The 137,610-nt window shown below is 39.7% G+C and overlaps 5 protein-coding genes across 5 annotated transcripts; all 5 read left to right on the top strand.

The window, feature by feature from the left end:
- The first annotated feature begins 2,157 nt into the window (after positions 1–2,157).
- LOC139324471 (vomeronasal type-2 receptor 26-like) lies at positions 2,158–14,166 on the top strand. Its single transcript, XM_070954183.1, has 7 exons — positions 2,158–2,375; positions 3,170–3,461; positions 4,130–4,195; positions 5,153–6,013; positions 8,172–8,396; positions 12,455–12,581; positions 13,256–14,166. Exons 1-7 carry the CDS (start codon positions 2,158–2,160, stop codon positions 14,164–14,166), a joined length of 2,700 nt encoding a protein of 899 aa, XP_070810284.1.
- A 28,510-nt stretch (positions 14,167–42,676) lies between these two features.
- On the top strand, positions 42,677–51,892 carry LOC139324470 (vomeronasal type-2 receptor 26-like). Its single transcript, XM_070954182.1, has 4 exons — positions 42,677–43,474; positions 45,661–45,888; positions 47,428–47,554; positions 50,991–51,892. Exons 1-4 carry the CDS (start codon positions 42,677–42,679, stop codon positions 51,890–51,892), a joined length of 2,055 nt encoding a protein of 684 aa, XP_070810283.1.
- Positions 51,893–76,147: 24,255 nt separating this feature from the next.
- On the top strand, positions 76,148–82,831 carry LOC139324469 (vomeronasal type-2 receptor 26-like). The gene is made up of 4 exons (XM_070954181.1): positions 76,148–76,978; positions 79,837–80,064; positions 80,796–80,922; positions 81,933–82,831. Exons 1-4 carry the CDS (start codon positions 76,148–76,150, stop codon positions 82,829–82,831), a joined length of 2,085 nt encoding a protein of 694 aa, XP_070810282.1.
- A 6,278-nt stretch (positions 82,832–89,109) lies between these two features.
- On the top strand, positions 89,110–97,334 carry LOC139324468 (vomeronasal type-2 receptor 26-like). Its single transcript, XM_070954180.1, has 4 exons — positions 89,110–89,940; positions 90,982–91,200; positions 91,668–91,794; positions 96,433–97,334. Exons 1-4 carry the CDS (start codon positions 89,110–89,112, stop codon positions 97,332–97,334), a joined length of 2,079 nt encoding a protein of 692 aa, XP_070810281.1.
- Positions 97,335–100,564: 3,230 nt separating this feature from the next.
- On the top strand, positions 100,565–103,798 carry LOC139324467 (vomeronasal type-2 receptor 26-like). Its single transcript, XM_070954178.1, has 3 exons — positions 100,565–100,744; positions 101,806–101,932; positions 103,053–103,798. Exons 1-3 carry the CDS (start codon positions 100,565–100,567, stop codon positions 103,796–103,798), a joined length of 1,053 nt encoding a protein of 350 aa, XP_070810279.1.
- The last annotated feature ends 33,812 nt before the right edge of the window (positions 103,799–137,610 follow it).

Raw genomic sequence — 137,610 nt, 5'->3', positions numbered from 1 at the left:
GTTCCAGAGAGCAGGTGCTGCCACAGAGAAGGCCCTCCCCCTGGGGGTCGCCAGCCGACATTGCCTGGCTGACGGCACCCTGAGGAGTCCCTTTCTGTGGGAGCGAACTGGCTGGTGGGAGGCTATCGGCGGCAGAAGGCGGTCCCATAAGTACCCAGGCCCTATGCCATGGAGTACTTTAAAGGTGGTAACCAACACCTTAAAGCGCACCCGGAAGACCACCAGAAGCCAATGCAGCTTGCATAGGAGGGGTGTCACATGGGAGCGCCCCATTGCTCCCATAATCCCCCGCGCAGTCGCATTCTGCACCAGTTGGAGCCTCCGGGTGCTCCTCAAGGGGAGCCCCATGAAGAGATCATTGCAGTAGTCCAGGCGGGAAGTGACGAGTGCCTGAGTGACTGTGCGTAAGGAGTCCCGATGAATTATATTCCTTTAAAGATGTTTTTTTTTATATTTCTTATTAATTTTTATTGAAAATTATTAAAAATTACAGAAAAAAAATATAGCAATATGGATAGAATTTCAGAGAGTAATATAATACCTATAGAGTTTTAAAGTATCTATTTTCGCCTAGTATATAGTACAAACCTTCATTAAACCAAATTATCAAAAAAAGAAAAAATTATCCAGAAGAAAGAATTCTCAACTGCCATGCAATGCTCCTATAAATATTTACCCACATTCACACTAAGATTAATATTTTACCTTCTTCTTAATATTTCTTTTTTTTTTTTTTGCAACCAAGCATACCACCTGTCCCAACTCCTATATAAGCTCGATTCTTGTCTATCTCGCAAAAGTCTGGTAAGCTTGTTCTGCTTCTTCCAAAGGGATTTTCTCTGCTTTCCATCTTTGTGCTTCCAGAACTCTTCTTGCGGAGGTTGGATTGTTACTTTAGTAGTGGACCTCTTGGTTATTGTGGATAGTTTTTCAATATTTCTGCTTCTAATTTCCTGCTTCTTCCTCTGCTAGTGCTTTCCTATCCAGGAAAGGTAGTGTGTTGTTTTCTTCTTCCCTTATGAATTATATTCCTTTAAAGATGTTGATTGTTTCATATGCTTTTTCTACTTGTTCCTCTAAAAAAAAATATTTTGACATGTACAGTCCTTTTATCATAATTTGGTCAACTCAGATATATAGTATTATCTAATATCCTGCATATCAGTGCATTTTTTTTTCTTTCTTTCTGGAACAAAAATAGCAAAAATCTCTTTTCCTATTCAAATACTGGTAAATTCTTCCTTCCTTCCTTCCTTCCTTCCTTCCTTCCTTCCTTCCTTCCTTCCTTCCTTCCTTCCTTCCTTCCCTCCCTCCCTCTCTCTTTCCTTCCTTCCTTCCTCCTTCCTTCCTTCCTTCCTTACTTCCTTCCTTCCTTCCTTCCTTTCTTTCTTTTGTTCCTTCCTTCCTTCCTTTTTTCTTCCCTCTCTCCCTCCCTCCCTCCTTCCTTCCTTTCCTCCCTCCCTCCCTCTTTCTTTTTCCTTCCTTCCTTCCTTCCTTCCTTCCTTCCTTCCTTCCTTCCTTCCTTCCTTCCTTCCTTCCTTCCTTCCTTCCTTCTTTCTTTCTTTCTTTCTTTCTTTCTTTCTTTCTTTCTTTCTTTCTTTCTTTCTTTCTCTAATTTAGTTAGTTATTAAATTTCTACACTCACATGAGTAACTTTGGGCAGTATACAAGTTCTAGTTCTTCCTTAAGTTCTCATTAAGAAATCTTTCTTTTGCTCTCCGTATGTATAAGCATGCAATTTAAAAAGTTACGTGGCCTAGATTTTTTTTTTGTTAAAAAAATGAATACCATTTAAACAATTTGATATGTTTCTGTACTCTTGATTGTCACACAGTGTTGTGAAAAATATGTTTTTCTACTCAAAGACCTCTTTACTAAGACCTTTGATGTTGGTAATTTCTCCACTGCAATTATCACCTCCTTCTCCCAGGAGAGCTCCTTTAGCTGGCAGTACAGTACAAGTACAAATTCACTTTTTTATATATTTCTGTGCTATACTGACTGGTCTTCAGGAATGGGTTCATAAGTTATTTTTCCTGCCCAGTGAAAACTACACTACTGGCCAAGAAGCTGTTGCAATCAAGCCATGCTATCTAAAGAAGGACGATGTCAGGACAGGTGAATTGGGTTTCAGAAAAAAAAATGTTTTCACTCAAGATGGTGGTATTTGTAGCCTTTCTTTTAATGTTTTTGCCCCGAGCAGTTTGCATGATTTCCAGTGCTAAATGCAGCATCAGTGACCCTCTACCTTTTCTTCACAAGGAATATCAGTCAGGAGATCTTATCGTTGTGGACATTCTCTCTCAGATCTACATCTTTTATGCAATGATCAACTTCACAGAACGTCCCTCCAAGAAAATCTTTGAAGACATTGTGTAAGGTCTTTAAACTAAGAAGCCATAAACATTTGATTACTTCACACTTTTGGCCATAATTAAATAATTGCATAAATAGAAATGTGCATTTGAGAAGGAGGCAGGGAATGATCACAAACACAAAAGAAATGCTTAGCCGATATGTGAGAAAATAAGAGATTCTCAACCTAGAATATTATTGTTGTCTGATTATGTATGGCAAAAAAATATAAACACAGGAAATTAAAATGGTCTTCTATGGTGCACTATTTCTCTTCCCTTAAAAAAAGGAATAGACAAAAATGTACAGTGGCATAAATCTAACTTTCCATCAAAAGAAACTTTAATAGGCATAACCCTGTATATACCATTATCTTAAAAGTGGATCCTTCACTAGTGTCAATGTTGCATATTTTCATGTTTGCATTTGGGATATTGAATAGGGTAGAGTTGATGAAAGACTCCTAAACTTTGCATGCATTTTATATTAAACTCATTCCTCCATACTCTTCAATGCCATTTTTTTAAGACCATCTATGAGGAACTTACTCCAATGTGCAGAGAAAAATATTAGTGTCCTCGTGAAAGCATTCACTGGAAAAAAATTGGTTGCAAAATCAAGTTTACATGAGTAATCTTAAATTATTTCTTGAAAGACCTTGAGTATTAGACTTCTGGATCTAGAAAAATAATAATGACTTTTAGCAATATTTTGTCATATCCGTGTATGTGAAATATTCCATTAAACTCAATTATAAGATGTATCAAAGTTTGAAGTGAATTGGTTGTGATATAGTGTATAATTTTCATTTCAGGTTTATGACTCCACTCTACCAACACATCCTAGCCTTAGAGTTTGCAATCAAGGAGATCAATGAGAATCCCCATATTTTACCCAATTATACCCTAGGCTTCCATATCTATAACTCGTATTTCTCTCCAGGTTGGACTTTCCGTGCCTCATTGGAACTCTTTTCTACACAAAGCAGATTTATCCCTAACTACAATTGTGAAATTCAAAACAGGCCAACAGCAGTCATTGGAGGCCCAACTTCTGAAGTGTCTCTGCATATGGCTACAATTCTGTCATTGTACAAGATGCCACAGGTACTGTAAAATGTTTATGAAGTAGGTGACACAGGAATGAAAAATATTATGATTGGCATAAAGGCTTTTGGAAACTGTAAAATATTTGTCCTGCAGCATTTTGAAGTATGTTGAAGGGACATGGTGGTTCAGTGGCTAAGATGCTGAGCTTGTCGATCGAAAGGTTGGCAGTTCAGCGGTTCGAATCCCTAGTGCTGTGTAATGGGGTGAGCTCCTGTTACTTCTCCCAGCTTCTGCCAACCTAGCAGTTTGAAAGCACATAAAAAATGCAAGTAGAAAAATAGGGACCACCTTTGGTGGGAAGGTAACAGTGTTCTGTGCATCTTTGGCATTTAGTCATGCTGGCCACTTGACCACAGAGATGTCTTTGGACAGCGCTGGCTCTTAGGTTTTGAAATGGAGAGGAACACTGCCACCTAGAGTCGGGAACGACTAGTGCATATATGCGAGGGGAATCTTTACCTTTACCTTATGTTGAAGTAAAGAGTAGAAGATTAATGATTTGATCTGACCCTTTTAGTTTTGGTTTATGGTCTTATACAAACTTAAAAAGAGATGCCAAATAGATGGACAGAATCCTTTTTGTTATTATTATGGTTCATTACACAGTCAGCCAAATGTTCAGACTGGGTTTGGCATTTTTGTTTACCTATCAATTTTTTTCTAAGGATGATGATGATGATGATGATGATGATGATGATGATGATGATGATGATGATGATGATGATTTCACAGCACTGCATTTTTATCTGGACAGGATATATTTGAATTATTAACACTTAATGCTGGAACTGTTCCCAGACAGTTTTAGAATCAGAAATTGAGCTTTGGTGATAAATGAATCTCCCTACCCTCCCTCTTTTTCCCTCCCTCCCTCCCTCTCTTTCTTTCTCTCCTCTTTTTATATGTGTATGTAAAAATAGATGTTGATATGCTATCCTAATTTTTTAAAATTATTTTGTATGAAAAAGTTTTTTTGCAAACTAAAAGCAATATAAATTTAAAGACGAAAGATCAAGTAATACAAAAATGATAAGTAAACAGGAATGAAATGAGAGAAAAGAGACAACATTTTTTTTTTAAAAAAACCTTATATAAGTGGCTTTCAATCTTCCTTACTGCAGTTATAAATGTTGCATATATTTTGTCCTCTGTCTCACTAAGATGACATCAATATTCAATCATAGTCTATCAAAGTAACTAGAACTGAAAATGACAATAAAGAAGATTCTGTCAAATACCTTATTTTGAGATAATGGCACAGTAAATCCCTGCAATAGGAATTATCTAATTATCTAAATTCTGCTTCATTAATATGATATGGGAAGTCTTAATTCCATGAGATGTAAACTCATGCAAATGCTTGGAAAAGCTGATCAATCACTGGTAAGAAAGATCAGTTTTGCTAATGCAGCTGTTATCCCCTCTTTATGTGCTTTAAAATGACATATCTACTCATTCCATTTCTTCAAGGCCTATTCATTCAGAGGATCATGGGGAAATACTGCATCTTTTTAGTTCACAAAGGCTTCCTCAATACGAACATGAATTCAAATTCATGGATTCAAAATTTGAAATATCAATTGCAACTTAATTTTTAATTTGGAGCTACAGGGTTGAAAGATAGTGAAAGTCACTATCAACATTCTATCTGAAAATATATATTTTTTTTATTTCTTCATTATTTCTAGATCATATATGGGTTTGTTCCAGAAACAGATGTCAAAAATCAGAATGCTTTCTACCAACAGATTTTCCCAAGTGCAGAACATCAGTACCTGGGTATAATCAAATTATTGCTTCATTTCAAATGGACATGGATTGGTGCATATACTGTAAATAATGAGAATGGGCAGAGGTTTGTGCAAAATGTAGTTCCCATGTTTGCCAAGAGAGGCATCTGCTTTGCCTTTATTGAAAAATTTCCCAAAAGTTCTTATTCCAATAGTCTGGTTGACTCGCTGGAAGAAGGAAGTAAAGTATATTATGAAGTTATGAGAAGCACTGTTAATGTTGTGGTTCTTCATGGTGAAACTGATCACATAATACTTCTACGAATACTTTCCAACAGGTTGAAAGATGAGAAGGTACCACTATGGAACAAAGATAAAGTCTGGATTATGACAGCCCAAATGGATTTCACATCAGTTCCCTTTATAAGAAATATTGACCTAGTCTTTCTCCATGGCGCTTTATCCTTTGCAATTCATTCAGAGAAGATTTTAGGATTCCAGAAATTTCTTCAGTCAAAAGACCCTACTTTGGAAAAAGAAGGTGGCCTTTTCAGGGTCTTCTGGAAAAATGCATTTGAATGTTCATTCCACATCAACAGGGTTGAAGAGGAAGATGAGGTCCTCTGCAATGGACAGGAGAAACTGGAGACCCTTCCTACATCTGTGTTTGAAATGCAGATGACTGGCCACAGCTATAGCATCTATAACGCAGCCCATGTGGTGGCACATGCTTTGCATGACTTCCATTCATCTGTAAGAAAGTACAGAGCAGGTGACCAGGAAACCAAACTGAACTTTCTGAAGCAACCATTATGGAAGGTAATGTCCTAGCCTACACTAGGGTGGGTTCACCATATCTGTAGTGATAGTTGGTGGGAGCCATGTTGTGAAAGTATGCTACATATAATTTTCTTTTTTAGAATTTAATCTTATATGGCTGTTCCTTCCATTGTTGTATCCGATAAGAATTTTAAAATATAATTTCAATATATTATTATCAGTGGTGGGATTCAACCAGTGTAACAACCAGTTAGCTGAGCGTGCGCCAAACACGTGTTCCGCACAGGCTCAGTGCATTTCAAAACAGCTCTAAAACTTACCTTCTACTGCAGCTCCGACGAGTAAAATATCTGAGGCATGGCAATTCGCTCTGCCGCACCTATCAGCTGGGCTTCAAACAAAGGAAATATAGGTCAGTATAGCACAGGGGTGGGAAGGTGGGCCCACCTGATCGTTGGAGTGAACTAGTTCACTGTCAGCTGATCGTCAGAGCTATTGGTTCACCTGAACCAGTCCGAATAGGCTGAATCCCACCCCTGATTATCATGTTGCTTTTTCCACCTTTCAGTAGAATGAGAGGTATCATCAGCCAGGTCTCTACTGATATTATCTCTGGTAAATTCAGACTCAAGTATTATGGAATTTGGAAGGGGACCAGGAACCCTATAGATTAGTCTTAAATCTCATAAGGGTTCATATGGTGCCATTTTTTTTCATTCCATCATCTGAAAAGGAGAATTAAGTAGTATAAAGTTACAGAGTAGTCTAAAGTTAAATCTATGTATTCCTCACTGGGGGAAGAGTGGTTGTGCTTCTCTTTGTAAATACATGATTTGTCTCAAATCTCTTTCCCAGAGAAATGCAGAGGGGGGGGGAGAAGAAGAAATGCAGAGAGAGGGGGGGAAGAAGAGGAAGAAGAAGAAGAAGAAGAAGAAGAAGAAGAAGAAGAAGAAGAAGAAGAAGGAGGAGGAGGAGGAGGAGGAGGAGGAGGAGGAGGAGGAGGAGGAGGAGGAGGAGGGAGGAGGAGGAGGAGGAGGAGAGGAGAAGAGAGAGAAGAAGAAGAAGAAGAAGAAGAAGAAGAAGAAGAAGAAGAAGAAGAAGAAGAAGAAGAAGAAGAAGAAGAAGAAGAAGAAGAAGAAGAAGAAGAAGAAGAAATATAATTCACACAACATATCCTCCAGGCAAAGATATCAACTTCATGCTAATTTAAAAAAATAATTATGTGAAAACATCTCAGATACGACTTTCATCACACAGATTTTGTCTTTGGAAAAATTGTCTTGGTTACTTTAAAGATGTGGGAATAGAAACATCTATTCTGTCCACACAAAAGTGAAAGATTATTGGTTACAGGTTCATGAGACAAAAAGAAACCCTTATGACTCCTTGATATTTTTTTTTACTATTGTTTTTAAACTATGGTCAGTTAATAGGCCCTTATTTTCTAGGGATTATTTTTAAATGGAAAAAGCAGGAATCACAAAGTAGTAATAGATAATGTGCTGTGAAGCAACAGAATAGAACTGTTCACTTTGCTGAGTAATCAGAACTGAGTTTCTTTTGAAAGGCTAATATGAAAATCTTATTTTTGTAATTAGAATTTTTTTTTGTAATTAGAACTACCATTTTTGCAATTTCTATCACTTCACCATCATAGAATTGTTCTGTTTGATATTTTTATCCTGTTTAAAATAGATTGAAATTTATACATTTTATTATCTATTTTCTGTTGAGTGGTGTGGTGGCCTAGAGGTGGAGCTCTCTCCTCACATTCAGGATGCTGTAAGTTCGATCCTAGGTAGAGGCAGATAATTCTCTCTCTGGGCATGATGAGAATATATCTGCTATATATAACTCCGCATTGGTGACAGGAAGGGCATCCAGCCAGTAATCACTCAGCTCCATTCAATTGCCTAGTCTGCACCTTGCAAGGGATTATGGGGTCATTAAAATATGTTGATTATCTATTTTCTGTTATTTCTTTGTATTTCCTTTAAATGTTTTATTCCATATTTTGTTTTCTGGCTGCATAATAATCATGATAAAGGTCTATTGGGGAATGGAAAGTATTAATTAATGACACTATAATATCACCAACTGTCCTACATAAATCATTTGAAAAGTTTGTTATTTATACATTTCCAAGTATTCTTCATTCTGATAAATAATTTTTGACTTTTCTTCTTTTCCAATTTAGCTCAACCATTTTGTGAGAAGTGTCTCATTTAACAACAGTGCAGGGGAAAAAGTTTCTTTCAACCAAAATGGAGAGTTAGAAACTGGATTTGATATTATGAATTGGATCACCTTTTCAAATCTGTCTTTCCTGAGAATCAGAGTTGGGAAGACGGACCCTATTGGTTCCGAAGGGAAAATGCTAACCATTGATGATGTTATTGTATGGCCACATAACTTTCATCAGGTATCCTTGATTCATCTTTTGTTGCCTATGTTCAATCATCATTTCAATGTTTTGAAAATTATCTTGGAAGCCAGGTTGACATTCAGAAACAGAGTGCTACACTTGTCCCTGAATATTGGCATACCTAATCATTTCCATTAGAGATCCAATGGGGATATACTAGGATTAATAAATGTGTCAAGAGGGGTATTAGAGATATCAGGAAACAACATAGTTTTGTTGACTCAGATCTCAAAATGAAAGGTTTCCCTTCATTTAAAACATTTTAAATGAAGAAAGCCACATCAAAATGCAAAACGAAAGATGTGTCAATGAACAGTTGGCCAATCTGACTTCTTATGAAGTAATCTTTGGGTGAGGGAGATTAATATTTTGATCTATCTACCATTTGAGACAAAAACACTCATCTCCCCTTTACAAGTCTTCATCAATATTTCTGTTTTTTCTTTCTTTTTCCTGCCTGTTGCTCCACTATTGCAAGCTCTGTCCTATTGAAACAAGTTTGCCAAATATTATATTGGAACTAACTCAGTGGTGGGATTCAGCTGGTTCTGTCCAGTTTGGGTGAATCGATAGCACCAACTGCGGTAGGCCCCGCCCACCTGCCATGATGTAATGATGTCCTATCTAGCCACATTTTGTAGGCTGTGAGCACGCGCAGAAGGCCGAGCATGTGTGGAAGGTGGCGCTTGCGAGCGAAGCTAGTGCACTCACGCACCCACATGCTCACATTTGCAAACTGGTAGGGAAGGTAAGTGAATCCCACCTCTGAACTAACTGTCCAAAAAGGGATTTTCACAGAAAATACCAATGAAGGAAGGAAAAAAAACTTCAGCCAGTTTGCACTGAATAGAAAAAGGAGTAACCTCTCAAAGACATCAATGGAAATTAGAATTATTATTTTTAAAACCTATATGATTTTTATTAAAATATTCAGAATGAAAGATGAAATAATATAAAGATAGGATTGAAGAAAAGCAAAAGACTAATGTGACGTGAAAAAGTTAAAAAAAATGTAAAAAGAAATAGGAAAAAAAAAAGAAAAATATGTAAAGAAGTGACTTTAGATTTTTACCACAGTTACAAATATATATATTATTTTGCATTAAAGGTCTGAGTTTATTGTTGAGATTCACATAATAACAGAGTTGGAAGGGACCTTGGAGGTCTTCTAGTCCAACCCCCTGCTCAGGCAGGAAACCCTACACCACTTCAGACAAATGGTCCAACATCTTCTTAAAAATGTCCAGTGTTGGAGCATTCACAACTTCTAGAGGCAAGTTATTCCTTGTTCCTGATTAATTGTTCTAACTGTCAGGAAATTTCTCCTTAGTTCTAAGTTGCTTCTCTTCTTGATTAGTTTTCACCCATTGCTTCTTGATCTACCCTCAGGTGCTTTGGAGAATAGCTTGACTCCTTCTTCTTTGTGGCAGTCCCTGAGATATTGGAACACTGCTATCATGTCACTCCTAGTCCTTCTTTTCATTAAACTAGACATACCCAGTTCCTGCAACCATTCATCATATGTTTTAGCCTCCAGTCACCTAATCATCTTTGTTGCTTTTCTCTGCACTCTTTCTAGAGTCTCAACATCTTTTTTACATTTTATTAAAATATTCAGAAATAAAAGATATTTTTTTATTATTTTATTTATAATTTAATTTCTATACTGCCCTCCTCCCAAAGTACTCGGGGCGGTGTACAGCCAATTAAAACATAATATATATACATCGATTTAAAAACCAATTAAAAGTAATAAATAATTTTGGCTCAGAATTAAAACCTAATTAAAACACCCAATTTAAAATCATTCACAAAGATAGCCAAGCCTGGTGGAACAGTAGGGTTTTAAGAGTGCAGCGAAATACACGGAGATCAGAAATCTTATGTATTTCCAGGGGCAGTTCATTCCAAAGGGCAGGAGCACCCACAGAGAAGGCCCTCCCCATGGGTGTCGCCAGCCGACATAACTTGGCCAATGGCACCCTGAGGAGCCCCTCTCTGTGGGAGCAAACTGGCCGCTGGGACGCTACTGGAGGCAGAAGTTGGTCTCAGAGGTACCCAGGCCCTAAGCCATGGAGCACTTTAAAGGTGGTAACCAACACCTTGAATAGCACCCGGAAGACCACTGGAACCCAGTGCAGCTTGCGCAGGAGAGATGTTACATGGGCACAACAGGTCGTGCCCATAACTACTCATGAGGCTGCATTCTGGACCAGTTGGAGCCTCTGAGTGCTCTTCAAGGGGAGCCCCATGTAGAGAGCATTGCAGTAGTCCAGCCGGGAGGTGACAAGGGCATGAGTGACTGTGCGCAAGGCGTCCCGATCCAGAAAGGGTCGCAACTGGCGGATCAGGCGAACCTGATAAAAAGCCCCCCTGGCCACGGCCATCATATGCTCTTCTAAAGACAGCCATGCATCCAGGAGGACGCCCAGATTGCGAGCCCTCTCTGTGGAGGGCAGAGATTCGCCCCCAATAGTCAGCGATGGCGCCAGCTGTCTATATCGGGGCGCCGGAAGCCACAGCCACTCGGTCTTGGAAGGGTTGAGTCTGAGCCTATTTCTCCCCATCCAGACCCGCACGGCCTCCAGGCAGCAGGACATCACATCAAGGGCATCGTTGGGGTAGTCTGGGGTGGAGATGTACAGCTGAGTGTCATCAGTGTACTGATGGACTCTCACCCCAAAACCACGGATGATCTCACCCAGCAGCTTCACATAAATGTTGAACAGAAGGGGCGAAAGGACAGATCCTTGTGGTACCCCCCAATCGAAGTGTCTTGAGGTCGACCTCTGCCCCCCTGTCAACACAAACTGCAAGCGGTCAGAGAGGAAGGAGGAGAACCACTGTAGCATGGTGCCTCCTATTCCCAACCCCCTCAACCGCTGCAGCATGATACCATGGTTGATGTATCAAAAGCCACTGAGAGATCTAATAGGACCAGGACAGAGGAGCAACCCCTGTCCCGAGCCCTCCAGAGATCATCCACCAACACGACCAATGCCGTTTCCGTGCTGTACCCTGCCTGAAGCCCGACTGGTATGGGTCCAAATAAGTAGCTTCATCCAGGTACCAGGGAAGTTGTTGTGCCACCACACTCTCAACAACCTTCGCCACAAAGCGAAGGTTGGAGACCAGACAATAATTAGCTAAAATAGCCAGGTCCAGCGATGGCTTCTTGAGGAAGGGCCTCACCACCGCCTCTTTCAAGGCGGCGGGAAAGGCACCCTCACTCAAAGAAGCATTTATAATCTCCTGGAGCCAGCCTCGTGTAACCTCCCAGGAGGCCAGTACCAACCAGGAGGGACACGGGTCCAATAAACATGTGGCAGCACTAATCCTGCCCAGAATCCTGTCCACATCCTCGGGAGTCACAGGATCAAACCCTTCCCAGATAACATTCTCAAGACCTGCCCCGGTCTCCTCCCCTGGACTCACCCAGTTGGAGTCCAGGCCTTCCCGAATCTGAGCGACTTTATCATGCAGGAATTGTACAAAATCCTCAGCTCGACCCTGCAAGGGATCTTCCCGCACTTCCCCCTGAAGAAGGGAGTGGGTCACCCTAAACAGAGCGGCTGGGCAATTCTCTGCAGATGCGATAAGAGCGGAAAAATAGTTAGATTTTGCCGCTTTTATCGCCACTAGGTAGGTCTTGATATACGCCCTCACCAGTGTTTGGTCAGAATCAGATTGACTAGTTCTCCAAATGCTCTCTAGGCATCTTTTCCGATTGTTTATCTCTCTCAGCTCCTCGGAGAACCAAGGTGCTAATTGAGGTCGGCATCGGGTCAGAGGCCGCAAAGGCATGATGCGGTCCAAGGCCCTGGCAGCCGCACTATCCCAGGCAGCCACCAGGTCTTCTCTTGGCACTTAGTCATGCCAGCCACATGACCATGGAGACGTCTTCAGACAGTGCTGGCTCTTCGGCTTTGAAACAGAGATGAGAGTCAGGAACGACTAGCACATATGTGTGAGGGGAATGTTTACCTTTTTAATATATTGGTACCAGATACAAACTTCTCCAAAGCAAATCATTCTATTTTATCTTTTATGAGCAGGTCCAGCCACTTTCTCTGTGTAATGGGAAGTGCCATTTAGGTTACAGTAAGAGCAAGATAGAAGGGAAGCCATTTTGTTGCTATAATTGTCATAAATGTCCACAAGGCAAAATCTCCAACCAGGAGGGTAAGATATAATTTCTTTTTTTTTTTCACTTAAAATATATTTAATTCAATCTGTGAGTAAAGAAGAACATTCTGTGCCTGAAGAATGTTTAGAAAATTGTGCAGAAGATTAAGTAGTCCACATAGCAAATTGAACATGGATACAAACAAATAAATTGCCAAGATTTTTATTACAAGTAGTACATCAGTGGTGGGATTTTACCAGTTTGGTAAACCGTTAGCTCCGACTATCAGCCATGAGCGAACCAGTTTGCTCCAATTTTGAAGTGGGCCCGCCTGCCTGTCCCTGCATTATACTCACCTATATTTCCGTTTCCAAAGCCCAGCTGATCGGTGCGACAGAGTGGATTGTCGTGCCTCAGCTGTTTTCCTTGCTGGCAGCAATGAGGAAGGTATGTTTTTTCCAAACTGCGCATGCGCGCATAGCGCACGTCTGGTGTGCATGAGAGAGCAGTGAGAGAATGCATGCAAAGCATGCACTCAGCAAATCAGTTGTTAAACTGGTAGGATCCTATCCCTGTAGTACATCCCTGAACAAATACTTTTGCAATGCTGAAGTTATGGCAACTATACGAATGCATTTGATTTTCAGATATTAAAAGCTTTTTTTGAACATTGTATTATTGAATTCTGATTATTTTTATGTAATTTATAGAGTACTATTTTATTTTCTAGACTTGGATGACTGTTTTCAGTGTGCAGAAGATCAGTACCCTAGTGACAAGCAAGATATATGTCTCCCCAAAGTTATAACATTCTTGAAGTATGAAGAAACCTTGGGAACCATTTTCACCAGTTCAGCTCTTTTCTTTTCTTTGGTTACAGTTGGTGTCTTCTGGATCTTTATTAAGCATCAGGACACTCCCATTGTCAAAGCCAACAACAGGGATCTCACATACACTCTCCTTATGGTTCTTTTGTTATCATTTCTTTGTGTTTTTCTATTCATTGGGCAACCCAACAAAGTGACATGTGTTTTTCGCCAAACTGCCTTTGGCATCATCTTCTCAGTGGCCATTTCTTGTATTTTGTCGAAAACCTTCATTGTGGTTCTAGCTTTCATAGCCACTAAACCAGGGTCCATGATGACCAAATGGATGGGGAAAAAATTAGCCATGTTCATAGTGTTAGGCTGCTCATTTATTCAAGAAATTATTTGTGCTACATGGCTGACAAGCTGTCCCCCATTCCCAGATGCTGACATGAATTCAATGGAGCAAGAAATAATTCTGGTGTGTAACGAGGGCTCAAACTCCTTTTTCTACTGTGTCTTGGGCCTTTTGGGCTTCCTTGCTTTAGTTAGTTTCACGGTGGCTTTCCTAGCAAGGAAATTGCCCGATGCCTTTAATGAAGCCAAATTTATAACCTTCAGCATGTTGGTCTTCTGCAGTGTTTGGTTGTCCTTTGTTCCAGCATACCTGAGTTCAAAGGGAAAATATACGGTTGCTGTAGAAATCTTCTCCATTATAGCTTCCAGTGCTGGATTACTGATTTGCATATTTTTTCCCAAATGTTATATCATAGTTTTGAGGCCTGATATGAACAACAAAGATCAGCTAAGAAGACAAAATAACAGAATTGCATAAAATAGCATAAAGAGAAGCAATAGGTTATGTTACCTTTGGGAAAGCAGAAATATTCAATGACATAATTTAATATCACTTATCAAGAGGTAATCTCTTAGGAATTCTCCAGAATTATTTTCTTATGAGTTATAAGAAAAAAATATATGGCAATTCTTGTACAATTACTTTAATTGTGTTCAATTGAATATAAACTTTAGAAAGCTTTTCAGATATTTTACTACTTTTTGATATATATATTGTTCTTTTATTCGTAGGATTATATGTGCAATATTTTTCTAGTCAGGGTTTTTCCTACATAAATCAAGATATTTGTATTGCCATAGTTGGGTGACATCTCAAATCACCACTTTCAGGCTTTATCAGACATTTTGTGTTGTCTGCTGTGAGACTTAAGGGAGACTGGGATAAATCTATTTCGGCCTTATAAGGCCTCTTCAGCCAGCCACACCCTTATTTTATGACTCCTCCCTGTAAAGGTCAAATATTTATTTTGTTCTTTTATTCGTAGGATTATATGTGCAATTATTTCTAGTCAGGGTTTTTCCTACATAAATCAAGATGTTTGTATTGCCATAGTTGGGTGACATCTCAAATCACCACTTTCAGGCTTTATCAGACATAGGGATATGTCTGGGATAGATCTATGACTCCTCCCTTTACAGGGAGGAGTCATAAAATAAGGGTGTGGCTGGCTGAAGAGGCCTTATAAGGGCCGAAATAGATCTATCCCAGTCTCTCTTAAGTCTCACAGCAGACAACACAAAATGTCTGATAAAGCATGAAAGTGGTGATTTGAGATGTCACCCAACTATGGCAATACAAACATCTTGATTTATGTAGGAAAAACCCTGACTAGAAAAGTATTGCGTGCGCGTGCGTGCACACACACACACACACACACACACACACACACACACACACACACACACACACATATATATATATATATATATATATATATATATATATATATATATATATATATATATATATATATAATATTTTTGCAATCAGAGTTTTTTTCCTATGTTGAAAAAGATGTTAAATGGCCATGGTGGGATGAAATCTCTAATCTAATCTAACCACCATGGTCATTTAACATCTTTTTTCAACATAGGAAAAAACCCTGATTGCAAAAATATCACACATTTATACCTATGAATTAAAAGGAATATATATATATACTCTGGCTCAGATATGTGGATGACACCTTCATAATCTGGCCACATGGGAAAGAAAAACTGGACAACTTCCTCACACACCTCAACAGCCTACACCCCAAAATACAGTTCACCATGGAAACAGAAGCGAACAACCAACTTCCCTTCCTGGATGTCTTAGTCTACAGAAAATCCAATGGCTCCCTAGGACACACTATCTACCAGAAGAAAACACACACAAACCGCTATCTTCACGCACTCTCACACCACCACCCTGCCAGATCAACTCTGTAGCCAAGACATTCATTTCCAGAACAAAACGCTTAGCTGACGAACAACACCTAAAAACCGAACTACACACTCTCACTAACGTATTAACATCCAATGGATTCCAAAGAAATAAGATCACCAACCTAATCCAAAAAGAAACCCCCACTAAAATCCAAGACAGAGAACAAGAAAACGGCAAAGCACTCCTCCCATACATAAAAGGCACCACAGACAGAATAAGCAAAATCCTCCACAAACATAACATCAAGACAGCATTCTGCACAAACCGAAAAATATCCACCATCCTAAGGAACCCCAAAGACAAAATTGAGTTAGAAAATCAAGGAGTATATGAAATCCCATGCACCGCCTGCCCCACCACATACATCGGACAAACCAACAGACGAATAAGTGCACGCATAGAAGAACACAAGAACTCAGTCAGAAAAGAGGAACCAACTTCTTCCCTGGTCCAACACCTTAAAGCCACAGGACATGACATTGACTTTAAAAAGACCAGAACTATCACCAAAACTGAACACTTTAACAACAGAATAATCAGAGAAGCCATCGAGATAGAAAAACGCCCACACAGCATGAACAAACGAGACGATACCTCCCGCCTACCAGCCATTTGGAAACCTGCCCTTATTGACAAACGAGTCCCTAACACGACGAATGACACCAGACCCACACTCACGAGAGCCACACAGGATGTCACCACCACACATCCACGCAGAAAGCAGACTCAAACCCACACTGATAATGAGCCACGACCAAGGACCAGAAGCCAGACCGCAGCTGCATCATTAGCCACTTTAAACCCCTCCAATCCATACATGAAGCAGACTGACACCCACCATGAAGAGCTCGCACGGCCACAAACACGAAGCCAAACAACAACAACGCAGCTCACCAGCTCAAATCCCCCTGCAACTCAGACTAAGCTGAGCACAACCAAGCCCCCACCCAAACAGAACATACCCCCAGCCAATCAGAGCACAACCAACCCCCCATCCAATCAGAGCACAGCCAAGCCCCTAACCAATCAGAACACACCTCCACCCAATCAGAACACAGCCAAATATGTTGAATATGCAGTAGATATGTTTTTGATACCAAAAGTAATAACTTTAGAAACTACTAGGATTGGAGTGCTAAAAACAAGCCCAAAAATTGAAAATAAAATCTATGCCTACAGTTTGATCCCACATGCCAATCTTTCGAGCCATAAAAGGTTAGGAGACAGATTGTACTTTTAAAATAGAAAAAATAAAGTAAGAATGAAATGAAACAAAATGAAATGGAACAGAGAAGTACATCAATATGTCTCCAATAATGTATGTCACAGTGCGCACAGCTTTACTAAATGAGATAACTCAGGAGCAATAACAGCAAACAGAGGTTTGTAATAAATAGTGGTTTTATCTACAAAAGAATATATACTATAGGCAGAGGTCAAACAATCAGCAATTACAGCAAGGAAAAACACAGGGCGAGAGAGAGACACCCTAACAGGGCCTCTTCTTATTATATAGGCTCTTAAAGGGATAACAGCTAAAAACCTTGCTGACTCATTCCCATCATTACATCAGGGCACCATTGCTGGTCAGCTCTTAAATCACTACCCTGACGATGTAAATTGGGGCAATTGCTCTATCGCAGGGCTGTCAAATTCTGGCCCACAGACTGGATGCGTCACACACTGACCACACCCATGCCCGGTTTAGCAAAGGGAAAAATAGCCCCTATACGTCACGTGATGCCACTGTGATGATGTGAGTTTGAAACTCCTGCTCTATAGTATTTCTTCTTTCTTTTTATTTTCTTTCTAATAGCCAGATCAATTTCAATTTTTCTAAAAGAGTTGGTCTTAAGAATTTTGATCTTTGATGTCTTAGTACTTTTTTTAGCTGCCTGTGTTTTGCCAATTGTCAGGAAGTGTTTAGGCACAGGCAATTGATTCTTTTGGATCCAGAAACAATAAGCACACAAATAAACAAAGGTGTCAACTTGCAAAGGTTTATTATTAGATCAATTTTAAAATAGAAAAAGCATGCATACAAAGCAAACCAATCCCCAAGGTGCTTTTTCAAGATGCAATTGGACTTTCTGGTTTTTCTCTGAAGAAGTTTTGCTTCTCATCCAAAAAGCTTCTTCAGCTATATGCTTAAACCTTGTATGTGTCTCAGAGCAGGTGTGTGATTTGTGAATGATGGGAATTTCCACAACTCTGTTGCCCTGATCCATTTGTGGTTGAAAACTATCTGTAGGGTAGCAGAGCCAATTCAAATAATCTGCCCCAGGTGCCTAATGAATTTTATGGGTTCTAGAAGGCTCTTTGGGAGGAGGTTTAGTTCACTGAAAATCACTGATAACATGAGCCAAAAATCTTCACTCCTCAAAACTTGAGCAGCAATTGAAACTCTCATGCCATATTATTTGAGACTTATTTCGTCTATAATCTCTGACTAAGTGGATAAGACTCTTTTTAGATTTTCCTCTACCACATATAGTTTGGATCTTTGTCTTAACTTCTGCAAGGAGCCAGTGGAAAAATGACTATCTGGACCCATGAGGTTGTAGAAGGCTTCTGTAGAAGGAAGGATCTAGCTACATCTCTGAAAGAACCTGTGGTGTCTCCGCATCTGAAAAAGCTATTTCTGGATTCTGCAGTCAGATAACTGCCAGTCAGTTTCTATCTTTTCCTTTTTGGGAAAACTTGTTGAGTCCATGATAGTGCCCTGAAGAAGCTGGTTATATAAATTCTTTTCAGCCAGTTGTCAGCTCAGGTATCACACTGAGTTAGCTTTGGTCATTATTCTGGATAACCTATATCAGGACTTGAATGGGTCTAATGCCCCATTTTTCCTCCTTTTAAACCTATTGATACCATCAACCATGGTATCTTCTTGGACCGTGTCTAGAATTAGAACTTTCTAATGGTGGTTTTTCTCCTACTGCAGTATATTATTCTTGTCTGTTGTAGTGGGAGGTAAGAGGGGGCCACTGATTTATGCCAGGAATTGGTCCTTTTCGCTCTCATTCTTTTAAATTTATGTGACCCCTCCAGGAGATATCATCTAATATTTGGGGGAAATACAATAAATAAGCTGATGATGGCAATTATATATGCTGTGAAAAGGGGACGCAGTGGCTCAGTGACTTAGACACTGAGCTTGTCAATCGAAAGTTCAGCAGTTTGAATCCCTAGTGCTGCGTAATAGGTGAGCACCCCATACTTCTCCCAGCTTCTGCCAACCTAGCAGTTTGAAAGCATGTAAAAAATGCAAGTAGAAAAATAGGGGCCACCTTTGGTGGGAAGGTAACACCAAAGTGTTACCTTTGGTGGGAGTTTATCCATCAGTCCCACTGGTGTACACTGCTGGCTACCTTTTGTGGAAAGGAAACAGAAATTTAAGGTTAAATGCTTAGTGACTGATAATGGTACAGAATTTACCAACCAAAGATTGGAAAAGTTTTTGCAGGATGCAGGGATCCAGCATAAACGGTCTGCTCCGTACAGAGCACAGCACAATTTGTATATCGAAAGAAGAGGCCAAACATTACAAGCCATAACTAGAACTATGTTGGCAGATTCTGGTTTGCCTGAAAATTTATGGGGTGAGGCTGTTATGTGTGCTAACCATGTGTTAAACAACGTGGTTCATTCCTCTACAGGTGAAATACCATTCACCTTATGGCATGGGAGGAAACCAAATCTTAGTTACTTACACACATTTGGAGCCCCAGCTTGGGTACATATTCCATCTAGTTTAAGGAGAAAGGATCAACAGAGAGCCAGAAAAATGTTTTTTGTTGGCTATGAATCAAATCATAGATCTTTTAGATTTTGGACACAGGGAACTACTAGTGTTTACTGTAGTGCAAGTGCTAAATTTCTAGAGCACGTAGGATGGGATAAACTAGAGTGTGCAGATTATAGACATGATAATAATATTGTTAGTATAAAGCATCATATTCCTGATGATGTTCCTGAGGATTTAGATAATGTAGAATCCTCTATAAAGGAGGAAGAACAGGAAGTAGGTTTAGAGGATGCAGTTTTAGGGGAGGAGTCAGATGAATCATCTGCTGTAAGTCCTGTATTACCTAGGATATCTACTAGGGAAAGGCATCCACCTGATCGTTATAAAGCAACCGTAGTTTGCCAGGTTATCATAGAACCTTCAAGTTATGAAGATATCAGGCTTTATCCTGAAAAGAAGCAGAATGCTTGGAAGGAGGCAATGAGTAAGGAAATTAATTATTTAACCAAGTTAGGTATTTACAAAACTGTGAAATTGCCACAGTGATTTCTGGTGAAAAATTAATAGGTTGTAGATGGGTTTATAAAATTAAGAGAAGCATAGATGGGACAGTAACCCATAAAGCTCGCCTTGTAGCTCAAGGTTTTTCTCAGACCGAAAATGATTTTAATGAGGTTTTTGCTCCTAGTTTATGTGCTAGTACTTTACGAACAATGCTAGTGTGGGCGGCTAAAAATAAATATAGTATTAACCATATAGATGTAGAGACAGCATACTTGCATGCTCCATTGAGACACACCATCTATATGAGGAAGCCTTTAGGAGTTGAAACACAAAACCACACTGATTGTTGGAAGTTAAATAAAAGCCTTTATAGTTTGAGACAATCAAGGTTTGAGTGGAACCAATGTATAGTTAAAGAGCTAAATAAGATCGGTTTTCATGAAGGTGTAGCGGATAAGTGTCTCTTTAAAAGAGAAAATAATGGTGTAGTATCATTTTTGTTATTGTTTACAGATGATATAGCCATAATAACCAAAACTGACGAGGAAGCCATAGATATTATTAAACAATTACAAACCAAATTTAAAATCAGAAATTTAGGAAATATTAGGCATTATTTGGGTTTAGATATCAATCAAACAGCTAGAGGTTATAAAATATCTCAATCTAGCAAAATAAGCCAAATGTTGAAACGTTATGGCATGGAGCTATGTAGACCAGCTAAAACACCTATAGCACAGGATTTTCAACAAGGAGAAATCCAAAGTCCTAAATTTAGTAAGGAGATCTACCAGTCTCTTATAGGTAGTCTATCTTATATAAGCAATTGGTCAAGACCCAATATTTCATTTGGAGTAAACCAATTAGCGAGATATAATGCAGAGACAACTGATAGGCATTGGCAGGCTGCAAAGCGTATATTAAGATATCTGAAAATGACGATGCATTATGCATTGTATCTAGAACCTAACAATTATTTAGTATTAAGTGCATATGCTGATGCCAGTTTTGCTAATGATGTGACCACCAGAAAGTCCACATCGGGTATAGCTATCATGTTAGACAATTGTTTGATTGGCTGGAAATCAATTCGTCAAAAACATATTAGTCTTTCTACTATGGAGGCAGAATTCTCATGTTTGTCACTAGTTTGTACAGATCTGATTTATTACAAACAATTAATGATGGATATTGGTTTAAAGATGGATTATCCAATTGTAATACATGAGGACAATCAAGCTGCTATTAAAATGGCAACAAATTTAGCAGTTAAAACTAGATGTAAGTATACCGACATTAGGTATCTGAATGTTCGTCAGTGTATCCAAAGCAACATGGTTAAGTTGGAATATTGTATGTCAGAAGACAATATTGCTGATAATTTTACCAAAGCGCAAGGAGCTATCAAACATAAAACGTGTTGTGAAAGCTATGGATTAAGAATCTAAACTGCACATATATTGACCTGTCCAAAGGGGAGCATGTTAGGATATGGTTTGAGCCTAACAGTTGTCCAGGCAATATATGTGTACTGTTACTTTGATCTGTAAATGTAATATGTTACTTTAAAGGTATTCATTGTAATGCTGAGTCATGCTGTAATTAGGTAATGACTGGTTGTAAGAGTATTTAAGCAAGGTATTGTAACATATTCAGTTTGATGATGAAGCTGCTATGATAAGCTACCATTGAGAGGAGTTGTTATCTGCTAATCATCGTTTGATGGAATCTGCTACCATCGTGGTTTGTGAACCAGAGTGAGTTTGTTATTCTAACCAACTAATGTTTGTTTGGTAAGAAGATATCTGTAACTACTGGACTGATTTAACTGGCAAAGACTTGGAATTTGTTTAAAGACTATGAGACTGTTTTTCTACTATAAAGTAAGCTTTTGATAAACCAGTTTGCATATCTCATATTCATTGCTCTCAGCAACGTTTCCTTGTGCATTTACTCTGCTGGTTGGTAACACAACAACAATATCCTTAACACACACTCTCAACAACTTTCGCAACGAAGCGAAGGTTGGAGACTGGACGATAATTTGCCAGCACGGCTGGGTCCAGGGAAGGCTTCTTGAGGAGAGGCCTCACCACCACCTCTTTCAAGGTGGCGGGGAAGGCACCCTCACTCAAAGAAGCATTTATAATCCTCTGGAGCCAGCCTCGTGTAACCTCCCGAGAGGCCAGCACCAGCCAGGAGGGACACGGGTCCAATAAACATGTGGCCGCGCTCAGTCTGCCCACGTCCACGTCTTCGGGAGTCACAGAATCAAACTCCTCCCAGATAATACTCTCAAGACCTGCCACCATCCTCCCCCCGAATCTACCCAGTCAGAGTCCAGGTGTTCCCGAATCTGAGCGATTTTGTCATACAGATACTGAGCAAAGTCCTCGGCTCTACCCTCCAAGGGGTCCTCCCGTGCTTCCTGGTGGAGCAGGGAGCGGGTCACCCTAAACAGGGCGGCCAGGCGGTTGTCTGATGATGCAATAAGAGCGGCGGAATAATTATACTTTGCCACTTTTATCGCCACCAGGTAGGTCTTAATATGAGACCTTACCAGTGTTTGGTCAGATTCAGAACGGCTGTCCCTCCAACCGCTCTCCAGGCATCTTTTCCAGCGCTTCATTTCCCTCAGCTCCTCGGTGAACCAAGGAGCCAGGCGAGACTGGCGCCGGGTCAGAGGCTGCAAAGGCACGACCCAATCCAAAGCTCCAGCGGCCGCCCTATCCCAGGCAGCCACCAGGTCCTCAGTCGAGCCGTGAGCCAGAGCTTCAGGAAATGGCCCAAGCTCCATCTGGAACCTATCCAGATCCATCAGGCGCCTGGGGCGGAACCACCTCATCGGTTCTGCCTCCCTGTGGCGGGATGTGGCAGTTTGAAGGTCAAAGTGAATGAGGGAGTGATCCACCATGACAAGGGCTCAATCACTATCTCAAGATCACTCAACCACTGACTAGAGACAAAAACTAGGTCCAGTGTGTTTCCCCCGGTGTGAGTAGGGCCATGAACTAACTGGGACAGGTCCATGGCCGTCATGGAAGCCATGAACTCCCAAGCCACCTCAGATGGCTCACCAGCAGATGGCAGGTTAAAATCCCCCATGACCATAAGCCTGGGGGTGTCAACTGCCACAGCGGCTATAACGTTGAGCAGCTCGGGCAGGGACACCGCCATGTGGCAGGGAGCCAGGTACGTGACAAGCAAGCCCATCTGCACCCCATGACCCCACTTCACAAGGAGGGACTCACATCCGGCCGTCTGATGAACAGTGGCCTCCCTCGAACCAAGACCTTCTCTAATGACAACCGCCACCCCCTGCCCCTCCCCTGAGCCTTCATGTTCTACTGTGTCTTGGGTTATATGGGCTCCCTTGCCATTGTCAGCTTCACACTGGCCTTCCTAGCAAGGAAATTGCCTGATGCTTTTAATGAAGCCAAGTTTATCACCTTCAGCATGTTGGTCTTCTGCAGTGTTTGGTTGTCCTTTGTTCCAGCATACCTGAGTTCAAAGGGAAAATATATGGTTGCTGTGGAAATCTTCTCCATTATAGCTTCCAGTGCTGGATTACTGCTTTGCATCTTTTCTCCCAAATTGTACATCATTCTGCTGAGACCTGATCTGAACAAGAAAGAATTTTTAAAAAGCAAAACAACAGACTAATATACAGGTGAAACTCGAAAAATTAGAATATCGTGCAAAAGTTCATTTATTTCAGTAATGCAACTTAAAAGGTGAATCTAATATATGAGATAGACTCATTACATGCAGAGTGAGATAGTTCAAGCCTTGATTTGTCATAATTTTGATAATTATGGCTTACAGCTCATGAAATCTCAGAAAATTAGAATATTACATGAAATCAATAAAACAAGGATTGTACATAGAACAATATCAGACCTCTGAAAAGTATAAGCATGCATATGTACTCAGTACTTGGTTTGGGCCCCTTTTGCATCAATTACTGCCTCAATGCCGCATGGCATGGATGCTATCAGCCTGTGGCACTGCTGAGGTGTTATTTATTTATTTATTTTATTTATCGGACTTATATGCCGCCCTTTCTCCACAAGGACTCAGGGCAGCTCACAGCAATAAGCAACAACAAGTCCAAATTAAAATTCAAACAATAAAAGAATCTAAAATTCCCATTAAAACCCCTTCAGCTCAGGCCAGCCTGGCAAAACAACCATGTTTTAAGGTCACAGCGGAAAGAGCGAAGGTCGGGGGCCACCCGGAGCTCCAAGGGGAGCTGATTCCAGAGGGTAGGTGCGCCTACAGAGGAGGCTCGCTCTCTAGGGGCCATCAGCCGACATTGCTTGGCTGACGGAACCCCAAGTAGGCCCTCTATGTGTGAGCGCACCAGGTGATGGGGAGCTGCTGCTGGCCACAGGTGATCCACCAGATACCCTGGGCCTAAGCCATGTAGGGCTCTATAGGTAATCACCAACACCTTGAACCTCACCCGGAGGGCAACCGGTAGCCCATGCAGGTCATGCAGGAGGGGTGTGACATGGGAGCATCAGGACACTCCCATCACTACCCACGCGGCCGCATTCTGCACCAGCTGAAGCCGCCGAGTGGTTTTCAAGGGCAGTCCCATGTAGAGAGCATTGCAATAGTCGATCTGGGAGGTGATGAGTGCATGGGTGACCATGCATAAGGCATCTCGGTCCAGGTAGGGGCACAACTGGTGCACCAGACGAATCTGGGCAAATGCCCCCAGATTCCCCAAAAGACCGTGACATGGTCTTCTAAGGTCAACCATGCATCCAGGAGGACGCCTAAGTTGCACTAAGCCTAAAATGGAATATTTCCTTGGAACCGAGATGCTGGTACCCACATGTTGTGGCTCCGTTACCTGAGCCTGTGTTATCGGCAGGAGAGGACTCTGAGAATGAAGGAGAGGAGTTGGCAAGGCCTCCCTCTCCAGGACCCTCCTCTCTGGCAATGCCTTCGGTGTCCGCCGAAGGTCAAGAGATAGGCCCGGGGCCAAGCATGTCCACGCAGCCACAGGTGGACAGTAATGAGGGAGATGGGTCTTGGCTGGACCCTCGGCAGCATCGCAGAGATAAGCGCGTGCAGCAGAAGAAGGGGCGTGCCAGTGATTAGGCTGAGTCACTGGACCACACCTCACAGGGTATAAAAAAGGGTGTGGTGGCCAGTTCAGCTCTGTGACAAGCAAAATATCGGACGACCTTCTTTGTATTTACTGGACTTTGTTGATTATTGTGTATTGGCTTTGTTCCTGGATGAAGGGAGAAACTCCCCCCTCGTGAGTAAAGAATACCTGGCAGCCAGCCACTGGGTTGCTGCCAATTCTGATACCAGATAAACTGTTGTCGGCTGAGTTCTTTAATTGTTGCCTATCTGTGGGGGTGCGTGTGTGAGACGGGGACAAAACACCACAGCCACTCCGTCTTGGCAGGGTTGAGTTGGAGCCTGTTCCTCCCCATCCAGAGCCACACCACCTCCAGGCATCGGGACATCACGTCGAGGGCATCACTGGGCTGATTCGGGGTGGATATAAAAAGTTATGGAAGACCAGGATGCTTCAATAGCGGCCTTCAGCTCTTCTGCATTGATCGGTCTCATGTCTCTCATCTTTCTCTTGGCAATGCCCCATAGATTCTCTATGGGGTTCAGGTGAGGCGAGTTTGCTGGCCAATCAAGCACAGTAATCCCATGTCATTGAACCAGGTTTTGGTACTTTTGGCAGTGTGGGCAGGTGCCAAGTCCTGCTGGAAAATGAAGGCAACATCCCCATAAAGCTCGTCTGCGGAAGGAAGCCTGAAGTGCTCCAAAATCTCCTGGTAGATGGCTGCATTGACCCTGGACTTAATGAAGCACAGTGGACCAACACCAGCAGATGACATGGCTCCCCAAATCAACACAGACTGTGGAAACTTCACACTGGACTTCAAGCATCTTGCAGTGTGTGCCTCTCCATTCTTCCTCCAGACTCTGGGTCCTTGGTTTCCAAATGAGATGCAAAAGTTGCTCTCATCAGAAAAGAGGGCTTTGGACCACTGAGCAACAGACCAGTTCTTTTTTTCTTTAGCCCAGGTAAGACACTTCTAACATTGTTTGTTGTTCAGGAGTGGCTTGACAAGGGAATACGACATTTGAAGCCCATGACCAGGATCTGTCTGTGTGTGGTAGCTCTTGATGCACTGACTCCAGCCTCAGTCCACTCCTTGTGAAAGTCTCCAACACTTTTGAATGGCCTTTTCCTGACAATCCTCTCCAGGCTGCGGTCATCCCTGCTGCTTGTGCACCTTTTTCTTCCACACTTTTCCCTTCCACATAACTTTCTATTAATGTGCTTTGATACAGCACTTTGGGAACATCCAACTTCTTTTGCAATTACCTTTTGAGACTTTCACTCGTTATGGAGGGTGTCAATGAGGGTTTTCTGCACAATTGTCAGGTCAGCAGTCTTTCCCATGATTGTGATTCCTACTGAACCAGACTGAGAGACCATTTAAAGGCTCAGGAACCTTTTGCAGGTGTTATGGCTTAATTTAGGTGATTAGAGTGGGACATTTTGAGCCTAGAATATTGAACCTTTTCACAATATTCTAATTTTCTGAGACTGTGAATTTGGGGTTTTCATGAGCTGTAAGCCATAATCATCAAAAGTATGACAAATCAAGGCTTGAATTATCTCGCTTTGCATGTAATGAGTGTATCTCATATATTAGTTTCACCTTTTAAATTGCATTACTGAAATAAATGAAAACAAACAAAAATTTTCTAGGCCACAGTTCTATGCAGCTATATCTAATTTAAATCCTGAAACAATATCTGGTGCTATACTATTCATAATAAAAAAAGAAGAGAATGTCTTCCAGTTCATTTATAATTAATATATTTAATTGGAAAGAGATATTGTTTACTTTTAATTGTACAGAAATCTTTGTTCCTGTTCTTTATTTATTGTTACTGCAATGAAAATGCAATGGGAGAAACCATATCAGCACTGAGAAGCTTAACATGTATATTGTGCTGAAGACTTTCTCCCATCACTCACTGAAAAAGGCATCATTAATGAAACAGGTGATTAGACCACTATTATTGGAGAAATAATCATCTAAACTTTCAAAAATTATATCAATACTTGACCCTTGATTCCATAAACAGCTTTTTAGTTCGTTAAAGAATATTAAGAATAGCTATCAGGACAACCTAGTAGATCCATAAATAATTGTTTGGATATGTCTTAAACAAGAGAATAATGTAACAAAAGTAAGGGTGAAAGAGATCATCTTAGAAAATACAGCCATTCAAATAAGTTTAATAATCAGAGAGACTTCAGTTAAGTCATTTATTGTGATGACCCGGGCCTGGGCATGGAAGAAGAATAGCTGGAATGAAGGCTTAGCTCCCCTTTATTGCTCCAACTTTCCCCCAAAAGTCCAAGGCTCTTGGACTTTCACTGCAAGTCCAAGAGCCAAACTCTAAACACGCACCTTCAATAGGTCCTGGCTCAGTGGTGGGATTCAAATTTTTCTACTACCGGTTCTGTGGGCATGGCTTGGTGGGTCTGGCTTGGTGGGAGGACACCTTGCTGAGAGTAACATTGAATTGGCCATGTCCACTAAGCCCACCAAGCCACGCCCACAGAAATGGCAGAAAAGGCACTCCTGCAGCCTGTCCCTTTATAGTCCCCCTCCCCATTGCTTCAAAGTACCTTAAAAGGACACCACAGTCCGGCTGCATTGCTGTCCCTCTGGTGCAGCAGGCCATTCTCCTGGCTGGGTCTGGCAATGGGGTGTGGCCACGCACACACACTGGCAGGCAATGGGGTGTGCATGCATGGCCGGCAAGAAGAACAGGGTGGCAATGGTGGCAACAGGACTTCTTCTACAGGCTTTTTTTTTTTTTGGCCTGTAGATTTCAGTAGTTTTTGGAGCAAGAAGCCTGCAGCCACTGCCTCTTTTGGCACAAGAAGCCTCTTTGCCAGCTGGAACCAAGCCAGCAGTGGTGGCTCAAGGCTTCTCAGCCAAAAAAGAGGCAGCAGCTGCAGGCTTCTTGCGCCAAAAACTACTGAAAACTACACATGAAAAAAGAGGCCTGAAGAAGTGCCATTGCCACCATCGCCACCCTGTTCTTCATGCCAGTTGCACACATGCACCTCATTGCCTGTCAGTGCTGCTCGCAGCCAGACCCAGCCAGGCAAACAGCCTGCTTCTCCAGAGGGATGGCCTCACAATGGTGCTGCTCAGAAGGCAGCCAAAAACTACCAGTGGCTGGAGGATCACCGGCTGAGCTGGCCAGGGACCCCCCCACCAAGTTGTAGATGAAGGTGAGTGAGGCGGAGGGTGAGCAGGCAGCATGTGGGTGGAGGCTCCGGGTCAAGGCCAGAGCCGGGGAATGGCACGTTCCCTGACCTGGCCAAGGTGAACGGCGAGTGGGCAGAGGCTCCAGGACCTCGGGGAATGACACGTTCCCTGGGCCCCGACCTGAAGGAAGGGCGAGTGGGTGACATGCTTACCTTTGATGAGCAGAGTGGGCAAGGCATGGAGTCAAAGCAAGGCGATTAGCTGGGCTGAGTGGTGAAGGTAACATATATAGGGTAGGGTGGGGCAGGGGTGGATGGGGTGGGCGGGGTGAGCTGCTAGTGGGCGGGAGTGACCGGGTGACTGGGGGTGGGGCCAACCATAGGTGGTATTTGTCGGTTTGACGAACCAGTTCAAATTTCCGCTACCGGTTCATCCGAAGCGGTGCAAACCAGCTGAATACACCTCTGTCCTGGCTGCTATTAGTCCAGGGAAGCAGCACAGTTCTGAGAGCAGCCACAGTTCAGAAAATTTGGTTCTGTTATGTCCTTATAAGGACATCCGCCCTGATTGGCTGCCAGCCATCGGGCGGGAGATTTGAATCCCTGTCTAGGGGCAGTGCGTCTGCCGGGAGCGAATATAAGGAGAGCTCCGGCAGCGCGCCAGCAGTCTTCTTTTACTTGTTACATTGTAAATAAAGCTGTTACATGTATCGAGCTGGTCACGTCTTCATTTCCTGTGCCTGATCTAACACTGGCGACGAAGGACTAGAGAAGAGAACCTGAGAAAGACTCACGGCACGATCGCCACCGAGCTGAAGTCACTACAACACAGCGACTTACAGAATGGCAACTCCGCAAGCCCCGATGACCACGCTGAACCCATTTGACCCATCCCGAGAGAAGTGGAGGTCGTACATGGTCCGATTCCGGCAGTTCCTGCGATGTAATGGCTACCAGAACCTCGACGATGAGCGGAAAAGAGCCCTCTTCCTGGCTCACTGCGGATCAGACGTCCTGGAGATGGCGATCGACCTCGTGGCGCCCAGGAACATTGAGGAGATGTCCTGGAACGACCTGCAGGAAATCCTACAGGAGCACTACGCACCCACAGGCACCCCAATCGCAAACAGATTCACCTTCCAGCAAAGAAACCAGCGGGAAGGTGAATCCATCAAAGAATTCGTGGCAGCGCTCCGCCAAATCGCTGCCAACTGTGAATTTGATAACGTAGACAACGCTATCCGAGACCGCGTTGTGTTTGGGATGTGAGATGTGGGTCTGCAGAAAAAGTTCCTCAGCCGAAAGAGGATCCCGCTCAAAGACGTCCTCGACGAGGCAACAGCGGCTGAGACATCGGAGCAAGCAGCCGCCGCAATGATAAAGGCAAGAGGGATCCACAAGATCCACAAGTCGGGCCTGACCTCATCAGACGACTCATCCACACACTCTGAGTCTGATGAGGAAAGGACCGTCCACAAGGTTTCCCGCACCCCCAGGCGGGAAAACCCACAGCATGGCGACCAGGGAGAACGATGCGGCAGCTGCAAAGGCGACCACCCCAGGGAAACCTGCAGATGGAGGGACGCAACCTGCCGCCGATGCCTGAAGAGAGGGCACATCGCCGAGGCCTGCAGAGCCACAGATCCAGCCCCGGAACCATCCAGACCACGATTCCGGGAGAATCGCAAAGACAACCAGAGGACATCCAAACGGTCCTCAAACCAGTCCCGGCGCGGAGAGGAGGAATACCCCCGAAGCAGAACAGTGCACCAGACCACCATCGCTCACACAAGCGACGAGGGAACCACCAAGTTCCACGTGACGCTGCTAGCAGAGGGGTCACTGTGCAAGATGGAGGTAGACTCCGGATCCGCCTATTCCATCATGGACTGGCAGCACCTACAGCAGCTGAAGCCATCCTATAAAAAGGCACAGCTGAAAACCCCAAAGTCGAGGCTCGTGGACTTCAACGGGAACCCCATTGGAATCCTGGGCAGAGCCACCATCCACGTGAAGTACAACGACTTCAACGGAGAGCTGCCCATCACCATCGTGGAGCACAGCCGACTGAACCTGCTTGGTGTGGAGTGGTTTAAGCCGCTGGGGCTTTCCATCGAGGGCATCCACGAAATCCACAGGGACGAACTCGACACCATCATCGAAGAGTTCAAGGAAGTCTTCGACGGTAAGCTGGGGAAATTTGTGGGGAGGCCAATCTCTTTTAATCTGGATAAGGGAATCACCCCAATTAGACTCAAGCCCCGCCGAGTTCCGTTTGCCCTGTGGCCTAAAGTAGACGAACAGCTGGATAAGCTGATCGCCCAGGGCATCCTGGAACCGATCGATCATGCCTCATGGGAGACTCCCATTGTGACCCCACTGAAGCATGATGGATCTGTGCGCATCTGCGCCAACTACCGTTGTACCATCAACAAAGCGTTGGCACAGAGCGCATACCCAGTCCCAGTGGTGCAACATCTGCTGCATTCCCTGGGAACTGGCTCAATTTTTGCGAAACTGGACCTGGCCCAGGCTTACCAGCAACTGCCAGTGGATGAAAAAACGGCGGAGGCACAAACAATTGTCACGCACAGGGGGGCATTCAAATGCAACCGCCTCCAATTTGGAGTCAGCGCTGCCCCCGGCATTTTCCAATCAATGATGGAATGCCTTCTCCAAGGCGTTCCAGGGGTGGTGCCATACTTCGATGATGTGCTCATCTCTGGTGGCTCAAGAGCTCAACTCCTTGAACGGCTCAGGCTTGTCCTGCAGCGGTTCAAGGCCAAGGGCTTGAGGGTCAGGCGGGACAAGTGCATCATAGGAGTACAGGAAGTCGAGTTCCTGGGCTACCTCATTGATAGCACTGGCATCCACCCCACCAAATCAAAAGTAGAAGCAATCCATGAAGCTCCAAGCCCAAAAAACAAAACGGAGCTCCAGGCTTTCCTTGGGTTGCTCAACTTCTACGCAATTTTCTTAAAACAGAAAGCCACAGTTGCTGAGCCACTTCATCGCCTGCTGGGGAAATCGGCTTCCTGGAGGTGGGGCCAGGAAGAGGAGGCAGCATTCCGGGCCATCAAAGGACTATTGACGTCCAAGAGCGTACTCATTCAATACAGCGAGACACTCCCCATCCAGCTGACCTGTGACGCATCACCATACGGAGTGGGGGCAGTCCTCAGCCACAAACTGCCCAACGGCACGGAAGCCCCGATCGCCTACTTCTCCAAGACGATGTCCGGCGCAGAACGGAACTACAGTCAGCTGGACAAAGAAGCCCTGGCCATCGTGGCGGGAGTGAAGCGCTTCCACGAATACCTCTACGGAAGACGCTTCACAATAGTCACCGACCACAAGCCACTCCTGGGACTCCTCGCAGGCGACCAACCCACCCCGACCTTCATGTCTCCTCGGATGACGAGATGGGCCATCTTCCTAGCCGGCTACTCCTATAGGCTCGTGCACCAGCCAGGCACAGCCATAGGAAACGCCGACGCGCTCAGCAGATGCCCATCTAAGAACCCAGTCGAAGACCCAGCCCCCACGCTCCACCTATTCCACATCGACTTCGCGGGTCCGATGCAGGGGCGACACCTCCTCATCGTGGTAGATGCCTTCTCCAAGTGGCTCGAGGTGGTACCCATGGCATCTACCACAACAGAAGCGACGATCCGAGCCCTGCGCCGCCTTTTCGCCACACACGGGCTACCGGACATGCTGGTCTCGGACAACGGCCCCCAGCTCACATACCTGGCCATGGAGTCCTTCCTGGCAGGACTGGGCATCCGCCACGCCCTGTCCGCCCCGTACAGGCCAGCCGGAAATGGACAAGCGGAACGCATGGTCCGCCTCACCAAGGAAGCCCTTACCAAGATGGGCCCGGGGGACTGGCAAGACCGCATCGATAACTTCCTCCTCACCCAGCACATCACGCAGCATGCCACCACCCACAAGAGCCCGGTTCCGGAGAGGGAGCCGGGAGACGACAGAGCCCCATCCATCCAGGCCGGAGACGGAGAACAAGTGAGACTGCGCAGGTCAGCTAGGGTGCCGAGGCGTCCTACGTACCTGCGTGATTACGTGTCTTTTGTGGACGAGATTTGACAGTCCAGACTAAGGGGGGAGGAGTGTTATGTCCTTATAAGGACATCCGCCCTGATTGGCTGCCAGCCATCGGGCGGGAGATTTGAATCCCTGTCTAGGGGCGGTGCGTCTGCCGGGAGCGAATATAAGGAGAGCTCCGGCAGCGCACCAGCAGTCTTCTTTTACTTGTTACATTGTAAATAAAGCTGTTACATGTATCGAGCTGGTCACGTCTTCATTTCCTGCGCCTGATCTAACAGGTTCCAAGGAGTCCTTGTCATAGGAAGAGTTCATTGGGACTGCAGCACAACCTGGAGTAGAACTGTGTCACTGCGAACTCGCATATAGCCAGGCCAGGCAAGCAAGGCAAGCAGGGAAGGCAAACAGGGCAAGGCAAACAAAGTCTCCAGACATCAGTAACAGCACATGAGACTGGAAAAAGGCAACGCTTGTTCCTGACAAGCATCCCTCCCAGTGGTGTCTCTTTAAATCTCATTCCCCAGGTGAGCCTTGTGAAGAGGCTCCAGCAAAAGTGAGGTGCCGGAGAATCAGCCCCAGCCACTTCTCCATCCCCCACTGTTGCCCTTACCTTCTCAGGACAAGTGAGTAATGACTGGGAGGGGAAAGCAACGGGTGGAGCCAGTCAGTGATGGGACAGGGAGCCACAGCAGAGAGCCCAAAGAGCTGCATGCAGCTCTAAAGCTGCAGGTTGCCAACACCTGCCCTAGAGGATGGGACCCAAAACATTCCCTTCCTCCCCACTCTGATGGGTCAGGTAAATGTGACAGCAAGAGACAGTCCCTCAGATAACCTGGTCCCAAGCCATAAAGGGCTTTAAAGGTGACAAGCAGCACCTTGAATGGCACCCAGAAGCAAATTGGCAGCCAATGCAGCTCCAACAGGAGAGGTGATACCAGGGTCTGCAGAAAATCATGCGGGCCTCTGCATTTTGCACCAACTGGAGTTTCCAGATGTACTTCAAGGGCAGCCCCATATAGAGTGTCCAACCTTGTCACTTTTGCATGATTAGAATGACAAAACTCATGATTAGAGGAGAAGTATAAAGGGCAAGAAAAGATTAAGTGAGGAAGAAACAGGAGTTTGAATATGGTAACAAATATGTAGAAAGGGAACGGACAAAGAATGAATGATTGTAATTTAGTACATTGATATTTTCATATGCATAAATAAATATTAGAATCACCTGTATAGATAGTAAATAGAAAAAAGGAAGAAAAATGGATATATAAGAAATGAAAACTGATGTGGAAATGTTGAAAAGAAGAAAATTGTAAAAATTTCATTTTTTGTTTTAAAAAAACGGTTCAATAAAATTATTTTTTTAAAAAAAGAATGACAAAACTCAGAACTATAGACTCAGAATTTGAGAAATTAAAATCTGAAAACATTTACAGAATACCTAACTGAAAGACTTTTATGCATAAACACTTCTTTTGTAGCCCCAAGTAATATTCCTCTAATTTCTATGTCTGTTTCTTGAGACAAGTCATTTCAGACCCAATTGTCTTTTATTAGACCTGGAAAGATCCTGTTCATTTGTGATAAACAAATTGAGCATAAGGATTTCCCAAATGTAAAGTGGTTATTATGAGTTAATTACTAATTAATCCTGTTGCTTGTCAAATTCTCCTGTGCAATTTCATTATACCTTTAAAAAAAAGGATCATGACATTTAGCAGAGCTAAAGATGTGAGACAAACAAAATTACTCTTCTGTGGTCTCAGATTTCCTACTGTATATATTCCAGTTAAATAGCTTGAAAAACTTGAGATGCCTATTCATAAAATTATTTTAATCATGATTTTAATTAAAGCACTGTAGTTTAAATAAGATTTGGATCTGATTTGGATTATTTGTATTTGTACTCAAAATGACGGCACTATTGATGCTGCTACTTTCTCAAATAGCTTGCCATGCTCATGTATTCAGACATTATGTCCGTGATCCACAACCTCCAGTTCATAAGTATCATAAGCTTGGAGATTTCATCATTGGTGCTGTTGTTTCTCTAACTTTTATTGTTTCTGATCCTCTGACTTTTGATACAGAACCTCCACCAGTGGTATATCAGGATCTTAGGTAAGGAATTTCTCCTTTTCCTCCCTTAAATCTACAGTTTAAGATGGATATTTTCAATGTCTCCCATCTGCTTACTAAGAAGTAAGTTGCTATGATATTGATTTGGCAATAAATCTATTGCTTGATTTTAAATACCTTTAAATGTTTGTTCCTTAGCAAATGCTCTGTCATTCCATTCCCTCTTCTCCTATGCCCTGACCTGTTTTATTTTCATTGCCATCAAATCACAGGTACATCTGTCCTAGGGATAATTATTTCCATTGCTTATCCCCATCAAACAATGTAGATTTCCATTGTACATGATCAGAAATAGAGATATTTCCAAGCCATCCAATCATTTTGTAATCATAATCAGCTGCTTCCAAGATCTCTTGTAAGGTAAAGGTAAAGGTTCCCCTCACACATATGTGCTAGTCGTTCCCAACTCTAGGGGATGGTGCTCATCTCCATTTCAAAGCTGAAGAGCCAGCGCTGTCTGAAGACGTCTCCGTGGTCATGTGGCCAGCATGACTAAATGCCAAAAGTGCATGGAACGCTGTTACCTTCCACCAAAGGTGGTCCCTAATTTTTCTACTTGCATTTTTTATGTGCTTTCGAACTGCTAGGTTGGCAGAAGCTGGGACAAATAACAGGAGCTCACCCCATTACGCAGCACTAGGGATTCAAACCGCTGAACTGCTGACCTTTGGATCGACAAGCTCAGTGTCTTAGCCACTGAACCATCACGTCCCATATATATCTTGTAAAGAAAGCATCAATTAGCAGTAATTTTGGTCTCTCCCTATCTATAACATTTCCCCCCTTCCATTCAATTCTGTCCAATCTTCAGAAACTGACTGGACATGTCCCCACAGTTTTCTTGGTAATTTTTTTCAGAAGTGGTTTGCCATTGTCTCCTTCCTGGGGATGATGACAGGGTGTAATCCAAGGTTATCCAGTTGGCTTTATCCAAGTTATCCAAGGCAGGACTAGAATTCACACACTAGAATTCATAGTCACTGTTTCTAGCCTGGTTAATCACTATAACAAACTGTCTTTCCAGCCAGAACTTACATGTTCTGGTTTTCCCACCTTTGAACAATACAGAGCAACACTTTAACTTCCTGGGGAGCATGACTTTCTTTGAAATGAATACCTAGATACAATGTGGGTCCTATGAACCTTCCTTTTTTAAAAGTAACATATGTACAATACAATACAATACAATACAATGCAATGCAATGCAATGCAATGCAATGCAAATGCAATGCAATGCAATGCAAATGCAATGCAAATGCAATGCAATGCAATGCAAATGCAATGCAATGCAATGCAATGCAATGCAATGCAATGCAATGCAATGCAATGCAATGCAATGCAATGCAATGCAATACAATACAATACAATACAATACAATACAATACAATACAATACAATACAATACAATACAATACAATTCTTTATTGGCCAAGTGTGATTGGACACACAAGGAATTTGTCTTTGGTGCATATGCTCTCAGTGTACATAAAAAGAGAAGATACATTCATCAAGAATCATAAGGTACAACACTTAATGATAGTCATAGGGTACAAATAAGCAATCAAATCGTACTAGGAAACAATCAATATAAATCGTAAGGATACAGCAACAAGTTACAGTCATACAGTCATAAGTGGGAGGAGATGGGTGATAGGAACAATGAGAAGATTAATAGTAATGCAGACTTAGTGAATAGTTTGACAGTGTTGAGGGAGTTATTTGTTTAGCAGAGTGATGGTGTTTGGGAAAAAAAACTGTTCTTGTGTTTGGTTTTTCTGGTGTGCAGGGCTCTATAGTGTCGTTTTGAAGGTAGGAGTTGAAACAGTTTATGTCCAGGATGTGAGGGGTCTGTAAGTATTTTCACAGCCTTCTTTTTTACTTGTGCAGTATACAGGTCCTCAGTGGAAGGCAGGTTGGTAGTAATTGTTTTTTCTGCAGTTCTAATTATCCTCTGAAGTCTGTGTCTGTCTTGCTGGGTTGCAGAACCAAACCAGACAGTTATAGAGATGCAGATGACAGATTCAATAATTCCTCTATAGAACTGTATCAGCATCTCCTTGGGCAATTTGAGCTTCCTGAGTTGGCGCAGAAAGAACATTCTTTGTTGTGCTTTTTTGATGATGTTTTTGATGTTAGCTGTCCATTCTAGTATATTACTATTTGGTCAAAATCTGATAAGGCAACTATATAGTATTTGCATTTCTGTTGAATGAACCCTGTATGGCCTGATATTATTACTATATAGGTATGTGATTCTCAATATGCATTTGAACTGGATAATTAAATCATTTTTCTAAATAACCATCTAGAAAAAAACAATGAGCACTCATAGGAAGTACTTATAAAGTTAATAATTTGCATTGGTAAAGTTTATCTTTTATCATTATGTAACTGCCAGAGTAAGGTTTGTTTCAATAATAATAATAACATAAATTTAATGTGAAATATTTAGAAATAAGTGGACTATAATCTATCCTGCTGATTTATAATCCAACTCTTGTTCTAGCATCCTGACTAAGCATTATCAGCACATTCTGGCTTTGGCATTTGCGGTAAAGGAAATAAATAAAAATTCCCAGTTGCTACCTAATTTTTCCTTGGGTTTCCACATCTATGACAGCTATTTCAATGCAAAGAGAACATATCGTGCCACAACACAGCTGATATCTACATCAGATAGATTCATGCCCAATTATAAATGTGGTATCCAAAATAACTTAATAGCAGTCATTGGAGGACTTGATGCCCAAACTTCCCTTCATATGGCAAATATTTTGGATATCTATAAAATTCCACAGGTAAGGTAATGGCTTTTCTTTTATACTGTAACATTGGAATTAGGCTTCATTTTTGTTGTTAATTTACTATATTTTTTGAAGTATAAGGTGCACCGGAGTATAAGACACACCTTAGTTTTGGGGGAGGAAAATAGGAAACAAAAACATTTTGCCTACCAGGTATTCATCTGGCTAGTCCTTAGCCTGGTCAACTTCAGCACATTAGTTCCCTCGCTGGTTTTGAGGTTGGGGCTGGTTGGGGCTAAAAAACAGCTTCTAAAGCACAGCTGATTGTCGGAGGGAGCAGCAATTAGAAAATCAGGCAAAGCTCGGAAGATATCAGCTTCTAAAGCACAGCTGATCATTGGAGAGAGCTCCAGTGACTAAAGCAGGCAAAGTGCAGAAGGGGTAAGAGAAGGCAGTAGTTGTTCCGGGTAGCCATTTTGGGCACCGTGCACGGGGTTACGTTCAGAGTATAAGATGCACCCAAATTTTCAGCCTCTTTTAGGAGGGAAAAAAGTGCATCTTATACTCCAAAAAATACGCTTAATTTATATTAAGATTATTTTTTTCCTAAAATAAAAGACAAATCAAATGGAAGGAAGGAAGGAAATTACAATCTTATTGTCCCTCATCCCTCTTATATATTATACAATATCTTTAGCCCTTCATAGGTTTCATTTCATTCTTATCTTTCCTTATTGGATTTTTCTATTCAAGAACCTGAAATAAGTGGATCAGGAATACCATGGCAGGAATAACATAAATACACATTTAAAAATAAAACTACTTAAAGAACTATTCTAGCTTAAAAAAAAAACATTGGTTGGAGGAAATTAGTATCGGACAGAAAGTATTTATTCCTCTGGAAATCCACATATCCTACTCAATTACTAGATAGAATGATAACATCTTTTCCAGATCAACCTCAATTCCTGGTGACCTTATGAAATTACCTGTGTAATTTTCATGGAAATTCAAATATAGAAATAGTTTGTTTTGCTTCTCTCTAATTGCTGCTCATTTCTCAGTTCTAGCACACAACCCTGGGAATCCTGATAGCTTTCATCACTGTATTAACCCAGTTGATCTTTGCTTATATTTTAGAGAATCCATTGACTTGGTGATCCACCCTACCTGGGCATTAGAGCTAATGATGTTGTTAGTTGCAAAGTCATGTCTGACCCATAGCAACCCCATGGACAATGTTCCTCCAGGCCTTCCTATCCTCTACCATTCTCTGGAATCCATTTAAGCTCATGCCTACTACTTCTGTTACTCCATCCAGCCACCTCATTCTCTGTTGTCCCTTTCTTCTTTTGCCCTCAATCTTTCCCAGCATTAGGCTCTTCTCCAGTGAGTTCTTCCTTCTCATTAGGTGGCCAAAGTATTTGAGTTTCATCTTCAGGATCTGGCCTTCTAAAGAGAGTCAGGGTTGATCTCCTCTAGGACTGACCAGTTTTATCACCTTGCAGTCCAAGGGACTCGCAGGAGTCTTCTCCAGCACCATAATTCAAAGACCTCAATTCTTTGGTGCTCAGCCTTTCTTATGGTCCAATTTTCACAGCCATTCATTGCAACTGGGAACACCATAGCCTTGACTATACACACTTTTGTTGGCAGGGTGATGTCTCTACTTTTTAGTATGTTGTCTAGATTTGCCATAGCTTTCCTCCCCAGGAGCAAGCGTCTTTTAATTTCTTGGCTGCAGTCCCCATCTGCGGTGATCTTGGAGCCCCAGAAAATAAAATCTGTCACTACCTCCATTTCTTCCCTATCTATTTGCCAGGAATTGAGATGGATGTGATCTTAGTTTTCTTAATGTTGAGTTTCAAGCCAACTTTTGCACTGTCCTTCTTTACCCGCATCAAGAGACTCTTTAGTTCCTCTTCACTTTCTGCCATTAGAGTGGTATCATCTGCATATCTGAGGTTGTTAATGTTTCTCCTGGCAATCTTAATTCCAACTTTTGATTCATCTAGCCCTGCCTTTCTCATGATGTGCTCTGCATATAAGTTAAATAGGAGGGAGATAGTATATTTATAAATATATAAATATATATAAAAGTTTTATTTTATTTATAAAAGTATATTTATTAATTTAGATGTGGTGAGCTAACTAAGATTTTATAGTGCCAAATTTCTATCAGAAATTCTTCCAATAGAAAAATGAAAAATTGACAAGAAAGAAATGTGAATCATGTATTCTTCTGAAAATATTCCAATAAAGGCAATGAAACAATATATTAGGCTCATTTATCTTCTTTTTCTTTATAATCAACATAAAGAGAAACATCTTTACCATCTTCCCCCTTATAAATATTAATTTTTAGGCAATTGCGTGAGTTAGTGTGTAATCACAAGATCTTAAAATCTTGAGGTCATGGTCTGGCAGACAATTTAATGTTCACCTATCCTTTCATCATACAGAAATAACATGTTCAGCAAGGCATACTGTACAGATTCGATGGGGAATAATTACTAGTTGGGAGAATATTGACGGTTGGTTGCATCTACTAAATTTCATTTTTTTCATGCCTTGATCCAAGATATTACATTTTTCTTCTTTAACAATGCTTCAAATGTCTCTTTCCTCTTAGAATCACTTGCAACCTGGAAATTATCCATTAAACATTATTTTTCTTGGCAGATATAAAAGTTCCCATAATCAATTTGATGGTGATTCAGACTGACATTGTGAGATGGGAGCTCTCTGGTTGGATAAATGAGCTCAAGAAAATTTACTCATGTTTTTAGACTAGGATGAGAAATAACAGAATAACAGAGTTGGAAAGGACCTTGGAGGTCTTCTAGTCCCACCCCCTGCTTAAGTAGAAGACTAATACTACTTCAGATAAGTGGTTGTACAATCTCTTCTTAAAAACCTCCACAGCACCCACAATTTCTAAAGCCAAGCTGTTCCACTGATTAATTGTGGAAAAATTCTCCTTATTTTCCTCAGGAAATTATTATTATTCACAAAAAAATTCTTCTTATTTCTAGGTTGGATCTCTCCTTGTTTAGTTTCCATTCATTTCTTCTTGTTCTTGTTCTTCTTGTGCTTTGGAGAGTAGGTTTACCCAGAAGTGGGCTGCTGGGGGTTCGCAGGGGTTCAGGAGAACTTCTAGCTAAGATTCTGTGCAGTTCAGAGAACCCCCAAATCCCACTCCTGGCTGGCCCCGCCTCGCCCACCCCTCCCAGGAATCCCCATGTGTCCTGTTTTGGGTGCAGGTAAGTGCAGGGCGTGCACAGAGACTTGGGGAGGGCGAAAACGGGCTTATTGGAAGTTTGGGAAGGCCAGAAATGGGCCCGTTTCTGCCCTCCAGAGGGCCTCTGGAGCCTGGGGAAGCTATTTTCACCCTCCCAGAGGCTCGAGGAAAGCCTCTGGAGCCTGGGGAGGGCAAAAATGCCCCCCCTTCCATGGTTCAGGACTAGGCCATGCCCACCATGGTCATGCCCACCCATCAACTGGGCAGAGAACCCCTTGCTAAAAATTTTGAAGCCCACCCCTGGGTTGACCCCCCTCTTCTTTTGGAAGCCCCTTAGATATTGGAACATTGCTATTCAGAAAATTTCACAAGATCTTACAGTGAGGTGGGAGTTTATGGGATCAAAGAGGCAAACAGGATAAAGTTGACAGAGTGAATTCTACAGCATATTAAGGAGTACACTGCAAAACAGTCATTCCAATCTCCCTCCTTATATGCAAAATCAAAATTCTCAGAACTGTATTTTGAAATGTTGGAGATTGTTGAGCCCCAAAGACTTTAGTTTAATATCAGATTGGGACTGACTGCTATCATACACAAGTATATATGCATTTAGGGTTTGTGCCTGCACATGCGAACCAGTATGCCAGGGATGTTGTCAAGTAGAGTGAATTATTTCATTTTGTTTCCCTTCTGTTCATTTAAGTATACTTACGAGTGCAACTAATGTTTTGTAGAATGTTCTTTTACATGTAATCCTTCTGAATGTATATCATAACTTATTTCCTGAAGCTAGCAATACTATTATAAACTTTGTGCTCCTGTTTTAATAGAATCTACAGGATAGAGACAAATCCAGTTATTTTCTTAATTAATTTTTGTAATGCTTACACAGGTTATGGGTTTAAATCCTAGCTTCCATCCACTGCTGTTAAATTTTGGGAGGAGGCATTATTTTGTGAAATAAATGTCTGCCATAAGAATTTGTCTCCAGTAATATAAATTTACTGCTTTCTTTACCATTAAGTAAATTGATGGAAGAGACACTTTGGTGTAGTGGTTAAAGCATTCAGGTAGAAACTGGGAGACTGTGAATTCTAATCCTGCCTTAGGCACAAAGTTAGCTGGGTAACATTGGGCTAGTCATTTTCTCTCAGCCCTAGAAAGGAGGCAGGGGTGGGCTTCAAAAATTTTAGCAAGAGGTTCTCTGCCTGGTTGCTGGGTGGATGTGGCCATGGTGGGTGTGGCCTAGTCAGGCTCCTGCACCATGGTGGGAGGACAAAAACATGATGTTTTTTTTCTCCCCGGGCTCTGGAGGCTTTCTTCGAGCCTCAGGGAGGGTGAAAACAGTTTCCCTGGGCTCTGGAGGCCCTCTGGAGGCTGGAAACAGGCCCATTTCTGGGCTGTTTCTGGCCTTCCCAAACTTCCAATAGGCCAATTTTTCACCCACCTCAAGCCTCCGTGCATGCCCTGCACTTACTTGCATCCAAAATGGGCTGTGTGAGGACTCTTGGGAGGGGCGGGGTGGGCAGGGCCAGCAGGAGTAGGATTTGGGAGTTCTCCAAACTACACAGAATGTTAGCTAGAGGTTCTCCCGAACCCCTGCAATCCCCCAGCAGCCCACTTCTGGAAGGACGGGATGGCAAACTACTTCTAAAAAAGACACCAAGAAAACTACAGGCACTTGTCCAATCAGTCTCTGAGAATCAGGCACAATAAATATAGAAGAAAAAAAAAATCTCATAATCATTGCAAGTGTACTAAAGCTAGAATTGATGCTATAATTCAGAGTGAGATGGTCATAGATCATGGACACATTTTTTTTAAAAAACATATCAGTATCTGGGATGATAATGGATCAAATTAATAGTGCCAATGTTGACAAGAAGTGAACTGAACTGTATTTTAAAATTGTCTGAAGATACTGAGGTTCTCCATCATCTTAAACCATCATACATAGTATTTCTGTAAATCAGTGGTTGGTTGCTACTGGTTTGCCCCAGTTTGGGCAAACTAGTAGTGGCAGTGGCGGGAGGCTCCGTCCACCTGCCCGGATGTCATCAAAAATGCTCTGTGCATGCACAGAAGTGCCGCACACTTGCAAAGCGATCACGTGCACCTGCACTCTCCCAATAGCGAACCGGTAACAAAGAAAATTGAAACCCACTACTGCTGTAAATATGTATAAAGTGTAGTAGTTTTTGAAAGTATAGCAATCCAGAATTTGCTATGAAAATGCTATTAGTAATCTGTTTCCTTCAATGAATTATATTCAGATCATTTATGGATCAGCTCCAGAGATAAATGATAAATCCCCAGGTCTCTCGTTCTACCAAATGGCCCCTAACGATGATCTTCAGCATGTTGGAATCCTCTCTCTGCTTGTCTATTTTTCATGGACATGGATTGGGATTCTTGCTATGGATGATGACAGAGGAGAAAGATTTGTGCGTGCTATTATTCCAGCATTTTCCAATCGAGGCATCTGTTTTGCCTTCATAGAAATCTTCCCTAGAATAAATTACTCCGCTGAACATGAAAATCAATTAAATCAAGCAGCAAAAATGTACGAAGTTGTCACAGCCAGCAATGCCAATATAGTGGTGTTCTATGGAGTATCTTATTCTGTTTTGTTTTTGTTATGGTTTCCCCACATTTCTGAATTTGGAGTGCAAAAATCATATATGAATCAATTAAAAGGTAAAGTATGGGTGATGACCACTCAGATGGAGCTCAGTGTTTTGAACTATCAAAGAAACTGGAATTTAACATTACTACATGGTGCTCTGTCCTTTACAACTCACACCCAAGAACTTCATGGGTTCCAAGATTTCATTCAGAGCCAGAAGCCATTAAGTAACCAAGAGAATGGCTTTTTGATGGACTTCTGGCAACACGTCTTTAATTGCGCATTTCCAAATAGAATTCAGGATCAAATTGTAGGACTCATGTGCACAGGCAAGGAAAAGCTGCAGAACGTTCCTGGCCCCTTTTTTGAAATGAATATGATTGGCCATAGCTACAGTATATACAATGCTGTCTACAGCGTGGCCTATGCCTTACATGCCATGACTGCATCAAGTATCGGTCAAAAAGCAAGAGTGGATCAATCCAAAATGATGCTCTCCCTGCAGGTAAAAAGCTTCAAATTCGCAGTACGGGAACTTGATTGAAATGTTATCCCTAGCTTCTCCATCTGTTCTCCATAAATTTGCAGATACATTGAAAATGAACATTGAATTTTAGAGAAAGTTCATGCTGAACATGAATATTTAATGCACAGCATGATATGGAATAAAATAAAATAAAATGTTGGAAAATTCACCACTATAAGTGCAGTGATGTGGTGGTGCCTTCCTTTGAATATAGGCACAATTTTATATTTTTATTTATTTATTTATTTTATATCAAATTTATATACCGCCCTTCTCCCTAAGGACTCAGGGCGATGTACAGCCAAAGTAAAAACATAACCTACAAACATTAAAATATAATTAAAAAGATATATATATATATATATATATATATATATATATATATATATATATATATATATATATATATATATATATATATTTGGCCCCATAATTAAAAGCAATGACAAAACAATTAAAAACATTTTTAAAAAGTGTTAGGCCAGCCCGGCTTGCTGAAAAAAGAAAGTTTTAAGGGCACGGCAGAAGGCACCGAGGTCTTCGATTCTCCTTATCTCTGGGGGCAGTTGGTTCCAGAGGGTAGGTGCCCCCACAGAGAAGGCCCTCCCCCTGGAGGTCACCAGCCTACATTGTTTGGCTGAAGGCACCCTGAGTTAGCCCTCTCTGTGGGAGCGCACAGGTCGATGGGAGGTTGTTGGTAGCAGCAGGCAGTCTCGATGATATCTAGGTCCTATGCCATGGAGCGCTTTAAAGCGCTCTAAAGGTGATAACCAACACCTTGAAGTGCACCCGGAAGACCACTGGGAGCCAGTGCAGCTCACGTGTTATATGGGAGCGCCATGCAGCTCCCGTAACTACCCGCGTGGCCGCATTCTGGACCAGTTGGAGCCTCCGGGTGCCCCTCAAGGGGAGCCCCATGTAGAGAGCGTTGCAGTAGTCCAGGTGAGAGGTGACGAGGGCATGAGTGACTGTGCACAGGGAACGTTCACAGTAGGGACGTGGTGGCTCAGTGGCTAAGACGCTGAGCTGTCAACCGAAAGTTCGGAAGTTCAGCTGCCTTTATTTGTCCCATCTTCTGCCAACCTATCAGCTCGAAAGCACATAAAAAAATGCAAGTAGAAAAATAGGGACCACCTATTGGTGGGAAGATAACAGCGTTCTGTGCACCTTTGGTGTTTAGTTATGTCAGCCACATGACAATGGAGGCGTCTTCAGACAGCACTGGCTCTTCAGCTTTGATTGGAGATGAGCACCCCCCCTAGAGTCGGGAACGACTAGCACATATGTGCGAGGGGAACCTTTACCTTTTAATTTTATATTACAAATGTAGTGGACAGGAAAAATGTTAACCCTGTTTAAGTAAACTTAACACTTGACCAAGATATAAATGATTTTCTTTTTTTAAAAAAAAAATATTCCCTCTAATCTGTGAGAAACTGAGTGGTCAACATTTGCAAATATCTGTAAAGCAGGGGTGAAATCCAGCAGGTTCTGAGAGGTTCTGGAGAACCAGTAGTGGAAATTTTGAGTAGTTCGGAGAACTGGTAGCGGAAATTTTGAGTAGTTCGGAGAACTGGCAAATACCACCTCTGGCTGGCCCCAGAGTGGGATGGGAATGGAGATTTTGCAGTATCCTTCCCCTGCCATGCCCAGCAAGCCACGCGTACCAAGCCACACCATGCCCACCAAGCCATGCCCACAAAATCAGTAGTAAAAAAATTTGGATTTCACCACTGCTGTAAAGCAATGATAAATTATTCAATAGGATTTCCCCTCATTAAGCAACACAAATGAAAAAGCCTGATAGAAAGTGTTCCCTCAGTATGGCTTCCATTAAGCTATAATATCATGGAAAAGGAAAGAAGGGAAAAGGAAGGGAAATCCTCACTTAAAATGAGCCACGGTGGCACAATGGTTTAAGTGCAATACTGCAGGCTACTTCTGCTGATCACCGGCTGCCAGCAGTTTGGCAGTTCGAATCTCACCAGGCTCAAGGTTGACTCAGCCTTCCATCCTTCCAAGGTGGGTAAAATGAGGACCCAGATTGTTGGGGGCAACATGCTGACTCTGTAAACTGCTTAGAGAAGGCTGGAAAGCACTGTGAAGCAGTATATAAGTCTAAGTGCTAATGCTATTGCTAAATTGAATTTTCCTTTTCAAACCAGCTTCATCGCTTTCTCAGACGTGTCTCATTTAACAACAGTGGTGGAGACTATATCTCCTTTGATGAGAACAGGAGGTTATTAGTTGGAATGGACATTATCAACTGGATTACTTCTTCAAATCTATCTTTTCATAGAAAGAAAATTGGGAGAATGGCTCATGAAACATCTCTAGGAGAAAGATTGACCATCAGTAAAGATGCCATAGTATGGCACAGCTGGTTTAACCAAGTAAGTTTCATTGTCCTTCAGTTTAATGATTATTTCTAATAACATTTGATTGAAAAAAAAAAAGAATGAAAAAGTGCTACCCTGTTTCCCTGAAAATAAGACCCAACCGGAAAATAAGTCCTAGCCTGATTTTTAAAGGATGCTTGTAATATAAGCCCTACCCCCAAAATAAGCCCCAGTTAAGATTGTCAGCCAGATGGGTGCATTTAGTACCATAAATACCCCAAAAATAAAACCTAACCAGAAAATAAGCTCTAATGCATCTTTTGGAGCAAACATTAATACAAGACCTAGTCTTATTTTCTGGAAAACACAGTATAAACTAACTAGTATAACAAATGAAGGTCTACTGAAATAATATCTGGGGGATGTCTTTAAATTGACTGAAAATGTGTTGATGGAAATGTAAATGCAGAATATACATCAAATTATTTTGAGAACAAAGTATTTTGCTCCAATTTTCAACCAAGCTACTAAGAACAATAGGCTCAAAAAGTTATATACAAATTTAGATCTTTCAAGGTGTGCATATTTAGTGAAAATAAACACATATGAATTTACATGTTGCTATATGTATAAGCGAAGGGATGTGGTGGCTCAGTGGCTAAGATGCTGACTTGTCGATCGAAAATGTTGGAAAATTCACCAGTATAAGTGCAGTGATGTGGTGGTGCGTTCCTTTGAATATAGGCACAATTTTATATTAACAGAGACGCAGTGGCTCGAGGCGCTGAGCTTGTCGATCGAAAGGTTGGAAGTTCAGTGGTTCAAATCCCTAGTGCCGTGTAATGGGGTGAGCTCCCATTACTTGTCCCAGCTTCTGCCAACCCCAGCAGTTCAAAAGCACATAAAAAATGCTAGGTGGGAAGGTAACAGCGTTCCATGTGCCTTTGGCGTTTAGTCATGCTGGCCACATGACCACAGGAGGTGTCTTCGGACAGCGCTGGCTCTTTGGCTTTGAAACAGAGATGAGCTCCACCCCTTAGAGTCAGGAACAACTAGTACACGTGTGCGAGGGTAACCTTTACCTTTATCTTATATGTTTAAGCATGCTTTCCAGTCCTCACAAGCTTATTTGTCTTGAACTGCAGCATCGGACTTATCTTCTAACTTTTAATTTAATGCATTGTCATTCTTATTAAGAGTTTTTAATCAGAAAGGCTAAGAACAAAAATAAATAATTCCAAAGACAACTTATATTAAAATGTCAGGAGTTAGTCCAACAGCAATGGGATTTCTCCAAAACATGCATCATGTATCCTTCATAATAGCTTTGCTTGTATTATTACTAAGAACTTATTTCACTCAAGTCTGTTGACTTGGATCTGCTGTTTTTCTTAAAGATTAACCCTAGTCATCCTACTGCATCTGGCTGGTTATTGGTATATCCAAGCACTTCCCTGTGATTCTGCCTTCTTGCATGCCCTTAATAAATATAGGGATGTTTGTGGAATAGCTGGGTAAGTTTTAGAGTGGATTTGGTGGCGCTGGTTTCTGCTCTGGCTCCTTACTGGAAACAAAACTTACATTTCTATTTAGGTCCAGCCAATCTCGATATGTACTGAACATTGCCAACCAGGTACTAGCAAGAAAGTGAAGGAAGGGGAGCCATTCTGTTGCTATGATTGCATTCCATGTCCAGATGGAAAGATTTCAGAGAAGGAAGGTAACAATTAAGATAAATAAATGAACTGTTTTGCACAGAAAATGGGACACAGTGGCTCAGTGGCTAAGATGCTGAGCATGTCAATCAAAAGGTCAGCAGTTCAGCGGTTCGAATCCCTAGTGTCGCATAAAGGGGTTAGCTCCCGTTACTTGTCCCAGCTTCTGCCATCCTAGCAGTTTGAAAGCACATAAAAATGCAAGTAGAAAAATAGGGACCACCTTTGGTGGGAAGGTAACAACATTCCTTGTGCCTTTGACATTTAATCATGCTGGCCACATGACCACGGAGACCTCTTCGGACAGCGCTGGCTCTTCAATCATCATAAATATGAGTCAGTTGCCAAGTGTCTGAATTTTCATCAGGGTCACTGTAATGTAATGCTGTAATGGTCATAAGTGTGAAAAATGGTCATAAGTCACTTTTCAGTGCCATTGTAAATTTGAAAGGTCACTAAATAGACTGTTATAAGTCAAAAATTACTGTAGTCTCTCTCAAATAGACCCATCCATTGGGTCTCCATTGTTATGGAAGTAAAATGAGAGATGTACTGTATCTCAGTGGTCCCCAACCCCCGGTCCGCGGACCGGTGCCGGGCCGTGGAGTACCTGGCACCGGGCCGCGCAGCGGCCGGGGGACATGAACGCTGCAGCGCAAAGGCTCCTGGGCCGTGCGCAATGGGCCGTGCGCAAAAGCTCCTGGGCCGTGCCCCCACCCCTGCGCGCGCTCAGCGGGCCGCGGCGATAAAAAGGTTGGGGACCACTGCTGTATATCACCTTTAGCAGTTAAAGGAAAGATAGGATATAGAGAAAATGATAAATCAGTAATTTTCTGCTTTTGTCAGAGCTGAAAAATTCAGAGGAAAGTATAGAATAGAAAGAGGATGCTTAGGAAATGATAAATGATGCATGCATTTAGGTTAATGTTCTCCTTTGAAATGATAGAGAAGAAAAAATAGAGGGGAGAGAAAGTGGGAAAAAAAGATAGCTCTACAGATCCTTAGGCTATCGTCATTGTCATCATCATCATCATCATTGTTGTCATCATCATGAAAAGAAGATTCAGGTAGCAGATTTTTCAATATTAATAATTGAATGGTTCTGCAATCAGAATTAATAACAGAGTCAATTATCACTTTTTGAAATAAAAAAGTGTTGAGAGAGAAAAAAAGGTTGATTGAACATCATCCACTTGGGACTTCCACTTGACATTGCAGCGGAATGGGTCTCCATGTTCTGTGTGCTGAATTCTCCCTATTTGTGGGCTCCAAGAGGAGCCAAAGCCGCCCTGTAGTGGCGATGAAGCAAAGAGGGATGCCCTGTGAGGTCAAGAAGACTAGCAGCTCTCCTGTCTGACCCGGGGGGGGGGGTCCCCTCTCAGCCATGGCAAGAAGAAGAGGCAGCCTAAAGATGGCTGCCACAAAGCTGGGACAACCAAAGAATAACAACTAAGACTGGTGCTGGAGCGAAGTAGGTGAACAGTGACTGGAATTGGGGGGGAAAGGATTCCTTTTTGCCTTAACTTAACCCAAGGAATAATTTGGAACTATTTGCTCAGAACTATTTTTTGTTGTTGTTGTTGTTTAAGTGGAAGGCACAAGAGAGAAAAATAATAAATTTTGAAATGTACAAAAAATTGGACTCTTAAATTGGGAAGACGCTGTACTGGGAAGGCATTTTAAAATGTTGTAATTTTACCCATAAAACTTATTCCACTTTTATAATTGATTTATAACTAGAATTATAATTGCCAAGTGGTAATACTGAAATTTAAGTTGAGTGTGCCACCTGTTGACAAAAGGAAAAACTACAAGCCTGGAAATACTTATGAGAAGGACTGTGAAAATATCTATTGGATTATTGGATTATTCCCAACTACCCCAGGATTATTGGAGATTTAAATATGAAAATAAGCAAGCTACTTAATTAAAGAGATCCCTGAAAGACTTCTGATAACCCCTGGAACTATTCAGATGGAATTGAGTGTTTACCTTTGGGATATAAAGAACTGTGATCAGCTAACCTCTTGAAAGGCAACCTAAGGACTGAGTAAATAGTTCTTGGACTGTTGAACAAAAGTGGAATACTTTTTTAACAAACAAAATAAGATGCTTTATAAAGAAGAAACAAGTGAAACACCAAAGGAGATGGCGTTATTTTTTCAAAACACAAAGGACATTATGGAGAAAGGATTTAAGGAGATTATGGAAAAAATGGAAAATGCTATACAGGGGATGATGAGCAAAGATCAAGATGCCCAGGAAAGGGAGGAGCTAACAGTAGAAATGGAGGAAAAGATTGAGATGAAGAATCAGAGAATAAAAGAAGAAAACAAAGAGGAGACAACAAAGAAAATAACAGTGATTGATGAATTAAACAAGGGGAAAATATATATTAAGAGAGTTGAAAAGAGAATTGGAGATATAGGAAGGTACCTTTGAAAGGGAGATAGAAGCATGGGCAGAAATTTTGGAAACTAGGCAGTAGAGGAAGATAGAGGTGGGATTGAACAGCCAAGAAGCAGATGTAGAAAGAGATAAAGATTTTAGAGAGGAATATGGGAGACAAGTCAAAAGGAAAAAAAGCATAGCAACTGAAGTATTGAAGCGGGCAAGAAATGATGGATATATTATTTTTTTGTTTTTGGTGTTGTTTTGATTTGCTTTGCTTTTCCTTTCTCCTTTTGGTAGGTAAGTGACATGATTAGAAGTTAGGTAAGATAGAAAGAAAATGTTTTTTAACAAAGGATGGCATGATTAAAAGTTAGAATAAGAGATAGAAATAAGAGAAAAGGGAAATATTAGTGTATACACCTTTATATAATAAAATAAGAGTAATAATAAGAGAAAACATGGAATAATTGAATAATGATAGATTGCAATTTTATATAAATATGTATCTCTTTTAAAAAAAATATTAAACTTTTTTAATACGAACAAACAAACAATAACAAAACACACAAACAACTAAACAAAGATCCATCTTTACATCTTCTTTTTAACATTTCGCATCAGTAATCTATATTTATATTTATACATTTTCTCTTTCTTATTTTAATATATCCCTTATACATATATCCCTAGTATATCATCTATATGTATTCTCTTAATCTAAATATTTAATTTTATATAAATATGTATTAATATTAGACATATATAAGTTGGATTGAAAGTAATAATTATGACTAAAGCCATTAATTTTATTTGTATTAGAATGTATGACACCCAGGTGCCCCACTGTCACACTGTTCACACATTGATGTGTTTGTAAAAAATAATTTAAAAAAAATAAAAAACTGGGGGGGGGGTGATAAAATGACCCACTTGGATTGTTGATTGGAACAAAGGGTATTTTCAAAAGGCTTCTAGAAGCTATTTGTGGTATCAATTTGGTTCATAGATTTGATTCAGGAATTGAAGCCATGTATTTTTCTTTTTCAGATATGAGAGATTGTTATAACTGCAGAAATGAATTCTATCCAAATAAAAACAAAAATTTCTGTCTGCCTAGATATGTGAGTTTCTTATCTTATGGAGAACCACTTGGGATTAGTTTTTCTTTCTCTGCCCTTTTTTTTTCTTTGATTACAGCTCTGGTGCTGGGAATATTCCTAAAGCATCACAACAGTCCAATTGTTGTAGCCAATAATCGAAACCTCACTTACACACTTCTGGTGTCCCTCCTGCTCTGCTTCTTCAGTGTGTTCTTGTTCCTTGGCTGTCCTAAGAAGGTGACCTGTTTTATCCGACAGACTGCTTTTGGAATCATCTTCTCAGTGGTAGTTTCTTGTGTGCTGGCAAAGACTATCACAGTAGTTTTGGCATTCTTAGCCACCAAACCTGGATCCAAGATGAGAAGATGGGTGGGGACAAGACTGACCAACTCAGTACTCTTTTTCTGCTCCCTGATTCAGGCATGCATTTGTATTTCATGGATGTGGACTTCTCCCCCTTTTGTAGAGACTGATACTCATTCAGTGAGTGAAGAAATCATACTGCAGTGCAATGAAGGGTCGGTGATTATGTTTTATTCTGTCCTGGGTTACCTGGGCTTTCTGGCTATTATCAGCTTCTCTGTGGCTTTTCTTGCCAGGAAGTTACCTGACACTTTCAATGAAGCCAAATTCATCACATTCAGTATGTTGGTGTTTTGCAGTGTGTGGTTGTCTTTTGTTCCAACCTATTTGAGCACCAAAGGGAAGTACATGGTTGCTGTGGAGATCTTCTCCATCTTTGCTTCCAGTGCTGGTTTGCTGGGATTTATATTTTTCCCTAAAATGTATATTATTCTCTTGAGGCCAGAGCTAAACAAGAGAGAACAATTAATTAGAAGGAAGTGCTGAAGATGAATAGAAGAGAATAGAATAGAATAGAATAGAGTAGAGTAGAGTAGAGTAGAGTAGAGTAGAGTAGAGTAGAGTAGAATAGAATAGAATAGAATAGAATAGAATAGAATAGAATAGAATAGAATAGAATAGAATAGAGCAGAGCAGAGCAGAGCAGAACAGAATAGAATTCTTTATTGGCCAAGTGTGATTGGACACATAAGGAATTTGTCTTGGTGCATACGCTCTCGTTGTACATAAAAGAAAAGATACAGGCCTATTTTGCTGTTATATAGAACCTAGAGATGACACATGTTCAGTCTGTCCTCTATAATGATATTACTGTGTTGTGGGCAGCCTAGTACCAGTTATCCCATCACACTTCTTTGTATCTCCTTGAGATATATCCCCAGCCCTCAACCCCCCTCCACACAATAATAATACACTCAATAATAACAATAATAATAATAATACAGTCAATAATACACGGGCAAACAATACATACAAGCTCAAGGTAAACTGCTCCAAACTCGACTGCAGAAAATACGACTTCAGCAACAGAGTGGTCAATGCCTGGAATGCTCTACCTGATTTCATTGTTACATCCTCAAACCCTCACAGCTTCAACCTTAAACTGTCTACCATGGACCTCACCCCATTCCTAAGAGGTCCGTATAGGGGGCATGCATAAGCACACCAGTGTGCCTACCGTCCCTGTCCTACTGTCCCCATTTATTTGTACTCATTTCCTGTGTTCATGTCCATGTTTATACTTATACCTGTTATCTTGTACATGGTTGACAAACTAAATAAATAAAATACATAAACAAGGGATAGGAAAATACTAGAATTGGTTAGCTTGTCTTTTTCCATTTTTTTTAAAAAAAGCAAAATATAAAATTAAACAAATAATCATATTGCCTTTCCGTCAACAAATACATAAGTGATGTATTCTTTAAATTTTGAAACAGTTTATATGAGACTACTTTTCAATGTACTGGTATGGGAATTATATTAGTTATCTATTACTGACAAATTGAATTTACAGTAAAATATATGGTTTATCTTTTGAGTGTTTTCAATAACTATTTGGGTTTACCTGTGTCCCCCATTATGGCTAATTTTTACATAGGAGAGGTAGAAACCAAAGCCCTAAACTCCTTCACAGGAATTCCATCCACTTACTGCAGTGGTGAAATCCAATTTTTTTTACTACCGGTTCTGTGGGCGTAGCTTGGTGGGTGTGGTGTGTCTTGATGGCATGTCTTGGTGGGCATGGCAGGGGAAGGATAGTGCAAAATCTCCATTCCCACCTCACTCTGGGGCCAACCAAAGGTGGTATTTGCCAGTTCTCCAAACTGCTCAAAATTTCAGCTACTGGTTCTCCAAAACCTGTCAGAACCTGCAGTGTTTCACCCCTGACTTACTGGTATAGGTATGTGGTTAATACTTGGGTCAAGATTAAAGCACAGGAAGTGAAAGCCTTCACCAAACACATCAAGTCTGTGGACAGATACATTAAGCCTCGGTGACACAGTGGTTAGAGTGCTGTAGTGCAGGCCACTTCTGCTGACTATCAGCTGCCTGTAATTTGGTAGTTCAAATCCCTCCAGGCTCAAGGTTGACTCAGTCTTCCATCCTTCTGAGGTCAGTAAAACGAGGACCCAGATTGTTGGGGGCAATATGCTGACTCTGTTAAACTGCTTAGAGAGGGCTGTAAAGCACTATAAAGTGGTATACAAGTCTAAGTGCTATTGCTATTGCTACGTTCACAACAAGGGAAGATGTTAAGGAAAACTGTCTGGCTTTCCTGGACTGTGTTGCATACCTTAAGGAAGACAGAAGCCTTAACACTGAATTTTACAGAAAACCAACACACACTGATTAGTATTTGCATTTTAATTCTTACCACTCACTAGAACACAAAATGGGAATGCTCAGAACTCTACACCACTGGGCTGATAGTTTGCCTGCCATTCCTGGTGGGAATCTTTCTATTCCCATCACTATCGCAACCAACTAATCTCCAGTATTTGAAGGGAGATACTGGGGGCTGCCACAAAGAAGAGGTCAACCTATTTTCCAAAGCATTAGAAGGCAAGTCAGGAAACATGGACTAATGTTTAACTAATCAAGGAGCAAAGCAGCCTAGAACTAGAGAGAAGAATTGTTCTCCTAACAGTGAGAACAATTAACCAGTGGAAAAACTTGCCTCCAGAAGTTGTGGGTACTCCATCAGTAGAGGCTTTTAAGAAGAGACTGGACAGCCACTTGTCTGAAATGGTATAGGATGCTTGAGCAGGGGGTGGACTAGAAGACCTCCAAGGTCCCTTCCAAGTCTGTTACTCTGTTATTTTGGTTATAACTGAGTAATTCAGTTAACATTTGAGAGTTTACTGAAGACTTTGTTGAACTTTGGAGTTATTAGCCCAAGGCCCTATATTTATATTTAAAAAATCAACCTAAATATAAAAAAGGGTGCATTAAATTTACAGACTCCCAATCCAAGTGTCAGTTGTATTTGCATGTCCAGGATCCACAAGGCAGGGAAGAGGGCAGGGATTCCCACAAAGTGTTTCTCAAAGTAATTGCATCTTGGGTTGATGGTAAAACAAAATCAATTTTTGGTTTGGCTACTTTTGCCCATTGCCACTAAAGTCTCATGTGGATCATGCAGTCTTTTTAACAATGTGAGCTTGTTCCAAGCCTTACAAAACACTGAAACATTTGATTTGACTGGAAGCATCGCGGTGAGACAGTTGGGGAATTAGCAGGCTCTGATGAGCTCCGCGAAATCCCGGACTGACGAACCGCTGCCGAGGGGTCTTCGAATCAGAACCATCCTGTAGGGATGGGGAAGAAGGAGAGGCACCTCAGAAGACCAAGACGAACAGGCAAGTTTCTTGAAGGTCAGAGGAAACTGTCTATGACTCGGCGGCGGGGGACGGTAGCCATTGCAGCTGTCATGAAGCTGAGGCAACCAGACTAAGCATTGAGCAGGAATGATGAATGGAACAGAGGGTTTTTGAAGATGGGTGAGTGACAGCCAATCCATGGTTGAAACAACAATAAGGATTTTTTTTTTAACTTTAGGACCCCTAGCGATAAAACAGCGGCTAATGAGCATGGGGGGATGAAAAGAAGATTTTGAAGCATAATCTTAAAGGGACAAAAACCCAAGGGAAAATTGACTTTTGAACAAAATTATTTGGAAATAATTTGGAAAATTTTAAATAATTAGAGAAATTGCCCACCAATAAGAGTGTATGCAACATTGCGCTTGCGTCAGTTATTTGGTGTTTTCTGTAGCAGCATTTGAATTTGAGTTTCAGTCATTTTGAGCTCAAATCTTTGTTAACATATTTTTTAAAAATAATGTTGGGGCCAAGTTTTCTGCCAAAAAGAGTGCGATTTGGTGACCCAAACTTCAAAGAAACTGTTCTAAAATGATATGGAGAAGCAGAGAGTGATCTGAGTGAAATGGAATCAGATTATTATGATTTTTTTTTTAATGGACGACGAGGAACATCCCACTGCCACCGTTTCTGATATCAGTGATGATGAAGCTCCCAATGAAATTGATGACCAGATACAATCTATGTCGTGCAATAATTTATATAGCAAGAACAAATTCAAATGCATCTCTGCATCTTTTGGAAGCAATAGATCCAGAACAGAATAGTCACAACATTGTTGTGGAATTACCTGGACTACGGTCAGCAGCTAGAAATCTCAGAAATTCATCTACTCCCCTAGAGATTTGGAAATTATTATTTTTCTAAAGAAATTATTAGTGCCATCATTCAGTGGACCAATGTAAAAATTAGGGAAGAAAGATTGAAGTTCAAGAATGGAGAAACAAAAAGTGGCCTGCGTGATGGAGATTTGATAGAGATCAATACATTTTTTTTTTTGGTTTTCTGCTTTATACATCAATTTTTAGATCCAACCATGAAAACATTTAATGTCTTTTTGTTAGTGAGGTCATTATGACCTCATGTCTGTAATAGCGTAGCTGAAATAGTACATCTGTGATTTAGGTGGAGCTGATTGTTTGCCTATGCAGTCCTTCCTTGGAGGCAGACTTGACAAAATGCACTTTTATTTTGTTTTGTTATGTTGTTGTTGTTGTTGTTGTTGTTGTTGTTGTTGTTGTTGTTGTTGTTATTTAAAGGATTTAGGCTACCTTAGGTGGCTCAAAACAATCCATAAAAACATGGATAAAAAGAAAAGTACACTTCTCCCCAGGAACCAGACCAATAAACCTTGCAGACCTATCCTACTTAATGCTTTGACATCATTGAATGCTAGATTTGATCACAAATGGTTTGGCCAAATATTTGTTTGTACTAAGACAATCATCTCACATAACATTGCCCAGATTCTAGAATAATTAGACTTTCATTCCATATATGGATTTTGCTGGAAGAGTGTTGAGTAGTGCTATTAGTTATACAATGTTGGCACAAATAACTAGTCAATTAATTTAACAGAATAACAGAGATAAAAGAGATCTTGGAGTCCAACATCCTGCTCAGGCAGGAAACCCTATACCATTACAGACAAATGGTTGCCCAATCTCTTCTAAAAAACCTCCAGTGTTGGAGAGCACTCACAACTACTGGAAGCAAGTCATTCCACTGATTAATTGTTCTAATTGTCAGGAAGTTTCTCTTTAGTTCTAAGTTGGTTCTCTCCTTGATTAGTTTCCATCCCTTGCAGAAGTGGTATTCAGCAGGTTCTGACCCATTCTGGAGAACTGGTAGTGGAAATTTTGAGTAGTTCGGAGAACCGGTAAATACCACCTCTGACTGGCCCCTCCCCCATCTATTCTCTGCCTCCCAAGTCCCAGCTAATCGGGAGGAAATTGGGATTTTGCAGTATCCTTCCCCTGGAGTGGGGTGGAAATGGAGATTTTACAGTATCCTTCCCCTTCCACGCTCACTAAGCCACACCCACCAAGCCACGCCCACAGAACTTGTAGTAAAAATTTTTGAATCCCACCACTGATCCATTGCTTCTTGTTCTGCCTTCAGGTCAGTGGTGGGTTGCTCCCAGTTCTGTCTGGTTCTATAGAACTGGTAGTAAAACCAGTGGGAGGCTCCGCCCACCCACCCAGATGTCATAATTGACAATCTGCACATGCGCAGAAGTGCGTGCATGTGCTCCCATTGCAAACTGGTAGTAAAGGTAAGTAGAACCCACCCCTGCTTCAGGTGCTTTGGAGAATAGGTAGACCCCCTCTTCTTTGTGGCAGCCCCTCAATGTCACCCCAGTCCTTCTTTTCATTAAGCTAGACATACCCAATTTAACCAACTCATCAAACTATCTTCCTACTACAGTATATAATATTCAGTTTCAATGGGAAAATGCTACATAATCATAAGCATAGAAACAATGAAGGGAAATGAATTTGCCACCTTGGAGTCCATAGGAAAATAAGTGGTTGGGGATATTTTGTTTTATTTTAATAGTGCACTTATTACAGCCATCCAACTCCAGAGATATGACTCTGGGAAATGTACAGTAGTGTTCTTCTTCTTGAAAACAATAATTATATAATAAAACTACATAAATATAACAAAGGTACTGATCAAAGACATCTTGGGATAGTTATCCACCTAAACTGAAAACCCATAATCTGCTGAAAGATAAAGATAAACTACAATCCAGTTTGCTAATCTGATAAGTAAATACAAGTAAATAAAATAAGATGTCAACTATAACAATAACTACTACAATAATAATAATAATGTTGATCTGACATACTGGTATAATATCTTCTATCCCACGCCAATAAAATGGCCAGCTTAGATAGTTAGTTAGCTTAGAACAGAAGATAGTTAGTTAACAGTTTACTAACATAACGTACTTACCCAATCTCACTATGCTTCTTGATATAAAAAGGTCTTAAAAATGGAATGTTACAATCACCTGATAATAAAAAATAATAACCATAATCCTAATCCAAACTCTAACCTATTGTAAAAATTTTCCATCCTTATTGTCACAATGCAAAACCACAAATATTTTCCCCATAAAATGTGACATCACTTCTTATGCTGGTAGCAGGCAGCTTGGTTCATCTTTTGGGGCTCTAACAGACTAATACACTCTTTTGGATTAAGAAAATAACCAGGGGTGAAATTCAGCAGGTTCTGACAGGTTCTGGAGAATCGGTAGCGGAAATTTTGAGTAGTTCGGAGAACCGGCAAATACCATCTCTGGCTGACCCCAGAGTGGGATGGGAATAGAAATTTTGCAATATCCTTCCCCCAGGAGTGGGGAGGGAATGGGGATTTTCCAATATCCCTCCCCCAGGAGTGGAGTGGGAATGGAGATTTTTGCAATATCCTTCCCCCAGGAGTGGGGAGGGAATGGGGATTTTGCAATATCCTTCCCCTGCCATGCCCACCAAGCCATGCCCACAGACCCAGTAGCAAAAAAAATTGAATTTCACCCCTGAAAATAACAAATATAACAGTTAATGTTATTTTCTTCTTAGGTGCTTCCTGCTGTTCAGTTCAGACCTCACTACAATGATATAGCATTTAGGGGAAAAGATGCAGAGCAATAAACCAGCACTGGAGGCCAAGATGGAAAAAATCTCCACAGCCACCATGTATTTTCCCTTTGTGCTTAAATAAGTTGGAACAAAGGACACCCAGACACTGCAGAAGACCAACATGCTGAAGGTGATAAACTTGGCTTCATTGAAACTGTCAGGCAAATTCCTGGCCAAGAAGGCCACTGTGAAGCTGATGATAGCTAGGAAGCCCAGAAAACCCAGGACAATATAAAACATGGTGACAGATCCTACATTACACTCCAGGATAATTTCTTTCATCAAGGAATGCATGTCAACATCTGGAAAGGGGGGTGCACTTACCAACCACCAACTGTAAATCAAGGCTTGAGTAAAACAACAGAAAAGAAGAATGCAGTTGGCCATGTGTTTCCTAGACCACCTTTTCATTCTACCTCCTGGTGTGGTGGCCATGAAAGCGAGAACCACAATGATGGTCTTGGCCAAAATAGAAGAAACCGCTATTGAGAAGATGATGCCAAAAGCTGTTTGTCTAATGAGGCACATTAGCTTCGTGGGTTGTCCAATGAAAAGCAAAGTGCTAAGGAATAAAAGCAAGAGGGAAATGAGGAGAACATAGCTGAGATTCTGGTTATTGGCCTTGACAATGGGAGTCTCCCTGTGCTTAATGAAGAGATGAAGCACCAAAGCTGTGAGAAAACAAAACAAAAGGGAAAGAATAGTGAGTGTAATTCCCAAAGGTTCTTCAAATGAGAGGAAGCTGATATTTTTTGGTAGGCAGAGATTCTGGTCTTTGTTGGAATATTGATCTTCTGGACATGGAAAACAGTCATCCAAGTCTATTAAAACAAATAAAGAAATATCCTATTTAATATATTAGAGTTGCATATATAAAATAATTAAAAAGCATGGAAAAATATATTTTACGAAGTCTAAAAGGACTTTAAAAGGAGATGTTGGACCATTAGATAACTTTAAGATAAAGGTAAAGGTTCCCCTCGCATATACATGCTAGTCATTCCCGATTTTAGGGGACGGTGCTCATCTCCATTTCTAAGCCGAAGAGCCAGCATTGTCCGAAGACGTCTCCATGGTCATGTGGCCGGCATGAGTAAACACCAAAGGTTCACGGAACGCTGTTGCCTTCCCACCAAAGGTGGTCCTATTTTTCTACTTGCATTTTTTACATGCTTTTGAACTGCTAGGTTGACAGAAGCTGGGACAAGTAACGGGAGTTCACCCCATTACGCGGCACTAAGGATTCAATCCACTGAACTGCCGACCTTTTGATTGACAAGCTCAGCATCTTAGCCACTGAGCCACCGTGTAAAGATAACTTTAGGGGAACATAAAATGTAATACACAACAGATTAAATTTAATACAATACTCAGTACTCAGGTATGACAACCTAAATGCTCATTAAAACTAGTTTATGGCACAGGTTATCATCTGATGGATTTTAAGTGCTGCTGTGCAGAACCTGGCAATTTTGTTTGTTGTAGTAGGGTTAGTATCTAAATGCAGCATGGAGGCATAGGTATTTATGCATCAATGGTGAAATGAGGCTCCTTTGAATGTCTTTATTGTACAAGCACTGAAGAAATACTGTTGGGGCATTGTCTCTTCAACCACTTCTTCTTGCTCGCTTCTTGTATCAGGACAGCATAGGAAATGGCATGACATTGTGTCACAGCAAAGATTTGATACTTTGAGTTTAGTTAAGTACGTTATACAGGAGGCAGACCATGCTTTATTGCCCTCACTGGCAATAAAAGTGGGACCTGAGTAAATCCAATTGGTACACTGTGTCTGTTAAGTAGTTTTTTAATGAGGGCTTTGGCCATACGGTATTGCATGCTGAGGAGAAGACATGGAGAGAAGCCCAAGGATGAGATGTTTTTCCACTGTGGATTGAAGAATAATCCTTCATAATTAAAGAGATATGACCAAGGAGAAAAAGGATCATTTGTGCCAGTATTTGAGTCTAGCTTCCTCTTCCATGAGGCCTGTCTCTAATCAGAGGGTGGCCTTATGAGACATAGGGTTGTGGACACTAGTTGTCCCAAGCCTCCTTTTGCTCTACTGTGTTTTCTCCTGATTCTGCCTCAATTGAGAATGAATGAATGAATGAATGAATGAATGAATGAATGAATGAATGAATGAAATCCATTCAATAATGGACCATCAGCAGTCTGTTTCCTGAAGGAATATGACATCTGTTTCCTGGAGCAACATGTGAGAGATGAAATCAGTAAAACCAAGGTCTTTGATGGATGCAAACCACTCAGCCATATTCCTGATTAGAAGGTGAGCATACACTGGTAATTTCAATGTCAAGCAGAAGCTCTGTGAAATTGGTTGGTTAATATTTGCAAGGGGAATAACTTCCTTTTACTTTTTGGTTGAGATGGTTGTACTTGTATCTCCCTCTGTAGGGGGAAGGTAGGGTACCATCAAGCTCCTACTTTCCTTTCTCTTACTCTTTACATGAGATATCTTCCCCTCTGGGCATTGACGGCAATTGTGGCAGCAAAATGGTTTCCCTTCAATCTTTGTCCTACTGTATCCAGACTTGCAATGTTCATTACACATAGAAAGAGGTAGCACCTGTCAAGAAACACAAGAGGGGAATGTTTTATCATTCCTAAAACAGATAGGAATGTAAACAGATATTACAATTATCTATTTTCAGGTTATATCCAGTATATAAGGTTGACTCAACCTTCCATCCTTCCGAGGTAGGTAAATTGAGGACCCAGATTGTGGGGGCAATAAGCTGATTTTGTAGAAACACTGCTTATGGGGGGCCAAAAGCCCTAATAAGCAGGTATATACAAAAGAATGAAGGCTATTGCTATAAGTGCATTGTAAGCCACCCTGAGTCTTCGGAGGAGGGCGGCATATAAATTGAACTAATAAATAAATAAATAAATAAATAAATAAATAAATAAATAAATAAATAAATAAATAAATAAATAAATAAATAAATAAATGCAAAGAATTTCAAAAGGGGATGAGCACAGGTGAGGGAACACATCAGAAGTGGGATTTACATACTGTAGCAACTGATTTGCCCAGCACTGGAAATGTGAGGATGTGCCATCCGTGCATGCGTGCAGCATCACAAAACATGGCAATTTGCTCACATGCGCCATGCATGCAACGTCAAACAACACAGCAATTTGTTTGTGCACGCCATCCGCACACGCGTGTGGCGTGAAAAACACAGCGATATAGGCAGTGATGAAATCCAAATTTTTTTACTACTACTTTGGTGGGCGTGGCTTGTTGGGCATGGCAGGGGAAGAATACTGCAAACTCTCCATTCCCACCCCACCCTGGGGCCAGCCAGAGGTGGTATTTCCTGGTTCTCCGAACTGCTCAAAATTTCTGCTACCGGTTCTCCAGAACCTGTCAGAACCTGCTAGATTTCACTCCTGGATATAGGATTCCACCAGGGTGGGTGGGCAAGGTGGATCTATCCACAGATTGCCATACCGGTTCTCTTGAATCGGTCCCAACCGGCTGAATACCACCTCTGGAACACATAACATTTGCCAGAAAAAGCCTTAAGGAAACTAAATGTTCTCCAAAAAGATTCATTTGATTCAGCCAATTGCACAGAGCTGTGATTCCCTCCCCACATTCAAATCAGTATTTCAGCAGAGAAATGGGCAAATTTAAGTAGGCTGCAGGCAGATTGTGTAATTCAAAAATGAAATCAAGAACATGTAAAAATAATTTTAAAATGGTAGAATGGAAAAAAATGGGAAACACGGGAAAACAATTGACATATCTTAGTATGAGTTTACCTGGTTGAAAGCATTGGGCCATTGGATTGCATCTTCAGAAATAGTGAATACTTTGTCAGGGGCATTCGGTGGTGCTACTCTTCCAACTTTGACTCTAAGAAAGGACTGATTTGGAAATGTGATCCAATTAATAATATCAAATCCTGCTATTAGTTCCCTCCTGGAATTAAAGGAAAGCATTTCGCCAACACTGTTGTTAAATGAAACACTTCTCAAGTAGTGGTGAAGCTAGAGGGAGAGAGAAAGAGCACCAAATTATTCTCAGCATCATATTATTTGAACACAGTAACAGTCAAATTGAATTCTGTTTGTCAAAAAAAAAAATTGTCTGGTGAATGGATTTGTCCCCGATATTTGGAATAGCAGACTTTCCAGATTTTTTTTTTTTTTTTTTTGGAGATTATATTGCTCTTGACATTAGGAAATCTCAAAATTCTTTGCAGTGCTGGTAATAATGGAACATATCAGAATATTTCTATTCCATGTTTCTTGATTTTAGTGAATGAAATTTACTAATCTGGCTAGAGAGATACCCATCGAATCCTTAAAGTATTTTTCTATTGCTTTGTAAAAGAAATTTCTTTACAATAAATTAATTGTGACATAGAAGCCTAACAGTGGTGGGTTTCCAATATTCTTACCACTGGTTCGCTGTACATGTGCACACTCACTTCACACGTTTGCGTGCCTTCTCCACATGTGCCCGGCCTTCTGTGCATGTGCTTTGCTCATGTGTGTGCTTTCCGTGAATGCGCCCCGCCTCAAAAACGTGGCCAAATAGGATGGCATTACACTGGGGCGGGTAGGCAGGGGGCGGGGGCCCACCCACAGTCGCTGCTACCAGTTCGCCTGAACCAGTACAAACCGGCTGAACACCATCTCTGAAGCCCAATTAGATTCACATCAAAGTTGATCACAGTCTTTTCCATCAGTTACATAGCAATAAATATTTCACAAATAAAATGAAAGGCATTAAAATCTAATTCATATCCCACCATTGTCTGAAAAAAAAAGCCTGAGTGGCGTAGGAGGCTAATGCCTCCTAAGGCAGCATTTAACATCCAGCTGCCTGCAATTACTGCGAGTTCAACTCTCACCAGGCTCAAGGTCGACTCAGCCTTCCATCCTTTCTAAGGTGGGTAAATTGAGGACCCAGTTTGTGGGGGCAATAAGCTGACTTTGTATAAAATATACAAAAGTATGAAGGCTATTGCTTAACGCATTGTAAGCCGCCCTGAGTCTCCGGAGAAGGGCGGCATATAAATAAAAAAAAAAATTGTCTCAAGAAACCAACACTGTGTACAAGAGGATCCTCCTATATTATTGATCGAAGGAAACTACCTGCCAGGTTTGTTGATTGAGAAGCTATCTCTGCTTATCTCGTCTGGCTCCTTTCTTTGCTGTAGATGAGAACATAGCGTGCAAAGCTTCTGCCACTACATGGACAGCATTATAGATGCTATAGCTGTGACTGGTCATGCTCATTTCAAAAATTGACCCAGGAAGTTGACTCAGGTTCTCTTTTCCAGTGCAGATGTCTTCATTCATTGTTTCTTTGGGAATTCTGGAGAAAGAACACTGAAATGCCTCTTTCCAGAAATCTCTGAAAAAAATATCTTCTTTTTGAGATGCGAATTTCATGTGCCGAAGGAACTCGTGGAATCCCAGCACTTCCTCACTGTGGACTGCGAAAGAGAGTGCACCATGCATGAAGTCAATGGGCCAGCTTCGTTGAAAAGACAATGATGTGAAATCCATCTGGGCTACAAAAATCCATACTTTGGTTTTCATTGGGATCTCCTCAAATTCAGACATATGAAGCATTACTCTTATAACCGCCATTGTTTGTATTTCCCCATGCACAACTACCACATTAGAAGTTGCGCCCATAATGATTCTAGAAGTTTTCTCTCCATCTGAAACCATTTTGGTGATTTCGGTTGAAAACTTGAGTTGTGGAAATTTTTCTATGAAGTCAAAGCAGATACCTTCCTGGATAAACTTGGGCAGCTCATTTTCTATGAATCTCTCCCCATTCTCACCCTCAATGAACATCACCCCAATCCATTTCCACTGGAAATAAAGCAGTAGCTGTATAATCCCCTTATATTGCTGGTAGACATCTGGAAATATCTGGCGAAGGAAAACTCTTTGGGATATGTCATTCATCACTGGCGCGGACCCATATGCCAACTACAAAGTATAGCAAACAATTTAAAAGGAAAAATATCTGAGTTATTTTTCTTATTCCAATAAGTTGGAATACTTTCACCATTTTGAAATTGCTTGGACCGAAGCATTAACTGTTTTTCAGTATAAACATTGTTTTTCTGTCTAGACAACATTCAAATTCCATAATAATTCTAGTTCAGCAAACCCCCAATTCAGAAAAAAAGGGGGGGGGGTTGTGAATGTAATAGACATAGACTTACCTTCTCCAAAATAAATTGAAGAAACTTTTCTCAGTAGATTATCAGTAATAAAAACACCATGTAATCTCTTATTCATCATTAAGTGTAACACTAACATAGTTAAACATAGTTTTTAACCTAGTTAAAGAAGCTTTGGAATTCTCCACCATTCATGGGAGTGAATTGTATGCTAATTGAAAATTTTGAATTAACTTTTTTAGTGATCTCTATATAATCATGTATATATTTTGAAGATTGTACTGTCCAGTTTAGGTCCTTTGTAAATTAACATACCACTGAAGCTACAGTGAAATAAACCAACAGAATCCAGATTCACTACATAGAGCAATATCAATCACCTATCTTTGGACAGAACCTGCATGCTCCTCTGTGTCAGCTTTGGAAGCCATATTAGGCCGGAAGCTTCCATGCTGTCACCTTCTCATGTGTGGGAAAATAGGATGGGGGATTTAGTAGAGGGATTGTCTTTAGACATAATAGCATTCTTCCTGTCAGTCAAGGTTAGGCTGATCCTGCATCTGGAGAAGGAGTGGTCGGAGTGCTGTCTCGAGATGGGATGGATGGTGTTTGGAGCATGTGATCGACTGAGGAGTGAGGGGATGGTTTTGGGGGTTTTGATTTACTGAGGGGAAACTTGGACCTCTCAGATCCAGGTTTTCCCAGATGTGCCAGTTTACCTATTCTAGTAAATAGAACTTTGAAAAATGCTTGCTTCAGAGTTTTACTTGGAGTTGGGTTTTTTTATGGAACGTTGACATTCTGATTTCTGGAAGGTACAGGGAATATTGCCAGAAATTTCTACTCTGTACTGCCTTGGAATTTTGATTACTGTAACATACTGTACCTAGGGCTACCCTTGAAGTGTATTTGGAAACTACAATTGATCCAGAATGAAGCAGTGCAAACAATTCTAGAAGCCTCTAGGGTACATGTAACACCACTTTTGTAATTGTTAAGCTTTTGTAATTTTAATTGGTTCTTATATTTATATTGGTTTTTACATATCTATTTATTATTACTTTATAAGATGCCCAGAGTCACCCCAAACAGCAATATGGACAGTATGTAAATTTAATAAATAAATGAATAAAATAATAAAATAAAATTGTATAAGTTTCCTTAATTTTTTACAATTGTTTAAAGGTTTGGAGTGTAAAGTCTCCTGTCAGCGTTCCAGAAAAACCTCTGCTCCAATTAAAAACTCTGAGGCAAGCATTTTCTCAAAGTTCCATTTATTAGAGTAGGTATACTGGCACATCTTGGGAAAACCCGAATCTGAGAGTTACAGGTTTTCCCTCAGTAAATCAAAACCCCCAAAACCATCCCCTCACTCATCAGCCGATCACATGCTCCAATCACCATCTGTTCTATCTTGAGACAGCACTCCAACCACTCCTTCTCCAGATGTAGGCTCATCCTGACCTTGACTGATGGGAAGAATGCTATTTTGTCTAAATACAAACCTTCAAATAAATCCTCCCTCCTACTTTCCCAGACATGAGAAGGTGGCAGCTTGGAAGCTTCTGGCCTAATATGGCTTCCAAAGCTGACATCTCCATGGCATCACACACTCAATTTGTTCTTCAATGCAAGTTACATGAATAGGAAATGGGGGTTCTGTGGTATATGAAATATGGATTACTTAGTGCTTTGTCATACATCTATTGTATGAGAAGCATGCCTCATTGAATAATTATTTTGACTCTTAAGTCAATATCAGCAGTAAAGAGAGAGCTTTTCCTGAACAGGAACAGGATCTGTTCCTTTTAGGTCCATCCTACTTCCTTAAAGACATCAAGACAATGTCTTGATGAAGAGTATAGCTTGCTTAACTGTACTGAATTAGGGCAACTCACCTGTGGAAACTTATAGATGCACAAGATGGTTGCCATGAAGAGACACACATCAGCATTAGGTCCTCCAATAACCATTGCTATACTAGCCTGCGCATCACACTTGTAGTTGGGGATAAACTTGCCTTGTGTAGAAAGAAGTTCCAGTGAGACACGGAAAGTCCAGTTGGGATGGAAATTGTTGTTCAACACATGGAATCCCAGTGTGACATTGTGTAAAATCCTTGGACTTTTATTAATTGTCTCTATAGCAAATTGCAAGGCTAGAATATGCTGGTAGTTCTGAGTTATTACTCTGCAGTGGGAAGATTGCCTTATTAATAATTAGATCTTGCAAAAAACAAAAAACTATCTCACCATGGAACATATTTTGGAACCCTAAATATAAACATTTAATAACAATGCAAGAGGGAAGGGATCTAGAAATATTTATTTATTTAAGCCATCTAGAAGATTCACCTCTTGTATAGTTGTAACCATTAATAGAATAACAGAATTGGAAGGGATCTTGGAGGTCTTCTACTCCAACCCTTGCTCAGGCAGAAAACCCTATACCATGTCAGACAAATGGTTGTCGAATCTCTTCTTAAGAATCTCCAGTGTTGGAGCACCCACAACTTCTGAAAGCAAGTCATTCCACTGGTTAATTTTTCTCACTGTCAGGAAATTTCTCCTTAGTTCTAGGTTGCTTCTTTCCTTGATTAGTTTCCATCCATTGCTTCTTGTCTTGACTTCAGGTGCTTTGGAGAATAGGTTGACCCCCTGGAATAGTGCTATCATATCATCCCTAGTCCTTCTTTTCTTTAGACAAGCCAACCCAAATCCTGCAACTGTTTTGGTCTCCAGGTCTCCCAAGCTTCAGTACTGTTCAACTAGAATTAATATCATCCTTACATTGGGCTTATAATAAAAAAATAATAATGTAATGATACCATAATGTAATGATAGGAGAGAGATGAGTGGAACTTGTGACTGTGATATTTGTAACTCCTACAAAGAAGATAGGAACTTGCTTCATTAGAGCTTTCTATTTTTTTCTTCTTTTTTTCTCTAAATTCTTGCAAAATCTTCTATTAATAAAAAGTATTTATTTTTAAAAAAAGAATTAGGGACTTTCCAGGAGATCTAACATAGACTTACATGATATTGTCAAACACATCGAAAGAGGGACTTCTTTCAAAAGTTGTTGGAGTAGAAAATACGTAGATTTGAGAGAGAATGCCGCCGATGATAAAGTCACCAGGATGGTAATGCTTGTGAAGAATAGAAAGCGGGAGGCTTATAGGGCATTTCACAGGAAGGCTGCTAAAGACTCCTTCAAACATTAGAACCACTAGTATTGATAACATACACAGCACCATCTTGAATGAAGACCTTACTTTCCTGTCATGTATTCCTATTTTGTTGAGTAAGATTCGTTGGCTTGAATAAACAGGTATTCAATGTCTGATCTTAATAATAAATATGATCAAACAGTTCAAATATCCTATCTTAGAATGTTTATTCATAGCAAGTAGTAATCTTGATTCAGTGTTTTGCTCTCAATTATTTTGATTCCCTCAGGACCTCTCTACCACCTAAACAGGCAGTTAGCAAGACTACCAAGGAATCTCCACCCTAAGCAAGGGACAAATGTGATGGTAGAGTAAATTTATCCACTTTGGTAAACTAATTCCTTTTCCCTTTTGATTGAGTACGTAGCATTACATCATTCTTGACTCCTAGACATCGCAGAGATACTTCCCTTGAGAGATGAGTGACCCAACATATTTATCAGCCTGTGATAGTCCCGCAAAATGTTTTCTGAACAGGTGTTTAAATCTTAATTGTAATTCTTAATTACAAAATTAAAAAAATAATACTTTAATACTTTATTTTTCATTGCTTTACTTATTAATACATTTCTGTTAATAGCTATCTGAATATTCCAAATAGAGCAGCACATGATTTTCACGCTGGGAAGGTGAGTGAAGGGGTCAATGTAAAATAAAATATTATAGTATTTAAAACAATGGATTTGGAAAAAAATGATAATAAAACTATTTTTAAAAAAGACGGCAAACTTTTGGAGGCTCTCTTTATAGCAGTTGTTGTTGCATCATTGCCATCTTGGCTTCTTCCCCACCTCCACCCGTCAATGTTCTGCAATTGTATCCTATTAACTTCTCAAAAATATTTGGAAGTCAAAGACTTGGCAAAATGGTTGAACAGATTTGGGCTAAGAAAGACCTTCTTCAGGAGAACGTGTATCCTTCCTCTTTCAAAGCTGATAGGATCTCACTTTTCCTCAAAAGTTATTATCCATTTTCAGATCCAGCTGTATAGACATACACCCAGTTTCCCCAAAATGCCAGGTTGGGCGGGAATCTAGAACTCAATCTGCAATGCTCCAAAGAATTTAAGTTCATATTTTTAAAAAAATCTTCCTTGGTCACTATCCATGCCTCTTTGCCCTATTGGTATGTGTAATAGAATACATATATTCTATTACCTGTAGTACAGTGGACTAAAGCACTGTTATTAACATCTGCTGCTTGCAATTACTGTAAGTTCAAATCTCACCAGGCTCAAGGTTGACTCAGACTTTCATCCTTTCAAAGGTAGGTGAAATGAGGACCCAGATTGTGGGGGGCAATAAACTGACTTTGTATAAATATACAAAAGTATGAAGGCTATTGCTTAACGCATTGTAAGCCACCCTGAGTCTCCGGAGAAGGGCGGCATATAAATTAAAGCAAAATAAAATAAAATAAAATAAAATACATAGAAACAATTGTATATATATTAAGGAATTCACAGAAAACTTGATTTATTTGGTCTTCTCTCTCCCCTAAGACAGGGGTGTCAAACTCAAGACCCAGGGGACGGATCCGGCCCATGGGGTGCTTAGATCTGGCCCATGGGGCTTCCCTGGAAACAGTGAAGGACTGGCCTGGGGTGCTTTTGCAGTGAAAATGGAGCTGGGGGGGCATACGCAGCCCTCCCGAGCTCTGTTTTTCAGTGGCAGAGGGTTATAGGAGGCTGTCACAGCTGAAAACAGAACTTGGGAACCCATTTTCGCTGGCAGAGAGCTCGGGCCACCACCAAAAATGGTTTGCAACCATCAAAAATGCCTTCATCCTAAGGCAGTGATGGCTAACCTTTTTGTCATTGCGTGCTGAAAGCAAGTGCGCGTGCGACAGTTCGCACACGTGTGTGCTGGACCCAGAATGCAATGTGCACGCAATGCACCCCTGCACGCCTCACCCCACATGCATGCGCATGTGGCCCCCCACGCCCCGTTTTAGGCCTAGTAGGCCTCCCTGCAGCCTACTGGGCCCATAAACAGGCCACGGGGGGTGTACTCCACCCCCAGACTCCCCCCACCCCACGCATGCATGCGCAACCCCAACGCACATGCAAGCATCTCCCACATGCGCCCAACCCCGTGCATGCATGGCAGAGACCCAAAAATCAGTTGGCCAGTGGGAGGCGCATGCACATTTGTGGTGCAGCTGAGCTTGCTGACGGCTTGCATGCCCTTAGAGAGGACTCTGCGTGCCACCTGTGGCACGCATGCCATAGGTTCGCCATCCTGGTCCTAAGGCAACACAAAGGATTTTTTTCTTGACCTCAGTGGAAGAAGATAGCATGCCTCTTTGACAAATGACTTTTGGGCATCATCCTCTTGATCAAAACTATCACTCTTTTGCTAGATTTCATAACTACTTGGTTGGGTTCCACAATAAGGAAATTGTTGGAAAATTCATATTTTTTTCCACTGTTTTTGCTACTCTACTGTGCAGCTTTGTTTCTCATTCTCACATCCCAACATGCAATGGAATAACTCATATTGAAATGAATAAAGAATTTACTCTCATAAAAATAGTTATAGTTGGGGAATGTTAATTGTGGTATTGCACATTTTAGAACTTTGAAATGTTCCTAATGGGCTTTTTGTAGTCTAGTTAAATCTTTTAGATTTGATTTGGGTCTCAGGGATATTTTTGAGATTACCATAATTGTAAATTGTTTTGGGTGAATTGTATTTGGGAAGTATAGAAATCATTCCAATAAATAAATAGTCAATGTTTTATTTGGTCCTGAATTTTATGGACTTATGTTCATTGACAGTCTCATTGTGATTTTTTCCTCCCTGGTCATGATGCATTCAGTTCATGTGTTTATTTTCCTAGTACCATTGTCTAGATAGTTATTTCACTGCAAAAGTGTAGCAGACCATGTTTTCACCAGTAATGTTACAAAGAATTCCGTTTCCATAGGTGATTATTTCCCCTGTAATTATCAAATCAACCATGATTACTTCTAATCTTAAAAAAATACCACAGATAAATAACAAGGTTAATAGATCCCTAGATACAGGAATCCCTTCATCTGTCTATTTCACAATTGTCCAAAGAACTTTTCAAAAATAAGATAACTGAAGTCAATATGTCTGGTTTAAATATCCAAGTAAATATACATGTTTTGGAATCTAAGTGGATGATGTAAATGCAAGATGATGGTGGTTGTGGCATTGGTTGTAGTAACATTGACATGTCGAATTGTTCAGATCAGGTCTTCTGTGAAATGTCCCATGAGCCATCCTCTTTCTATTCTTCACAAATACTACTATCCTGGTGACTTTACCATTGGTGGCATTCTTTCTCAGATTTATGTATTTTCCAATCTATTAAACTTTAAAGAAGATCCTTCTTCTGAAGTATTTGATTTTACCAAGTAAGGTAGACCACATTTTCTGTTGGTTTAGAACCACATTATAGTGGTTAGTGAACCAGCCTAATTAACACTGATATGAATTCTTAGGATAGTTATTTGCAATTCTGTCTGTCTAAGAAACTCTTCACTTTTCCTTTCCACACTCATTATGTTAATGATACCAAAATGGGGATTTTCATGAAGACATCAATACATATAGGCTATTACTGGATATCATGTATGTTAATAATCTCCTATTTCAAATAGCTGTTATGTCATTTAAAATGTTGCATTGACCAGCGACAATGGAGTATGTGTCCTTAGACTTCATGTATTGTTGAGAAGACATTCCACTGACTAGAGTGAGATTTAAGTATTTTCCAATCTATTAAACTTTGAAGAAAATCCTTCTTCTGTAGTATTTGATTTCATCAAGTAAGATAGACAAGCTTTTCCTTTGGTTTGAAACTACATTATATCCTTAGCGAGCCAGACTAATTAACACTGATATTAATCCCCCTGAACTCTTAGGAGATTTATTTGCTGCACTGTGTTTCTTTGCTTTTCTTTTCATTATGTTTATGATATCAGAATGGGGATTTTCAAGAAGATATCAATACACATAGACTATTGGAGAAACAATGGAACATGTGCCCTTAGACCTTAATATGTTTTTGGGAAGAGACTCCACTGACTAGAATGAGCTTTTTATTCAGTGATACCAATCATGGATATACATTACAAAGTTTGTTCAGAATATTTTAGGAAGAATTAAAGTGAATGTTTATAAAAGTATTTGTCATCAATAATAAGAGTTCTCTCCAAGGAAAAATATTGTTCTCATTTCTCATTTGATAATATTTTAGTTGATACTTTAGCTATTAATACAATTGTGTCTGCTTATATAACCTATAGCTTAATTTCCTTTACAAGGTACCCCAGAATATTAGTTGGTTTGAATATAAATGTGCTCTAGCTACTTAAGAGAACTTTTTAATTAATCCTTCCTTTCTGCTTCAAAATAATATGTTTCCCTCTTCTGGAATCTGTAGTTTTCAAGATTTAATTTTGAAAGTTCTGCACAAGCTTTGCTTGCATTCAGTAAAGGGAATTTTCTATCGGAAAACAAGTTTGAAATTTGGAAATCATTCTGGATTTAGTGATCCAATTTGATCACTAAATTTATATCTAGAATAACACTAGCAGCAACCCAGACAATCTATTGGTAATAAGAACATTAAAAAAATGCCTAGTGTAAACCAAGCATAGATAACTATTTCTTGGTCTAATTATGCAGACATTGTTTCATTTAATTTGGATTGGTATAATTTTCCTTATATATTGTGCTTCTTTGGCATTAAATAAATGTCAATAAATTTAAAAAAATGCTTATAAAAGTCTTTTAGAACAGTCTGCAAGCAAAGAAACTATAGACAGTTGTCTGCAAAATTGAATTTTGCATTAGAAATTATACTAAACTCATCCCTACCGAAAGCATTATCTTTCCATGATTCTCCTCAAAGTCCTTTACTCAAAGTCCTTGTACTGAAGGACAAGTTTTTGTCCTTCTGGAAAACCATAACACTGTGTCCAAACACCTTTTGGGGTCAGGCTATGCTAGCCATGGAGCTAGAGCTAAAGCCACAATTCTGCAACAGGTGTATGATATGGATCTCAAGTATTTCCACCAAAGTCTAGGTATTCACAGGATAATAAAAGGATGCCTTCATGCCAGAAAATTACCTGTCCAATATAACCTGTCCAACAGATTGTAGAAGTCCCTCTTTGATGAGATTTAGTATCTTCCCATTTCAAACATTTCTAAGAAAGTTTAACAATACTGCTTTTGCCGAGCAAACATGCCCTCGTGATTGAAGGAACCTGATAACACGTCCCACATGTTTCTTCAATATCTTTTCTATAGCAAACTTCATGACTCCAATAACTAACTAACATCCATCTGTTTTGAGGATGATCTTTTTTTTTCTGTGTAGAACCTTAACTTCATTTAAAAAAAAAAAAAACTTGCCAAATTTCTTAAAGTAGTCTTTTTTTAATTCAAGAAAGCACCAGGTTTTTAGGTTTGTAGAAAAAAATAATAATAATTTTGTTCTTCCGATACACATGAAGGATCACATTATACACTTCCTCAACAACCATTCAAGACATCTGAAAGTCAACATTCATGCAATTATAAATGTTTAGAATTGATTTGGATACTAACTGGGCCATTGTGCGATGGCCAAGATTTTTTTTTCCACACAAAATGATAGGGCTGAGATTCAAACATTTAGAAATTCATAACAAGTTTTCTTTTCTCTTTTCCTTGTGGGCAAGGAAGTACAATCTAGCTAATAAAAAAAAATCATGTATTTTATTCATCTCCTGAGTTGAAATGTGGTTCCTGTGTTATATTTTAAAGAAGATGCCTAGAAAGTCTTTTTAAATTTTTATTACAGTGTATTCACTCAGAATTACCAACATATTCTGGCTTTGCAATTTGCAGTTGAAACAGTTAATGAAAATCCAAGGATTTTGCCTAATGTCACTTTGGGGTTCCATGTGTTGAACAGCAATTTTCGTGCCAGATGGACTTATCGGGCCTCACTGGATCTGCTCTCTACACGGGGCAGGTTTATCCCAAACTATAAGTGTGATGTCCAGACCAGTATAGCTGCTGTTATCTGTGGTCCTAACACTAATGTGTGCCATTTTATGACAAGTATTTTATGCACCCACAAAATTCCACAGGTGAGAGTTTCCTTGATTCGAATAAAAATTGAAAAGAATGGGGGTTCTTGTGCATTTTACACATGCTTTTGCCATTACTTAGAAGTTTTTTTCTGTTTTCTGAAGAAAAAAACATTTACATTTTATTGTAATTCTGACTAATTACAAAAGTAACAAATGGGGTTTTTTATCTTTGAACTGATCAACAGCCACATGATACATTTTCATATACTGAGGTAAATTTCAGAATCTTAACACACATATTTTAAAACCAAAAACTTCCAATTATCCTCAATGAAAAAAATGGCACTTCTGTCCCTGCTTTCTGTCATTTGTGGCACTCAGAGACTATCTTAATGCTCTTCTAAATAACTGTGACCAGCATTTTTTCTACTCTTTATAAATATATCCAAAGTTGCCTATTGACGAATGAAGTTAAGCTCTGTCACTTCAAGAAATCCTTTCTGACTGATTGATTGATTCATTGATTAAGTGCTATTAAGTTGGTGATGACTCATTAAGAGCACAAACAGACCTTTTCCAGGTTGATATGTCTCAACTTGGCCTACATGTCTTCCAAAACTGCATTAACCCAGTCTATCCACCTTGCTACTGATTGTTACTTCTTTTCTTTCCCTTACCTTTTCCATCATTATATAATTTATATGACAGTACCATGTGTCCCAAATAAGATGATTTAATTATTGAGATAGAAGTGTGATTGTTCAATGTTCCATTTTGGAGTAGGCTGGGGATGTAATCAGTGATATTCTCAGAGGTTCTCTAGCACTGATGATGCTACCTAGTTTGAGTAATGAAACATCTGCAAGAAACTAACCAAATTCAGAAAGCATCAAGGACTTCTCATTTCAACCCTGAGCTGCAAATATTCTTCTTTATTGGCTTTTTACAGTACTTCTAAAAGTTAACTGGCTTTTATTTTTTTAATTTATTTTAATCCCCTGCTGCACTTTATCTCTGTCTCTGTCTCTGTCTCTCTCTGTCTCTCTGTCTCTGTCTCTGTTTCTCTCTCTCTCTCTCTCTGTGTGTGTCTTTCTCTGCCTCTCTCTGCCTCTCCTTTGATCTACTTTGCTGCTTTGAATACATCTTGCTTTTCCTTAAGGAAGTCATGGCATGTTATTGGGCAATGACTTGATTTATATCTATATTGGACTTTCTCTATAGGAATTTTGCATTTTATTAATTTGCAAAAAGTTTGGAGCTTTTAATTTTGTATCAAAATATACCACCAAAAAAAAAAATCCTTTCGGCTTCTCTATTCATTTTATTACTCTGAAGAATCTCAGTTCAAGATTCTTTGTATTCTGTCCTTGAAGAGTTTTCTTATCTCCAATTGCTAAATTACAAGAAAAAAGAATATAATCAGCCCAGAGGCAAGTAACTGCAATTAAACTAGATTTAAAAAAGGAACTTGGTTTGAAATTGGCAGATTCAGTGGAGAAGACTTAAGGAAATAAGGCCCTTAGAGACTTAGAACGAACTGAATAGATGAGTAATACACTGGTTTCCCTTAAGAAGATTGAAGAAGATTGGGGAACAGATGTATCATATTCAACTGGAAAACAATTTCATCTGGATGAATTTGCGAAGATAAATTGCTTTTGAAGAATGAATTCAATATATTTAACCAAACAATAATTGATAAGAAATGTTATTAAGAAATTAGGATATTCGATCCAGGACAAATTAGAGTTAACTATTGGGATGATGTGGGATAGATAAGAAACCCTGTAAAATTTCTACAAATTAAATACAATAATAGATTTTTAATATAAGTTTCTGAAATTTTAATCTTCTCTTTCTTGTTGCTGTTCTACCTGTTAACTGTTTTGTTATAAATATAGTAGATAGTTGACCGGTTAATAATTTGCAAATAGAGTTAAAGGTTTAAACATTTTGGGGTGTGTTTCACAAGAAGAGGGAAACTAATAGTGTTGCAATATTTTTATCAGTATTCAACTAGGGGAAATAGTATGCATATATGTGTGTTTGTGTTTAATGCTGGAAGCATTAAAAAAAGTTTTAATGCTTACTGAAGTCTTGTTGGTTTTGGTTTGTTACTGTAATAATTCTTTTTTGAGGTTTATATCTTAATTTTTTTTTAAATAAAAAACACAGGTCATATTATTCATTATTATTAATAATATATTTTTAGTTTGCTTATGGTTCAGGTGCAATGATGAATGACAAATCCCAGGGAGTTTTCCTTCATCAGCTATTCCCAAATCTTGACCATTACTATAAGGGGATTCTCCAGTTATTGCTGCATTTCCAGTGGATATGGATTGGTGTTATATATATAGACGATGACATTGGAGAAAGCTCTGTGGAAAGCATACTATCCATTTTCGCTCAGGAAGCTATCTGCTTTGATTTTGTAGAAACATTTCCACAAATAAGTTTTTCTTCAGAAATCAACCCAATAGCATTGGAAGGACTGAAGACAATAAGCATTGTTATGGAAAGAACAGCCAATGTAGTTCTTGTACTGGGTGAAATTCAGAGTATTATGGTTTTAAGACTTATGCTTCAGTTCTCCAAATTTCATGACATACCAATGAAAGCCAAAGTATGGATTTTCACTGCCCAAATGGATTTCACATCCCTTCCACTGCTACGGAGCTGGGACATGGACTTCATCCATGGGGCTCTATCCTTTGCAGTTCACACCAAAGACGTTTCCAGCTTCCATCAATTCCTTCGATTGAGAAAGCTTCCATCAGAAAAAGAAGATGGTTTCTTCAGGGACTTCTGGGAAGAGGCATTCCAGTGCTCTTTCTCCCATTCCAATCTAGAAACAAAGCCAGGAAGACTCTGCACTGGAGAGGAGAAGTTAGAAACCCTTCCTGGCTCTGTTTTTGAAATGAGCATGACCAGCCACAGCTATAGCCTCTATAATGCTGTTCATGTAGTGGCAGAAGCTTTGCATGCCATGCATTCCAGGGCAGTGAACAAAAGAGCAATCCAGAGAAGAGGAAGAAGGGAACTTCTCAATCAACAACCATGGAAGGTAACTTCTTATGAATACTATTTCCTCTCCCACCCTAGCAATACTGCTCAGCTGAACCATAACATTCCAGATTGCTATCACAATGTAAAGCCTAGTAACCTCAGAATATTGATTATATTGCTCTCCACAGTGGTAGACAATATCTTCTAGGAGCTTCATATAAATTAGAAATAATAGGACAAAATGTTGGAGCACTCCACAAAATATGGAAATTAGTGTTCACCCTTTCTCCTTTTCATTAGAAAAGGAATCAATTCTCCATAAAAGAGTTTCTCCAACCTCCAGCTTTCATAGGCAGCCCTCAATGAGAAATGATCATTATTAGCATCAATCACCAAGACATCCACCAGAATCAGGAAGAGCTTTTTTTCTGTCGTGTATCTGGTATGAATTCTAAATATTTCATCAATCTCAGCAAGAATTTTTTCTTTGGTCACCTCTAGAGCCTCCGCCAACAGCTCTTCCAATATCTCTGCTAGATTTTCTCCCTTTTCTCCCTCAATATTCTGAAACCGCAAATAATAATAAGCCCGTTCCATGTCAAGTGATATTATTGTTCTCTCTTTATTTTTTTCTGCCAAAGTAAGTCTGTGATCAACTTCTTTCACTCTTTTTTCTTTTTGTTCAGCTTTCTCTTCTACTTTCTGGATGCGTTGTTCACTTTTCGCCATTATTTGTTGAAAAATCTCTATTTTATACTCCACTTTCCCTATTCTTTCCTTCATATCATCATGTAGGGCTTGAATCATAACTTTCTTCCTACATCACGTTTGCTTTCTCTTGCTGTAGCATGGCATACAATGACTTCTCGCCTGATGGACTAGATGTTGCTGATGATGGTGCTGAAGATGGTGCAGATGCTGTTTTCCTCATTTTGAAGTGTGTTGGTACTTTGTAATCCACAAAATATAAAGGATAAAGCTATTAGTTGTAATCCAAGGAAAAGGCAAAAGTATAAATTATATTCCAAAGGTTATCAGACATACTTGTTGTTGTTCTTCAGGTTCTTCAAACCCTAATCCTTTCTTTTCATGAAAAAAAATATAAATTGGTAAATTGTAATCGGCATAGGCACACCAAACCCCAAAATTCATCCACCAATTATTATATCCACAGATAGGGAGGTCACAGAGCAACGTATAAAAAAAGGGAAATTTTTTACTGTTTTCAGCTTCTGCTTCACCTTATCTGTTTAGTTTCTGCTTGAGTTCCAAGAGCTGCACTGTTTAAAAATAGAAAATCTCAGTGTATCTCAGCTATTCAGCATAAACAACTTATAGTGTGGAAATTATTTGTCTAGTAGTCAGTCTTTATCTTCAGCTTCTCAAGGTTATACTTTTTTCCCTTTTCTCCTTTACACCTCCCAGCTTTCACTTCTGCCTATAGGTGGCACTGTTCCTCTATGTCTCTCTTATTCTTCCTTCTTTTATAAAATATACTCTGATCCAAGTTTTATAAAAAGCAAAGGTCTGTACAGTATGTCCAAATTTTATGGTATCCAAAAACTTCTAACTTAATCAATGTTATATTTGAGGTCCCCAGTCCAGCTTCCAAATTGCAAAGTTTATTTTCAACTTTTTAAAAAGTTCTTTGGCTTTACTTCCTGTTCTCAAAAATGGCTCTTATGCTTTACTCACCACTTTTCTTGGGAGGTGGAGGAAAAACAGTTCCACCTCCTCCTTTTTAGGTCTCACTTTCACCAGCTGTTTTCCATGGGGCTCTTTCTTCCATAAAAAAATTAAAAAGTAAAAGTTAAGAGTCTCTCACCCAGATCGATCACACTGTTCTTCCATCTTCCATGCTTTCTTTTCTGGTAGCTGTCACAGTGACTAAAGCCAAATCTCTTCAACAACCAGACTTTAACTCTAAAATAGAATGACAAATTTAGGATTTCAGCTTTGACTTGACTGGAGGCATCTTTCATTAGTTCTAGCCTTGGCTTAGGTACAAAGCCAGTCTCTTGTGCCAGACACTCTTCCTCAGCCTTGGAAACCAGGCCTCCTCCACCACCACCACCTCCTCCTCCTCCACTTCCTCCTCCACCTTCACCTCCACCTCTACTTCCACCACCACCTCCTCCTCCTCCTCTCTATTGAATTTACACATTGCAAGAACATTCCAAAACCCAACAAAAACCAAAGCAAAATGAATTAATTTAATTATTATTTTTTATCAAATTAATTTCAATTTTTCCCCTAAGTGTATCTTTAAAAAGCTTCAGGCACAAAGGAAAAGAAAAATAGCAATCATACAAAACATCAATTTTAGGTGCATCAATATTATAAGTATTGTCCTTTGAGTTGATCTAATTTATTATTTTCTGAAGGATAAGTTTTTTTCCCCCAGAGGATCTTATTGTGTTCTCAGTTCTTTTATTCTATCTGTGTTAAAAGGTACAGTTTCTCAGAGCCATTTATTTCAGCTAATGAAACAGAAGGTGTTGTATTTCACCCCTTAAAAATTCTCAAGGCACATCAGAGGTTAAAGGGACAGATACAAGAAAGAACAGAATAAATGTCTCTCATGAAAATAAGACCCTGTCTTATATTTTTTTGAACCCCGAAATAAGTGCTTGGCCTTATTGTCGGGGCGGGCTTATTTTGGGATGCATGAAGAAAGATGGGGCTCCTCTTGCCATCTTACCTAATTTCCAGCTCTGTCTCCCTAACCCTAACCAGACCAGCTGCACATGCATTTAAATATTTTCAGGGAGGGCTTATTTTCAGGGAGGGCTTATTTTTGGGGAGGGCTTATTTTCGAGGAAACACAGTATTTGTAAAATAGTAGACTATTATTAAACTATTATTCCTGGCATTCTTGTCCTTCTTGTAATTACTTTTCTTCCCATTCTAATTTAGCTTCACCATTATTTGAAAAGCAACTCATTTAACAATAGTGTTGGAGAAACCTTCACCTTTAGTTCACATGGGGAATTAATAGTTGGATTTGATCTTATAAATTGGGTCACATTTCCCAATCAATCCTTCCAGAGAGTAAAAGTTGGAGGAGTAGCACCACTGGGTTCTCCTGGGAAAGTATTCACCATCTCTGAAAATGCTATTATATGGCACAACAATTTCAAACAGGTGATGTTCATCACATTATTATTTTTTTAAAAAAAAATTCCTGAGGCTTTAAAATGATGAGAGAAAATTTACTTTAAGGTGAGGGGTGGGGAGGTAAAACGATATATGTTGGAATTTTATTTGTATTTTGGTGTAATTTTTTCAGCCATACTTATAACTTGTGCCAAGTCCATAGGTGGTATTCAGCCGGTTTGGACCAGTTCGCCTGAACCTGTAGTGGAAATTACAGGTGGGCCCGCCCACCTGCCCTGGCTCTATGTCATCCTATTTAGGCACATTTTTGAGGCCAGTCACATGCGTAGAAGGAGCGTGCGCCAGCAAAGCTCACATTTGCGCATTCACATTTGTGAACCGGTAGGGAAACTAAGTGAATACCACCCCTGGCCAAGTCATTATCAATGTGTAACCTGTAATATTAGGAACCAGGCTAGAAATCAAGAGACTGTGAGTTCTAGTCCCACTTTAGGCACAAAACCAGCTGGATGACTTTGGACCAGTCCCTCTCTCTCAGCCCTGGGAAGGAAGCAATGGCAAACCACTTCTGAAATCTTGCCAAGAGAAGTGCACGGGAAGTCCAGGAAGTCACTAGGTGATAAGACTGACTCAAAGAGACCAAAACCCAAAGCAAATAGGAAAAGAAAAAAACGTTAGAACCCCCCCCCCAAAAAAAAAAATTATTAAATGAATTTTCTGAACAGTGACACATTTTCATCTCTTCCATTTCCACACAGATTCAACCTATTTCTCTGTGTAATGTCAACTGCCAGTCTGGTTATAGTAAAACCAAGATTGAGGGGAAGCCATTTTGCTGCTATGATTGTCATTTATGTCCCGAAGGAAAGATTTCAAACCAAAACGGTAAGTGTTCCAATAGGAGAGCATTATTGCAGAACCTATTGCCTGAGAATAAAATATTCAATTCAGGGCTGCACAGGCATCCCATGCCATCTATCTTTTTTCTTAGCTCTTACCAGGAGTGAAATCCAGCAGGTTCTGAAAGGTTCTGGAGAACTGGTAGCGGAAATTTTGAGTAGTTTGGAGAATTGGAAAATATCACCTCTAGGTGGCCCCAGAGTGGGGTGGTAATGGAGATTTAGCAATATCCTTCCTCCAGGAGTGAGGAGGGAATGGGGATTTTGCAGTATCCTTTCCCTGGAGTGGAGTGGAAATGGAGATTTTGCAGTAACCTTATCCTGCCACGCCCACCAAGCCACACCACACTCACCAAGCCATGCCCACAGAACTGGTAGTAAAAAATTTGGATTTCACCACTGGCTCTTACTGATGCTAATTTATTTATAGAATATGTAAACTTTTGCAGTCTGATTTGCCACTGTAAAGATTGTTAAAAAAAAACAACCAACAGATTGTAAAGAAAGTTCAAGAGGTTGGAAATTACTCAGTGGAAATGCATTACACAGCAATTAAATCCACATGCTTGGAATACAATTTTTCAGAGGGGAAAAAAAAAAAACAGATTTCAAAGATGAAATGACTAGAAATAATTTTTAGTGTTTCACATTCAAAATCCAGTACAAATATTGTGGTAATTGTTCGAGCTCTGGGGAAAATGGAGGGCATGGCAAAATTTTGTTGCTAATTTTTTAAAGAAATAATTTCTTTATTTATGTTTTACTTTCTTTTTGTATCTTAATTTTTGTGTAATTTTTCTTTTTATAACCTGCCTAGTTTAATAGTGCAATAAAAGAAAAGGGGTTTTTAGCAAGTATTTTTATCAACTTCTCAGAGACATCTTAATGTTTGCTAAAACTTGTCTGCTTTAACAAATCTATAAATGGTGGCTATTCTTCAATGAAATTGGAGGAATGAAGATTGGTTGTGTTTCCTAACGCATGTTTCTTTCCTAGATATGGAAGACTGTTTTCAATGTCCAGAAGATCAGTATCCCAATATGGATCGGAATCTGTGCCTTCCAAAAGGTATCAGCTTCCTCTCATTTGAAGAACCTTTAGGATTTACGCTTACCCTTTGTGCTCTTTTGTTTTCTTTCCTCACAATTTTGGTGCTTTACATCTTCATTAAGCACCGGGAGACTCCCATTGTCAAAGCCAACAACCGGAACCTCAGCTACGTTCTTCTCATTTCCCTTTTGTTTTGTTTCCTTTGCACTTTGCTCTTCATTGGACAGCCCACAACGCTTATGTGTCTCCTTCGACAAACAACCTTTGGCATCACCTTCTCAATAGCCATTTCTTCAGTTTTGGCCAAGACCATCATTGTGGTCCTGGCCTTCATGGCAACCACACCAGGTGGTGGGATGAGGAAATGGTCTGGAAAGCAAATGGCCAGCTCCATCATCCTCTCCTGCTCTTTTATTCAAGCTTTGATTTTCACTGTGTGGTTGGTAACTGCTCCTCCCTTTCCAGATGTTGACATGCACTCCCTGATTGAAGAAATTATCCTGGAATGTAAAGAAGGCTCTATCACCTTGTTTTACGTTGTCTTGGGATTTCTGGGGTTCCTGGCTACCATCAGCTTCACAGTGGCCTTCTTGGCCAGGAACTTGCCTGACAGTTTCAATGAAGCCAAGTTTATCACCTTCAGCATGTTGGTCTTCTGCAGTGTCTGGGTGTCCTTTGTTCCAACTTATTTAAGCACAAAAGGAAAATACATGGTGGCCGTGGAGATTTTTTCCATCTTGGCCTCCAGTGCTGGTTTATTGCTCTGCATCTTTTCTCCTAAATGTTATATCATTGTTGTGAGGCCTGAACTGAATAACAAGGAACAACTAAGAAGACGAAAGTGATCGCCAAAAAGAAGTTTATTTATTATAATCATCAACAATTTTATATCTTGTCCCATGTAACACTATTAAAACAATTGTACTAAAAAATAAAACAATGAAAAATAAATTATGAACATTTTATAATCAATAATAAAATTTAAGATATGAAATATTATTAAGAGTCTTTTACCAATATAAGGAAAAATTTAACTTTCCAGGGAATTTTTCAAAAGCTCATAGCAACCAAAAATATGGATAGATAGATGATAGATAGATAGATAGATAGGTAGGTAGATAGATAGATAGATAGATAGATAGATAGATAGATAGATAGATAGATAGATAGATAGATAATTATTAGATCATCTCAAAAAATGTTCAGAGGCATAAAGAAATATACATTCTACCAGCTTCCCTATAATGTGTGGGCTTTGAACTTAAGAACCAAAGCTTAGAATCTCATCTGGAGATTAATTTTCAGCTAGTGTAATGTTTAGCTAAGATGTTATACATCCTCTTTCCATTTATTTATTTTAATACTTCTAACTCACTGAATGGCAACATTGAATATATTAAAGCTAAACAAAACATGTATTAATAAGGAGGATAACCAGAGTCAGATTGATTCAGAATGATATAATCACCAAAAAAGTCCTCTCTCTTGCTACCATCAAAGATGCCTTCATCCTACATTAGTATAGTATTCTTGTTAAATAGGACAGGGAAAGCTTATAACTATTTGTAGACCTATTATATAAAGGGGACAATAATGTATGATTTTTTCCCCAGCATCCAGCTCAGGTGGACACTTTATGTTAAATGTTAAAAGTATTTAATATTTGGGTTATATTTTTCTTTTTCTACACAATTTTTGTTGTTGTGGGTAGAATAGAATAGAATAGAATAGAATAGAATAGAATAGAATAGAATAGAATAGAATAGAATAGAGCAGAGCAGAGCAGAGCAGAGCAGAGCAGAGCAGAGCAGAATTCTTTATTGGCCAAGGGTATTGGATACACAAGGAATTTATCTCTGGTGCTTAAGCTCTCACTGTACATACAAGCAACAAGTGATAAATCATGATCATAATCATCGTAAGCAGGGGTGGGCTGCTTCCTGTTCACCCCAGTTTAGGCAAACAGGTAGTGGCGGTGGCAGGAGGCTCTGCCTACCCATCCAGAGAGCGTCAAAAATGCTCTGCACATGTGCAAAAGCACCACACACTTGCAAAGTGAGTGCCCGCACCCGCACACTACTGATCATAAGATACATTCATCAGAAATCATAACATACAACACTTAGTGATAATCATAGAATATTAAATAAGCAATCAACATAAATCATACTAGGATACTAAATAAAACAATTAATATAAAACGTAAGGTACAAGCAACAAAGGTATAGTCATAAGAGGATAAGGAAATGGGTAATAGGAAAGCTGAGAACCTTAATATAGCCCTCGTAGATAATTTGATAATGTTGTAGAAATTGATTCTTTATCAGATTTATGTTATGGGGAAAGAAAACTGCCCTTGTTCTAGTTGTACTGGTGTGCAATGTCCTATAGCACGGGTCCTATAAACTTGCAGCATCACATTGCTGTCACATGCATTTTGCAGCATTTTTCCCATTCCAGGAGCAGGGGTGGGCATGGCCTGCACATGATGCATCTGGACCACAGGCCACCAGTTTGACACACCTGCCCTATGGCATCGTCTAGAGGGAAGAAGTTGAAACAGTTTATGTCCAGGTTATGAGGGGTATGTAGCAGTGGTGAAATCTAAAATTTATTACTACTGGTTCTGTGGGCGTGGCTTGGTGGTGGTGGTGGTAATCTGACTGGGTGGGTGTGGCCAACTTCTTTAAATGCTTTTAAATGGCTGTGATGATCCCAGATGAGTTGCCTGATCAGCAGAGGCTTTTTTTTCTTTTAAAAAGCTCTGACGATCCCAGCTGAGTTGCCTGATCAGCAGAGGCTTTTTGTCTTTTAAAAGCCTCTGACAATCCCAGCTGAGTTGCCTGATCAGCAGAGGCTTTTCTTCTTTTAAAAGCCTCTGACGATCCCAGCTGAGCTGCACAATCATCAGAGGCTTTTTTTTTTACTTTTAAAACCATTTTTTCTACAACCTCTTTGGTGAAGCGGTTGTAAAAAAAAATGCTTTTAAATGGCTGTGACGATCCCAGCTGAGTCGCCTGATCAGCAGAGGCTTTTTGTCTTTTAAAAGCCTCTGACAATCCCAGCTGAGTTGCCTGATCAGCAGAGGCTTTTCTTCTTTTAAAAGCCTCTGACGATCCCAGCTGAGCTGCACAATCATCAGAGGCTTTTTTTTTTTACTTTTAAAACCATTTTTTCTACAACCTCTTTGGTGAAGCGGTTGTAAAAAAAAATGCTTTTAAATGGCTGTGACGATCCCAGCTGAGTCGCCTGATCAGCAGAGCCTTTTTTTTCTTTTAAAAAGCTCTGACGATCCCAGTTGAGTTGCCTGATCAGCAGAGGCATTTTCTTCTTTTAAAAGCCTCTGACGATCCCAGCTGCACAATCATCAGAGGCTTTTTTTTTTTTACTTTTAAAAGCATTTTTTCTGCCAAAGAGGTTGTAGAAAAAATGCTTTTAAAAATTAAAAAAAAAGCCTCTGACGATCGCGTGTCTAAGCTGGGCATGGGGTGGGGATGGGGCAGGAAATTTTGCTACTGGTTTTCTGAACCACCCACCTCCATCGCTACCGGAACCGGTGATCCGGTCCAAACCGGGAGCATTTAACCCCTGGTCTGTAGCTATTTTCCCAGTCCTCTTTTTGTTGTTGTTGTTGGATGTATGTTTTTTTTGTTTTTCCATTTTGCATTTTCTTCTTGTTGATAAAACAAAATAAATAAATTGCCTTCATCCTAAGCTAAAACAAAGAATTTAACCTCAATAATAGGTATTGACCTCAAAGATATATACTATTGGCATTTTGGAAATATCTTGCTCTAAAGTCATTAAGTATAATAAATACCATCACTATCTGTTTGATGCATGTTGGAAGTAACAGGAAAACCCAAAATATGGAATGCCTCTTTGACAAATGATTTTTGCACATCATCCTCTTGATCAAAACTATTACTGTTATTTCATTGCAAAACTATAATGACCAATGTTTTTACCAGTGATGTAACAAAGAAGTCAGTTTCCACAGGTGATGATTTCCCCTGTAATTATCAAATCAACCATAATTTATTCTACACCTTAAGAAAATCCACAGATAAATAACAAGGTTAATAGGTACCTAGACACAGGCATCACTTCACCTGTCTATTTCACAATTCTCCAGAGAACTCTTCAAAAATAAGTTAACTGGAGTCAGTGTGTCTGATTTAAACATCAAAGTAAATATATAAATTTTGGAATCTAGATGGACAATATAATGCAAGATGGTGGAGATAGAAGCATTGATTCTAGTAACATTGACATGTCAAATTGTTCAGATCAGGTCTTGTGTGAAATGTCCCATGAGCAATCCTCTTTCTATTCTTCACAAATACTATTATCCTGGTGACTTTACCATTGGTGGCATTCTTTCTCAGATTTATGTATTTTCCAATCTATTAAACTTTAAAGAAGATCCTTCTTCTGACGTATATGATTTCAACAAGTAAGGTAGACCAGGTTTTCCATTGATTTGTAACCACATTATATCCACAGCAAGCCAGCTAACTAACACTGATATTAATTTCTCTGAATTCTTAGGTGACATATTTGCAATACTGTCTTTCTAAGAAACTGTTTATTTTTCCTTTCCACAGTCATTATGTTTATGATATCAAATGGGGATTTTCATGAAGATGTCAATGCATATAGGCTATTGGTGGTGATCACATATGTTAACCATGCCCTTATATAGCTGTTATTTCATACAAAAACATTGCATGGGTCAGTAACAATGGAACATGTGACTTAAGCTTCAGGTATTGTTGAGAAGAGACTCCACTGACTAGAGTTAAATTTATGTATTTTCCTAAAACTCTGAAGAAAATCCTTCTTCTGAAGTTTTTAACTCCATCAAGTAAGATAGATAAGGTTTTCCTTTGCTTTGAAACTATATTATATATTTAGTGAGCCAGACTAACTAACACTGATATTAATCCCTCTGAATTCTTAGGAGATTTATTTGCTGCACCGTGTTTCTAAGAAACTGTTTGCTTTTCCTTCATTATGTTTATGATTTCAGAATGGGGATTATAAAGAAGGTATCAATAAACATAGACTATAGGAGAAACAATGGAATATGTGCCCTTAGACCTTCATATGTTTTTGGGAAGAGACTCCACTGACTAGTGTGAGCTTTTCCATGGAAATACACTCAAAGTTTGTTCAGAATATTTTAGGAAGAATTAGAGATTAACTAATTTGGATTGGTGTAATTTTCCCTATATATTGTGCTGGTATTAAACTTCTTTTGCATTATATAAATGTCATTTGATTTTTAAAAATGCTCATATAAAATGCTGCAAATAAATCATCTTGAGACAGTTCTCTATAGAATTGCTGGATTAAAAAAGTTTATTTAAAGCTTTACATTTCCAGGGTTTCCTGTCCAAGTCCTTTCCTGTCAATTTTTTTGTCTTTCTGGAAAACTATAACACAGAATTATCTCCATCAAGATAGTTCTAGGAAAAAATATGTACAGATTACACAAACAGCTTCAACAGTGATATTTGAAGATCTTTGAAAGCAACATCCATACAATTATGAATGTTTAAAGTTGATTTGGATTTTCTGCGGTGACCAAGAATTCTTTCACAAAGTGATTGCACTGAGATTCAAATATTTAGAAATTATGCCAAGTTTTCTTTTCTCTTTGGCCTTACGGCATGGAAATGCAACCTAGCTAACAGCAATTCATGCATTTTATTCATTTCTTGAAATGTGGTTCCGGTGGTATATTTTAAAGAAGATCCATGAAAAGCTTTTATTTTTATTACAGTGTATTAACTCACAACTATCAACATATTCTGGCTTTGCAATTTGCAGTTGAAACAATTAATGAAAATCCAAGCATCTTGCCTAATGTCTCTTTGGGGTTCCATGTGTTGAACAGCAATTTTCGTGCCAGATGGACTTATCGGGCCTCAGTGGAACTTCTCTCTACACGGGGCAGGTTTATCCCGAACTATAAGTGTGATATCCAGACCAATATAGCCACTGTTATTGGTGGTCCTAACAGTAATGTCTGTCTTTTTATGGAAAGCATTCTATGCATCTACAAAATTCCACAAGTGAGTTGGCCTCATTCAAACAACAATTGAAAATAATGCTTTTGCTTTGTTTGTTTTGTTTTTGTTTGTTTGTGGTTGGGTTTTTTTGCATTTTTCTTATGCTTTTGCCATTATTTAGAAAATAAATGTTTTTTTAGTACAAAAAGATGAGACTGGGATGTCTTCTGAAGTGAAACTTTCAAGCTTTGTTACATTTCTAATTTAGTGAATGAAACAGTGTTCCAATATTTTAGAGGTATGACAAAGTAGAGGCGGTCAGAATCGGACTATTTTTGCCAATCAGAAGTCGAGAAAAGAAGCAATTGATGGAAACTAATCAAGGAGAGAAGCAACCTGGAATTAAGGAGAAATTTCCTGACAGTGGAATGGCTTTCTTTTGGAAGTTGTTCAGTTCATCACTAGAACCTTTAAAAAAGGGACTGGGCAGCCATTTGTCTAAAATGGTCGATGGTCTCCTGCTTGAGCAGGGGGTTGGATTAGAAGACCTCCAAGGCCCCTTCTAACTTTGTTATTCTATATTCTGAATCTGTAATTCACTTACAGATTGAGATATTCATACCACTCTAATTATATGTTTCTGAGAGATGTAAAAAAAAACCATAAACTTTCACCGTATAGAGGAAACCATATGATTACAAGCAATATTAAAAACACTAACTAATGAATGAACAATTATAAGAAATAAATGATAGCATTTTCTCAGTTAATTAAAGCTTCACCCAGACTTGTCCTCAAAGGGTGACAAAAATTGAGAAAAGAGGAAGCAGAGGAAGACTCTTCCATAAATTCCAGGGGTTAACATGGGGAGATTCCTTCTCCTGTCTGAGATCAGAATATTTGAAGAAGAGAAGCATTTTTCCCCCTGGTAGGGTCAGCCATGATGGTTGATCCTAGTGGAAGAAAGCAATTCCTAAGACCAAACTTTATAAGTTTATCCCAAAATATTAATACAACTTAAATGTATTTTATCGTGGAATCTTCTTCCATAATTATAATTAGTTTTTTGTTTTTGTTTTTAGTTTGCCTATGGTTCAGCTGCAATGATGAATGACAAATCCCAGGGAGTTTTCCTTCATCAGCTATTCCCAAATCTTGACCATCAGTATAAGGGGATTCTCCAGCTATTGCTGCATTTTCATTGGACATGGATTGGTGTTATATATATAGACGATGACATCGGGGAGAGTTTTGTGGAAAACACATTGCCCATTTTCGCCCAGGAAGGTATCTGCTTTGATTTTGCAAAAACATTTCCACAGACAGGGTTTTCCTCAGAAATGAACACAATAGCATTGGAAGGACTGAAGATAATAAGGATTGTTATGGAAAGGACAGCCAAAGTAATAATTGTACTGGGTGAAATTCAAAGTATAATGGTTTTAAGACTTATGCTTCAGTTCTCCAAATTCCATGACATACCAATGAAAGCCAAAGTGTGGATTTTCACTGCCCAAATGGATTTCACTTCCCTTCCATTGCTACGGAACTTGGAAGTGGACTTCATCCATGGGGCTCTCTCTTTTGCAGTTCACACCAAAGACGTTTTCAGCTTCCATCAATTCCTTCGATTGAGAAAGCTTCCCTCAGAAAAAGAAGATGGTTTCTTCAGGGACTTCTGGGAAGAGGCATTCCAGTGCTCTTTCTCTCATTCCGATGCAGAAACAAAGCCAGGAGGACTCTGCACTGGAGAGGAGAAGTTAGAAACCCTTCCTGGCTCTGTTTTTGAAATGAGCATGACCAGCCACAGCTATAGCCTCTATAATGCTGTTCATGCAGTGGCAGAAGCCTTGCATGCCATGCATTCCAGGAAAGGGTACAAAAGAGCAATCCAGAGAAGAGGAAGAAGGGAGCTTCTCAATCAACAACCATGGAAGGTAACTTCTTATGAATACTATTTCCTCTTCCACCCTAGCAATACTGCTCAGCTGAACCATAACATTCCAGATTGCTATCACAATATAAAGCCATGTATCCTCAGGGTATTGATTATATTGCAGTGGTAGGTGCTTCATATAATTTTAAAGACTAGAAATGAGATGACAAAATCCCAGAGCGTTCCAGAAACTGGTGCATACACTTCCTCCTCTTCATTATTAAAGGCATCAATTCTCCATAAAGGAGTCGGAAAGAGCTTCATTCAGGTTCAGACAAAATGGCTGAATAATGGCCAATTCCAAATCTATTTAACATCCAAATTTTAACATCCATCTTTCTTTCTTTCTTTCTATCTTTGTTTACCTCTTTCTTTCATTCTTTTATCTTCCTTCCTTCCTTCCTTCCTTCCTTCCTTCCTTCCTTCCTTCCTTCCTTCATTGTACTGTAGCAGCAGATGTTTCACATCTTTCTATTGGAATTTTCAGGTTGCAAGGTACACCAAAACCAAACAAAGGCAAACAAAAATAGATGCTAACTAATATTATTTTTTCTCCTTAGCATATTTTTAAATGAGTTCACAATCATAGAGGGAAAACAAGGGCAATCCTACAAAGGATGCAGTAACATGCTGGAAATGATCCAAGGCATGGCAACATCCATGACTGACATATTAATCTTGTTTTAGATGCATCAATAGGTATTGTCCCTTGAGCTGATCCAATTCACTATTTTGGGAAGGAGAAATCTTTCCCTAGGAGTGCATTGAATTCTCATCTCTTTATTTATATCTCTGTTCATACAGTAGGTACAGTTTCTCAGAGCTATTTAATTGAGCTAATGAAATAGAAAGCATTGTGTTTCACCCCTTACACACCTCAAGGCACAGAGAGATCCAAAGTAGAAGAGAACAAGTGTCAATCCTAATAAGTTAACAATATTTAAATTTTATACATATAGAATAATATAACTCTAAAAAATATTTTTGAATAGTTATTCCTGGAGTTCTTGTCCTTCTCATTTTTCTTCCCATTCCAATTTAGCTTCACCACTATTTGAAAAGCAACTCATTTAACAATAGTGTTGGAGAAACCTTCACCTTTAGTTCACGTGGGGAATTAATAGCTGGATTTGATCTTATAAATTGGGTCACATTTCCCAATCAATCCTTCCAGAGAGTAAAAGTTGGAAAAGTGGGTTCCCCTGGAAAAGTATTCACCATCTCTGAAGATACCATTGTATGGCCCAATGATTTCAAACAGGTGATGTTCAAAACAGGATTTTTTCAACTATTTTCTGAGACTTTAAAACATAGAAGGAATGAGAAAGAGAAATTCACTCCAAGTGAAGGGGTGGGGAGTTAAAACTAATCTTTCTTGCAATGTTATTTTTATTTTATTGTAATTGTTGTAGCCGCACTTACAACTTGTGCTAATGCATCATCAATGTATAACCTATAAAACATGATTGAAGAGAGCCATTTTGGTGTAGTGATTAAGGCACCAATCTAGAAATCAAGAGACTATGAGTTCTAGTCCCACTTTAGGCAGAAAGCCAACTGAATGAGCTTGGAACAGTCCCTGTCTCTCAGCCCTGGGAAGGAGGCAAGGTGATAACACTGACTCAAGGAGATGAAACAACAAAACAGAAAGAAAAAGAAAATAGGTTAGACCCCCAAAATTACAAAGTAAATTTTCTGAATATGCTCATCTCTTCCATTTTCACACAGGTTTGTCCCAAGTCTCTGTGTAATGGCAGATGCAATTCTGGTTATAGTAAAACCAAGATTGAGGGGAAACCATTTTGCTGTTATGATTGCCATTCATGTCCCGAAGGGAAGATTTCAAACCAAAATGGTAAGCAGTCCAATATGCAATTATTATTCAGATATTGTGCATATATATAGCTGTAACATTTAAAAAACAATTCTAGATAGATATAGATGATACATAGATAGATACAGTAGATAGATAGATAGATAGATAGATAGATAGATAGATAGATAGATAGATGTCAGAGAGACAGACAGACAGACAGACAGACAGACAGACAGATAGATATAGATGATAGAATAAACAGACAGACAGAATGTTGAGCAATGTATCTACATTGGGGGGGGGGGCGCCTACTACACATGTCATTGAACCAGTGCAGTTGAGAATAGGGGAGCATAAGGAGTGTTTTAGGTTTGTAGTAGTAGATGTCATGACTGAACCCATTATCCTGGGGCTAGCATGGCTGGATAAGTGGAAGCCTACCATCTGGTGGGAAGGGGGTTATCGTAAACTCTGCCTTGAACTCGGTGCTGAACCAAGTGCCCTAGAGCCAATGGGCCGGGTAGAAGGTAGTCCAAAGGGATTGAGAAACCCCTGTAGCCTGGGGTGCCCAAGGTGTATACTGATTTGGCAGCTGTATTTGACAAGGAGGAATGTGACGTGTTACTACCCCACCGTATGACAGACTGTGCTATAGAACTCATACCAGGGGCAAAATTGCCAAAACCGCGTATGTATGCAATGACACCAAGAGAATGGAAGAACTGCGTAAATACATAGATAAGAACTTAGCCCAGGGATTTATCCAACCCAGCCGAGCAAATATGGCTGCCCCAGTCTTTTTTCGGGAGAAAAAGGATGGGGGTCTTCGCTTATGTGTTGATTTTTGCGGTTAAAATGCCATAAGCGTAGAACCGTTCTATCCTCTCCCATTGATAAAAGATCTCTTGGCCACATTGGCAATGGGCCAGTACTTTACTAAATTGGATCTGCAGGAGGCGTATTACCGGGTTCGGATTAGACAGGGGGATGAATGGAAAACCACCTTCAATTGTCCTCTTGGAAGCTATAAATTCCGGGTTATGCCTTTCGGACTGCAAGGAGCCCTGGTGGTATTTATGCAATTAATTAACGAGGTTCTCCACAAATACTTATATTGTGGTGTATTGGTATACCTGGACGATATCCTGATTTACAGCAGGACAATGGAAGAACATCGCCAGGTGTTAAGGAAATTATTGGAGGCGAAATTATATGTTAAGGTGTTGAAATGCAAATTTCACCGCATCAAATTGGATTACCTTGGCTACAGGATATCTAGAGAAGGCTTAGAAATGGATCCAAAAAAGGTCAGTACCGTTTTGGAGTGGCAAAGTCCGGGGACTAGGAAGAAGCTACAAAGCTTCCTCAGCTTCGCTAACTTTTATCGACAATTCATCCCCTCATTTGCCCAGATAGCATTGCCACTCACCAACCTCCTACAGACTCAGGGACAGGAAGGAAAGCCATGGCCAGGTCAAAAGTTAAATTGGTCATCGGAGTGTTAAACAGATTTCAAAACATTGAAAGCTCGGTTTGCGCAGGCTCCCGTACTTCGACATCCTGATCAGGAAACCCCTTTTGTAGTGCAGGCGGATGCGAGTGATGTGGCCGTGGGGGCCGTATTGTTACAAGCCAACAGCCAGGGCCACTTGCAGCCATGTGCATACACTTCCAAGAAATTCACCCCAATGGAACATGGATGGGCTATATGGGAGAAAGAGGCCTTCACTGTCCGATGGGCGCTCCTCAGCTGGCGGCACATATTGGAGGGGGCATGTACACCATTTGAGGTCTGGACAGACCACAAGAACTTAATAGCCCTACAGACCCCCAGGAAGTTATCACCCAAACAGGTGCATTGGGCCCAATACTTCCAGCGATTCAATTTCGTTTTAAAGTATTTACCAGCAGGGAGGAATTTCCTAGCTGATGCTTTATCTCGGTTGCAGTTCCACAGCAAATGGGATGATGTCATCCAGGCCATAGTACCTGACGGCACGCATGGCAGGAGGGCGGCTACTGGTACAGACACACAATGTAGTTGGGAGAAGTCGCTACGGGAGGCTGTAGTAAATGACAAGTGGATACAGGACAATAAGCACCTACTTACCCACAGGGAAGGGTTGGCTTGGAAGGGGGATAAGGTATATATCCCTAGCAAACTGCGACAGGCTGTTTTGCATAAATTCCATGATGTCAAAACTGCTGGCCACTTTGGATTTCTTAAAACACTACATCTTGCACGACACCAATTTTGGTGGCCACATATGCGGGCTGATGTGGAAGCATATGTTATGAGTTGCAACATTTGTGCCAAATCTAAACCCTGGGCAGGGAAACCCCTTGGTCTACTACAGCCAGTGGCAACCCCCAATAGACCCTGGGATGAGATTGCAATGGATTTCGTAATGGAGCTTCCAGAGAGCAATGGAAACACAGTTATATGGACTGTCATAGACCTGTTTTCTAAACAGGCTCATTTCGTCCCCTGCAGCAGGCTGCCGTTGGCCCGGAAGCTAGCAAAACTCTTCATCCAACATATTTATCGGTTACACGGTGTACCCCATCGTATCATTTCGGATAAGGGTGTGCAATTCACGGCTAAGTTCTGGAGACGCTTTATGCAAGCCATAGGCTCAACGCAGGGACTTAGTTCTGCCTTTCATCCCAGAAACAATGACGCAGCTGAAAGGGCAAATGCTATGGTGGAACGATACCTATGGTGTTATGTATCATACCAACAAACCGATTGGTCATGTCTCTTGCCTTTCGCCGAGGTTGCCTACAACAATGCGGTGCATAGCAGCACTGGCTTCACATCCTTTCGTATTGTTTCTGGCCATGATTTCATTGCTATACCCGAGTTAGAGGGCCTATCGGATGGTGGGCCGGAACCACAGGAATGGACGGATAGGATACGTACCTTATGGCCACAAATTAGAGAAGCGTTAGATGAAGCAGCAACCGTGTAGAAATCTCAGGCGGACAAAAAACGAAAACATGTGGAACCATTCAAGGTGGGGGATTTAGTATATCTCTCCACCAAATATATCAAATTGAGAATACCGAACCGAAAGCTAGGGCCGAAATACCTAGGACCCTTTTCTATACTTCGTGTAATAAACCCTGTCACTGTGGTTCTGAAACTCCCACCCTTATTAGGTAAAATACATCCTGTGTTTCACAGCAGCCTATTAAAACCTGTAACAACGGTTAGAGAAAAGCCACAGTGTCCCGGACCAGTAAGGGATGATCATTATGAAATTGATGAGATATTAGATTGTAAACTTAGCAGGGGACAACTTAAATATTTGGTTTGATGGAAAGGATATCCGTATGAGGAGGCATCATGGGTATCCGAGGTGGACATTTGCGCTAAAAAACTACGTAGGAAGTTTCACCTAAAATACCTGATGAAACTGGGGTCTCCGGGGTTAACCGGTGTTAATGAGTCTGTCTTGTGTGTTGCAGAGAACTCCTTGGTGAAGGGGAGCTGCCTGTTGAGCCCACCATCACACTTGACACCACAGCGCTGGGGTGTGCACAGGCTCACCATCCCTGCTCGGCATTCTTCCTCTGACGGTGTCCCGTTCTTCCTCTGATGGCATCCCGTTCTGCAGTTGCTGTTGGAGGAGTGCTCAGCGGACGGCTGCGTCACGCCGGCCAATACACATACGAGGGGGGTGGGAGTAGTCACACTGGGGTACGCGGTTGGGTGTTGGAGTGGGGAGCGTCGGGACTAGGGTTTCACGGCTCCTTCACACTGTCTCCGTGACTGAGGTGGCATTTCCGCTCGCAGATGATCAGTGTTCTAATGATGAGACTTTCGAGAAGGGCGCTGATCCTTCGCCTGCTGTTTCCTCGCTTTGCTGATTCGCTGTTTGAAGGGCGTTGTCGGGGCAGGGTGTGGGCTATGCCCCACAGCTGATAGGCGGGGGCTGGATAAATGCGAAGCCGGCCACACGCTCGTAGCGCCAATTTTACATCGCTACAACTGCAGCGTTTTCGGAGCTAACAAGATTAAATCAGCATTTAAACCATTTAAGCATCGTCTTTTGTAGTTTGTTGAGTTTGTCTTCGTGTTGCCCGATGATCCTGAGAGAGAATAGACAGGCAGTAAATAGAGTTCTTTATAAATAAGTAGCTGATAACCCGACATTGCCGGGGTATTTATAGATGTCAAAGTGTTTGTCAGACCGGAAGCCATTGGGAGTGGCCTTTCTCCCCCTACTCCCATGCCCATCATCTCTGCCCTCTCTCTTCTCCCTCCCATGCACTCCTCTTTCCCACCCTATATATGATCCTGGTACTTTGCCCCAAATCCATCAAGCACTTCCCCATTGGTCCACTGGAGGTTGAACGTCCTGGCTGGCGTTCCAGAGGAAGCTGCGAAGGAACTGACATCACAAACAATTGCCGCTCTAGGACACTGCACTCGCTCTCCTTAATGGCCCAGGCATAACAGAGTTATGCTGGAACACAGACACATAGGCACACACATGCAGAGATAAGCACATGGCTGCTGTAGTGAAGCCAGCTTCCCTTAAATACTGCCATTGAAACTGTGGGGTAACTCCTATTTATTTGGCACTTCCTTTCCCATTTCATGATTTAACTCAGTTAAAGAGATCATGCTCAAAGATTGATTGTGTTTCCTAAAGCATCTTTCTTTCACAGATATGGAAGACTGTTTTCAATGTCCAGAAGATCAATATCCCAATATGGATCGGAATCTGTGCCTTCTGAAAGTTATCAGCTTCCTCTCATTTGAAGAACCTTTAGGAATTACGCTTACCCTTTGTGCTCTTTTGTTTTCTTTCCTCACAATTTTGGTGCTTTACATCTTCATTAAGCACCGGGAGACTCCCATTGTCAAAGCCAACAACCGGAACCTCAGCTACGTTCTTCTCATTTCTCTTTTGTTTTGTTTCCTTTGCACTTTGCTCTTCATTGGAGAGCCCACAAAGCTTATGTGTCTTCTTCGACAAACAACCTTTGGCATTACTTTCTCAATAGCCATTTCTTCAGTTTTGGCCAAGACCATCATTGTGGTCCTGGCCTTCATGGCAACCACACCAGGTGGTGGGATGAGGAAATGGTCTGGAAAGCAAATGGCCAGCTCCATCATCCTCTCCTGCTCTTTTATTCAAGCTTTGATTTTCACTGTGTGGTTGGTAACTACTCCTCCCTTTCCAGATGTTGACATGCATTCCCTGATTGAAGAAATTATCCTGGAATGTAAAGAAGGCTCTATCACCTTGTTTTACGTTGTCTTGGGATTTCTGGGGTTCCTGGCTACCATCAGTTTCACGGTGGCCTTCCTGGCCAGGAACTTGCCTGACAGTTTCAATGAAGCCAAGTTTATCACCTTCAGCATGTTGGTCTTCTGCAGTGTCTGGGTGTCCTTTGTTCCAACTTATTTAAGCACAAAGGGCAAATACATGGTGGCCGTGGAGATTTTTTCCATCTTGGCCTCCAGTGCTGGTTTATTGCTCTGCATCTTTTCTCCTAAATGTTATATCATTGTTGTGAGGCCTGAACTGAATAATAAGGAACAGCTAAGAAGACGAAAGGGATAGCCAAAGGATTGTGGAGTCTCCAGCCCCCAGGCTGGAGTGCAGAAGCGATGTGTGTGTGTGCATTCATGTGCGCAAATGCCCAATTGCACAATGAGTGGGTGAGCAGCTATGTGTACGCTCCATTCGAGCTGCATATCTGTGTGCACTTGGTAGCTGCTCACATGGAACCATCCTTTCTCCCTCCTTCTCAAAGCCAGAAAGCTTGGGGAGCTCTTGTTTATTTTATTATAATCATTAGCATCTTGTCCTACTAAGCATTGAAGTTTATTAGCTGTTTACAGTAAAAAAAAGTTTCAGATTGCTATTAAAACAATTGTCTGAGTAAATAAAATAATGAAAACTAAAGTATGTGTGTTTTATAATTAATAATTAAATTTAAGACTTAAAACATGTTAGAAAGACCAGTTGGAAAAGTCTTTTTACAAACTAAGGCAGGGGTGTCAAACTTGTGGCCTGTGAGCTGGATGGGTCACATGCTGGCCACACCCATGCACAGTTTAATGGAGGGGGAAAAAGTCACTATATGTCACATGATGACACTGTGACTATGCGAGTTTGACACCCCTGATCTAAGAAAAACCCTAACTCTCCAGGGAATTTTTGAAAAGAACTCATGGCAACCATAAATATATGTAGATGCCTTGGTAAGGCCACACTTGGAATACTGCATTCAGTTTTGGTCGCAGGAAATGGGCAGGGCTAGTTTAATGAAAAGAAGGACTAGGGGAGACATGATAGCAGTGTTCCAATATCTCAGGGGTTGCCACAAAGAAGAGGGAGTCAGGCTATTCTCCAAAGCACCTGAAGGCAGGACAAGAAGCAATGGGTGGAAACTAATGAAGGAGAAAAGCAACTTAGTACTAAGGAGAAATTTCCTGACAGTTAGAACAATTAATCAGTGGAACAACTTGCTTTCAGAAGGTGTGAATGCTTCAACACTGGAAGTTTTTAAGAAGATGTTGGATAACCATTTTTCTGAAGTGGTGTAGGGTTTCCTGCCCAAGCAGGGGATTGGACTAGAAGACCTCCAAGGTCTCTTCCAGCTCTGTTATTCTAATTCTAGATAAGAAGTGTTGAGGTGCTATACCAAGATACATTCTACCAGCTTCCCTGAAATTTAAATGGGTTGACTTCGAATTTAAGATGTCAGCTGGAAATTAATTTTCAGCTAGCATAATATTTCACTCTGATATTATACAGTACATCCTTTTTCAATTTATTTATTTTAATAATTCTAACCTAGTAAATGGTTTGTACTTCACATATAATAATAATAAATGCATACTGTAGGTGTAAGTATAACTCTAATTTCATTTATAATAATAATCTAAAATATACACTGTAAAGGTAAAGGTTCCACTCACACATATGTGCTAGTTGTTCACAACTCTAGGGGGCAGTATCCATTTCCGTTTCAAAGCCAAAGAGTTACCTTCCCACCAAAGGTGGTCCCTATTTTTCTACTTGCCTTTTTTACATGCTTTCGAACTGCTAGGTTGGCAGAAGCTGGGATAAGTAATGGGAGCTCACCCCATTATGCAACATCTTGGGTATAGGATTTCCTTAAAACAGGAAGGAAAGCTGTTTGACCATTCCTAATAATTGGAATTAAGTTATTCTGTTATAAGTTATTCAATTTCATTTCTTTTATTTTTCTTTTACCCCCCCCCCCTTTTTTTTTTTACTTCATTTCATGGTCTGGCAAAATAGATGAACTAGGAAGCCTTGCTCCTCTTCTAGCAAATTACTGAATACTGCTGTGTTTTCTTATTTAGAAAATATTAACTTTGCCCTAACCTTTAGATGGAAGTCTGAAAGGTCTTTAACAAGAGGCAACTGGACTTTCTGGTTTTTCTTTGAAGACGTTTCACTTCTTATCTAAGAAGATTCTTCAGTTTTCATTTGAGAAGTTGGAGCTGTGCTTTCTGCAGGATGTTTTCACTGTTGAGCCCAGGCTCAGGCTGTTGAGGATGAGTCTGTGCTGTTTGCATCTCAAACTGAAGTGCAAACGGTTCCTGTAGTCTTCCATTTTTCTGGAAATCCATTCATATTCCCACACCATTTGAAGGGTGCCTATCTCAAAATGCATTGCTAAATATCTATGGAGATTCTCAGCCATCCAGGTCATGGTTGTCCCAAAAGTGCTTTTTCAAGAGGCAGCTTGATTTTCTGATTTTTTTTTTCTTTTCAAACATTTCACTTCTTATCCAAGAAGCTTCTTCAGCTCTGAACTTCTTGGATAAGAAGCAAAACATCTTAAAAGAAAATCCAGAAAGTCCAGTTGCCTCTTGAAAAAACACCTTTGGGAATACCATAACCTGGATGACTGAGAATCTCCATACGCCTTTAGATGGAGAAATGAGAATTAGATCTTAAGGCCTTTTTTTTACTTGTGAAATATATATTGCTACCTCACTGAGGGAAAAGGTAAAGATCAACTTGATATGATTTAATTTGAATTAATTTTCTGTCATTATTAATTCAACTTTAATTGCTTCTGCTTTTAAAAAAAGTATGCATTCTCCTAGAAAGAAAAATAAAAAGTATTATAGAGATTATATTAGTATCTTTGTAGCTAAATTATGAAATTCCATTTACTAAAATCAAGTAACCCAGTGCAAAGTAATATCATACAATCAGTGGTGGAATTCAAATTTTTTTTACTACCTGTGGGCATGGTTTGGTGGGCATGGTGTAGCTTGGTAGACGTGGCTTGATGGGCACGGCAGGGGAAGGATACTGCAAAATCTCCATTCCCAACCCACTCCAGGGGAAGGATACTGCAAAATCCATATTTCCTCCCCATTCCTGGGGGAAGGATATTGCAAAATCTCCATTCCCAACCCACTCTGGGGCCAGCCAGAGGTGGTATCCAAACTACTCAAAATTTCCACTACTGGTTCGCCAGAACCTGTCAGAACCTGCTGAATTTCACCCCTGTATATAATCCAGCGCTATAATGACTATTTTTAAAAAATATTATTATTTAGGTCAACAGGCAGTTGAATCACCAAAAGAAACCTGGCTAAAATGAATTGAAATTGACTTTTTAAAATTTGTACAGAAGATTTTTTTTTTTTAACATAAGGAATGCCTTTAAGATTCAATTTGATTGTTACTGTATTTATTTAATATAATGCTAAGGAAGAGGTTGATGATTTGTTGCTGTCATTTTCATCTAGCTTCATCATTTCTTGAGAAGTGTTTCATTTAACAACACTGTTGGCGAAATGCTTTCCTTTAGCTCTAAAGACAAATTAATAGCAGGATTTGATATTATCAACTGGATCACATTTCCAAATAAATCGTTTGCTAGAGTCAAAGTTGGGAGAGTGACACCACAGAATGTCCCTGGTAAAGTATTCACCATTTCTGAAGATGTGATCCAGTGGCCTAAGGCATTTAACCAGGTAGAGCTCATACTAAATTGTCTAAATCATTTTCCCACCATGAATTTATTGATGTTACATGATTCGTTGCTTTCCATTCCACCATTAAAAAAAGTCCTTTTCACATTCTTCATTCAATTTGTGGATTACACAACTTGCCTATAATATATAGTAGAAAGAGTGCAGAAAAGAGCAACACAGATGACTAGGGAACTGGAGACAGAACAGAGTATAAGATGCACCGGAGTATAAGACGCACACTAGTTTTGGGGGAGGAAAATAGGGAAAAAATTCTTAAAGAGCTATTCAAGACTGTGGGGATTGCCAAAGCACATTGCCGCTGATCACCGCCTGAAAACACGCTGCACAGAGGCCAAAAATGGAGCATGCAGAGGCCTAAAAAGTGATGCGCAGAGGCTGAAAACATGATGTGCAGAGGCGGTGATTGGCAGTGATGTGCTTTGGAGATCCCTTCAACCTTGAACAGCTCTCAAATGGAGTGTTTTAAGGCTTAAAATGTAAGACGCAGAGCCCAAAAATGCAAGCCATTTTCTGTGGCAATCTCTGCAGCCAGGAAGAGGATGTACGGAGGCCGAAGGATGGGGGCCGGTAGCTGGGCAGGGCTACATTCGGAATATAAGATGCACCCAATTTTTCAGCCTCTTTTAGGGGGAAAAAAGGTGTGTGTTATACTCCGAAAAATACGGTAATGGCTAGATGCAACTCCCTGCCAAATCTGTCAAATCACGTTAGTGTATTATTGCACAATTCAGTGAAATGTCAATCAAAAGCAGTCTTTATTTTCTATTTAACTGAGGATTCTGCTAATATATTGATATAAAGGAATATATCCTTTATATCAATATATAAAGGATATATTATATCCTTTATATAAGGATATACTTCTTTGAAGCAAATGAATTTCTTCTGGGAAAATATCTAGCTTCCTTGTGGGTTTTAAACAAGTGTGATGTTTGAATTTCGTTCATTGTACAACTCTTTTCAAGAACACCATCTAAAATCTACCTGGGTATAACCTAGAGGTACACATGTCTTAGAAGTAATTTCTTGTTTCCTGATAGGAACTTCCCATTTCTCTGTGTAATTCCCATTGCAATTCTGGATACAGCAGGAAAAGGATTGAAGGGAAACCATTTTGCTGCTACAAATGCCATCGATGCCCAGAAGGAAAGATTTCTCATCCAAAGAGTAAGATTTACTGTAGAAAAATGTATTAATACCCTGCTTGTGAGCTTAATCTTATCCCAAATTTATTGAAGAGTCATTAAAAAGGATGATTTAAGACTGCTTTGGAAGAATTAATTCGAAAAACAATATATAGGTTTGTTTGTTTGTTTGTTTGTTTGTTTGTTTGTTTGTTTGATTTGTATACCACCATACTCCCGAAGGACTCAGGGTGGTGAACAGCCACAAGATAAAAACACATAAATACAAAATTTAAAAACAGAATAAAACTGAATTAAACAATTTGGCTGAAGACAGATTTAAAACACCCCAATAAATTAAAAACAAATTAAAATTTGTGTTTTAAAAGGGAAAAAGGGAAAAAATTAGGCCAGGCCAGCCTGATGGAATAAAAAGGTTTTAAGAGCACGGCGGAAGGTGCGTAGATCCGGGATCCTCCATATCCCCCGGGGGGGGGGAGCTCATTCCAGATAGTAGGTGCCCCCACAGAGAAGGCTCTCCCCCTGGGGGCCGCCAGTCAACATTGTTTGGCCGACGGCACCCAGAGGAGCCCCTCTCTATGAGAGCGTACCGGCCAGTGGGAGGCTACTGATGGCAGCAAGCGGTCTCGTAGATAACCAGGTCCTAAGCCATGAAGCGCTCTAAAGGTGGTAACCAAGACCTTGAAGCGCACACGGAAGACCACCGGGAGTCAGTGCAGCTCGCGCAGGAGAGGTGTTACATGGGAACGCCATGTCGTTCCCATAACCACCTGCGCGGCCGCACTCTGCGCCAGTTGGAGCCTCCAGGTGCTCCTCAAGGGGAGCCCCATGTAGAGAGCATTGCAGTAGTCCAGGCAGGAAGTGACGAGGGCATGAGTGACCGTGAGTAACGAGTCCCGATCCAGAAAGGGACGCAACTGGTGAATCAGGCGAACCTGATGGAAAATCCTCCCAGTCACAGCTGTCAAATGCTCTTCTAAAGACAGCCGTGAATCCAGGAGGATGTTTTCAGTGTCCAGAAGATCAGTATCCCAACAAAGACCAGAATAGGTGCCTTCCAAAAGATACCAGCTTCCTCTCATTTGAAGAACCTTTGGGAATCACTCTCACCCTTTTTGCCCTTTTCTTTTCTTTCCTCACAGCTTTGGTGCTTTACATCTTCATTAAGCACCGGGAGACTCCCATTGTCAAAGCCAACAACTGGAACCTCAGCTACGTTCTTCTTATTTCCCTTTTATTTTGTTTCCTTTGCACTTTGCTCTTCATTGGACAGCCCACAAAGCTTATGTGTCTCCTTCGACAAACAGCTTTTGGAATAATTTTCTCAATAGCCATTTCTTCTGTTTTGGCCAAGACCATCATTGTGGTCCTGGCCTTCATGGCAACTACATCAGGAGGTGGGATGAGAAAATGGTTTAGCAAACAGCTGGCCAGCTCCATTGTTCTTTCTTGCTCCTTTAATCAAGTCTTGATTTATAGTGTGTGGTTGGTCACTGCTCCCCCCTTTCCTGATGTTGACAAGCACTCCCTGATGGAAGAAATTATCCTGGAATGTAATGAAGGATCTGACACTATGTTTTATATCGTCCTGGGCTTTCTGGCCTTCTTGGCTATTATCAGCTTCACAGTGGCCTTCCTGGCCAGGAATCTGCCTGACAGTTTCAATGAAGCCAAGTTTATCACCTTCAGCATGTTGGTCTTCTGCAGTGTCTGGGTGTCCTTTGTTCCAACTTATCTAAGCAAAAAGGGCAAATATATGGTGGCCGTGAAGATTTTTTCCATCTTGGCCTCCAGTGCTGGCTTATTGCTCTGCATCTTTTCCCCTAAAATTTATATTCTTCTACTGAAACCTGAGCTGAACTTCAGGAAGCACTTAAGGAGAAAATAACAGTAAAAATTATCTTATAATCCTACCCCTTCTAACCATCTTGTTAGAACCTGAAGCAACTACTGTGCCAGGTGCTATCAGGACAAAAAGTAGGGTCATGTATCAGGAGAAACTCATTGGATGCCTTTGTGGCTTTGCAATGTGTTCTTGTTATAGATGTTTTATTATTTTTGTCAGTCATGCTTATTGCAAGATTCCATTAGAAATGTTTTAAACCAAAAAAGAGTGGTGAGATTGGGTCGAATTTGAAATTACAATAATAAATAAATATTAAGAAATACTACAGAGTATCTAAGGAACCATCTTACCTCATCCTTACATCCTGGACATAAACTGTTTCAACTCCTACCTTCAAAATGACGCTATAGAGTAATGCACACCAGAACAACTAGACACAAGAACAGTTTTTTCCCAAACACCATCACTCTGCTAAATAAATATTTCCCTCAACACTGTCAAACTATTCATTAAGTCTGTACTACTATTAATCTTCTCATCGTTCCCATCACCCATACACTTATGACTGTATGACTGTAATTTTGCTGTTTGTATCCTTACGATTTATATTGACTGTTTCCTAATATGATTTGATTGCTTATTTGTACCCTATGACTATCATTGAGCCTTGAACCTTACGACTCTTGATGAATGTATCTTTTGTTTTATGTACACTGAGAGCATGTGGACCAAGACAAATTCCATGTCTTGGAATTTGGCCAATAAAAATTCTATTCTATTCTATTCATTGGAATTAATATATTCCAACAGAAAGGGCCTAATTCAGATCCTACTGGTCAAAGAATTTCAGCTAATGTGGTTAAGGGGAAGAATATTTTCTGCCTATGGCCCCTGCCCTATGGATTAGTTTCCCATCAGTGGTGAGATCTTCCCCCCATGCTCCTGGTCTTCTGGAAGATTCTGAAAACCTGGGTCTGCTGCGTGGCCTGGGGCACTGACAGTGGTCTGCTACATTGGGGATAGAATAGAATAGAATAGAATAGAATAGAATAGAATAGAATAGAATAGAATAGAATAGAATAGAATAGAATAGAATAGAATTCTTTATTGGCCAAGTGTGATTGGACACACAAGGAATTTGTCTGCTGCATATGCTCTCAGTGTACATAAAAGAAAAGATACATTCGTCAAGAATCATTTATTTATTTTATTTATTTTATTAGATTTATATACCACCCTACTCCCGAAGGACTCAAGGCAGTGAACAGCCAAAAAGATAAAACACACAGATTATAAAATTTAAAACAGTATAAAAATGTATTAAATAATTTGGCCCGAGACGAATTAAAAAACATCCCCAAATTTAAAATTTCTCATATACCGTTTAAAAGAGCCTTGGTAATACAGTGGTGTAAGGCACCCTGTTATTAAGCTGGTTATTAAGACCAGCTGCCTGCAATTACTGCAGGTTTGAATCTCGCCAAGGCTCAAGGTTGATTCAGCCTTCCATCTTTTCCAAGGTAGGTAAATTGAGGACCCAGTTGTGGGGGCAATAAGCTGACTTTGTATAAAATATACAAAAGGATGAAGGCTATTGCTGAGCACATTGTAAGCTGCCCTGAGTCTCCAGAGAAGGGCGGCATATAAATCAAATTAAAAAAAAAAAAGGGAAAGTTAGACCAGGCCAGTCTATTGGAATAAAAAGGTCTTGAGGGGCGCGGCGGAAGATGCGTAAATCTGGGATCCTCCGTATCTCTGGGGGGAGCGCATTCCAAATAACAGGTGCCCCCACAGAGAAGGCTCTCCTCCTGGGGGCCACCAGTCGATACTGTTTGGCCGATGGCACCCTGAGGAGCCCCTCTCTATGAGAGCGTACCGGCTGGTGAGAGGCTATTGGTGGCAGCAGGCGGTCCTGTAAGTATCCAGGTCCTAAGCCATGGAGTGCTCTAAAGGTGGTAACCAAAACCTTGAAGCGCACCCGGAAGACCACCGGGAGCCAGTGCAGCTTGCGCAGGAGAGGTGTTACATGGGAACGCCATGTCGCTCCCATAACCACCTGCATGGCTGCACTCTGCACCAGTTGGAGCCTCCGGGTGCTCCTCAAGGGGAGCCTCATGTAGAGAGCATTGCAGTAGTCCAGGCGGGAAGTGACAAGGGCATGAGTGACCGTGCGTAAGGAGTCCTGATCCAGAAAGGGACACAACTGGTGAATCAGGCGGACCTGACAAAAAGTCCTCCTGGCCACAGCCATCAGGTGTTCTTCTAAAGACAGCCGTGAGTCCAGGAGGACACCCAAGTTACGAGCCCTCTCCATGGGGGCCAACGACATGCCCCCAATAGTCAGTGATGGTGCGAACTGACTATATCAGGACGCCGGAAACCACAGCCACTTGGTCTTGGATGGGTTGAGCCTGAGCCTGTTTCTCCCCATCCAGATCCGCACGGCCTCCAGGTACCGGGACATCACTTCAAGGGCATCATTGGGGTGGTCCGGGGTGGAGATGTACAGCTGAATATCATTAGTGTACTGATGGTATTCACCCCAAAACCACGGATGATGTCACCCAGCGGCTTCACATAAATGTTGAACAGAAGGGGCGAGAGGACCGACCCTTATGGCACCCCACATATAAGGCACCTCGGGGTCTACCTCTGCCCCCCCTGCCAACACAGACTGCGACCAGTCGGAGAGAAAGGAGAACCACCATAACATGGTGCCCCCCACCCCCAACTCCTCCAACCGGTGCAGCAATATACCATGGTCGATGGTATCAAAAGCCGCTGAGAGATCTAACAGGACCAGGACAGAGGAGCAACCCCTGTCCCGAGCCCTCCAGAGATCATCAACCAACACGACCAATGCCGTTTCCGTGCTGTGCCCAGGCCTGAAGCCCGACTGGAATGGATCCAGATAAACCATTTCATCCTGGTACTGGGGGAGGTGTCACTCCCCCAGTACCTGGATACAGGTTTATCCTGTATCCAGGTACTGGGTTGTACAGGATAAGGTACAACACTTAATGATAGTCATAGGGAACAAATAAGTAATCAAATCATATTAGGAAACAGTCAATATAAATCGTAAGGATACCAGCAACAAGGTTACAGTCATACAGTCTTAAGTGGGAGGAGATGGGTGATAGGAAAGATGAGAAGTTTAATAGTAGTGCAGACTTAGTAAATAATTTGACAGTGTTGAGGAAATTATTTCTTTAGCAGAGTGATGGCGTTCAGGAAAAAACTGTTCTTGTGTTTAGTTGTTCTGGTGTGGTGTGCTCTATACCATTGTTTTGCGAGTTGGAGTTTATGTCCAAGATGCAAGGGGTCTGTAGATATTTTCACAGCCCTCTTTTTGACTGGCTGATGGGATAGAGAAGATTTTCTCCTCCAGGCTGCCCAACATCTTATTTTGTAATTTTAGTTTTTTTAAATGCTATTTTAATTGATTTTGCACTTTTAAACTTTTATTCCATTATAAAATGCCCAGTCTGTATGTCAAGTTTTCAAGTAATAGAGAAAGAGAGAGAGATGAGAGATGAGAGATGAGAGAGAGAGAAAGAGAAAGAGGAAGAGGAAGAAAGAGAGAGAGAGAGAGAGAGAGAAAGAGAAAGAGAAAGAGAAAGAGAAAGAGAAAGAGAAAGAGAAAGAGAAAGAGAAAGAGAAAGAGAGAGATGAGGGAAAGAGATGAGAGAGAGAGAGAGAGAAAGAGAGGGAGAAGGAGAAAGAGAGAGATGGGAGAGAGAGATGGGGGAAGAGAGAAAGAGAGAGAGATGAGAGAGAGAGAGAGAGACAGAGACAGAGACAGAGAAACAGAGAGACAGAGAGACAGAGAGAGAGAGAGAGACATACACACACATAGATTGAGATACCTGTTTCCCAGAGAAAAGAAAATACCGGGAGCCACAAGCCCTGGGTAGACATGGCTGGGTGGGAGTGAGTGATGTCGAGTTGGCCATGCCCACCCAGGTTTTGTGGCTCCTGGTGTTTTGTTTTCTGTGGGAAATGGGTCCAAATGGCTCTTTGAGTATTTAAGGTTACAGACCCCTGAAGTCGGTGAACGACAGACTCTTCAGGCACTCTCCTCCTCTCTTGCTCAGCAACGGTTGAGATGACCTTGGCTCTGGCAGCCTCTGCTTGTGTTATGACTAGTATATTATTATTATTATTATTATTATTATTATTATTATTATTATTATTATTATTATTATTATTATTATTATTATTATTATTAAAAATTTTATACCGCCCTTCTCCCGAAGGACTCAGGGCGGTGAACAGCCAAAATTAAAATACATACAGTATGAAAATTAAAATAATTTAAAACATGATTAAATTAATTTGGCTTCCCCATTTTAAAACCCCTTACCCATAAAATTAACCAGTTAAAATTTTTAAGCCAGCCCGGCTTGATGAAATAGAAAAGTCTTCAGGGCCCGGCGGAAAGTACGGAGGTCCGGGATCAGTTGTATCCCTGGGGGTAGCTCTTTGAAGAGGGCGAGTGCACCCACAGATCATATAATAGCATTGCAAACCTCCCTTCCTCCCCACATCTGTGGGGCAACTGAGAAATGGGGAAAAAATGCCTCAGCCAGAGTCGTTTTGAAAGTTGACACTGTGTATTAGTGAGATGGCTGGCACAGAAATCAAAAGGCCTGGTGTTTTTCTTCAGATGTCATTTGACAACTAGGAGGAGAATTAGCCTGTTCAACAGACTCTGATAGGGATAATATCAGGATAATGTGAAGGTTTCACTTAGTGTTTCTTCCTTGAAACATTTTGTTGTCCCTGACATTGCAAATCTTGAGAAAGGCAGTTTCAGGCTAACATTTTTCTCAGATGTTTGGGCCAGGAGGAGAAGGAGAAAAATAATTTTCAAAAGAGTTTATCTACTAGTAGCCATTTAATTTATTTTGTTTTAGTTGTTTTCTTCTCTCTCTCCCTCTCTCTCTTTCTCTCTCTCTCACACACACTCACTCTCTCTCTCTTTCTTTCTTTTCACTGATTTCTGTACACTTCCAGTGTTATATGTAATAAAGAAATAATTAAATACAATTAAAATAAGGCAAATTATCTTCCAAACCCACGTATTTTTTTTTTAACTCTGAAGTGGCCACTTCATCTGCCTTCTTTATTTCTATCTTACAGAATAGGTAGCATTTCACAAAGGAAAGTGTATACATATTATTAATTATATATTATAAATATTAAGTATTATAAATAATTGAATGTATTTGAAACTGTTCCCTACTTCTTGCTTCATTGAATCAACTAGTCAGGAGATATTTCTTTTCTTCAAAAGTACCCAAATGCTACATTTACACAGAAGTCATAACAATATAATTATTAGTATATATAAGCTTTATTTAAATTTTATCTACATTTGCAATATATTTGCTTAAAATAAATATTGGAGCAGCAACAGAGCTAGATATCAATTTCAGGTTTGTTTTTTTGTTTTTTTTTTAAATAAAAATAAAAAATGGAACTCAGTAAAAAAAAAACTGTAGTAGTCGTTGGGTATGTAAACTGGGAAGTAACCTTGAAAATTCAGGACAGATTACTTATCAGTAAGTAGTATGTGACTTCATTGGAAAAAAAAAACCTGATGTTGGGAAAGATGGAAGGCAAAAGGAGAAGGCAATGAACATGAATTTGAGCAAACTCTGGGAGACAGTGGAGGAACAGGGGGGCAGTCTGGAATGCTATCATCAATGGGGGCTAGAGGTTAAAACATATGAAGGAGAGTTGCAGAAATTGGGTCTAGTCTAGTAAAAAGAAGGAGTAGGGATGACATGATGGCAGTTTCAATATTCAATATATCTTTTCTTTTTGTTACACTGAGAGCATATGCACCAAAGACAAATTCCTTGTGTGTCCAATCACACTTGGCCAATAAATCTTTCTTTCTTTCTTTCTTTCTTTCTTTCTTTCTTTCTTTCTTTCTTTCTTTCTTTCTTTCTTTCTTTCTTTCTTTCTTTCTTTCTTTCTTTCTTTCTTTCTTTCTTGGACTGTCACAAAGAAGAGGGAGTCAGCTTATTCTCCAAAGCACCAGAAGACAGAACAAGAAGCAATGGTAGGAAACTAATCAACAAGAGATCCAATCCAGAACTAAGGAGGAACTTCCTAACAGTAAAAAAATTAACCAGTGGGTCACAAAGATGTATGTGACATAGATTTGAGTACTGATGCTTTCTCATATTCAATATATTTTTCTGTTGTCTGGTCTTCTTAGCTGGTCCTTTCTGTTCAAATCAGGCCTCAACAAAATGATGTAAAATTTGGGGGCAAAGATGCAAATCAATACCCCAGCACCAGAGGCTATGATGGAGAAGATCTCCACAGCAACCATATATTTTCCCTTTGAACTCAGATACGTTGGAACAAAGGATAGCCAAACACTGCAGAAGACCAACATGCTGAAGGTTATGAACTTGGCTTCATTGAAAGTATCTGGCAATTTCCTTGCTAGGAAAGCTACCATGAAGCTGACAATGGCAAGGAAGCCCAAAAAACCCAAGACACAGTAGAAAATAGAATTGGATCCTTCATTACAGACCAGAACTATTTCTTCTGCCACTGAATTCATGTCAGTATCTGGGAATGGGGGTGAAGTCGTTAGCCATATAGTGCAAATAATTCCTTGAATAAATGAGCAATACAATACAATGAATATGGATAGTCTTTTCCCCACCCATTTGGTCATTTTGGACCCTGGCTTGGTAGCCATGAAAGCCAGAACCACAGTAATTGTTTTGGCCAATACACAAGAAATGGCTACTGAAAAAATGATACCAAAGGCAGTTTGGCGAAGGACACATATCTTGTTGGGTTGCCCAATGAATAGCAAAATGCAAAGAAATGATAACAAAAGAGCAACAAGGAGCGTGTATGTGAGGTTCTGATTGTTGGCTTTGACAATGGGTGTGCCCTGATGCTTAATAAAGATCCAAAGGATTCCAATTGTGACCCAAGAAAAGAAAAGAGCTGAACTGGCTAAAATAGCCCCCAAGGTTTCTTCATAGGTTAAAAATATAATAGAACTTAAGAAGCAGATGAAAGAATTTTTTGAAATTAATTTGAACAAGGGTACCCCTATTGAAATTGTGTGGGATGCGAGTAAAGCATATATGAGAGGGGTACTCATTCACATGAACTCTAAACATAAACTGAATAGACAAAAGAAAAGACTTGAAATTGAAGCAGAAATAAAGAAAAAAGAACAGTTACTTATTAAAAATCCAACAGATGAAAGAATACGTGGTGCTATAAAACTTTTGAAAGACCAATTCCAAATGCTTATGGTGGATCAAGTTGCAACAAATTTACAATATGCAAAGCATAACACATTTTGTAATGCCAATAAACCGGGCAGATGGCTGGCTTATACTTTAAGGAAGAAGCAGAGTATGCGGACCATCGACTGTATTGATATTGGAGGGACAGAAATTTATCAACAAAAATTAATTAAAGAAGTTTTTATAGATTACTATACTAAATTATATGCTAAAGATGACATACAGAATGGACTTATAGAAAAATATCTAGAAAATAAAAGAGTTACAAAAGTTACTAATCAACAAAAGGAAAGAATGAATCACCCTATAACAGTTGAGGAGATAATTGCAGCAATTAAACAACTGAAAACTGCCAAAGCTCCGGGAACAGATGGCCTGACTGCAGTGTATTATAAAACTTTGCAAGCAGAAATGGTGGAACAACTCAGAGATTTATTTTGTAATATACAACAAGGGGGTAAAATACCCCCATCATGGAAAACAGCTTATATTTCTTTGATACCAAAAGAGCAAGCAGGTCCTAAAAAACCGGAAAATTATAGGCCAATATCTCTTCTGAATAATGACTACAAAATTTATGCAAAAGTATTAGCCAACAGGTTGATGCCAGTAATTCAAGAGGTGATTCATGATGATCAAGCGGGATTTATAGAGGGCAGATATATGAAGGACAATGTAAGGCAAGTGATAGATTTACTGGAATATCTTGAGAAGAATAAACAGATCCCTGCAGTGCTGGCTTTCTTGGATGCGGAGAAAGCCTTTGATAGAGTGGATTGGAATTTTCTATTAAAGACTTTGAAAAAATGGACTTTGGGGATCAATTTATATTGGCGGTTTCAGCAATTTACCAAGAGCAAAAGGCACAGATTATTATTAATGGAAGTTTGACAACAGACTTCAAAATTGAAAAAGGAACAAGACAAGGTTGTCCGTTATCCCCTTTGCTATTTATTTTAACATTAGAAGTCTTGTTGAATACAGTAAGGGACTCGACTAGCTTGAAAGGTATAGTGATAAGGCAAGAGGATTACAGAATAAAGGCATTCGCAGATGATCTGGTTGTTACCCTAACACAGCCGGTGGAATCAATAATCCAGATGAAAGACATTATAAAAGATTATGGCACAGTATCAGGATTTAGTCTGAACCAGAAAAAAACTAAGATGATAGTCAAAAATATGACACAAGACCGAAAACATGAACTTTTTTTGAGATTGTATCAAAAGTTAAATATTTAGGAGTTCTGGTTGCAGAATCTAATATGAAACTGTTTCAAAATAACTATGAGGTGTTGTGGCGAGAGGTACAAAAAGACATGGAGACATGGAAAAAACTGCAGCTTTCTTTACTTGGAAGAATAGCAGCAGTAAAGATGAACATTTTGCCAAGATTTCTTTTTTTGTTTCAAAGGATTCCGGTGCTTAAAAGTGATAAACAATTGAAAGAGTGGCAAACTGGAGTGAATAAGTTTGTCTGGAATGAGAAAAAACCGAGAGTGAAATTGAAAATTATGCAAGATGTTCCGGAAAGGGGAGGTCTTAAACTTCCAAACCTACAGTTATATTATGAAGCAGCAACTTTGACTCAAGCAAGCGATTGGTTTGGAAGGAAAAAGACTGGAATATTGAATATAGAAAGTTTTGATCTCGAATTTGGTTGGCACGCTTACTTATTTTATGAAAACAAAGTGGATAAAGTATTTAAAAGCCATATACTTAGAGATTCTTTGATGAGAGTATGGAAGAAGCACCGACTCAAATGGGATTATAAAATACCGTTATGGCTGCATCTTGGTCATATTATGTGGAATACAAATATAATGTCACTCGGGGGGGTTTTATATAAAGAGGTTCTTTTTACAGATGCGGGCAGATGGCAACTGAAGACATTAGAGACACTGTTGGGCGAAGGGATTAATTTAACTTGGTTACAATATAATCAACTTCAACTGAGATGGAAAGAGGACCAAAAAACTGGTATTATGTTGCATGAGGAAGAGTTGGTTAGACATATAAAAGAGAAAGGTCCAATGCATATCAAAAGGCTATATAATGTTTTGTTAGAAAGGGATTCAGAAACTGAATTGGTTAAAGATTGTATGATTAAATGGGCACAGAATTTTGCAGAACCAGTAATGTTGGAAACATGGGAGAAAATATGGGTTCAGAATATTAAATTTACACAATCGCAGAATTTGAGGGAAAATTTTTATAAGATGTTTTACAGATGGCATTTAGATCCCAAGAAATTATCCTGTATGTATCCTAATGTTCAGCCAAAATGTTGGAGATGTGATTGTTTAGATGCTACATATTATCATGTTTGGTGGAATTGTAAGAAAGTTAAGGCTTTTTGGATAAAAATATGGTGGGGATTTTGATGGGATTATATTTTGTGGAAGTCAGGGGGGAGGGTTAGGGGGGGTTTGGGGGGGTTAGGGTGGGGAGTGGGGGGTGGGATGGGAGGGAAAAATGGGGTGAAAATGTAATTGTAAAACTTTTGCAATAAAAAAAAAACAAAAAAAAAACAGTCATCCATGTCTAGAAATTGCAATGAAAATTGTTTTCATATGTTTCAATATTAAAGTACAGAATTTCTATTTAATATCTGGAGATCAAATATATTAATAGAGTTGCTGTCAACTTGGATGTTCAAAATTATTTGAACTGAGCTTTAGAAGTTTGAAATGTTTACAATCAATAAAATTATAAAATCTCCATTTCCTTACCTCAGTTTGCCAATGCAGCTGTTCAAAATGTTTCAATGATACTGTTAGATTTATCTAATTTGTTTTAAGAGAAATAATGGAAAACTTATCTTGCCCTCCAGTGGAATGACAAACTGCTTGAGCAGATCAAAAGGCTTTGTTCTCCTTCCTTCCTCCCCCTTCCTTCTTGACCCACCTTCATCATTAAGTCAACCCAGTTGCCAAACAACAGCAACTGCCAATCTAACAGCACTATCGGGAAGGAGACTGGAAGGAGGAGGGAATGCAAGATGGCAGCCTAGTGACTTTAGAGCCATAGGCCTTTTGAAGAATAAACAGAGCCAAAGCCCAGGAGTCCAAGTAAAAAAAGGCAAGATAGATAGCCCTTTTGAGGAGAAGCAATTGGAAAGGTGGTGTCAGGGTGATGATTTAATATCTGACCAGCTACTGCAATGATGTAATACTGGGAATGAGTCAGCAAGGTTTTTGGGCTGATATCACTTTAAGAACCTCTAATAAGAAGAGGCCCTGTTGGGGTGTATCTATCTCTCCACGTGTGCTTCCGTGCTGTAATTGCTGATTGCTGTTTGTTGAGGTCTGACTAAAGTATGTGTTTGTATATATTCTTTGTAGATAAAACCACTATTTAATTACAAACATTTGTTTACTGTATTTGCTCCTGGGTTGTCTCACATAGTCACACTGTGCGCACTCCGACAGGTGGCAGCAGCTGAGAAACCTGGGAGAGGGGGACATTTGTTTTCTCAGACTGGCACAAGGGAGAAGATTCAGAAGAGGAGAAGGGTCAAGAAGCTCAAAGAGAAACACACAAGCAGTCATTATTTTTATTTTTATTTTTATTTTTATTTTTATTTCTATACTGCCCTTCTCCTGCGGGACTCAGGGCGGTGTACAGCCAGGATAAAACATAGCATATAAAATTTAAAAACATTTTAAAAAACAATTAAATAATTTTGGGCCGAATTTAAAACAACCCAATTAAAACCGAATTTCGATTAAAAAAACTGAGAGGATGGGATTAAGCCAGCCCAGCTAGATGTGTATGTATGTATGTATGTGTATATATATATATATAGTTGTAAGTTGAAACTTTGCCCAATTGGATAGCAAAGTGTCATGTTTTCCCTTTAAATATTCCCTTCTTCACTGTAGCTCTGTGGATATTGTACAATTTACCAATTGTTTCCTTAAATAAGAGGTAAAATGACAGTATAAATTATTGGGAAGGTCTAGAATGTCCATTAATTTTCCCCAACCTGCCTCCCTCCCAACAACGAAAAAACCCAGAATAATTTAAGCCCAAATGCAGGGCATGAATACTCACATGCAAAGAAGAAAATATGAGATAGATTTTTACCTACCTTGGCCTATGCTCCATAGAATCATACCTGTAGCATCAAACATCATACCTGTGGCATCTTGTACAGGGACAGGATAGTAGCCATGTGTAAACACACTTCTGAAGCAGGTCCTCCAATGACTGCCATTGGCCTGTTCCGCATATCACAGTTGTAGTTGGGAATAAATTGGCCCTTTGTAGAGAAGAGCTCCAATGAAGCACGATAGGTCCAACTTGGACTGAAGTAGTTATTGTAGACATGCAAACCAAGTGTAAGATTCAGTAAAATGTCATCATTTCTATTGATCTCTTTGATGGCAAATTCTAAGGCCAAGATATGCTGGTAGAGTGGAGTCATGACCCTGGAATGGGAATGATATATTCTATTATTGTGTATTTAGTTAAAACAAAATCTAATAATGTGCTTCCTTTCAGGTCTATATGCTAATCTATCATTATAATCTTTTTATCTCCTCAGGGAGAAGGGCGGTATATAAATTCGAAATTAAATTAAAATTAAATTAAATTAAATTTATTTTAAGTAACCTGTCAGAAAGACAGATTTTATATTCTTTGAACAGCTTTCAGTGTCAAGAATATTTTTTTTCCTTAACATTCTTCCAATGCATATTCCTTCGTGTAATATTTTTTTTCTCTATGTGAGAAAACCTTAAATCATTAGAGTTAATAAAGAAATTGATGTTCTTTTCTAAAAGGATATTACTGCAACTTTAATTTAACTTCAATTCCCTTAAAATTTCTGTCTGTATCTGCATCAGTTAAAATTAGTATGTATGTATTAGGTAGGTTTCATTTACTCTGACTTATCATCATAGTAAAAACATACCAGTACTTTGAATGTATTGACTAATAAAGGATCAATTATCATTTTTGAAATAAAATTTCAAAGGTCTGCTTAATTGCCTCTATGAGTTAACCATATATATATATATATATATATATATATATATATATATATATATATATATATATATATATATATGTAGGTCTTTGGTTATTCGGGTCTTCTCCCACGTAAAATTGGAAGTGTCTTGGCGACGTTTCGACGAAGTCTCATTCGTCATCTTCAGGCTGGTGTTCTCGGCTTCGTGCTTCCAGGAGCAATGTGAGATCGCAGCTGTCTCTTCCTTTTAACTGCTAGTGGAGGTGTGAGCTGATTGGGTGGGAACTTGGCTGTGTTCTGATTGGGTGGAGGTGTGTTCTGATTGGTTAGGGGCTTGGCTGTGCTCTGATTGGCTGGGGTTGTGTTCTGTTTGGGTGGGGGCTTGGTTGTGCTCAGCTTAGTCTGAGTTGCAGGGGGATTTGAGCTGATGAGCTGCGTTGTTGTTGTTTGGCTTCGTGTTTGTGGCCGTGCGGGCTCTTCATGGTGGGTGTCAGTCTGCTTCATGTATGGATTGGAGGGGTTTAAAGTGGCTAATGATGCAGCTGCGGTCTGGCTTCTGGTCCTTGGTCGTGGCTCATTATCAGTGTGGGTTTGAGTCTGCTTTCTGCGTGGATGTGTGGTGGTGACATCAGGTGTGGCACTCGTGAGTGTGGGTCTGGTGTCATTCGTCGTGTTAGGGACTCGTTTGTCAATAAGGGCGGGTTTCCAAATGGCTGGTAGGCGGGAGGTATCGTCTCGTTTGTTCATGCTGTGTGGGCGTTTTTCTATCTCAATGGCTTCTCTGATTATTCTGTTGTTAAAGTGTTCAGTTTTGGCGATAGTTCTGGTCTTTTTAAAGTCAATATCATGTCCTGTGGCTTTAAGGTGTTGGACCAGGGAAGAAGTTGGTTCCTCTTTTCTGACTGAGTTCTTGTGTTCTTCTATGCGTGCACTTATTCGTCTGTTGGTTTGTCCGATGTATGTGGTGGGGCAGGCGGTGCATGGGATTTCATATACTCCTTGATTTTCTAACTCAATTTTGTCTTTGGGGTTCCTTAGGATGGTGGATATTTTTCGGTTTGTGCAGAATGCTGTCTTGATGTTATGTTTGTGGAGGATTTTGCTCCACAAAATTTTCCTCCACAAACATAACATCAAGACAGCATTCTGCACAAACCGAAAAATATCCACCATCCTAAGGAACCCCAAAGACAAAATTGAGTTAGAAAATCAAGGAGTATATGAAATCCCATGCACCGCCTGCCCCACCACATACATCGGACAAACCAACAGACGAATAAGTGCACGCATAGAAGAACACAAGAACTCAGTCAGAAAAGAGGAACCAACTTCTTCCCTGGTCCAACACCTTAAAGCCACAGGACATGATATTGACTTTAAAAAGACCAGAACTATCGCCAAAACTGAACACTTTAACAACAGAATAATCAGAGAAGCCATTGAGATAGAAAAACGCCCACACAGCATGAACAAACGAGACGATACCTCCCGCCTACCAGCCATTTGGAAACCCGCCCTTATTGACAAACGAGTCCCTAACACGACGAATGACACCAGACCCACACTCACGAGTGCCACACCTGATGTCACCACCACACATCCACGCAGAAAGCAGACTCAAACCCACACTGATAATGAGCCACGACCAAGGACCAGAAGCCAGACCGCAGCTGCATCATTAGCCACTTTAAACCCCTCCAATCCATACATGAAGCAGACTGACACCCACCATGAAGAGCCCGCACGGCCACAAACACGAAGCCAAACAACAACAACGCAGCTCATCAGCTCAAATCCCCCTGCAACTCAGACTAAGCTGAGCACAACCAAGCCCCCACCCAAACAGAACACAACCCCAGCCAATCAGAGCACAGCCAAGCCCCTAACCAATCAGAACACACCTCCACCCAATCAGAACACAGCCAAGTTCCCACCCAATCAGCTCACACCTCCACTAGCAGTTAAAAGGAAGAGACAGCTGCGATCTCACATTGCTCCTGGAAGCACGAAGCCGAGAACACCAGCCTGAAGATGACGAATGAGACTTCGTCGAAACGTCGCCAAGACACTTCCAATTTTACGTGGGAGAAGACCCGAATAACCAAAGACCTACATACAAACACCCGCGAAAACCTGAGAAAATATATATATATATATATATATATATATATATATATATATGTTTTCTCAGGTTTTCGCGGGTGTTTGTATGTAGGTCTTTGGTTATTCGGGTCTTCTCCCACGTAAAATTGGAAGTGTCTTGGCGACGTTTCGACGAAGTCTCATTCGTCATCTTCAGGCTGGTGTTCTCGGCTTCGTGCTTCCTGGAAGCACGAAGCCGAGAACACCAGCCTGAAGATGACGAATGAGACTTCGTCGAAACGTCGCCAAGACACTTCCAATTTTACGTGGGAGAAGACCCGAATAACCAAAGACCTACATATATATATATATATATATATATATATGTGGTATTGCTAGATGTTGCTCTTATATATATCTTTTTCTCTCTAACTTTCTCTATCATCTATCTATATCTATCTATCTATCTATCTATCTATCTATCTATCTATCTATCTATCTATCATCTATCTATTTCTATCCATCCATCGATCTTTCATCATCATCATCTATGAAACTTGAGAAATATATGCATTTCAGATGGAAACACAAATCACAGAGGTAATTCTAAGACTTTCTTAAGAGTGTGCTTAACATAATGAGCAGTTTGCTGAAATACTGAGTTTGTAAAACCCAACTGCCATAAGCAATAGCTGATACTGAAGAAGTCATTCATTCCCAGGGAAAACTGCTGTTACACAGGCAAGAGATTGGCCTTATGCACTTTTAGGTAAGTAATGAACATTTAGATCAATAATGAATATGACCCTTTTTTAGCTATGCATAGAGGAGACTATGCATATTCCTAGTTCAATCATTCCTTTAAAATTATTCTAGGCTAAGGATGTATAATCACATCACTCAGAAAAGTTTGTCACCTTCCCTATTTTCTATTTTAATTTAGTTTTCCTAATGCAAATCCGTTTCTGTAGAATTCTTGATTATTGTCACATAATTAGGAGAAAAGTGGGAAGTGGACATTTCAAAGATTTCTTCTCAGAACAACAAAATGATGTCTTAGCATAGTTGAGAGGTTGAGGATGAGGAAGATAGAACAAGAGGAGAAGTGGATGATGTGAGACAATGTGGGTGATGTCATCAACCAGATATTGGAGCTGAGATTAATGTGAATCTAAAAACAAGCTTGACATTTCAAAATAATCTGTTTTCTGTCTGTGACTTTAAAAATCTTACACAATGTCCTCAAAGAGTTCTTTGGAGGGACATTTTTGGAAGTTTATCATCGTATAGAAGATGTAGATCTGAGACAGAAAATCCACAATAATGAGGTCTCCTGACTGATATTGCTTGTGAAGGAAAGGTAGAGGGTCACTGATGCTACATTTAGCTTTGGGAATATTGTACACCACTTGAGGTAAAAGCATTAAAACCAAGATTCTAAATATCATCATCTTGAATGGAAATGGTCTTACTGTGAGCTGATTTTATCTTTCATTAAATATTTTTCTGCTTGTTCTTATGTCTATGACAAGCTCCCAGGACAAAGAGGTGAAGTTCAAATAACTATGTGTGATTGGATAATTAGAATGGAATAGATATCAATTCAGAATCCAAGTCCCAGGAGACCTTCTACCGTTTTTCCTCATCTGAGTAGACATGCCCACTGGTTTTCCTCAGTGACATTGCAAAAGAGAAACAATTACGAGTAGCAAGAAAACAATTTTAATGTCAAATGAGAACTTCAGAATACTTTCCCATAGTTTGTTGACCCCAAAATTTCTGTTGCTAAGTGAAACATTTGTTACGTGAATTTTGCCCCATTTTACAACTTTTCTTGCCACAGTTGTTAAGTGAATCACTGTAGTAATTTAGTAACATGGTTGTTAAGTGACTCTGGTTCACCCATTGACATTGCTTGTCAGAAGATCACAAAAGGTGATCACATGACCCTGGGACACTGCAACCGCCATAAATATGAGTCAGTTGCTAAGCATCTGAATTTTGATCATGTGACCAAGAGGGTGCTGTAATGGTTGTAAGAGTGAAAAATGATCATAAGTTTTTCAGTGCAGTTGTAACATTGAATGATCACTAAATGAATCAAGTCAAGGACATCAAAATATATAACTCCTATGTTAAAATTGTATTAACATTTCAAACAAAAAAATAATGGAAAAATAGTTAAGCAAAATCTATTGAATTTAGCAATGGTTAATTGAACACAAATGAAACATTATATCAGAATTACAATAATTATTTTACCTACAAGCAGACCACGGGTGAAATGCTCCCGGATTGGACCAGATCACCCAATCCGGTAGCGATTTTTCCCTGTGGTTCGGTGATCTGGTAGCGATCGCCGCCTGGGTGTCATTACTTCCTGGTTTTAACCAGGAAGTAATTTTTTTTTTTACTTTCTGTGCATGTGCAGAATTTTTTCCGCATGCAGAGATGGTGTGTGCATGCACGCATGCAAATGAAGCGAGTGCATGCATGCGCATGGCGCGTGCACTTCTGAACGAGTAAGGAAGGTAAGTAGATTTCATCCCTGAAGCAGACAATTAAACATTGAAGAAATTGAAAGGGCTTACATAGTTCTAATAACTTTAAATGTTACAATTATCTCATACATAATATTCTTTAAAAAAAAAACCAATTATAATTTCAAGATGACTTTGCTAAAAGTAAAGGTCCAAGAAGAGAGAGCAAGTAATGGACTATAATTGCAAATTCCCATTAGCAAAGAAACAAACAGGAAAATAAGGTAAGGTTAAACCCAAAGGTGCTTTTTCAAGAGGCAACTGGATGTTCTGGTTTTTCTTTGAAAACTTTTCGCTTCTCATCCAAGATCTGAAGAAGCTTCTTGGATGAGAAGCAAAACATCTTTGAAGAAAAACCAGAAAGTCCAGTTGCCTCTTGAAAAAGCACCGCTTGATGTCACGGCAATATCAGACACAGGGAACGGGTCTCCGTGTTCCCTGTGCAGACCTGCCCTTGTTGGTGGGCTCCGAGAGGAGCCAAAACTTCCTTGTAGGGGTGGTGAAGCAAAGAGGGGCACAGTGTGAGGTCAAGGAGAGTCACAGCTTTCCTGTCTGACCCAGGGTTCTTTTTCCCTCTCAGCCACAGCAAGGAGAAGAGACAGTCTAACCCTAACTTTTGCGACAATCATAACTTGGATGATTGAGAATCTCCATAGACAAAGTAAGGTTAAAAAAATATAACCTGGCTTCACTGAAATCATCAGAAATCATCTGTCTACTTGGAAGGGCTTATGTTGTTTTACAAGAGATGACATCTTTTGAAAGATGAGAGAAGGTACATTTGCAAAGAGTTAGAAGCAGTTAGAGAGTCACATTGTCTATTCCTAAACCTGATGCAGCAGTTGGCTTGTATTGGTAACAGGTCAATTAGAAATTGCTAATCTGCTCTCAGACCAGTTCAAGGTGTAGATGTTGGTGTGTTGCCTCCTCATGGATCAGCTAATCAGTTGAAAACAGGTGACTCTCCCAAGCTATGAAATCTGACCAAGGCAGGTTGCTTTATGGTCCCAAAGCACTTGCACAATCTAAAAAAGGCAGCATACTGAAGGGCTGTCTGCTTACTTTGGCCATGTCATGCAAGAGAATTCAATTTTAGAGAAAGCAAATTTGTTTGGAAGAGTTAGCAGTAAAAGAAAACCAGGCTACCAAAGAACATAGTGACTGTACACCATCAAAGCTGAATCAGCCAGAGCATAGAAAAACTTGAACAAATAATCCAAGATCAGAAGTTGTGAACAGACCTGGCCTGTAGAAACAACTGAATGACACAAGACACAACCAAGACACAACTGAATGGATAATCTTATCAGCATCACTGAATGGGTTTAACTCAGTGTCTGTAAGTCCCAGCAACTTCCTTGGTGTGATGCTGTAAGACCAACTTCTTAAAGAACCCCATCAGGTTATTCTTAATGGGAAATCACACTGAATAGTCCCCAATGGGAGGAGGCAGATGTGAACAGCCTGGTGTCAGGGGTTCTGACAGAACTCAAGAGCAGGCCTGGAATGCTTTACGAGTTGACACCTGGCTTCAAGTGGGTTTCTCCTAGGGATGAGAAAAGCAACTGAGAGGTGTGGGGTTTTTTTTTGTTTTCTTGTTTTAAGGAAGGGAAGTGGCTCCTGAAATCAGTGTTTGGTCACTGTTTGAAATCAGGAATTGATCATTGTATTTGAACTTTGTGTAATCAATAAGTCAAACTATTAAAAAAATAAATCATGTAAACCCACTTTCAAGAAACAATACCATGGGATCAATTATGGAGGTAGTACAAATGATATCACTTTGACAGGATTTTTTTTTTTAAAAAATCATTCATCCATCCATCCATCCATCCATTTGTAGCATTTATTTTCTATGGACTTCACAGGGACTCCCCTTCATTCACTCCTCCTATATTGTTATAAATACAATATTGCAAATAACTTGTATTTTCATATCTGCATTTATTTATCTTTTTCATCCTTGCTGCTTTGAGGCTTGCTGTCAAATCCCATTATTCCTTGGTGTCATTAGAGATTTTGTTTTCAGACATGACAAACAAATTGTTACTTCTTGTTCAAGGTCCCTCAGGGCCTGGGAGTTGATGGTTATCTCGAAAGTAATAACCAGTATACCGTAAGCATGAAGACATGGAAAAACCTATAATCAGAAGACAGGAAGAAACCTCAAATAGGTCAAAATCTGTTAATTCCTGCCCCTTGAACATCCCTACCTGCAATTCCAGTTAGCTACTGCTTGATCACACATGGTTTTTATCTCAAAGTCTGAGCTTTCCAATTTCTCCATACCCACACAAACAAAATATTAAAAAAAGTACAGAAACAGGCAGCAACTATTTCTTTTGTACATAAGTTAAAAATCTAGAAGGACAAGACGACCTGGAGAAAGGTAACATGCATTGAAGAATGAATTGTTTACTTCTATGTATTAGGTCCATAACATTGCTATTAATGCTTTGTCCACAAGTACTGTGTCACCTTTCTCATAGTAAATGCAGCACTGCAGATCCTCTGCCTCTTCTCCACAAGCAATACCAGTCAGGGGATATCCACTTTGCTAGCATCATTTCTCAGATCTTCCTGTTTTATACAATGGTGGACTTTAAGGCACCTCCTTCTAGCAACCTCTTTGAGGAAAGTATGTAAGTATTGAGTTATGGTCAGAGAGATATATGTCAAATAGACCTGAAGATGAATGAGTGAAATGAGTGACTGAAAGTGCATAATTTGAATGTTGTTATGCATGTAATATACTTACAGTACGTATATGCTGATGTCTTGCATCAAATTCATGTAAGTATTCAGCTATGGTGAGTGAGTGAGAGAGAGAGAGAGAGAGAGAGAGAGAGAGAGAGAGAGAGAGAGAGAGAGAGAGAGAGATGTAAAATAGACTTGAAGGTGAGTAAGTGAAAGGTCATTGTATGAATTGTATTATGCATATGATATAGTTACGTGTGTGCTGATAGTTTGCATCAAATTCACCATGTAATCTTGAGTCATCTGTAGAGTATGAAATAATTGCTGGCTATATGTTTTATATCTGTATATTTACAGTATCCCTGCATATGCATAATCATTTTATGTACTTTGCATATTTGGTGCCTTTATTTGCTTGATTGACGTTGGATCATCAAATTCCAAGCAAAGAATGTTAGAGAATGGATGTTTATTTCTGTCCAGTTAAGTCTTTGTCATTTTCCCCATCCCCTAAATTTCACCAAGATTAGGTTTGGTTTATGGAACCCATGTTCTTTTCTTTGGAGATAATGTACAATATACTTTCTTTAATTACGTTTTTCAATATTCATATTTATTCAAATGGTACTGCTTCTTTCACAATGACCAAGCTCCATGTGGGGAGTTGAGAGCCAAGGTTCCTTCCCTAGTAACTTCATTTGATGAGCATCCTAACCTAATCTAACATGTAGCACTGTCCTAGTCTTGCCATGTATTTCCAGAGAAAAGATGGAACTGAAAAAAAGGTGGAAAAAGAACTCCGTTATAGATCCCATCAGCAACACTCAAAAAAAATGTCCAAGAGATTGATGTTTACTGTTGCTTCCTGGGTCAATAGTGAAGGCATCACTGACATGCTAATAATACTGTCCTAGAATAAAAATATTGAGATACCTGGCCAAAGAGGAACAAATCTGGTAAATCTGATGGCCACTATATATTTATAGTGCTTTGATTATTTTATTATCTTAAATAAGTACAATGAATGAAACTTATTGCTTCTTACATATATAGACTGGATCAACTCCTTATATTACAGTATATTTGAAAGGAGAGGCAAAATAAATATGAGACTATGCAAGAAATAAGTTACAGCAAATCATGTTCCTCTCCCTTCAGAGTCATAACACAGATTTACCAACATATCCTGGCTTTAGTATTTGCTGTTAAGGAGATCAATACTAATCCCCATATTTTACCCAATGTTACCCTGGGCTTTCAAATCTATAACAGCCATTTTAATCCAAAATGGATGTACCATGCTACAATGGAACTCCTTTCCTCTAAAGGCAGATTAATTCCTAATTACAACTGTGACATTCAGAAATATCCAGTAGCAATAATTGGAGGACCTGACAGTGATGTATGTCTTCATGTGGCCATCATTCTACACATCTACAAATTTCCTCAGGTAACCATGTATGTGTAGTATGGATGCAATCCAGTTAAATTTCTCATTTTATTTAAATAAGACTTGATCGCTGGCATAAAGTAAACACTGACTGAAATCAAGAGGAACATTTTTCTTTCAAATTTATTTTCAGATCTAAGAAACACTCTTGTTAATAGTTTGATGTTCCATGTGAGGATGGCGAACCTCATCCATGTTAAGTGGATGAGAAAGTTCCTGGTACACCAAATGTTATTGATGAAATTCACAAACTAAATAAATTTCTATCCAGAGCTTAGACAATACAATGCACTAAATGTGAAGGTTTATACAGGAAAGGAAGCCCCAAAGAAATCAAAGCAAAATTGAGGCAATATATATATGATAAATTGGGTCTTAGTCTTAAAAGATTATGGATTATGCTTGAAAGTGTTGGAAGAGTCAAATGCCAAATCTAAGCATGTTAATATGTAATGGAACTAAACTTTTGCTTTGTGTACTATAATGAACAAAATACATTAATGCACTTTTTTAAAAAATCAAAGCCTTTTGTCTCCTTTCTGACTCCTTCTATATTTTCTATAGTTTATGTATGGCTCTGCTCCAGTGACAAATAAGGAGAAACAGGCTGGTTTCTATCACCAAATGTTTCCAAATATGGACCTTCATTATGAGGGAATCCTTCAGCTACTGCAGCATTTTAAATGGACGTGGATTGGGATGCTATCTATGAATAATCACAACGGGGAGAAGTTTGTACAAAATGTGGTTCCCATGTTTGCCCAAAATGGGATCTGTTTTGACTTCATTGAAAAATTCCCATTTGCTTCGTATTTGACTGATATTGACAATATGGTAGAAAGAGGGATGAAAATATACCACACTATCATGAAAAGCATCGTCAATTCGGTGTTAGTTCAAGGCGAAATTGAAAAAATGATAATTTTGAGAATGTTTCCCTCAATGTTAAAATTTGAAGAGAAACCATTACCAGGAAATAGTAAAATCTGGATGATGACAGCCCAAATGGATTTCACATCTCTTCCTTTTCAGAGATGGGAAGACCTAGATTTTCTCCATGGGGCTCTATCCTTTGCAGTTCATTCAAGAGAGATCCTAGGGTTTCGGGAATTTCTTCAGACGATAAAACCAAACCTCAAACAAAAAGACGATTTTATTAGGGTTTTCTGGGAAGAGGCATTTGGATGTGTGTTCTCAGGCACCTTAGTTGATGAGAAGACCAACTCCAGGATGGACAGTCAATCGATTTGTACTGGTGATGAGAAGATAGAGACCCTCCCTGTATCCGTTTTTGAAACAGACATGACTGGCCACAGCTATAGCATCTACAATGCAGTCTATATTTTGGCACAAGCATTACATGTTGTTTATTCAACAACCTTCAAAAATAGAGCAAGAATAGGCAATGTAGGACTTACTGAACTTCTCAAACTACATCCATGGAAGGTAATGTCTCAAATCATAGGGCTTTCTTCTCTCCATTTTCTTCATATATCACAGACACACAAATGTATACATTTGTATCTACATCATACAATGGCTGTATTAAATATCTGCTTCAATATCATTTTCCTTCGGTTACAGTTTATTTCCTTTCCAATAGAATAAGATTCTAAAAAACAGATAGGGTCAGGAAAAGAAGCAAAATGCCTTTCCATGAACACACAGGTTTCATACTGAGTACCTTTAGCTATATTCCTGTCTGCTTTGCATTTATGTTAATATCTCTTAGACAAACAAACACAATATTCCAGTATTGCAATGCATTAAAGACCCTGATTTTTTTAATGCTTCTATTTCTTTTTTGTATGTTTCAGACTGTTTTGTAACTGAATTTAATTATTAAATGACATTTTCCTGTAAATTTAAGTTGTGTGATAACCATCATTGTTACAAAAAATTATTATTATTATTATTTCTCTTTTAAGTTTGTTATGAGACTAGTGGGAATTTCCTAAATTGGTTGAATGACAGCATGCAAATACAATATGGTGAATCAATTAAATTTCGTTCTTCTGCATTTGGCTGTAACATTTAATTAATTGTAGAATCCCAGGTTTGTACATTTGTTTGACTCTTTCAGCTAAAAAGTTTTCCAAACAACATACTTCTAAAGAAAATCAATACTCCTTCTGAATTTCTCCTGAACATCTGAATTTAGAATAGAATGGATATGAATGTATTGTCTAAATTGTGTTACTAAGCTAATCAAGGAGAGAAGCAACTTAGAACTAAGGAGAGATTTCCTGACAGTTAGAACAATTAATCAGCGGAACAACTTGCCTCCAGAGGTTGTAAATGCTCCAACACTAGATGTTTTTAAGAAGAGATTAGATAACCATTTGTCTGAAGTGGTATAGGGTTTCCTGCCTAAAATGGGGGCTGGACTAGAAAACCTCCAAGGTCCCTTTCAACTCTGTTATTCTATTCTATTCTATTTGTCTTGGCTGCTTTCTTCAACACCAATAAACTCCAATGAATGTCTCACAAACTGTGAGAGAAAAACCCCTTCCTTCCAAGACTCAGATTATAAGATTTAAGGACGCTTGTACTGTATATATTGAGAACTTGTCATAGGATGGTAGACACTGTTTGTCCCTTCCATTAAAATATAGCTTACATGAAAAAATATATTTTCTTTCCCATATTTCAGCACTTTACAGATCCTGATGAATAGTTTGTTGCCTCCCTTTAGTCTCTGTTTTTTTGTTTTGTAGTTCAATCAAATTGTAAGAAGCATCTCATTCAATAATACTGCAGGAGAAGCACTGTCTTTCAATCAAAATGGAGAACTAGAGGCTGGATTTGATGTCATCAATTGGGTCACATTCCCAAACAAATCCTTCTTGAAAGTCAAAATTGGTGGAATAGGATCTGTGACTTCCCAAGAGGATATATTAAAAATTGACGAAGAAGCCATCATTTGGCCAAGCAGGTTTAACCAGGTTTGGATAATCTAGGATGAGGTTACTAATGTTTTAATTGAATAGATGTGATCTGTGGGATAATTCCTGTGATTCCTATGTCTGAAATATTAAAAGATGTGCCTGGGAAAACTTATAAGGATTGATGTTATAGGAAGGAAGGTTTAATTGCCATACAGTACTCCTGCAAGTTAGAAGAAGAAAAAATGCCTTTAGAAGTGATGTAATAACCATGTGAACAAAGCTTTTACACAGCTAGACAGGGCAGAAAAGGTGCTGCACAGATACTGTAATTGGGAGAATTATCCCAATTTATTCCATGAGAACCTCTTAATTATGTGTAAACCAAGCAGGTTTAACCAGATTTGGGTAATCCGGAATGAGGTTATCAGTGTTTAACTGAATAAACATGACCTGTTCCAGTGATTTTTTTCTTGCTTTCTCTTAACTGAAATACTAAAAGATATGGCAGGGAATAATATTTGAAATGATGAATTTTAACGGGTGGGTTGTTTAATTGATGAAGGCTATTGCTGAGCACATTGTAAGCCGCCCTGAGTCTTCGGAGAAGGGCGGCATATAAATCAAATTAAAAAAAAAATTGACAATACTCCCACCACATTAAAAAAGAAAAGGAAAAAAATCTTCAGAAGTGATGTAATAATATAAATATGTAAACAAACCTTTTGTGTGTACACACACACACACACACACACACACACACACACACACACAGTGTTGAAAAGTGGAATAATTGAATTCTAACCAAAATAATTCCAAAAATTAGTATAACTATCTGAATCTATTCCGTAAAACCCTCTGAATTATATTACCCATATTATTATATAATATATATAATCTTAAATCACAGCAGGAATCAGCATTTAACACAGGGCTGTGAAATTTGCAGCTAATGGGTCGGATGCGTCATGCTCTGGCCATGCCTAATCCCAGTTCAGTGAAGGGGAAAAAAGTCACAATATGTCACGTGATGATGCCGTGATGATGCAAGTTACACACCTGATCTAACAAATCTTGTTGATGGTGATAGAACCTAAATGATGTGATTTGTCTTGGTAATTATTAACCAGAAGACTAGAAAATTCCAAGGCCCTAGAACGTTGGGGGAAAAAACACAAAGAAGACAAGGTAAATAACCTGTGTTCCATGGTCAAGAGAGCTATGTGGATCAGGGGTGGGTTCAAAATTTTTTACTACCGGTTCTGTAGGTGTGGCATGATGGCCATGGCATGGCTTGGTGGGCGTGGCTTGGCCGTGGCAGGCAAAGGATACTGTAAAATCTCCATTCCCACCCCGCTCCAGGGGAAGATTATTGCAAAATCCCAATTTCCTCCCAATCAGCTGGAACTTGGGAGGCAGAGAATAGATGGGGGCAGGGGCAGTCAGAATTTTTACTACCAGTTTTCCGAACTACTCAAAATTCCTGCTACAGGTTCACCAGAACTGGTCAGAACCTTCTGAAACCCACCTCTGATGTGGATGTATTTTTTTTGTCTGTAAAGGACCTTGACTCAAGGACGTTTTTACCTTAGCATCAATAAAAGTACACAGCAAAATTCTGTGTGGGAGCTCTATCAATGCCATGGTATTTTCATCCCCTTGTTTCTTTTTATTGACATCACTCACAAGGCTTTCCCCCCAAACCTGATACAAAGTGGGAGCTTTGTAGATAATACAAATACTGCACAAACTTGAAAAATGCAAACCATTCTCTTCTATCTTTGATGAACAGATCCGGCCACTTTCTCTGTGTAATAACTATTGCCCTATGGGTTACGCTAAGACCAAAATAGAAGGGAGGCAATTTTGCTGTTACGATTGTCTTCACTGTCCAGAAGGGAAGATTTCCAGTCTGATAGGTAAGTGACGAAATATAAGCGATGCAGATTTGGACAATGTATTGATACATTGATATTAAGTACAGTATTTACTTCTATGCAACCAAAACTTTCTCACAGTTTATAGATGTAGTACAGTGGTGAAATGCTCCTGGTTCGGACCGGCTCGGGTGAGTAGGTAGTGATGGCGGCGGGCAGTTCAGAGAACTGGTAGGAAAAATCCCTGCCACCGCCTCCCATGCCCAACTGAGCTGCGTGATCATCAGAGCCTTTTTTTTTCTTTTAAATGGCTCTGCCTGCTAATCAGGCAACTCAGCTTGGATCACCAGAGCCATGTAAAAGAAAAAAACTTTTTTTCCTTTTAAATGGCTCTGACCCCCTCAGCTTGCTTACTTTAGCTGCTGGTCACAACGACTTGCTGTAATCCCTGCAAATCCATTGCATCAGCAAGCAACTGAATCTCCCTGCCTGCAATCAAGTAGGCAGGCAGTTGTGGATTTCAACTCCCAGAATTCCTCAGCCAGCAAAGCAAAACTGGCTGAGGAATTCTGGGAGTTGAAGTCTACAAGTCTTCACGTTGCCAAGGTTGGAGACCCCTGTTCTATTGGATAAGTTTTTTTCCCCTTTGGGAGCTTTAAAAAAATAGTTAATTGGGTTTTTTTTTTTAGTTGTTCTTTTTTTAGACCTAGCCATTTAAAGTTTAGGAAGTTTTAAATTTAGCTGCTTTTATATAAAAATAAAAATAAAATAAAATAAAATAATATTTGTGCAGCTTTCTGAGATTTAGTGTGTTTCTGTAGTGTTTCACTCTAACTACACAAACACACAAAATCTGACAAAGCTGTATGAGGAATTTTGTATGTGTGAAGTGTGAAAGTTGGTTTTTTGGGCTTTTTGTGGCTCGGTGAGGTTCCTGCTTGTTGCAGGCGCCATTTTGGGTCTAGCACAGCTGCTTTTACATTGTGGGTGAGCCAGTTGTGTTGTGTTGTGTTGTGTTGTGTGTGTGTAAAGTATGAAAGTTGTTTTTTTGGGCTTTTTGTGGCTGTGTGGGGTTCCTGCTTGTTGCAGGTGCCATTTTGGGTCTAGCACAGCTGCTTTTATATTGTAGGTGAGCCAGTTGTGTTGTGTTGTGTTTTGTAGGTTAAAAAAGGGCAAAGAAGTGACATTGACTTGGCCACGCACACCTGACCAACAAGCCACGTCCTCCCAGTCACCTTACCACCAAGCCCTGCCCACTAATTAAGCCACGCCCACAGAACCGGTAGCAAAAAAAAATAGATTTCACCCCTGATGTAGTGTAAGTGTATATTATGATGTGAATACACATCTTAACACTATTTTGTCGCCTAGTGGAAAGATCTCTATTTGTTTTCTCTGGGTAGCTCACACAATGGCAGTGGTGGGATGCTGCAATAGTTAATATTCAGGCTGTGCAGAGACTGAGATCAATTCTAAATTAACAGCTTCAAACTGTCGTGTCATTCCATGAAAAAGCTGTGTGTTTTCATGATGTAGAGAGGATATAATTTTGTGCTTCTGCAAACCACAAGTCGCATTTGGAGATACAATCCTATGCTCTCCACAGCTTTATTTGGCATTTCTATGTTGAATTAAACAATCTGATTGATTGTAAAAAAAAAAAGACACAATGGAATTAGAAAGAAATATTTATAGAAAGCTTTCTAATGTGGGTAGAGGAGATTTGGAGAACTAGCAAAGTGAGTAGCTGCATTTAGAGTGGTAATGAGTGCACTGTTGGAAGACTGAAAGACCAGATTAGGGACATGTTCAATGGAGAATATCTATGGGTCCCTAAGAATAAACACCAGTTTGACTGCACATAATAAGTAATGTCACTTCATTTCACAATAAATCAGAGGGAAATAATCCTTATTTCTCTTTGATAACTTTTTCTGTGGAGGAAAACCAGGGTCATGAACAAGCCTTCCTTTTTCATGCATCCTTTCCCTTTGTATTTGCAATGCCATTGGAAGGATCTACTTCATACAATGTAGGTGGAGTCCTGAAAGAGAACAGGTGGCTTTTCAATCCTCTGTAAACTTTCTTACCATACTTCCAATGCACAACTTGTCTATTTCATACATAATGACACAAATAAAGGCGCTCTGACTCTTTGATCCATTTATTCATTTCTTCATCACCCACATTTTTACTTCATGTTGCCTTAGTCATTGAAAACAATTTGGTATAGTGGTTAAGTTATGGAAGTTGGAAGCAAACCTAAGTTCCTGTCTTGTCTTGGCAGATCCTGGTGACCTTTTACTGGTCAATCCTTCTGAGATTTAATAAAATGGTCATAGTAAAAATTTGCAAAAAAATAATAATAATAAATCAAGAAGCTTCATCGATTTTTAAAGTCTGACTTAAAAACAAATACGTGTAAATGTTTCAATAATGTTTTCTAATGCTGGTCTTATAGTTAGAATCTGTTTTCCAGTTTTAATCCTAATAAAATTTAACTTAAAAGAAAAGCTCATATGCTTATTATGCCAGCAGTTACAGGGTTCAAGAGCTCAGACTGAGATAACAAAACTGAGCTATCCTCTGAGCAGTGCATTCATATTCTTTCAGTTTAATTTTAAAACAATTGTTTCTAACCTGATTTTTTTCCTAGATATGGATGACTGTTTTCCATGCCCAGAAGATCAGTATCCAAACAAGGAACAGAATTCATGTCTTTCAAAAACTGTAACATTCCTGACATATGAGGAAACTTTGGGGTCCATTTCGACCATTTGTTCTCTTTCTTCCTCTTTTATCATAGTGTTGGTGCTGGGTATCTTCATTAAGTACCAGGATACGCCCATCGTCAAGGCCAACAACAGAAACCTCACCTACATCCTTCTCATTTCTCTCCTGTTTTCATTCCTTTGTGCTTTACTATTTATTGGCAAACCTCATAAAGTGACCTGTCTCCTTCGACAAAGTGCTTTTGGTGTCATTTTTACTGTGGCTGTATCATGCGTGTTAGCAAAAACTATTGTGGTGATTTTAGCTTTCATGGCCACCCAACCAACGTCTACAATGAGGAAATGGGTGGGGAAAAGATTGGCCATTTCCATTGTATTTTTCTGCTCTTTCATTCAAGTAGTTCTTTGTACTGTTTGGCTTTTGACTTTTCCTCCATTCCCTGATTTCAACATGCACTTAATGGCAGAAGACATTGTTCTGGAATGTAATGAAAACTCCTTTGTCATGTTCTACTGTGTCTTGGGCTTCATGTTCCTTTTAGCCCTTGTCAGCTTTACTGTAGCTTTCTTTGCCAGGAAATTACCAGACTCTTTTAACGAAGCCAAATTTATCACCTTCAGCATGTTGATTTTCTGCAGTGTTTGGCTCTCCTTTGTTCCTAGTTATCTGACTACAGGGGGCAAATATATGGTGGCTGTGGAGATCTTCTCCATTATAACATCCAGTGGGGGGCTCCTTGTGTGCATCTTTTTCCCTAAATGCTATATCATCATACTGAGGCCTGAATTGAATAGCAAGCAACATCTAAGACAAAAAAAATAATTAAACAAGTCTATTTCCTGTTTTTAATATAGCAATACAAAAGCAGTAAGCCCCCAAAGTGAAGATATACAACCCTTTCCCATTTTTACCTGAGGAACAATAATCATCTTAACTGAGCCTACTTACTATTTTGGGGGTAAATGTACTGTCTTAAAGCCTATATTTTCCTTAGCTTTAACTTTCTTTTTTTAAGAATGTTTTAAAATTCTTAACAACACTTTTATCAGCATGTTATATTCATTTTCTTCGTCTGTGAAACAACTTGTTTCTTGAAAGAGTTGGAATTAGCCCTTGTCTAATGTCTCAAAAGAGGAACTTGGTGGCTCAGTGGCTAAGACACTGAGCTTGCCAATCATTTGAACTAACAAGCAATACAGCATACTTTTATTAAACATCATCAGAAACAATCATCAGAAACAGGTGATGCCAAAATTAGGACAGAAACTAGGGGGAAACAAGAGGGAAAACTGAAGAGTAGCAAAGAGATAAAAGGACAGAGGACTTAACATCAACAATTTACGTTGTTATATATTCATATGAGACGATATAGCTCAGTGGCTAAGACACTGAGCTTGTCAATCGAAAGGTCGACAGTTCATCGGTTCAAATCCCTTGTACCGCATAATGGGTTGAGCTCCCGTTACTTATCCCAGCTTCTGCCATTGGAGAAGCTGGGACAAGTAAGCAGCTCGAAAGCACTTAAAAAATGCAAGTAGAAAAATAGGGACCACATTTGGTGGGAAGATAGCAGCATTCTGTGTGCCTTTGGTGTTTACTCATGCCAACCACATGACCATGGAGACATCTTCAGACAGCGCTCCCAGCTGAGTTGGTAGCTCTTCGTCTTTGAAATGGAGATGAGCACCGCCCCCTAGAGTCGGGAATGACTAGCACATATGTGCGAGGGGAACCTTTACCTTTACCTAATGTCTCAAAGTTATATTTCAGCAAAGGGATTTATCAGATGACCTTCCGTTTTTCAATTAATGAAACGTGGAAAGGTGTGCTTTTTCTTGGTCTTGGCTTGTGTAAACCTGGAATAGAAGGTGATGATAGGAAATAAGAATTGAATGCATCTTCCCTCGTATGTTGCTAAAGATTTCAGGACTTGTCTTTTAGTATTCTAAGACAATGCCAGAATTTTACTGATTATTTAAAAATTAAAATATGAAGAATAAATGGAATACAAAACAGTGTTGGCTCTTCGGCTTTGAAATGGAAATGAGCACTGCCCCCTATAGTTGGGAACAACTAACACATATGTGCGAAGGGAACTTTTACCTTTATCTAATGTCTCAAAGTTATATATTGCCAGAATATAACAGATTATTTAAAAATTAAAATATGAAGAATAAATGGAATACAGAACGAAGACTCCTTTGGCCTTCTGCTGATCAAAAAATTCCGGAACGTGGTAATGCTGTATTTTCAAATGACTAACAGGAGAAAACAACTCCCTACAAGAATCTCCTAGACCATCTTCATTGCAAAATCTTCCTGAAATTCTCCACCTGTGGAACACAATGCAGACCTCTCTCTTTGACCTGCTTTAATGCCATGCCATCTGCAATGTTGGAAAGGAAATATAATACAGCTGTTGCAGAGCAAAGTTGTCTCGGTGATTTGAAACAACCAAAGATTCCAGCCAAGATTCCAGTCCTTTCTATTGCAACCGTTATAACTTCATTTTCTGACAGAAATTGCACATTTTCTCTTTCACACATACACATATGCACATGCATACAGATATATATGATTTCTTATTGAAAGAATAAACATATTAAGAAGGTGATGTTAAAATGGGAGGAATTAAAATTGTCACTATTAAGGAGGCATTGCTGCAAATGAATAACTACTGAAATGAAGATGGGAAGCCACCCTTTAAATTTAATTTATTATCCATAGAAACATTATTAAATGAAATTAGAAGAGATAAAGAAATAAAAGGTCTGAGAGTCAAAAAGGAGGAGTACAAACTTCAAGCCTTCGCCAATGACATGGTTTTTATAGTAGAACAACCAATAGGAACAGGAACTAAACTATTAGCAAAAATAGAAGAATATGGGAGGGTAGCCGGACTTAAAATAAACAAGCAAAAAACAAAGGCAGCAATGAAAAACCTTACTAATCAACAAGAGAAGGAATTAGAAGACAAAATGGATATTCAGACAACAAAAAAGGTAAAATATCTAGGAATATGGCTTACCAACAAAGGATCATTGATTAGGGAAGATAACTACAATAAATTGACAAGACAAATAAAAAAAGATTTAGAAATTTGGAATAAACTACAACTATCATTCCTTGGAAAGATTGCTTCAATTAAAATGAACATATTACCCAGAATCTTATATCTATTCAAAGTGATTCCAATAAAACCGGGGAAGAATTTCTTTAAAGATTTCAATAAATTAATTGCAAACTACATCTGGCGGGGGAAGAAAGCAAGGATTAAAATAAAACACCTACAAGACACAAGGGAGAAAGGAGGACTAGCACTACCAGACTGGGAGACATACTATAAAGCATCATCACTGATTTGGATTAAAGACTGGATAGAACTCAAAAATAAAAGAATACTGACAGTAGAAGGATTTCATCTACAAAGAGGATGGCACACATTCTTGTGGGAGGGAAAAGACAAGCAACATGGATATTTTCAAAAACACATCATTAGACAAGCATTGTTCCAGAAATAGCAGGGGATAAAAAAGACACACTACGATGAAATTCCGGAATGGCTATCGACTATGGAGGCACAGATTTACCCTAATGCCATGGACACTGCCAAAATGAAAACCTACAAAGAACTGCTAAATTACCAAGGGGAATTAAGATCGAGACAAGAACTGAAAGAAATGGGTACAGACATTGATTGGTGGCCATGTCAGGTTTCGAGGTCATCTCAAATAAATTATATTTCAAACAAAGTCATACTTGAAAATAAAATCTAGATATAAGACAGATTCGGCAGAATTTGGATTCCAAAAATGTCAATATGAATTAGATAAAATTTTACAAGGGACAGATGATAAATTGATAAAAAAAAAAAACCTTACAATTACCTATTAAGATACAAATTAGAAGAAGAAGTGGTTAACAAAAATATGATAATTTGGGCGAGAATTTCATATATAACATTGAATTGGAAAAATGGGAAAATTATGGACAATAAATTATAAACTAACAATGTCTATACCCTATAAAGAAAACATGTACAAAATGTTCTATAGGTGGCACCTCCCACTGGTCAGACTGGCAAGGACGTTGCTGAATATCTCCCCAACATGCTGGAAATGCAAGCTCTAAAAAGGAACCTATTACCATATGTGGTGGTCCTGTCAGAAAGCAAAAGAATATTGGCAAATGATTAGAAAACAATTAGAAGGAATCATACACCAAAAAATAGAATTGAGGCCAGAAACTTTTTTATTAGGAATAATTATAGGACAATATGAAAAGGAAATAAAATATTTAATCATCCACATTTTAACAGCAGCACGAATAATCTATGCCCAAAATTGGAAGAATAATGATACACCAACAGAAGACAGAGTGATCAGTAAAATTATGGAATGTGCAGAAATGGACAAACTCACAAAGGAAATACAAGGAAAAGAGGAAAACGATTATTATTTAGTATGGGAGAAATGGTACATGTGGTTGGAGGATAGAAAAGAAAAAAGATAAGGAAATAAACAAGAAAATATAAATTATAGATATGAACATTAAGTACCAATTTAGGTTAATAGTCAATTAAAAATATTGATCAAGAGAAGATATAGAAATGATGTATTAGGAATATAGATATAAGAAATAGGTTAAAGTAAGAAAAAGTAAAGGTATAAACAAAAATATCGATTACCAATGTGACAAATTTGAAGAGAATGTATACCTGATTTTTGTTTACTTGTTTGTATTCGTATGTTTTGTTGTTGTTTGTTTGTACTTTCTAATAATTTTTTTTTATAAAAAATAAAAAAAAAATTGTCACTTTTAAAGAGGTATTGCTGCAAAATGAATAACTACTGAAATGAAGATGGGAAGCCACCTTTTAAAAGTTTATTTTCATATTTTTAAATATTTTTTTTAACATAGTGTTCTTTTGCATTTTAAGAATGTGCCTGATTTCCACTAAGAAGTCTGGTATTCATTTGAAAGATAGGAAATCACACTGGAGAGTCTCCAATGGGGGTGGGGGGTGGGGGGTAGATGTGAACAGCTTGGCTTCAATGGGGTTTGTCCTAGGGATGAGCAAAACAACAGAGAGGTGTGGTGTTTTTTTCTTCTTGTTGTTTTCTTGTTTTGTGGAAGGGAAGTGGCTCCTGAAATAACTGTTTGATCACCATATTAAATCAGGAGTTGATCATTGTATATGAACTTTGTAAAATCAATTAAGTCAAACTATTAAAAAACAAATCATGTAATCCCAGTTTCAAGGAACAATACCATGGGATCAATTATGGAGGTAGTACAAATGCTATTACTTTGCCAGGATT

Source organism: Pituophis catenifer, unplaced genomic scaffold (assembly GCF_029215685.1).
Source record: "Pituophis catenifer annectens isolate HBS135680 unplaced genomic scaffold, rPitCat1.0.hap2 SCAF_15, whole genome shotgun sequence".
Lineage (NCBI taxonomy): Eukaryota > Metazoa > Chordata > Lepidosauria > Squamata > Colubridae > Pituophis > Pituophis catenifer.
This window is presented reverse-complemented; position numbering and strand designations above follow the sequence as displayed.

Bases quoted from the DNA above. Each gene is read 5' to 3' on its own strand.
- LOC139324468 (XM_070954180.1), top strand. From the start codon at position 89,110: ATGAATGACAAATCCCAGGGAGTTTTCCTTCATCAGCTATTCCCAAAT. The intron at 91,201-91,667 runs GTGATGTTCAAA...ATTTTCACACAG, and splicing joins GGCCCAATGATTTCAAACAG to GTTTGTCCCAAGTCTCTGTG. The intron at 91,795-96,432 runs GTAAGCAGTCCA...TTTCTTTCACAG, and splicing joins GAAGATTTCAAACCAAAATG to ATATGGAAGACTGTTTTCAA.
- LOC139324470 (XM_070954182.1), top strand. From the start codon at position 42,677: ATGGCCCCTAACGATGATCTTCAGCATGTTGGAATCCTCTCTCTGCTT. The intron at 43,475-45,660 runs GTAAAAAGCTTC...TTTTCAAACCAG, and splicing joins AAATGATGCTCTCCCTGCAG to CTTCATCGCTTTCTCAGACG. The intron at 45,889-47,427 runs GTAAGTTTCATT...ATTTCTATTTAG, and splicing joins GGCACAGCTGGTTTAACCAA to GTCCAGCCAATCTCGATATG.
- LOC139324467 (XM_070954178.1), top strand. From the start codon at position 100,565: ATGCTTTCCTTTAGCTCTAAAGACAAATTAATAGCAGGATTTGATATT. The intron at 100,745-101,805 runs GTAGAGCTCATA...GTTTCCTGATAG, and splicing joins GGCCTAAGGCATTTAACCAG to GAACTTCCCATTTCTCTGTG. The intron at 101,933-103,052 runs GTAAGATTTACT...CTTTCCTCACAG, and splicing joins AAAGATTTCTCATCCAAAGA to CTTTGGTGCTTTACATCTTC.
- LOC139324471 (XM_070954183.1), top strand. From the start codon at position 2,158: ATGGTGGTATTTGTAGCCTTTCTTTTAATGTTTTTGCCCCGAGCAGTT. The intron at 2,376-3,169 runs GTAAGGTCTTTA...TTTTCATTTCAG, and splicing joins AAAATCTTTGAAGACATTGT to GTTTATGACTCCACTCTACC. The intron at 8,397-12,454 runs GTATCCTTGATT...TTTTATGAGCAG, and splicing joins GGCCACATAACTTTCATCAG to GTCCAGCCACTTTCTCTGTG.
- LOC139324469 (XM_070954181.1), top strand. From the start codon at position 76,148: ATGAATGACAAATCCCAGGGAGTTTTCCTTCATCAGCTATTCCCAAAT. The intron at 80,065-80,795 runs GTGATGTTCATC...ATTTCCACACAG, and splicing joins GGCACAACAATTTCAAACAG to ATTCAACCTATTTCTCTGTG. The intron at 80,923-81,932 runs GTAAGTGTTCCA...TTTCTTTCCTAG, and splicing joins AAAGATTTCAAACCAAAACG to ATATGGAAGACTGTTTTCAA.